Consider the following 121,896-nt stretch of genomic DNA (forward strand, 5'->3'; position numbering starts at 1 on the left):
TTAACATGTAAATGAAAAACTATAAGACCAATAGAAAAATAAACCTGATTTCCGTGATTTTCATTCAATTATGAATCTAAATCATGTTATTTTAAGCCAAATTTGAAATTTGGCCAAAAATGAAAAAGTGGGAAGGGTATAGCCTTTCCACTTTTGTCAAAATCGGCCAAAAATGACATCTCTTGAAATTCTCCAAAAATCAGACGGCATAATCGAAATTGAACGCTGATTTCGATTTAGTCATTGGTTTTCTCTTTAGACTAGCCGTTTAAAAAATTAACGAAAACAGTTCTGTTAGCGCACCAACTTCATTTATGGTTTTTAACATGTAAATGAAAAACTATAAGACCAATAGAAAAATAAACCTGATTTCCGTGATTTTCATTCAATTCTGAATCTAAATCATGTATTTTAAGCCAAATTTGAAATTTGGCCAAAAATGAAAAAGTGGGAAGGGTATAGCCTTTCCACTTTTGTCAAAATCGGCCAAAAATGACATCTCTTGAAATTCTCCAAAATCAGACGGCATAATCGAAATTGAACGCTGATTTCGATTTAGTCATTGGTTTTCTCTTTAGACTAGCCGTTAAAAAAATTAACGAAAACAGTTCTGTTAGCGCACCAACTTCATTTATGGTTTTTAACATGTAAATGAAAAACTATAAGACCAATAGAAAAATAAACCTGATTTCCGTGATTTTCATTCAATTCTGAATCTAAATCATGTATTTTAAGCCAAATTTGAAATTTGGCCAAAAATGAAAAAGTGGGAAGGGTATAGCCTTTCCACTTTTGTCAAAATCGGCCAAAAATGACATCTCTTGAAATTCTCCAAAATCAGACGGCATAATCGAAATTGAACGCTGATTTCGATTTAGTCATTGGTTTTCTCTTTAGACTAGCCGTTTAAAAAATTAACGAAAACAGTTCTGTTAGCGCACCAACTTCATTTATGGTTTTTAACATGTAAATGAAAAACTATAAGACCAATAGAAAAATAAACCTGATTTCCGTGATTTTCATTCAATTCTGAATCTAAATCATGTATTTTAAGCCAATTTATTTGAAAATTACCAAAAAAGTGGGAAGGGTATAGCCTTTCCACTTTGTCAAAACGCAAAATCGGACATAAATTTAAAAAGGGGATAATCGAAATTGAACGTGTTTGGTTTGGTTTTTAATTACGTTTTTGAACGCTGATCTTGCCGTTTAAAGTCATTTTTTCTTATAGACTGGTTAAATTAACGAAAACAGTTCTGTTAGGCACACTTCATTTATGGTTTTTAACATGTAAATGAAAACTTATAAGACCAATAGAAAAATAAACCTGATTTCCGTGATTTTCATTCAATTCTGAATCTAAATCATGTATTTTAAGCCAAATTTGAAATTTGGCCAAAAAGGAAAAGGGGGGGGGGAAAACCTTTCCACTTTTGTCAAAATCGGCCAAAAATGACATCTCTTGAAATTCTCCAAAAATCAGACGGCATAATCGAAATTGAACGCTGATTTCGATTTAGTCATTGGTTTTCTCTTTAGACTAGCCGTTTAAAAAATTAACGAAAACAGTTCTGTTAGCGCACCAACTTCATTTATGGTTTTTAACATGTAAATGAAAAACTATAAGACCAATAGAAAAATAAACCTGATTTCCGTGATTTTCTTAAAAAATAAATTAAAAAAATTAAAAAATTAAAAAAAAAAAAAGAGGAATTCAATTCTGAATCTAAATAATGAATTTTAAACAAAATTAAAAATTTGAAAAAAAAAAAAAAAGGGGGGGGGGTATAGCCTTTCCACTTTTTTCAAAATCGGCCAAAAATGACATCTCTTGAAATTCTCCAAAAATCAGACGGCATAATCGAAATTGAACGCTGATTTCGATTTAGTCATTGGTTTTCTTTTTAGACTAGCCGTTTAAAAAATAAACGAAAACAGTTCTGTTAGCGCACCAACTTCATTTATGGTTTTTAACATGTAAATGAAAAACTATAAGACCAATAGAAAAATAAACCTGATTTCCGTGATTTTCATTCAATTCTGAATCTAAATCATTTATTTTAAGCCAAATTTAAAATTTGGCCAAAAATGAAAAAGTGGGAAGGGTATAGCCTTTCCACTTTTGTCAAAATCGGCCAAAAATGACATCTCTTGAAATTCTCCAAAATCAGACGGCATAATCGAAATTGAACGCTGATTTCGATTTAGTCATTGGTTTTCTCTTTAGACTAGCCGTTTAAAAAATTAACGAAAACAGTTCTGTTAGCGCACCAACTTCATTTATGGTTTTTAACATGTAAATGAAAAACTATAAGACCAATAGAAAAATAAACCTGATTTCCGTGATTTTCATTCAATTCTGAATCTAAATCATGTATTTTAAGCCAATTTAAATGAAATTTGGCCAAAAATGAAAAAGTGGGAAGGGTATAGCCTTTCCACTTTTGTCAAAATCGGCCAAAAATGACATCTCTTGAAATTCTCCAAAAATCAGACGGCATAATCGAAATTGAACGCTGATTTCGATTTAGTCATTGGTTTTCTCTTTAGACTAGCCGTTAAAAAAATTAACGAAAACAGTTCTGTTAGCGCACCAACTTCATTTATGGTTTTTAACATGTAAATGAAAAACTATAAGACCAATAGAAAAATAAACCTGATTTCCGTGATTTTCATTCAATTCTGAATCTAAATCATGTATTTTAAGCCAAATTTGAAATTTGGCCAAAAATGAAAAAGTGGGAAGGGTATAGCCTTTCCACTTTTGTCAAAATCGGCCAAAAATGACATCTCTTGAAATTCTCCAAAAATCAGACGGCATAATCGAAATTGAACGCTGATTTCGATTTAGTCATTGGTTTTCTCTTTAGACTAGCCGTTTAAAAAATTAACGAAAACAGTTCTGTTAGCGCACCAACTTCATTTATGGTTTTTAACATGTAAATGAAAAACTATAAGACCAATAGAAAAATAAACCTGATTTCCGTGATTTTCATTCAATTCTGAATCTAAATCATGTATTTTAAGCCAAATTTGAAATTTGGCCAAAAATGAAAAAAGTGGGAAGGGTATAGCCTTTCCACTTTTGTCAAAATCGGCCAAAAATGACATCTCTTGAAATTCTCCAAAAATCAGACGGCATAATCGAAATTGAACGCTGATTTCGATTTAGTCATTGGTTTTCTCTTTAGACTAGCCGTTTAAAAAATTAACGAAAACAGTTCTGTTAGCGCACCAACTTCATTTATGGTTTTTAACATGTAAATGAAAAACTATAAGACCAATAGAAAAATAAACCTGATTTCCGTGATTTTCATTCAATTCTGAATCTAAATCATGTATTTTAAGCCAAATTTGAAATTTGGCCAAAAATGAAAAAGTGGGAAGGGTATAGCCTTTCCACTTTTGTCAAAATCGGCCAAAAATGACATCTCTTGAAATTCTCCAAAAATCAGACGGCATAATCGAAATTGAACGCTGATTTCGATTTAGTCATTGGTTTTCTCTTTAGACTAGCCGTTTAAAAAATTAACGAAAACAGTTCTGTTAGCGCACCAACTTCATTTATGGTTTTTAACATGTAAATGAAAAACTATAAGACCAATAGAAAAATAAACCTGATTTCCGTGATTTTCATTCAATTCTGAATCTAAATCATGTATTTTAAGCCAAATTTGAAATTTGGCCAAAAATGAAAAAGTGGGAAGGGTATAGCCTTTCCACTTTTGTCAAAATCGGCCAAAAATGACATCTCTTGAAATTCTCCAAAAATCAGACGGCATAATCGAAATTGAACGCTGATTTCGATTTAGTCATTGGTTTTCTCTTTAGACTAGCCGTTTAAAAAATTAACGAAAACAGTTCTGTTAGCGCACCAACTTCATTTATGGTTTTTAACATGTAAATGAAAAACTATAAGACCAATAGAAAAATAAACCTGATTTCCGTGATTTTCATTCAATTCTGAATCTAAATCATGTATTTTAAGCCAAATTTGAAATTTGGCCAAAAATGAAAAAGTGGGAAGGGTATAGCCTTTCCACTTTTGTCAAAATCGGCCAAAAATGACATCTCTTGAAATTCTCCAAAAATCAGACGGCATAATCGAAATTGAACGCTGATTTCGATTTAGTCATTGGTTTTCTCTTTAGACTAGCCGTTTAAAAAATTAACGAAAACAGTTCTGTTAGCGCACCAACTTCATTTATGGTTTTTAACATGTAAATGAAAAACTATAAGACCAATAGAAAAATAAACCTGATTTCCGTGATTTTCATTCAATTCTGAATCTAAATCATGTATTTTAAGCCAAATTTGAAATTTGGCCAAAAATGAAAAAGTGGGAAGGGTATAGCCTTTCCACTTTTGTCAAAATCGGCCAAAAATGACATCTCTTGAAATTCTCCAAAAATCAGACGGCATAATCGAAATTGAACGCTGATTTCGATTTAGTCATTGGTTTTCTCTTTAGACTAGCCGTTTAAAAAATTAACGAAAACAGTTCTGTTAGCGCACCAACTTCATTTATGGTTTTTAACATGTAAATGAAAAACTATAAGACCAATAGAAAAATAAACCTGATTTCCGTGATTTTCATTCAATTCTGAATCTAAATCATGTATTTTAAGCCAAATTTGAAATTTGGCCAAAAATGAAAAAGTGGGAAGGGTATAGCCTTTCCACTTTTGTCAAAATCGGCCAAAAATGACATCTCTTGAAATTCTCCAAAAATCAGACGGCATAATCGAAATTGAACGCTGATTTCGATTTAGTCATTGGTTTTCTCTTTAGACTAGCCGTTTAAAAAATTAACGAAAACAGTTCTGTTAGCGCACCAACTTCATTTATGGTTTTTAACATGTAAATGAAAAACTATAAGACCAATAGAAAAATAAACCTGATTTCCGTGATTTTCATTCAATTCTGAATCTAAATCATGTATTTTAAGCCAAATTTGAAATTTGGCCAAAAATGAAAAAGTGGGAAGGGTATAGCCTTTCCACTTTTGTCAAAATCGGCCAAAAATGACATCTCTTGAAATTCTCCAAAAATCAGACGGCATAATCGAAATTGAACGCTGATTTCGATTTAGTCATTGGTTTTCTCTTTAGACTAGCCGTTTAAAAAATTAACGAAAACAGTTCTGTTAGCGCACCAACTTCATTTATGGTTTTTAACATGTAAATGAAAAACTATAAGACCAATAGAAAAATAAACCTGATTTCCGTGATTTTCATTCAATTCTGAATCTAAATCATGTATTTTAAGCCAAATTTGAAATTTGGCCAAAAATGAAAAAGTGGGAAGGGTATAGCCTTTCCACTTTTGTCAAAATCGGCCAAAAATGACATCTCTTGAAATTCTCCAAAAATCAGACGGCATAATCGAAATTGAACGCTGATTTCGATTTAGTCATTGGTTTTCTCTTTAGACTAGCCGTTTAAAAAATTAACGAAAACAGTTCTGTTAGCGCACCAACTTCATTTATGGTTTTTAACATGTAAATGAAAAACTATAAGACCAATAGAAAAATAAACCTGATTTCCGTGATTTTCATTCAATTCTGAATCTAAATCATGTATTTTAAGCCAAATTTGAAATTTGGCCAAAAATGAAAAAGTGGGAAGGGTATAGCCTTTCCACTTTTGTCAAAATCGGCCAAAAATGACATCTCTTGAAATTCTCCAAAAATCAGACGGCATAATCGAAATTGAACGCTGATTTCGATTTAGTCATTGGTTTTCTCTTTAGACTAGCCGTTTAAAAAAATTAACGAAAACAGTTCTGTTAGCGCACCAACTTCATTTATGGTTTTTAACATGTAAATGAAAAACTATAAGACCAATAGAAAAATAAACCTGATTTCCGTGATTTTCATTCAATTCTGAATCTAAATCATGTATTTTAAGCCAAATTTGAAATTTGGCCAAAAATGAAAAAGTGGGAAGGGTATAGCCTTTCCACTTTTGTCAAAATCGGCCAAAAATGACATCTCTTGAAATTCTCCAAAAATCAGACGGCATAATCGAAATTGAACGCTGATTTCGATTTAGTCATTGGTTTTCTCTTTAGACTAGCCGTTTAAAAAATTAACGAAAACAGTTCTGTTAGCGCACCAACTTCATTTATGGTTTTTAACATGTAAATGAAAAACTATAAGACCAATAGAAAAATAAACCTGATTTCCGTGATTTTCATTCAATTCTGAATCTAAATCATGTATTTTAAGCCAAATTTGAAATTTGGCCAAAAATGAAAAAGTGGGAAGGGTATAGCCTTTCCACTTTTGTCAAAATCGGCCAAAAATGACATCTCTTGAAATTCTCCAAAATCAGACGGCATAATCGAAATTGAACGCTGATTTCGATTTAGTCATTGGTTTTCTCTTTAGACTAGCCGTTTAAAAAATTAACGAAAACAGTTCTGTTAGCGCACCAACTTCATTTATGGTTTTTAACATGTAAATGAAAAACTATAAGACCAATAGAAAAATAAACCTGATTTCCGTGATTTTCATTCAATTCTGAATCTAAATCATGTATTTTAAGCCAAATTTGAAATTTGGCCAAAAATGAAAAAAGTGGGAAGGGTATAGCCTTTCCACTTTTGTCAAAATCGGCCAAAAATGACATCTCTTGAAATTCTCCAAAAATCAGACGGCATAATCGAAATTGAACGCTGATTTCGATTTAGTCATTGGTTTTCTCTTTAGACTAGCCGTTTAAAAAATTAACGAAAACAGTTCTGTTAGCGCACCAACTTCATTTATGGTTTTTAACATGTAAATGAAAAACTATAAGACCAATAGAAAAATAAACCTGATTTCCGTGATTTTCATTCAATTCTGAATCTAAATCATGTATTTTAAGGCAAATTTGAAAATTTGGCCAAAAATGAAAAAGTGGGAAGGGTATAGCCTTTCCACTTTTGTCAAAATCGGCCAAAAATGACATCTCTTGAAATTCTCCAAAAATCAGACGGCATAATCGAAATTGAACGCTGATTTCGATTTAGTCATTGGTTTTCTCTTTAGACTAGCCGTTTAAAAAATTAACGAAAACAGTTCTGTTAGCGCACCAACTTCATTTATGGTTTTTAACATGTAAATGAAAAACTATAAGACCAATAGAAAAATAAACCTGATTTCCGTGATTTTCATTCAATTCTGAATCTAAATCATGTATTTTAAGCCAATTTGAAATTTGGCCAAAAATGAAAAAGTGGGAAGGGTATAGCCTTTCCACTTTTGTCAAAATCGGCCAAAAATGACATCTCTTGAAATTCTCCAAAAATCAGACGGCATAATCGAAATTGAACGCTGATTTCGATTTAGTCATTGGTTTTCTCTTTAGACTAGCCGTTTAAAAAATTAACGAAAACAGTTCTGTTAGCGCACCAACTTCATTTATGGTTTTTAACATGTAAATGAAAAACTATAAGACCAATAGAAAAATAAACCTGATTTCCGTGATTTTCATTCAATTCTGAATCTAAATCATGTATTTTAAGCAAATTTGAAATTTGGCCAAAAATGAAAAAGTGGGAAGGGTATAGCCTTTCCACTTTTGTCAAAATCGGCCAAAAATGACATCTCTTGAAATTCTCCAAAAATCAGACGGCATAATCGAAATTGAACGCTGATTTCGATTTAGTCATTGGTTTTCTCTTTAGACTAGCCGTTTAAAAAATTAACGAAAACAGTTCTGTTAGCGCACCAACTTCATTTATGGTTTTTAACATGTAAATGAAAAACTATAAGACCAATAGAAAAATAAACCTGATTTCCGTGATTTTCATTCAATTCTGAATCTAAATCATGTATTTTAAGCCAAATTTGAAATTTGGCCAAAAATGAAAAAGTGGGAAGGGTATAGCCTTTCCACTTTTGTCAAAATCGGCCAAAAATGACATCTCTTGAAATTCTCCAAAAATCAGACGGCATAATCGAAATTGAACGCTGATTTCGATTTAGTCATTGGTTTTCTCTTTAGACTAGCCGTTTAAAAAATTAACGAAAACAGTTCTGTTAGCGCACCAACTTCATTTATGGTTTTTAACATGTAAATGAAAAACTATAAGACCAATAGAAAAATAAACCTGATTTCCGTGATTTTCATTCAATTCTGAATCTAAATCATGTATTTTAAGCCAAATTTGAAATTTGGCCAAAAATGAAAAAGTGGGAAGGGTATAGCCTTTCCACTTTTGTCAAAATCGGCCAAAAATGACATCTCTTGAAATTCTCCAAAAATCAGACGGCATAATCGAAATTGAACGCTGATTTCGATTTAGTCATTGGTTTTCTCTTTAGACTAGCCGTTTAAAAAATTAACGAAAACAGTTCTGTTAGCGCACCAACTTCATTTATGGTTTTTAACATGTAAATGAAAAACTATAAGACCAATAGAAAAATAAACCTGATTTCCGTGATTTTCATTCAATTCTGAATCTAAATCATGTATTTTAAGCCAAATTTGAAATTTGGCCAAAAATGAAAAAGTGGGAAGGGTATAGCCTTTCCACTTTTGTCAAAATCGGCCAAAAATGACATCTCTTGAAATTCTCCAAAAATCAGACGGCATAATCGAAATTGAACGCTGATTTCGATTTAGTCATTGGTTTTCTCTTTAGACTAGCCGTTTAAAAAATTAACGAAAACAGTTCTGTTAGCGCACCAACTTCATTTATGGTTTTTAACATGTAAATGAAAAACTATAAGACCAATAGAAAAATAAACCTGATTTCCGTGATTTTCATTCAATTCTGAATCTAAATCATGTATTTTAAGCCAAATTTGAAATTTGGCCAAAAATGAAAAAGTGGGAAGGGTATAGCCTTTCCACTTTTGTCAAAATCGGCCAAAAATGACATCTCTTGAAATTCTCCAAAAATCAGACGGCATAATCGAAATTGAACGCTGATTTCGATTTAGTCATTGGTTTTCTCTTTAGACTAGCCGTTTAAAAAATTAACGAAAACAGTTCTGTTAGCGCACCAACTTCATTTATGGTTTTTAACATGTAAATGAAAAACTATAAGACCAATAGAAAAATAAACCTGATTTCCGTGATTTTCATTCAATTCTGAATCTAAATCATGTATTTTAAGCCAAATTTGAAATTTGGCCAAAAATGAAAAAGTGGGAAGGGTATAGCCTTTCCACTTTTGTCAAAATCGGCCAAAAATGACATCTCTTGAAATTCTCCAAAAATCAGACGGCATAATCGAAATTGAACGCTGATTTCGATTTAGTCATTGGTTTTCTCTTTAGACTAGCCGTTTAAAAAATTAACGAAAACAGTTCTGTTAGCGCACCAACTTCATTTATGGTTTTTAACATGTAAATGAAAAACTATAAGACCAATAGAAAAATAAACCTGATTTCCGTGATTTTCATTCAATTCTGAATCTAAATCATGTATTTTAAGCCAAATTTGAAATTTGGCCAAAAATGAAAAAGTGGGAAGGGTATAGCCTTTCCACTTTTGTCAAAATCGGCCAAAAATGACATCTCTTGAAATTCTCCAAAAATCAGACGGCATAATCGAAATTGAACGCTGATTTCGATTTAGTCATTGGTTTTCTCTTTAGACTAGCCGTTTAAAAAATTAACGAAAACAGTTCTGTTAGCGCACCAACTTCATTTATGGTTTTTAACATGTAAATGAAAAACTATAAGACCAATAGAAAAATAAACCTGATTTCCGTGATTTTCATTCAATTCTGAATCTAAATCATGTATTTTAAGCCAAATTTGAAATTTGGCCAAAAATGAAAAAGTGGGAAGGGTATAGCCTTTCCACTTTTGTCAAAATCGGCCAAAAATGACATCTCTTGAAATTCTCCAAAAATCAGACGGCATAATCGAAATTGAACGCTGATTTCGATTTAGTCATTGGTTTTTCTTTAGACTAGCCGTTTAAAAAATTAACGAAAACAGTTCTGTTAGCGCACCAACTTCATTTATGGTTTTTAACATGTAAATGAAAAACTATAAGACCAATAGAAAAATAAACCTGATTTCCGTGATTTTCATTCAATTCTGAATCTAAATCATGTATTTTAAGCCAAATTTGAAATTTGGCCAAAAATGAAAAAGTGGGAAGGGTATAGCCTTTCCACTTTTGTCAAAATCGGCCAAAAATGACATCTCTTGAAATTCTCCAAAAATCAGACGGCATAATCGAAATTGAACGCTGATTTCGATTTAGTCATTGGTTTTCTCTTTAGACTAGCCGTTTAAAAAATTAACGAAAACAGTTCTGTTAGCGCACCAACTTCATTTATGGTTTTTAACATGTAAATGAAAAACTATAAGACCAATAGAAAAATAAACCTGATTTCCGTGATTTTCATTCAATTCTGAATCTAAATCATGTATTTTAAGCCAAATTTGAAATTTGGCCAAAAATGAAAAAGTGGGAAGGGTATAGCCTTTCCACTTTTGTCAAAATCGGCCAAAAATGACATCTCTTGAAATTCTCCAAAAATCAGACGGCATAATCGAAATTGAACGCTGATTTCGATTTAGTCATTGGTTTTCTCTTTAGACTAGCCGTTTAAAAAATTAACGAAAACAGTTCTGTTAGCGCACCAACTTCATTTATGGTTTTTAACATGTAAATGAAAAACTATAAGACCAATAGAAAAATAAACCTGATTTCCGTGATTTTCATTCAATTCTGAATCTAAATCATGTATTTTAAGCCAATTTAAAAATTAAAAAAAAAAGAAAAGGGGGGGGAAAAGCCCCCCCCCTTTAAAAAAAAAAAAAGCCCAAAATGACATCTCTTGAAATTCTCCAAAAATCAGACGGCATAATCGAAATTGAACGCTGATTTCGATTTAGTCATTGGTTTTTCTTTAGACTAGCCGTTTAAAAAATTAACGAAAACAGTTCTGTTAGCGCACCAACTTCATTTATGGTTTTTAACATGTAAATGAAAACCTATAAGACCAATAGAAAAATAAACCTGATTTCCGTGATTTTCATTCAATTCTGAATCTAAATCATGTATTTTAAGCCAAATTTAAAATTTGGAAAAAAAAAAAAAAAGGGAAAGGAAAAACCCCCCCCTCTTAAAAAAAAACAAAAAACCAAAAATGACATCTCTTGAAATTCTCCAAAAATCAGACGGCATAATCGAAATTGAACGCTGATTTCGATTTAGTCATTGGTTTTCTCTTTAGACTAGCCGTTTAAAAAATTAACGAAAACAGTTCTGTTAGCGCACCAACTTCATTTATGGTTTTTAACATGTAAATGAAAAACTATAAGACCAATAGAAAAATAAACCTGATTTCCGTGATTTTCATTCAATTCTGAATCTAAATCATGTATTTTAAGCCAAATTTGAAATTTGGCCAAAAATGAAAAAAGTGGGAAGGGTATAGCCTTTCCACTTTTGTCAAAATCGGCCAAAAATGACATCTCTTGAAATTCTCCAAAAATCAGACGGCATAATCGAAATTGAACGCTGATTTCGATTTAGTCATTGGTTTTCTCTTTAGACTAGCCGTTTAAAAAATTAACGAAAACAGTTCTGTTAGCGCACCAACTTCATTTATGGTTTTTAACATGTAAATGAAAAACTATAAGACCAATAGAAAAATAAACCTGATTTCCGTGATTTTCATTCAATTCTGAATCTAAATCATGTATTTTAAGCCAAATTTGAAATTTGGCCAAAAATGAAAAAGTGGGAAGGGTATAGCCTTTCCACTTTTGTCAAAATCGGCCAAAAATGACATCTCTTGAAATTCTCCAAAAATCAGACGGCATAATCGAAATTGAACGCTGATTTCGATTTAGTCATTGGTTTTCTCTTTAGACTAGCCGTTTAAAAAATTAACGAAAACAGTTCTGTTAGCGCACCAACTTCATTTATGGTTTTTAACATGTAAATGAAAAACTATAAGACCAATAGAAAAATAAACCTGATTTCCGTGATTTTCATTCAATTCTGAATCTAAATCATGTATTTTAAGCCAAATTTGAAATTTGGCCAAAAATGAAAAAGGGGGAAGGGTATAGCCTTTCCACTTTTGTCAAAATCGGCCAAAAATGACATCTCTTGAAATTCTCCAAAAATCAGACGGCATAATCGAAATTGAACGCTGATTTCGATTTAGTCATTGGTTTTCTCTTTAGACTAGCCGTTTAAAAAATTAACGAAAACAGTTCTGTTAGCGCACCAACTTCATTTATGGTTTTTAACATGTAAATGAAAAACTATAAGACCAATAGAAAAATAAACCTGATTTCCGTGATTTTCATTCAATTCTGAATCTAAATCATGTATTTTAAGCCAAATTTGAAATTTGGCCAAAAATGAAAAAGTGGGAAGGGTATAGCCTTTCCACTTTTGTCAAAATCGGCCAAAAATGACATCTCTTGAAATTCTCCAAAAATCAGACGGCATAATCGAAATTGAACGCTGATTTCGATTTAGTCATTGGTTTTCTCTTTAGACTAGCCGTTATAAAAATTAACGAAAACAGTTCTGTTAGCGCACCAACTTCATTTATGGTTTTTAACATGTAAATGAAAAACTATAAGACCAATAGAAAAATAAACCTGATTTCCGTGATTTTCATTCAATTCTGAATCTAAATCATGTATTTTAAGCCAAATTTGAAATTTGGCCAAAAATGAAAAAGTGGGAAGGGTATAGCCTTTCCACTTTTGTCAAAATCGGCCAAAAATGACATCTCTTGAAATTCTCCAAAAATCAGACGGCATAATCGAAATTGAACGCTGATTTCGATTTAGTCATTGGTTTTCTCTTTAGACTAGCCGTTTAAAAAATTAACGAAAACAGTTCTGTTAGCGCACCAACTTCATTTATGGTTTTTAACATGTAAATGAAAAACTATAAGACCAATAGAAAAATAAACCTGATTTCCGTGATTTTCATTCAATTCTGAATCTAAATCATGTATTTTAAGCCAGCCAATTTGAAATTTGGCCAAAAATGAAAAAGTGGGAAGGGTATAGCCTTTCCACTTTTGTCAAAATCGGCCAAAAATGACATCTCTTGAAATTCTCCAAAAATCAGACGGCATAATCGAAATTGAACGCTGATTTCGATTTAGTCATTGGTTTTCTCTTTAGACTAGCCGTTTAAAAAATTAACGAAAACAGTTCTGTTAGCGCACCAACTTCATTTATGGTTTTTAACATGTAAATGAAAAACTATAAGACCAATAGAAAAATAAACCTGATTTCCGTGATTTTCATTCAATTCTGAATCTAAATCATGTATTTTAAGCAATTTGAGAAATTTCCAAAAATTAGGAAAAATGGGAAAGGAAGTTGGAACTTTGGTACACTTTGGTCAAAATCGGCCAAAGGCAAAATGACATCTCTTGAAATTCTCCAAAAATCAGACGGCATAATCGAAATTGAACGCTGATTTCGATTTAGTCATTGGTTTTCTCTTTAGACTAGCCGTTTAAAAAATTAACGAAAACAGTTCTGTTAGCGCACCAACTTCATTTATGGTTTTTAACATGTAAATGAAAAACTATAAGACCAATAGAAAAATAAACCTGATTTCCGTGATTTTCATTCAATTCTGAATCTAAATCATGTAATTGTTAATGACATCTTGAAATTTATTGAAGTGATTTTTGGCTAAAAAAATTAAGAAAAAAGTGGAATATAAGGAAAATAAGCCTGTTTCCTTTTTTCAATTCTGAATCTAAAGATTTTAAGTTTGCAAATTTGGAAAAAAAAAAAAAGGGGGGGGATCGGCTTTGCAAAAAAGGCCAAAAATGACATCTCTTGAAATTCTCCAAAAATCAGACGGCATAATCGAAATTGAACGCTGATTTCGATTTAGTCATTGGTTTTCTCTTTAGACTAGCCGTTTAAAAAATTAACGAAAACAGTTCTGTTAGCGCACCAACTTCATTTATGGTTTTTAACATGTAAATGAAAAACTATAAGACCAATAGAAAAATAAACCTGATTTCCGTGATTTTCATTCAATTCTGAATCTAAATCATGTATTTTAAGCCAAATTTGAAATTTGGCCAAAAATGAAAAAGTGGGAAGGGTATAGCCTTTCCACTTTTGTCAAAATCGGCCAAAAATGACATCTCTTGAAATTCTCCAAAAATCAGACGGCATAATCGAAATTGAACGCTGATTTCGATTTAGTCATTGGTTTTCTCTTTAGACTAGCCGTTTAAAAAATTAACGAAAACAGTTCTGTTAGCGCACCAACTTCATTTATGGTTTTTAACATGTAAATGAAAAACTATAAGACCAATAGAAAAATAAACCTGATTTCCGTGATTTTCATTCAATTCTGAATCTAAATCATGTATTTTAAGCCAAATTTGAAATTTGGCCAAAAATGAAAAAGTGGGAAGGGTATAGCCTTTCCACTTTTGTCAAAATCGGCCAAAAATGACATCTCTTGAAATTCTCCAAAAATCAGACGGCATAATCGAAATTGAACGCTGATTTCGATTTAGTCATTGGTTTTCTCTTTAGACTAGCCGTTTAAAAAATTAACGAAAACAGTTCTGTTAGCGCACCAACTTCATTTATGGTTTTTAACATGTAAATGAAAAACTATAAGACCAATAGAAAAATAAACCTGATTTCCGTGATTTTCATTCAATTCTGAATCTAAATCATGTATTTTAAGCCAAATTTGAAATTTGGCCAAAAATGAAAAAGTGGGAAGGGTATAGCCTTTCCACTTTTGTCAAAATCGGCCAAAAATGACATCTCTTGAAATTCTCCAAAAATCAGACGGCATAATCGAAATTGAACGCTGATTTCGATTTAGTCATTGGTTTTCTCTTTAGACTAGCCGTTTAAAAAATTAACGAAAACAGTTCTGTTAGCGCACCAACTTCATTTATGGTTTTTAACATGTAAATGAAAAACTATAAGACCAATAGAAAAATAAACCTGATTTCCGTGATTTTCATTCAATTCTGAATCTAAATCATGTATTTTAAGCCAAATTTGAAATTTGGCCAAAAATGAAAAAGTGGGAAGGGTATAGCCTTTCCACTTTTGTCAAAATCGGCCAAAAATGACATCTCTTGAAATTCTCCAAAAATCAGACGGCATAATCGAAATTGAACGCTGATTTCGATTTAGTCATTGGTTTTCTCTTTAGACTAGCCGTTTAAAAAATTAACGAAAACAGTTCTGTTAGCGCACCAACTTCATTTATGGTTTTTAACATGTAAATGAAAAACTATAAGACCAATAGAAAAATAAACCTGATTTCCGTGATTTTCATTCAATTCTGAATCTAAATCATGTATTTTAAGCCAAATTTGAAATTTGGCCAAAAATGAAAAAGTGGGAAGGGTATAGCCTTTCCACTTTTGTCAAAATCGGCCAAAAATGACATCTCTTGAAATTCTCCAAAAATCAGACGGCATAATCGAAATTGAACGCTGATTTCGATTTAGTCATTGGTTTTCTCTTTAGACTAGCCGTTTAAAAAATTAACGAAAACAGTTCTGTTAGCGCACCAACTTCATTTATGGTTTTTAACATGTAAATGAAAAACTATAAGACCAATAGAAAAATAAACCTGATTTCCGTGATTTTCATTCAATTCTGAATCTAAATCATGTATTTTAAGCCAAATTTGAAATTTGGCCAAAAATGAAAAAGTGGGAAGGGTATAGCCTTTCCACTTTTGTCAAAATCGGCCAAAAATGACATCTCTTGAAATTCTCCAAAAATCAGACGGCATAATCGAAATTGAACGCTGATTTCGATTTAGTCATTGGTTTTCTCTTTAGACTAGCCGTTTAAAAAATTAACGAAAACAGTTCTGTTAGCGCACCAACTTCATTTATGGTTTTTAACATGTAAATGAAAAACTATAAGACCAATAGAAAAATAAACCTGATTTCCGTGATTTTCATTCAATTCTGAATCTAAATCATGTATTTTAAGCCAAATTTGAAATTTGGCCAAAAATGAAAAAGTGGGAAGGGTATAGCCTTTCCACTTTTGTCAAAATCGGCCAAAAATGACATCTCTTGAAATTCTCCAAAAATCAGACGGCATAATCGAAATTGAACGCTGATTTCGATTTAGTCATTGGTTTTCTCTTTAGACTAGCCGTTTAAAAAATTAACGAAAACAGTTCTGTTAGCGCACCAACTTCATTTATGGTTTTTAACATGTAAATGAAAAACTATAAGACCAATAGAAAAATAAACCTGATTTCCGTGATTTTCATTCAATTCTGAATCTAAATCATGTATTTTAAGCCAAATTTGAAATTTGGCCAAAAATGAAAAAGTGGGAAGGGTATAGCCTTTCCACTTTTGTCAAAATCGGCCAAAAATGACATCTCTTGAAATTCTCCAAAAATCAGACGGCATAATCGAAATTGAACGCTGATTTCGATTTAGTCATTGGTTTTCTCTTTAGACTAGCCGTTTAAAAAATTAACGAAAACAGTTCTGTTAGCGCACCAACTTCATTTATGGTTTTTAACATGTAAATGAAAAACTATAAGACCAATAGAAAAATAAACCTGATTTCCGTGATTTTCATTCAATTCTGAATCTAAATCATGTATTTTAAGCCAAATTTGAAATTTGGCCAAAAATGAAAAAGTGGGAAGGGTATAGCCTTTCCACTTTTGTCAAAATCGGCCAAAAATGACATCTCTTGAAATTCTCCAAAAATCAGACGGCATAATCGAAATTGAACGCTGATTTCGATTTAGTCATTGGTTTTCTCTTTAGACTAGCCGTTTAAAAAATTAACGAAAACAGTTCTGTTAGCGCACCAACTTCATTTATGGTTTTTAACATGTAAATGAAAAACTATAAGACCAATAGAAAAATAAACCTGATTTCCGTGATTTTCATTCAATTCTGAATCTAAATCATGTATTTTAAGCCAAATTTGAAATTTGGCCAAAAATGAAAAAGTGGGAAGGGTATAGCCTTTCCACTTTTGTCAAAATCGGCCAAAAATGACATCTCTTGAAATTCTCCAAAAATCAGACGGCATAATCGAAATTGAACGCTGATTTCGATTTAGTCATTGGTTTTCTCTTTAGACTAGCCGTTTAAAAAATTAACGAAAACAGTTCTGTTAGCGCACCAACTTCATTTATGGTTTTTAACATGTAAATGAAAAACTATAAGACCAATAGAAAAATAAACCTGATTTCCGTGATTTTCATTCAATTCTGAATCTAAATCATGTATTTTAAGCCAAATTTGAAATTTGGCCAAAAATGAAAAAGTGGGAAGGGTATAGCCTTTCCACTTTTGTCAAAATCGGCCAAAAATGACATCTCTTGAAATTCTCCAAAAATCAGACGGCATAATCGAAATTGAACGCTGATTTCGATTTAGTCATTGGTTTTCTCTTTAGACTAGCCGTTTAAAAAATTAACGAAAACAGTTCTGTTAGCGCACCAACTTCATTTATGGTTTTTAACATGTAAATGAAAAACTATAAGACCAATAGAAAAATAAACCTGATTTCCGTGATTTTCATTCAATTCTGAATCTAAATCATGTATTTTAAGCCAAATTTGAAATTTGGCCAAAAATGAAAAAGTGGGAAGGGTATAGCCTTTCCACTTTTGTCAAAATCGGCCAAAAATGACATCTCTTGAAATTCTCCAAAAATCAGACGGCATAATCGAAATTGAACGCTGATTTCGATTTAGTCATTGGTTTTCTCTTTAGACTAGCCGTTAAAAAAATTAACGAAAACAGTTCTGTTAGCGCACCAACTTCATTTATGGTTTTTAACATGTAAATGAAAAACTATAAGACCAATAGAAAAATAAACCTGATTTCCGTGATTTTCATTCAATTCTGAATCTAAATCATGTATTTTAAGCCAAATTTGAAATTTGGCCAAAAATGAAAAAGTGGGAAGGGTATAGCCTTTCCACTTTTGTCAAAATCGGCCAAAAATGACATCTCTTGAAATTCTCCAAAAATCAGACGGCATAATCGAAATTGAACGCTGATTTCGATTTAGTCATTGGTTATCTCTTTAGACTAGCCGTTTAAAAAATTAACGAAAACAGTTCTGTTAGCGCACCAACTTCATTTATGGTTTTTAACATGTAAATGAAAAACTATAAGACCAATAGAAAAATAAACCTGATTTCCGTGATTTTCATTCAATTCTGAATCTAAATCATTTATTTTAAGCCAAATTTAAAATTTGGCCAAAAATGAAAAAGGGGGGGGGGAAAAGCCTTTCCACTTTTGTCAAAATCGGCCAAAAATGACATCTCTTGAAATTCTCCAAAAATCAGACGGCATAATCGAAATTGAACGCTGATTTCGATTTAGTCATTGGTTTTCTCTTTAGACTAGCCGTTTAAAAAATTAACGAAAACAGTTCTGTTAGCGCACCAACTTCATTTATGGTTTTTAACATGTAAATGAAAAACTATAAGACCAATAGAAAAATAAACCTGATTTCCGTGATTTTCATTCAATTCTGAATCTAAATCATGTATTTTTAAAACCAATTTGAAATTTGGCCAAAAATGAAAAGGGGAAGTGGGAAGGGGTATAGCCTTTCCACTTTTGTCAAAATCGGCCAAAAATGACATCTCTTGAAATTCTCCAAAAATCAGACGGCATAATCGAAATTGAACGCTGATTTCGATTTAGTCATTGGTTTTCTCTTTAGACTAGCCGTTTAAAAAATTAACGAAAACAGTTCTGTTAGCGCACCAACTTCATTTATGGTTTTTAACATGTAAATGAAAAACTATAAGACCAATAGAAAAATAAACCTGATTTCCGTGATTTTCATTCAATTCTGAATCTAAATCATGTATTTTAAGCCAAATTTGAAATTTGGCCAAAAATGAAAAAGTGGGAAGGGTATAGCCTTTCCACTTTTGTCAAAATCGGCCAAAAATGACATCTCTTGAAATTCTCCAAAAATCAGACGGCATAATCGAAATTGAACGCTGATTTCGATTTAGTCATTGGTTTTCTCTTTAGACTAGCCGTTTAAAAAATTAACGAAAACAGTTCTGTTAGCGCACCAACTTCATTTATGGTTTTTAACATGTAAATGAAAAACTATAAGACCAATAGAAAAATAAACCTGATTTCCGTGATTTTCATTCAATTCTGAATCTAAATCATGTATTTTAAGCCAAATTTGAAATTTGGCCAAAAATGAAAAAGTGGGAAGGGTATAGCCTTTCCACTTTTGTCAAAATCGGCCAAAAATGACATCTCTTGAAATTCTCCAAAAATCAGACGGCATAATCGAAATTGAACGCTGATTTCGATTTAGTCATTGGTTTTCTCTTTAGACTAGCCGTTTAAAAAATTAACGAAAACAGTTCTGTTAGCGCACCAACTTCATTTATGGTTTTTAACATGTAAATGAAAAACTATAAGACCAATAGAAAAATAAACCTGATTTCCGTGATTTTCATTCAATTCTGAATCTAAATCATGTATTTTAAGCCAAATTTGAAATTTGGCCAAAAATGAAAAAGTGGGAAGGGTATAGCCTTTCCACTTTTGTCAAAATCGGCCAAAAATGACATCTCTTGAAATTCTCCAAAAATCAGACGGCATAATCGAAATTGAACGCTGATTTCGATTTAGTCATTGGTTTTCTCTTTAGACTAGCCGTTTAAAAAATTAACGAAAACAGTTCTGTTAGCGCACCAACTTCATTTATGGTTTTTAACATGTAAATGAAAAACTATAAGACCAATAGAAAAATAAACCTGATTTCCGTGATTTTCATTCAATTCTGAATCTAAATCATGTATTTTAAGCCAATTTGAAATTTGGCCAAAAATGAAAAAGTGGGAAGGGTATAGCCTTTCCACTTTTGTCAAAATCGGCCAAAAATGACATCTCTTGAAATTCTCCAAAAATCAGACGGCATAATCGAAATTGAACGCTGATTTCGATTTAGTCATTGGTTATCTCTTTAGACTAGCCGTTTAAAAAATTAACGAAAACAGTTCTGTTAGCGCACCAACTTCATTTATGGATTATCTGATGTATCAATGTACCAATGTATCAATTGTACATTGGCATGAATGCACTTAGAAACCAATACAGCACTTTTTATTAGTTTCAACCTGTAAAGAAAATTCAAACTTATTTTAACTAAAAACGTCGATCAATTATGAACAATCAACTACTTTATCGCCAATTTCAACTTTTGGAAAGAGATTTACTGATGTTTTGATATCTTCATGGCTGTTAAGTTAGCAAAATGAATAAGTCTTAACAAACTTGAAGTGTATAAAAATTAAATAGAAATTGAGACGGAATGGCATTTTAACCTTATCTTTTTACTGTAATTTCCCTGTGGACAACAAATGCTCATGACATCAATTCAATACCCTTTCCAGTCTTGAGTCCAGATAACTTACTTTGTTTGATTCAACATTTTAAACACAGCAGTTACCTAATCCAGATTGAATTCCTGCTTTGTTTCAACCAGTATGGCATTTCAATTTCTTGAACAAACAGGCTTCACAATAAGTATCCCTGATTCTGGTTGTCTTAAGTCACCTGAAAAATTTTGGTTAATTTACAAGAAGTGCTCACGGAAGTTACCGTGCTGTTCAGAATGTCTGCATGTGCTACACAATGTTATTTAGCCGAATAAATTTTTAGTCTTACATCAGCAAACAATTTCCTGGATATCGGCAAACTGGATGATAGCTTTGTGTACTGGACATGTAAGTTGCTACCCAGAGCACAAGTCTAAACAAGATGGCCACTGAAAGATCTCTTTACCCAACCTCTTACCTCTCAAATTCTATTGGTTAATGCCATGGTATGAGTTCGGCCATCTTATTTTCAAAAAGGCGGGACAAGAAAATGGTTTCGGCAACTTTTCCTGCAAATGTTGCAAAACATGGGTGGCGGGTTCAACAGTTCTGTCAGAGTCATAGACCCCTGAAGCAGAGTAATAGAATACTAGTGTAGCCACGCTTATGGCGGGCCCTCCCATTGCCTTTTTGGCCTGAAAGTCTTTCTGGCCCATAACGAAAGCGCCACAGCGGCTGTGTTGTGAACTTGTGATGTATTACGTTTTCGCTATGTTTTCGCTCATTTTCGTCGTCTGTACTTCAGAAAGTAAACAAAAAGTGGCTTAATTAATTAGTGTGAAAAAAAGTATGTATAAACATATGGGTTGTTATAACAATAACAACCCTTAAAACTCAATTCATAGGTGGCGTCACGGTTATGGGACACTTAAATCGATATCTTGCCTCATTTTCTCACAATCGATACGCGAAATTGGCAACAACTTTCGGGGAAAAATCCGAGAGGGGGAGTTAACATCGCCGTGGCTACACCAGTATTCTATTACTCTGCCTGGAGCCTGGACCCTGGTTCCTCCACCGGTTTTGGGATAGGTAATACTGGCAATAGTGTACCTTACTATTATATCGTGGTTCCAGTTTGGTTTCAAAGTGAATGGTGACTTTATTTGCTGGAAGGTCGATTGTCACAAGATAGCAGCACAGGATTTCTATAAAATTTCCGAAATAAATGGAAAACCAAACAACATGGATTGCCAATACAAATATTCGATTTTTCTTGTGGGAGGCTATATTTCCATATCTATTTTTTGAAAATTAGTAGATTCTGATATTGTGGCATTGGTGATTTACTTTTTAAAATACTTAACATCAAAACGTTTTTCAAGCAGAAGTCTGCTGTCTGCCTGCTGTTAAACGGTATGTATCACACGTTCCATGCACTACTTAGTTTCTTTTCACAGCTTTAAGGATGGCGACATCTTCGTAACATCTTAACTTGAATTTTCGCCAGCCCACTGTGCACTGTCTGCAAATTCGTTATTGATCTTTTGTTTTCATTCGATTTTTTTTTTTATCAGCCACTAGTACAGATGAATATTTTAACGAAAATCTAGAGAAACAAAGCATCGAACACAAATTCCGGAAGGTGAGTTGCAACGAATATCTTGAAATATTCGTACGCTGCCATTGGTTGATAGCGACAGCGGGGATACACACGAATCACAGCGTCTGTCATGGCATCAACAACGGGCGAAACGTCAGATACCTAGTCACGTAATTAGAACATAATTAGAAATAAGTGCATTGGCGTATCAGTTTAACTTTTCTTACTCCCGCTGTGGTGTAGGATAGCATAACTTCTGTTTTCTTATCAAAGTATTCCTGGCCGTAAGCATTACGTATTTCGTCACTCTACAAAAATGATCATTTCAGTTATAAGAAATTCTGTTGAGTGACAATTATGATCTGTGAAGGATCCTTACCATACCGTCCCACATTTTTTTCGATTGGGCTTTGACAACATCAGCATTGTACAAAGAAGTGCCAGCGATAAAATTTCCTGGTTCAATGACTGCCACCTGAAATTAATCAAATTTAAATTCAGGAAGTGTGCCCTACAGTAGAACCAAAAAAGCTTTTCACTAACATCAACGTTAAATTTTTTCATTTCCATACGAAGACAATCAGAGATGGCTTCAACGCCAAATTTGGTTGCACAATAAGGAGAACGACCATAAGCTCCCATCCGTCCTATACGAAAGTTTGAATAAATTTCACGGATGAGGTTTGTTGCAATTTTTCGAAGCTATTTTCCTTACCAAGCATTGAAGCAACATTCACTACACGACCCTGAGCTTCACGGATCAATGGAAGAAATCCTTTTGTGACTCGGATTAAACCAAAGAGGTTAATGGAAGCAACCTAAAAGATATTCGACATTCAAATTGTTTTAGGATTCACATCTCGCGAAACTAGGAAGTAACTTACCGTTTCGTAAACTGAAAGCGGCACCCATTCCATTTCACCGAATGTGGAAAAACCAGCATTGTTAACAACAGCCCATAGACCCTGTATCCAAAAGAAACGTTCATTGACATCGCAAAGGCATAATTTAACAAACTTCGATCTTACTTTAATGGAAGACGGTAGCTTAGTCCTAACAGTTTCAACGGCAGCTGCAACTTGATCTTCAGAAGTAACGTTTAACTGTACGGTAATCAAGCGGCCAGTGCTCTTTCCTACTTCATCAAGCTGCTTCACACCGTCTCCAGCCTGATCTTTCATAAGGCAACCAGCGAATACAACGAAACCTGTCGGTTGACAGCTATCATACCATCACTCACTTACATATAAAACACGATTACCTAAATCATGAAGATGCAAAGCCAGGGCATTTCCGAATCCGGAATCACATCCTGTTACCAAAACAGCTTTGGTACTGGGATCAACCTAAATACACACAAAAATAACAATAATAATAACAATAATAATAAATAAATAAATAAAATTGCGATTTGATCTGACATTAAATTATGCATCTAATTGAGGTTGCCATTCTTACATTCATGAAAGAGTAGATACCAACTGCTGGGAAGGCGATAATGGCCAGGAAGGAAAATAACTGTAGAGAACAGCATCCCGAGATGAAACCAATAACTGCGCTAATTAACCAGCACACCACTGCAGCTTGAAGACCTCTTTGCGACAAACCGTAAGGAATAGTCATGATTTCTGTGTAATTAAATAGTAAAAATAAGAAAGCTCATGATTATTGATACCGTGATAAGATCTATGAATGAGATCAATTGATGAAAATGTATAGGGTAGAACTATATGGGCAATGATCAATGACTGTAACTGACCATAGGTGGCGTAAAAGCAAAAAAGCGAAAAGAAAACGACACGCCTTTCCTAGACCCTATTGAAGCATGCAGGAAAAGAAACGAGAAAGATGAGCTATAAATGGCTACGGAAATCTCACGGTTGTTCTAAAAAGCCTCGAGTGTTTTTACGTTTCAAACAGTTATGTGCTCTTGAATAGTAAAGGAACAACATTTAATTCGGTCGTTAATAGCTAAAAGCGTCTGCGATTAATTGTTTACAATCAAAACACAATGAGGTTGCAACTTGCTTTCTTGCCTCTGCCCAAAGCTTACGTCCTATGCAACAGAGAAACTTGAAATACTTCCGCAGATCGATATGAACTAGGACAAACACCAAGGCGCACAAAACCTTTCTAAGGCAAGATTTCAAATCAAGGATTCGCTCAATTTTGATTACAAAAGCCCCTCAAGACCTTTCACTCGCTATTCGAATGAAAGGCTTGCTAGGCACCGATAAATCAACAAAGGTAAATCAAACAGAAAAGAAAAGGCTTGCTCACGTATTTGGCAGGAACGAGACTGAGCGTCAGACTGCTTTGAACGCTGCCGTGGAAATCTGGCGAAGTTTAGGTGAACACACGGGGAGTTGTAGTGTGTGAGTGAAAGGCGTCAGCAGACCAGACTTTATTGTGTACACCGCAGATCTAAAAAGAAAAAGAAAATTTGACTGAGTTTGTGTTTACGGCGAGCAGACGGAGGCGTCATACCGTCGTCTTGCTCGGCAGCACTCCAGCCATTTGGCATCGGTCCAACCAATACGGACATGTGGCCACCGGTTAAATGGCAGCGCTGCTGACTTTATAAGGAATCGAACAAAATAGGGCGGGAAAGCTAAGGACAGAACGTCAGTAGTCGTGTGAGTCAAGTCCTTCAACCTTAACAGCTAGAGATTCTGCTCCACGCCTTAAATGGTTGCAAATTCTTTTTTTTTTCGTTCTTCTTTTGATCGAATTACTCGCGAAAAGCTCAAGAAAGAAAAGGAAGTGCTTTCCTGCTATCATTCATTGCACTTCATTGGTATACGTGCCGACTGGACACGACGACTTGCATAATCATTAAATTCTTTCCGAGATAACCTAATAACCTTGATTAGCTAAGCAGTTTGACAAGCAAGCCTTTTTGAATGGCCTTGCCGCCCATACCATGCCTTAGAACAGTAAGCAGAGTACAAACAACCTCATACATGAGCATGTGATTATCAAGCCAGCATTTCTGGCTTTCATAGATTATCGAGTCAGATTGGACTACAAAGGCGTACCTGTAATTGAAAAATGTACCGGCAGAAGTTGCCGTACACAGTGACTGGACTTGATCCACGTGGCGAAGAAGGAAAACGTTTTGCAAACAAACTTCGAACACGTAGGTCCCGTTCTTCTATTTTCGAACATGATGGAAATATGCCAAATATTCGCGCGATGAAGGTAAATACAAGCCAGGTTTGACGTCAAAGCTGGCAAGAAAAATGGCAAATGTTTCAATCATTGGAATAATTAGTAGTTTAAAAATAAGTCAAGAACAGTCTACCGTATTTTTTCCACCACTCGTTATCTGGTCCAATGAAGAACTTAAAATCCCCATAATTTTACACGGTAATAACTTTTCCGGTTTAGGAATTTTAAAATCTAGATTTAAAAAAAAAAGCATAGCCCTTGATGATATCATGCATCGTTATCAATGGGCGAGAGCATGAACGACTTGAAGTCTAGTCTTGTGCACAAAAAATATATACATCGACCAACATGGAAAACCTGACGTCAGAAGACACTGAAATACGTCCATAAATAAGGCATGTCCGGGTGGATACCAAGAAGGTTGAAAAAAAATATACATATATATATATAAATAATAATAAAGAAAAAAAAAAAAAAAAAAAAAAAGAAAAAAACATTTGCTTTAAGAACTTAAGATTCCTTATTCTAAAAATGGTGTGTCACGCATTAGCCAAAATTAAACAGCGTACGTGCCCTGGAAAACTTCCATGAAGGTGTATACTCACGATCTTTCTATGACGAAGTATTCCTTTTTGCGCGTTTTACTTTGTAGTCTTGCTCAGAAATGATCCACGTTATTCCTTTCATCACGAAAATAATTTCGGCTGGCACGTACGAGATAATGACCGGCAATAAGTTGTGGGTCGATTACGATGCTCGTGCTCCGTGAATATTAAAAACTGGTGCTAAGGGAAACTTCAAAGAGCAAATAAATTTACAAGTCAAGCCGCATCATTTTTTCGATAATTCCAACTCAAACAGTATAATCTGTGACGTGGATGGTTGTTGAGTTATGTAATGTAGGTCATCCTGTAACATAAAATGTATCAACTGACTTATCGATCGCATTCTGAATGGAATGCGAACCTCAAAAAACGACATGAAAATGAAGAAAATTCTATGCTTACCGAAATACGATGAAAGTCAGCCATGGCCACATTGACGTAATGCGTAAATTTGGAAAAAGAATAAAAAACCCGTGAGCCTGCACGGATGCTACATTATGTACCAAAAGTTGTTTGCCTTGTCGGTAACAGCTGCTTCGCAGACGACCGATCCCTTTCGACTGATTAAACAAATACACAGTGCTGGCGACAGAAGTGCGACGAGGAAAAAAAATAATTAACGACAGTTGTTGTATTCCAAGTTTGGAACAAAACAAACAGAAAAAAGAAAACAAACTTTGGAAATTAACATAGAACATACAAACAATCCATTGTCTTATAGGTTGGAGGAGGACGTGACCAACTCGAACCATTGGCGAAGGGCGTCGCTCAAGACGACTGGTAAAGTTTGAATATCGCGAAGAATAACATAAAAGGGAAAAGGAAAACTGTCCAGATATGGCTTAATACCCAGAAGTTTGCCATTGGATGAGTCAAAGATGGGCACGCGAATGTCGAGAATGGAATCCTTACCCTCCGGATTGTCGAGAATGACAAATACCATGAACAAACCGGCCTGTTTGGCGCGACGGATGGCTTGATGAACGCATTCGGATCCTTCACTAAACAAGCCGCGCCCGTCCGATACAATCAGCAAAAGCTGGGCGGTCGATGACAACTGCGCCGATGACGTTGAACGCGCATGGCTCATTAACGCGTTCACGAAGTCTACCAGCTCCGAGATTTTCGTCTTCTTTTGCTCAAAAGTGAACTGTTGCAATATCCTGTTAACAAAGGCAAACGGTCAATATATCCAACATGTTTTTCAGCGACTATTACAAAAAAAAATAAGGTTAATTACTTTGGTCCACTCGTGTCATTGAAAGTTTCATGAAGTGGGTGCAGCAGCTGAACGCTTTCACCAAAGGATACGACTCCAAGTTGGCCGGCCTCCAATAAAGAGAGCGCTTTGCTGATTAGCGCCACCGATTCAAACGCCAATTCTTTGGAACGATTATCAGCCATACTAATAAACGAAACATAATCGCAGTTAGGACATTTCCTGTTCAACAGTAACAAATAAGAAAAATAATTGAAAAAAAAAAAAAATGAAACCTCGAAGAATCGTCGACAGCCAAAACAATCTGATAATTCCTCTGAGCGGGTTTAGTGCGACGTAACCAGATACGATCTTTTCGAAACTGACTAGCAATATAGGGGATCACTTTTCGCATGTTCAGACGTTTTCCGGTTCGATAGTCACCCTACACCCACGATAGTCAAAACCATAAACACGGCGATAAATACATTTAGAACAGCTTTTTCATCAGACTTAAACGGTACCTTCAATCTGGAAGCCTGTGACGGTTCCAGAATCAGCCGAAGCTGTTCGCACAAATCTTGAGCCAGACCCGATGTAACCATTTCTAGTTTTCGCCATGTATCCTGGCCCTCTGAATCATCGATCTAATAAAAACAAATAAATTTATATAATAAAAGAAATCCAAGACGGTATATGCTTAAATAATGTATAGAAGGGCATTACGTGTGTTGTTGACCATGTAGCCAGCCGTTGTTCTAGATCACACCTGAGTTCTTCCACGGTTTCCATGGATACGACCGATTCGGGGAGTGCCATTAATTCCGGCTGAGTCATGAAACTGGACTCTGGCCCCCGCTGAGCAGTCAATGTCGGAACAATTTCACCTTCGACTTGCGATACGAAAGAATGAAAAACATACATAAATCACCACCGAAACAATGAAAATCAAAGAGTCGAGATGTGTCTTACTTTCTACGAGGTTTTCTTCCATATCTTCTTCCATGCCTTGCGCTTCGCCACGTCTTCGGCCTTTTTTCTTAGAATCGGATACTTTTTCTGCTTCCCGCTGGTCGACGGAACTTTGATCTTCATCGACATCTTCATCCTTCATGGCGATATCTTCTTCCGCTTCATCTTGCTTATCTTTCAAGTCTTCTTCTTCCTTTTGTTGCAAAACAGACAGCTGTTCTTTGGCTTGCTCCTCAGTTGCAGCGTCTTTGGCGAGAGCGTCATACAGTTGGTCGACTTTCTTGACATGTTCGAAGAGGTTGTCTTCGTTAACAGCGTCTTCATCTTGCTCGGGACCTTCGTCTTCGTCTTGTTGCGACTTTTTCTCGGTCGTGTGAACCTTTAAATTTCAAACGCGATAAAGATTAAATACCTCCTTCTTCTAATAGTGACATCAGCTAAATTACCTGAAGGACTCGCTCTTTGCGTTGATCTGCTAGAGCTCTGTTGGGATCCGACTGTCCAGGCTTCCTCGGTTTGCCTTTTCCCTTTTCCTCCTCTTTCTCATCCTTGGCCGTTTTTCGATTTACTTTCGACTGTTCCTGACCTTCGTGGCCTTTGTTTTGGCGCGACTCGGCCATTCCGATACCCTCAACATCTTCGTTGTCAGCCTCTTGATTCTGGCCGCCATCTTCTTCGGGCTTATTTTCGGCCGTGTCTTTGCGGGCCGTTTTGTCTTGAGACCCTTTGACGGACTCTTCAGTGGCAGGCTGCGCTTCAGTTTCGGACGGCTGATCCATGGAAGGAACAGCCTGATCGGGAGCATCTGCCTTTTGAGGATCATCCCCCTCCGCCGATTCTTCCATCTCTTTTTCTTTACTCTCTTCTCCACCGTCTTCCTCTTCATCACCATCCTTAGGTTTTTGGTCGTTCTCTTTGGATTCGGCAGTGTCTTCGCCTGCGTCTTCTTCAGCACCGTCAGGAATGGGTTGTTCCTCTTTCTTAGCATCTTCTTCTTCTTCTCCATCCTTTTCTTCCAATTCTGGCTCGTGTTTCATGGCGTCAATGTCGAATGGATTTTCTTCCGTATCTAGTTCTTCTTCATCCTTATCTTTAGGATTGCCTCCGTCAAGATTGAGATCATCGGGCACGTCGAGGGGTTCCGGTTCCGGCGGAGGTTCATGCGATGTGTGATACGGGTCGACCTGATCATCATTGACGTTTTCATCGTCTTCATCGTCCATATTTTTAGGTTTATCCTTTTTCTTCTCCGGTCCTTTGTCGTTCTCGCCATCTTCCTGCTCCTCGTCATCCCCCTGTTTGGCAGTCATTTCCGATTCCGTTTTTTGGCCGTCTCCCTCACCTTCCTCTTGATCCTGATCGGAATCGTCATCGTCTTCTTCGTCGCTACCCCACACTTTCTCTTCCAATTGATCAGCATCCTCACCCGTATCGCCCATTTCCTTATCCATTTTGTCTTCGTCCTCGTCATCCTCTTTGCCGCTATCCTCGTCGCCGTCGGCATCCTCCTTCTTCTCGCGATCCTGCAGCTCGGCGTCAAAGTCTTCGCTCATCTCGATACCGTTCTCTTCTTCTTTAGGTCCATTTTTATCGTCTTTCTCATCGCTCTCTTCTTCCTGGCCCTGCTGACGGGCAGTATCCAGCTGGTCTTCGTCTTGGATTTGATCCGAAACGTCTTTCGCTCCTTCGCCATCACCCAGGCCGCCAGACTCGTTGTCCTCGAATTTCGTTCCCGAACCGCCTTCTTTGGAATCGTCCAGCTCGGACGGCAAACAGAAACCTTTTTCCAGCAGTTGGTTGAACACGTTCAGGAGGACCGACAACAGTTTGGATGAAGCGCGCAGAGTCGCCAGCTGCGAGCTCAAGTAATATTCGACGACAAAGACGTACTGATCGAAAACGGGAGCGCATTGCGACAAGAGGCGGGCATGATAGCTATCGTCTTTGACCATTTCAACGAGCCGTGACATCTCGGCCATCGTTCCATCCAGCCTCAACATTTTGGACAAGTCTGTTTCCATTTCCGATACTAATTTGGATGTCAAATGATCTACTTCGAAATCGTCGTCTTCGGCTTCGTCTTCTTCAGCTTTGGGTTCGCCCGTCTCGTTGTATTTCTTGAAAATTTCTTGAATTCCATGAAGGACGGATTGGCAGAGTTTGTCGACATCCGCTGCTTCCACTCTGGATTCCATACTTTGTCTGGAGATTTTCTGCGATTGAAAGCCTTGAACGGCGGCGTTGAACCTGCGCCTGAGATGTTCCAGGGAAGATCCAAAATTCTGCGGACCTGCAACCGAAACCATCTGTTCCAGTAGGCTCTGCGATTCGTCGATCGTTTTGAAGCCACGGACAATGCAATGCCACTGATCGCTACTGAAAAGCCACGAAGAGGTGGATGCGATCCGGTAGAGATGAAAGTGTTTCTCCAGATCTTGGCGCACTTCCACCAACTTGCTGGCCAGTTGAGCCCGTAAAGATGATAGATATGTTGCGACCTCCTTCGTCACCGGTTTGGTGGTACCATCTTCGAGACGAAGCTGAACGACGTCGAAAACTCCAGACGGACAAGCTCTCATCAACGATTCAAATTCTTCCAGGACGGCTAGGGCATCCACTACGAGTTGCCACAGATGATCCAGGTCGTTCACGACCGCCAAACATTCCGGAACAGGCTCAGGGGAAGAACGGAAGCCGTTCAGTTGGGCCGTCAGCATCCGCAAGTGGACCAGTTTGTCCAACGTTTCGGAACATTTTGTCCATTGGTCTTGTACAACGCTCATAAATTGAGCGGCGAATCCTTTCAGGCGTTCCACCGTGGCCGGGCCAAGTTCAGAGGATGGCTTCTCCAGCAATTTGGCCGAAATGGCCAAACGCGCCAGACAACGGGTGTAGTAATGCGGTCCTTTATTCCAGGCGTTTCGAATGACGGAATGAGTTGCGCGTTCCGGCAAGTGTTCCAAGCTGGCCTCCACGTCGAGGATGGGTAAGACAATCTCGAGAGATGACAACGCCTTGTCTTGACTCCAGAGAAACGTTCCTTTGCGATAAGAAATGCCCATCTGCTGGAGACTGCGGAACAGTTGATACAACGATTTCCTCTTCCGCATGCTGATGGATTTAGCTTCGTTTTTCTGTCGCTCCTTGTCTGCTCCGCTGCTGATGACCTTCAATCGCTGCAACTGATTGACGGAGCTGATGACCGTTCCCACCAAATCGTCGACAGCCTGGATTCGTCGCTGGAAAGGCGATTTGCGTAGAGTCTTTCCACACAGATTCAGACTCTTGGCGTAAAGGCTGGGCAGCCGAGAAAGAACAGAATGTTCGGCCAGCGGAACAGCATCAAAAGCGGCCATAGACTGGGCGTTGCCAATAAAAGGCTCAACAGTGATGGGTACAAGCGATGAAACAGTTTCCGTTTCCAATTCAACGCCCGGCTCGCTCAACACGATCTTGGCCGGCTGTTCCAGTATGTCATGCCACTCTTTCATGTGCCTGTGCAACGTCGCGTGCGCTTTGTGGACGGCCTCTTTCAGCGCGTAGTAATTAATATCGTTCCAGCGCATAATTTTGATGAAATCTTTGACTTTTTTATCGATGGGCTGTCGTAGCGAAGTTTTCCGTTTGATTACCAGTGGCAGGAATTGGCCGTAAAAGAGGACGGCGTGCCACAACAGACGCAAAAGGGGTTCGTGCCGGCCGGATAGAGCGACGTGACAAGCAAACGCTCGAAGCATCCGCAACCGCATTTCATACTGACCCAGCGTTGCGCTTTCCATGAATTGACGCAACGTCGATTGGATGGGAGTCAATTCCGCCATGCCCGTCTCGTCATTCAGCAACGACGTGATGGTCGAATAGAGATGAAACCAATACTTTGAAGCCGTACCTGCTGCCCGCTTTTCAACGTTGTCGAGGCACAACTTCCAGCCGTCCAACTCGAGAGTCCGCCAGCGCAATATGAGACGTGACAGGGCGTGAATATCATCACTGATGGAGACGCCCCGATGGGCATTGGCTTCCCATTCATGACACTTGGTCAGCAGCATTTCCAGGCCCGTCACTAGTTTCATGATTGGACTGTCGACGGCGAACGAAAGGATTCTATCGATCAACTTGGCCACATCCATCAGGGTGGCGTGGCCGGGCCACTGACTCAGTAGGTCAACGATCCTCACTCGTAAATGTTCCAGCACAGGTCGACACTGGACGGCTTCATCGATGCGTGAATCGTAGTAAAAATCTAATTTGTCGCTAGAAAGACCTTCCGCCTGTCCGTTCCTCAGCACATGTTCCAAAAAGATCACATGGGCTCCTAAACGCAAGCGAAATAAGAAAATGTTTATCATCATTATGGACACTTGAAAGAATCCGGCTCACATTGGTGCACGTTCAAATGTTTAACAAGAACAACCCACGAACCCCAATGGCATCTTTTTGCCGGCTTTTAATCCCGATGCTTAAACAACTAAACTAGCCAAACTTTGGATGCCTAGCATCTCGCTGGGGAACGTACGTTCTATTTACACTTTAGTCTAAATGGTTAAGAGGAAGCTTGAAAGAGGGCACGGGGTGGCATCACACGTACTTGGACACATATAAAGCCTGAAAGTTTTACTCTTACCGATTAACCGACGATCGAATTGTGTACTCAAACAGGGCTCAAGAGTTGCGGTAATGCGACCGAGTAGCGGGTAACGCATCGAAAAGCCTCCGGCGGACGAAGGTAATGTGGCCGACTCATCCGACGCGCTGATGAAGACGGAACGTGCCCAGCGGAGTAACAAGGACACGTGTCGCTCACAGATGAATTGCTGGTCTTGCGGAGTGAGCTCGAAATCGCGCAAATCGTCCTGTTCCGATTCGTCTGTTTCCATGGCTACCGGCCCGCTTTCTTCCTTGAATTCGGAATCGTACGACGGGAAAAACTGTTCCAGCGCCCGTTTTTCTGCCTCCGCATCGCTTACTTCTCCCTCGTGATGTATCGTCCGGCTCTTGTAAAGGCTTTCTTTTTCCAATTCGCGTTGCTTCCGGCGATCTTCCGATGCAGACCACGACGACACCAACGCGTCCAGAATGGCAGTCTGTGTTTTCCACGCGTGCGGGTTGATCCGCTGGGCGTGGAACGTGTATCGTTCAATGTCCTTCAAGGCGGAGAAGAGAAGCGTCTTCTTGTTTCGATTTCGATCCGTTGGATACTCGAAGACGGCGTCAAAGAGCCGGCCTACTTCGGTCGAAGTGCAAAGCTGCGCCAGAGCCACGACACCAGCAGGTTGTTCGGCGGCAAGCCGAGACGGGCGATCAAACAGGTCGGCAATAGAATCGCTCCAATCTGGATTGTCGTCACCAAAGTCTGTTCTCCAGGCGACGGCCTTGACGTTTCGCACCAACAACTCGGCGCCATGGATCATTTGCGCGATGCCGGACAAGACGGGAACGATTATGTCCGGATACTCAACGTATTTGTTTTTGAGCGATTGGTAAAAGCTGCGCTGGGCAGCCAACCACAATTCCGCTTGAGAAACGATCATGCCGGACTGGTCGCGGCCGCTTTGAAATTCACGCAGTTTGTCGTGAAGGGCCATCACCGACTTGGGCGAGGCTACGGAGTTGACGTAGTGGCGAATGTCTTTGACAAGTTGCTGGAACAACGATAACTCGGGACGCCAAGTGGGTTTACGCGTCCGCTCTTGGTCCAGTTTTACGTCCAGCCGTTCTTTAAGACCGGCAAGGTGGCGGACGTGTGGGTGTTGAGTATCGATCATTAAATCACCGCCAACGACCAGTTGATGGTGCAATCTGTGAACTCGTAAAAATGCATGCACTTTGTCCGCTTCCCGGCGTCTGAGCTCGGCCTTGAGTTTGCGCTTTTCCACCGGATCCACTTCGTCGCCAGCGGACAAAAGCAGACAACGAGCCAGGCCTTGCAAGAGCCAAAGCGATCCCACGTCACACGGGTTTTCAACGTAATCCCTGGCCCGTTTGGTTGTTTCGATGACTTGCGAATGGACTCCCAGGCGATTCCAGGAATCCAGGCCGGTCGAGTCCGCCACGCGCAGAGCGTGACATACGCCTTGGATCAGGTGTTGAATGGATTGGACGGCCAAACGATGATCATTGAGCATCGGATCGAAATCGGGCCTTTGCAGCTTGTCCGCGTTGATCCACAGCACTTCCTTGAGCATCTTTAATCGCGCCCGTTTCTCTTCCGACTGGCCGAGAGGAACTTGGCCATCTCCTTCAATCACATTGGCGGCGATGGCAGAAAAAAGGGGCGAAACGGCCTGATATTGTTCGCGACGGCTCCACGACATTCTCGTCACAATTTCCCAATGAGCCAGATGCGACTCGATCCACGGAAGAGGGCCAGCCTGGAATAAAGCTGCGCTTCCGGTTCCTCCAGCTGACACCAATCCACAGAGGGTGTCGCTGGGCTGGCGATAATGTCCCAACATCGCGACGTGATCCACCAGTGACAGAACGTGCAATTGAGGAGCGTCATCTGCTTTCACCGCTTCCAACGAGGTGCGATTCAATTCACGTTCCAGTTGCGTCAACTTGTCAATATCGCCTTCGCAAATGACACGGCCAACGCTGCGCACTAACTGCGAACCTTGCGCGGACACGACGACGGCTGGCAGACAACAACTTGCCAGAATGGATGCAATTAGACGTGCTCTCTGTGAATGAGCTTCGTCCACAAACGGTTCGACGCGCTGTTCCAGCCAACGGCGCAACCGGCGCGACAATACAACAGCTTGACTGCGGTCCACTTCGATTGGCATGTCCAACGAAGCCACGGGGAAACGTTGAAGCAAAGCCGAAATGACCGGCACCGTCCGTTTCAACAGCCACGACCAGTACTGAGCTATTCGGGATAGAGTTGTTTCCAGCTCATCGCTATCCACGGAGAGTGCCTCAACATCCAGCATGTGTCGTCTCATTTCGAGGGCTTCCATTAAATCTGCCCAGTCTTTGTTGGTTAGTTGAACTTCTGCGGCAGAGAACAGTCGCTGAACGACTTCATCCAGTCGACTTAAGAACCGCGGAATGGACACTAAAAGTTTATCCGGCGCAGCTTCTTCGGCCAGCGTTCCAGCCTCGATGGCACGGCTGAGTGCGGCTAACGTACGTCCTGGCGGATGAGCAATCTCCGCCCTGGATGCGTTCCAGGCTGCCCAAAACAAAGCCAAAGAGACTCGATTGTTGAGAAGAGCCTGGCCGTCTTCTACATTCACGTCCGCGTTGAAATGATGCCGACAGATGTTGCCAAACCACCGAGGATCCCACGGAAGCTCGGAGGAGTTCGTTAGCTGTGTGCGGAGTATTTCTGCCAGGCGGATGCTGAGTGTTTCAGAAGACGTCGTTTTCCCGATACAATCTTTCCTCCAGTCGACGTCTTTTCCGCTGGCCGTCAAATATAGAAACAAGACGGCGTCTTGACGGGCATCCGTATCGGCAAGTTGCTGCACCAATAGGGAGGCTTGCCTAATACGAGCCAAAACGGAAGAAAGTTGAATTTGTCGTGTCGATAGGGCGCTAGGAGCCGGATGGCGGTCGGTTTGGGCTTCGCCCGTAAAAGCGCTCTGCAGGAGGGTGGCCAGCACGAGACGGCCGGCCTCCTTGTCTTGCGGCGATCGAATATTCCTGAGGTACACTTCGGCACACGAGTCATCGAGGCAGGAAAGCGGATTGGCTGTGGTGAACATTTGCAATCGCTGGGCAGTTAAAGTGGCCGCTTGAACCAATTCCGTCAGCGTAGGACGTTCTCCGATCGGAAGCAAATCCCGGCAGAGCCACTGGTGGAAGTGAAGGAGAATCTGTTGCAGCAAAGGATTCGTCAATCCGGCCGCGCAAAGGACCGAGGCCAGGTCATTTTCCGAAAATTCTTGCTCTTCCGAGCCGGGCAAGTAGAGTTCTATTCCGCGGTTTCGCATAGCACGGGATATTTCACCGTGTCGTGGATCCATGGCCAGGAAGAGGCGGAATTCTGGATGAGGTTTGACTATGGGAATGTTGCCATCAATGACACCTCTTTCGCTCAGGGCCAAATGTCCGCCAGGTTCCAGCAATCCATTGAGTCGATCCAGCACCGAAGAACTGCATAAATTGACGTTATCCACCAGGAGCCAATGTCCGTGACGTAGCGCTTTGACCAGCATGCTGTCTACCCATTCAAAACATCCTCCACTGCTGCTGACGCCGACACCTCGGACGGCTTGCTGGACAACCTTGTCCAGCTTTGTTTTTATCTGTGCCGCACTGGCGGAGAGTTCAGGGTTGTCATCCAAGAGTTGCAGTACTTTTTCCAGCAACTGTGCACGCCGTTCCACATGCTGGGCTTCATCCACGGTGGTGCGGACAACTTCTTGGCCAGCAATCGATAATTTGTTGTAAGACTCCCACGATTCGAGTAGTGAAACAACAGCCGGATTATTCACAGACTGTGCGAGGCGATGGCGGACAGCTTGACGGACGAGTCCATCCACTTGGGCAGCCAACTCTTCCAGAGTGCGATTGACATCTCCCTAGAAAATAGATGGGAAGAACAGAATTTCATTAGAAACGGCTGGCAAACATTCTCATCAAAACATTAAAATTTAAAATCCCGCACTTCTTAGTTACAACGACCGTTTCTCAATCAATAAAACAAGGTCAAAACTAAACAAAACAAAAAAATACCCAGCGCCAAAAATAAAAAGAAACGCGAGACCGTAGATGTCGAGAGGTGATATGCAATCAAGAATTGATGGACGAAAGGACATCGATTCTCGTCCAACACATCAGACAGAGGAAAAGTTTGGTCTCTCTTTCCCCCATAAAGCAAAAACCCATCGAAAGGAGAATCACTGGTGCGTACAATCGCAGATAACGACCTCTATCTCGACGAAAGAAACAACAACAACAACCAAAAGAGAAAAAAAAAGGCCAACGAAGGAGAAAGACAAACAAGCACACGGGCATCATCATCGTTTTAATACCCCGCCCCCCCCAAAAAAAATAGCCACAATGAATAACTAATAAAAGGAGAAAGGAAAAGGGCAGAGTAAAACAAAAACAAGAAGCAAGAAGCTTTCTGCAGGCGGATCAAGTAAGTTGGGATGGGTAACACAAGCTAATCTATATTAACGAGTGTGCACCAGCTGAAGAGATTCGGCCGGCTTCCTTTCAGTCTACTCTCGTCAACTGTACCACTACATACAAGGGGATTATCATTTGATTAGCACGCCCAACATCTCCAGCTAGATTAGACAGCGAAATAATATTGTTTAACAGCACGCAAAAAAAAAAGGGGGGAGCAAAGAGAAAACGCAAAATAATGGAAACAAGAAAGATAAAAAAAAGAATTCGGTAGTCTTTTTTTGCTCCAAAAACATATGGGATAAAGAGGATAGCCTTAAATCACGCAACAGGGGGAAGTGAAGGGTAAAGAAATCTGGCGCTCCGGATAGATCCAACCGCCATCCTTCAGAGAATCAGTCGAAAGATATTTTCCTCTTTTGTCTGCGCATAAGGCGAGTCTGGCGAAATAAGCTGGGTATTTGTCGCAACTCTTCAATCTGATGGCTGGACGTGGGCGGAGCCATGCCATCGCTGTGACGTTGGCCATGTCGGATAGTATGACTAGGATTGATCCAGCTACGAGCTGCCTACTTAAGAAGACACACAGACAAGAACTGCGACAAAAAAAAAAAAGAAGAACGTAGCACAACGTTGGATGATGGAAGGTAAGACTACTAACATAAAAAAAAATAAAAAATAAAATGATGTTCATCATCTTCGTTATCATCACCGTGGCAACGTAAAGGTTCTTTTGTAAGCTCCGCAGTAACCCCCGGGAGAAGGGGGATACGATAAAAAGCCAACCCCGGGTAACCGGAATCTAAAAGCTTTCAGTCTTTTTCTCTGCACGGCGACACAAGGCTATGGGATGAGACAACAATCCGCATCTTATCCGGCAGATGGGTGGAGAGTGAGTAGTGCGACAGTTCCCTAACAAAAACCTATAAAGTTATAACCCAATCCCATTATTTTGGGACCGGAAGGAAGGAAGAAAAAGAAGAATTTCAATGAAACACAAAAAAGTCTGTGGGTTGGGACGCGTTAAAAAAAAAAAAAGTTGAGGGGATCCTGAAACGTGTTTCGAATAGATTTGCATTTTACCGCCAACTTCGCAGTCCAACACAGGAGCGGGCCAATGCACTCAATAAAATACACTCTTTTTTATTTAATACATTTGGCAGTCGACGTGCGCGTGAAGGAGAACGAAAAGAAGGAGGCGAACATGTGAAATCGATTAGCTAACTTCCACCAAAAATAAAAAAATAAGCCATTGAAATGGATGAAATAGACCAATGGGGAAAATAAGAGCCCGCGGAGATGTGTAAGAAGAAAGTGGAGAGCAATAGCGGTAGACGAATGTATAGTACGTGAAGTGCAAAGAAGAACGGCTTCAACGAGCTCGAAAAATGGGCAACAATATCTCGGCAACGCGAAAAGATACAAAACGAACACACACACACACATAGAGAAAGAACGAGAAAGGGGAATAACAAAGAAAATGATCTACGATGGCAGACGAGACATCGCGATCCTTATAGCGCTGCCTAGTCGCAACTACTTTGAGCTACATCAACAACAAAAAAGGGAAAAAAAAATTTCCAAAAGAGTGCGCCCGTAACATTGTCAAATTGGAGAGCGATAAATAAAAATAAAGACAGACAGCCAGGGCGTAGTGCGAGAATGGCGAAAGCAATAGTTGCTAGAGACTAGAGCGAACAATCGCGAGAGTATTCAAAATTGCAAAGGAATACATCAACACTGCTTGGCTTCACATTTAAGATGGGCAGAAACCTCTCCACCCTTTTAAGGAGGAGACGCAAGCACAAATAAAGCGCACATAAATCCCTGTGCGGATCCTTCCGGCAGCGACGGCCGCTTTCTATTGTGTTCATGTCATTAACAGCCAAATGCGAATTTTTTATTTGATTTTTTTTTTTTTTCTTCAACATTTCATCGTAGAGGCTCTCAGTTTTCTCTCTTGCGCGTCGCAATGTGCCGCACATTGGACGGGTGAAAATAAAAGACGGAAAAGAGAGGCGAAGATCGGAGCGCGCGCGCCGAGATGCGATGGATGGATGAGTTTCGTCCATGAGGCACATGCGCCTGCAACTTCTACCAGATTCTTCTTTCTAAAACTCTGTGTGTGTATGTGTTGCGTGTACGTGTAATGTTTAGTATGTTGTGTGTTGTCGACAAACGACCCCCATCCACGATACGGCCCTCGATCCAGCCGCTCGACAAACTCCGCATCCACGCGCTTCACTGTTTGCTTAAACTTGTGTGTTTGTGCGTCTTTTTTTTTTAAATTCACAGTCGGATTGCCAGCACACCACCATCCGTGCATCAACTCTTGCATAATTAAAAGACGAATTGGATAAACGAGCAATGGGTGTAGACGACGAGCGGCATTCAATTTGTTGAGTCGGAAAGGTTTAAAAAAGAAAAAGAGGCCCACGCTGGATATAAATTTTATTGCGACGGAAAGTGTCAGTGGAGTATTCGAATAGTGAAGGCATGAAATATTACCCGCCGCTCAACCGCCGTTCGCACGCGACATTTTACGTGACTAATTCGACCCATCCATCACGGGATTCTTCTCTTTAATTACTCGTTCGTTTCTGATTTAGTGTTTTACATCTAATTTCCCCCCCCCTCTCCTTTGTCGTTCACATAAGCGTAAACAAAGCTCTTGGCACCTGATCCTCAAATTTCTCACACAAGAGATCCTGGGCCTTTTCCTCACGCGCCTGCTCATTAAAGCATAAAACACGGGGGTGGAAACGTTACAAGAAATTAAGGAGCGACGATAACGTAGATGGAAAAAAATCAAATCTAACGCAAAAGAGCGAACGATTGAATTAATTTAAAAACTCAAAAAGAAAAAAAAAACAAAATGATTATCGGGGCCAATTTGCGATTTGGTGGGAGTGGCGGAACAACCAACGGAACGAGAACTTTCAACTGTCCGGCAAGCAGTTCAACCGAAGCCAGCCTACTCTATCTCATTGCCGTTCTAGGCGTTGTGACCAACGTGGCCGTTATGTTGCTCATTCTTGGACGGGCGACGCTTAGAAGGTTATTGTTATTCAATTTGTTTTATTGAAAAATTTTGTTAACAAATGTTTAAGGATTGTTCAGCCATCCAGCCCCTCAATTAAATTAAAAGTAAAAAAACAAACAAGACGATGTATAAAAAGAACGGGGGAACACATGAAAAACGGCTGAAAGAAGAATGAAATTAGATTGGTCTGGAAAACCCGTTTTCTCAGTCGATGCTTTCTTCGAGAAATAAAGAAAAAAAACACCGAGATACTGGTTCTTTATTGACTTATTAATGAGGTTTTCCCAGTCTCGGTCACTGCAGAAGGACGAAATAAGTGGCTACCCTTTAGGACCCGAAATTCCAGCGATAGCGTCTAGCATTAAATTCTCGTTGGCGTGGCAACTAGCACCAGCGCGCATCCAAATGCTTCCGAACTGCCTTACACAACAATCGTCTTTGTTGGTATTCACGTATCGCTGCGGATAACGTCTAGCAAGAAACAGAACTGTGCCCCCACCAAGTTGGGACATTGTCATACAGTTCCTTTCAGTCTCTGTCCGTTTAGGCCACAAAAAGAAACCCTAAGGTTATAGAATGCATTCGATCGATAGATGCGAAAGAAGAACCTGTCTGTTAGTTGTAGAGACAAAACAATTGGAAAGATAACACGAAAAAAAAAAATAAAAATAAATGAAAGTGATCGATAGTGTCACTAGTAAACCCGGCAACAGCCGTCATCCACTATGACTGGTTGACCACTTATAACAGCGTGTCTCACCGCCCGATGACAAAATTGTGCTCCGGAAAATAAAATACTTGTCTAGCAATAAAACCTCGCGTTCCTTCGGAACTGTCGCAATTCCAACCGGAATACTTTGTTAGCTACACGTGCCCACCCCGAAAAAAACAAACAAAAATTGGGGAACATTCAATCAACGTAAAAAAGGAGCAATGCGGTAGAAGGACATACTTGAACAAAATAATTTGCACATGGTTATGAAAATCCAAAGGATCTTTCGCGTACCTACGACTCCCGTTTGTAACTCACGGGGATTACGCATGCCAAGACGCGAGACGGTCGCGACTTTAATAGGCCGTGTGCCCAAATAGCGCGCACTTTCCGAAAAGGCTCAATGTCAACGCGTTCTTTTCTGGTCGTATCATTTTTTATTCGCGACTTAACGTGTCTATTTCGCTCGTAAATCCACACAAAAGCCACAAGGCACACGCGGAGCTCCCACCGGAAAACCTCCAACATACAAGTTCCTCATTCCATATGCAGGGCCCCCCCCACAAGAAAAGTTGGGCAAATCCTTCTCTTTTTTTTGTAGCTACTTAAATACATTATAGGATAACAGTTGAATTAAGTATTAACTTCTTGAATAACGCAGACCGTTTCAGGATGGCGGAAGACGAAAAGAGGAAAAATGTGGGTGAATAAAGAATTAAAAAAAAAAAAAGAAAAATCAATCCAATCGCTAGACTACAATAGCGTGGGCAACACAATAGCAACAACACAAAGTGTAGCGGCGTATGGACGTCCAGGTTGTCAATAATCATCGTAAAAGAGGGTAGCAAAAAGTGCTGAAAAGAAACAGGCCGCGCACACTTCTATTGGAAACACGACCCGTAGTCTCTTGAAAAAAGTTACTTGTCGGCAGTAATCACGCGGGATTCCCTCACACCACCGGTGCGCAACAATACAAAACGACGCACAAAAAAGAAATGGCTGGTTAGCGAGCAAAATGCAATTCATCTTTGCGCCTGTCTGCCTATCCTTTTGTTCCCCATTCGCGACTTTTTTCAATCCAATCATCTACGCAAATCAAAGGAAAAAGGCTTAACTCAAATAGTGTGTACATAGCCTGAAAAGAAGTTGTGTGTAACGCAATATGTTTTCGTTTCTTGTCATGCGGGACAGATGGTCGCAGGGCTTGATCTTGCACCAAGCGGCAGTCGATTGTACGAGGGCGACAATGCTATTACCATTGGCTCTGAGCCACCATTTCTGCCGGCCGGTTGCACAGTGTTCCATCTTTGAAACCGTTTTTTTGTTGCTCGCCACCGTATCTGCCGTCAACCTCTTGACCACCGTTCTTAACGACACACCGCTCATGCCCGATGACGATGGTATCGACATCGACTGGCTCGTCAACTCGCCCGACACGTCCCACTGGCTCCAGGACGACGACGAAGACCAAGAAAACCCCACCAAGGTAAGACCTCTTAACATCTTCTGTACACACGTTTTCAGCCTCCCCTTTTCTTTTATTCTTTTAATCCGATTGGTTGGGTAGTATATAGTCGTAGCCTATAAATAACTTTTCTTCCGTCTCTGTTTCCTTGTAACTGCCGATTTCTTTCCCTTCTTCTTCTTCTATGAGAGTGGCTTGAAAGGCCTTCGCCATTCGGTCCATCAGAGTCGATCGCCCTTGATGGCTCCATAGGGTCGTTGATTACCCCCCTCCCACGTCCGACTGGAAAGCAGCAAATGCCTTGAGAAAACATTGGCCGTGTCAAAAAAAAGAAGAAGAAAGAACGCAGAGTCTTGTGTTCACAGCCGCCCGAATAACAACGGGATCGATAGACAATGGCAACTCCCAAACTCTTGCTAGAGCTATAGCAAAAAACCAATGCCAACGGCAAATAAATAAAAGGCTTCCATTTCTTCTTATCTCTACTCGCTTTTTCTATTTCTCGTTCGCTTCTGACTTTTGTTTCTCTTGTTTTTGCGCCTCTTTTGATTTCCTTTATCCGCGCCGTCGATAGATGAAGACACGACAACAACTGCGAATGTTTACGTTTCGAAAAAGCGTGGAACCGAAGGCGCCAGACTGGAACTTGTGCGCCCTCATTGATGGATCAATCTTTTTCTTTTCTTTCTCAAGTGCACAACATCGTCTCTTATGTTAAATGTCTCGAGGCAGGGGGCAATCAAAAAGATCTTAGGGCCATAATTACCGCCAGTGATAACCTTAACTGTTTCTTTTGGATTTGATTGACTCGATTGCACAGCATCCGGCGGCAGCGGCGGATGGAGGTTTCAGCGCCAACGTAGGCGCCCGCCTACTGGACGCTCCGCATTGCGTCCTTTTTGGCATCACCATGATCTGGTTCGCGGCCATTACCGTTAATCTAGGTCCGACCTTCATCACGGGCGCGCTGGCCAACCACGTCGAAACGACGCCCCTTCATCCGGCCTGTCCACTCATTCAGACGCCCTACAGGCACTACATCGTCAATTTGCTGTGGGTGATCGTCAACTCGCTCTGTCTCATCCTCACTGTCACGCATCTCTACCGACTCCATCGCGACCTCATCCGATCACGCAAACAGGCCGTCCGCGTCACCGGGTATCGTCCCAGCCTTACTTGCATTTTTTCCATTATTTCCACATTATTATTATTATTATGACAAGGGCGTAGCGTTTCTTTGACAACGGTCCAGAAAGAATTTTTTTTTTTTTTAAATGGGAAAAGGAAAAAAAAATGTAAATGACTTTCTGGGAAAGAGCGGATTTGATATCATTCAAATGAGTTGTCGCATCTCTAATAGTCTCCGCATGGTCAATCGATTTCTTTGACAGCACAAACTGCCATCTCTTGAACTACATTCTTAACTCTCTTTCGACGTAATCGTTGCGAATCGTCAACAACTTTTTTTCTTCGTGTTTTCCTACGTTTTTCGTGTTTTTCCAGCGAACTTGGCGCAATGTCAACTGCCCTTTTCGTGCTCTAACATTTTTCCATTTTTTTTTGTTTCTTTTACAATACGGCCCAAAAAAACAAAACGGGAAAAAAAAAAAATGTCTTGCTGGATACAATGGTGGCGATGAAACAACAACAATCGACAGAGTTGTGGCGACTATTGCCGGTCCAGCAGTGGCAGGAAATACGGACGACAACAGCAACTTTCACAAACTGCTGAGACGACTCGAGTGCGAGGGCTTACAACGCATCCGCATGTTCACAACCATCTGCATTGTTTACGCTCTCTTTTGGGGCCCGCTTTTTCTAGTGGTGGCCTTTGGGAGTCGGGCAAGTGAAGAGGGACGCGGACTCGCCTCGGTTGGCCCACCCAAAGACCCCGCATCTCACCAGGTCACGCTCTACATTTGTTTCGCTCACGCTTTCATCAATCCGACAGTCTTCCTACTCCTACACTCGGGCCTCAGAGAAGCTGCCTGCGCTGTTTTGTCCTGCTGCTTTGGACGCGATTGCCGAAGTGGCCACCATTCTCCCGACCCTTCATCAGGCCACTACGGCGATGGTAGGGCAGGATCGTTTGACCATCGGAGTCATCACCTGCAGCCGCAAAGACGACCTCCGGCGACGCTAACAGGGCTCGTTGATTACGATCGAATTATCAATTTCAACGGAGGGCCAAGTTTCCTATCACCGGTACACACATTCTCGCCCACGCTGGCCGCACCGTCTTCTTCAGCAGTGGCGGATTCTCGGCCAATGTGAGTCGTCGTGAGTGAACTTTACTTATTTACATACCCGACGATTTCGGTTAAAGAAATAAAAAGAAAATAAATAAGGAAAAGTTAAAAAAAAAAAAAAAGAGGAAAAAGGATTTAGAAATGCTGAGCGAGAGCAACGAACGATCGATACAGTCGAGACCACCACCAAAGCCGCCGCAGGACTCCGGGTTTTTTGCCGTCTTGAATTTATATGTATAAAAAATAATAATAATAAAAAATATTTTAAAAAATGCCTAAATAGAGGGGGGGAAGAGCGCTCGGGCTTCACCCCATTGCGGCAAAGACGAGAACCGTGTCGCCCGTCAAGACGTTTGACGTAAAAAAGCTATTCTATATACCAAAGTTTGAGTCATCGAACTTGAAAACGGGCAAATTCAATTCTTGAAAAATTGCTCAAACATATATTTACACACTCATGCATGCACGCACACAAGACGCTGACGTCTATATTGTTTGTATGCTTTGGCCATTTATCGTGCCCAACGGTGAAAGCGGGTGAAAGTCAATACTTGGAATGAGGCCTCTCCCAGCTGAGGTTTGTAACTCAACCGTAGAACCCGCCACAGAAAAGGGAAAACTCGACAACAAGTTTTGAACTTATTGCGGATGTAAATTTGATTTTTAAATAAGCGGAAAAAAGGTGGATGAACGCCTCGATTCTTGATCAATTCATGTTAGGTAGTCCAGAATATACAACAATGCGAATCCTTTCTCCTCTTTTTCTGCTTGTTTTCCTAATTTCTTGTGTTAAGAATAGCGAATTCTACCTGTATTTACGTATGTTGTGTGTAGGGAAACTGTCATTTGACAGTCAAGATGAGCGACCAAGAGCCGGATACAAAAAAAACGACCCAAACCATCTTCGTTTTACCGAACAAAGAACAACAACAACAACAAAAAAAGAAAAAGCGTGCTGCTGGAATTGCACTCATCTAGAGGCCGGCCCAAGTGTGTTCCTTTATACTTTCTTCTTTCGACATTTCTTTTCCTTCATCGTATTTCAAGATCTGTTTGCAATGTAAGCCAAACGGGGAGAAAACGGAGGGAAACTCGGTCTAAAAAAAGCGCAATGACGGCCTGGCGGACCATTTTTTTCCCCAAGGCGCGAGCAAAGATCATGGCATGTTTGTCTTTATTTAGTGATACATAGATATCGGTCGGAGCCAAGAGCAGTGCTAAGGGCCAAAAGCAAATCATCCAGAAAGCCTTTCCAATTTGTAAAAAAAAAAAAATGGGGGTACGAAGAAGATTCAATTCCTGCGCAACACAGTAGCTCTCTCTCTCTCTCTCTTTTTTGCTATCTCTATCTCTCTATGTAGCTGCCTTCTAGCCCTCACAATTTTGTATAACGGCTGCGCACTCATCCAACAGTAACCAACAAAGAAAGGAAAGGAACCATTTTGATTCAGAGAAAATGCAATCTTACTTGTTCAAAGCCTCCTAGAAGTTCAGTTGTATCCATCGCTGAGTTGGTATTCAGGACGTCGAGGGGATGGCCGGTCAGCTGGGCTACCAAACGCACCAGGCTCGTTTTCCCACTGGCCCTCGGGCCAACCTAGTTGAATATTTCATTGAAACTGTTACTTCAGCTGTCAAGATCAATATAATTTCAGTTTAACTTAAGCAAAATAAAAACAGAAAAAAAAAAATGTAGCGTAGGCCATGGCAGCAAATGAACCCTTCCATTTTGTCAATACATAAAGCATGATTAGAAATGTGCTTATTCTGGCTTCTTCTATGTAATTTGAACAGCCAAACCTGTTGAGAGCAATGTGTGGGGTATAACTTTTAATTACTTTCTCTGTTGATGATTCCCAAAACTTGTAAAACTCAAAACTAATACATTTAATGCTCCAACATATCGAGTTCTACTTCTCCCTTCTATTACTACATAGCAATAACGATTACATGTCTTGGCACTTACCATGATCGTCATCCAGTTGAGAGCGATGCAATGCATCAATGACTCGAGGGGTCTCAAGTTTCTTTGAAGAATCAACAGTTCTTGGCCACCGATTAAGTCACCGCTGTGGCCCCCTCGAGTTAAAACGGCGCTTCCAACTTGGATCCAACTTTCTGTGAGGTACACGTGAAGGTCATGACCGCGCGGGATTGGAAATTCATTTCCAAAAATGCGTTCGTATGTCTGCAGCATCGTTTCACGATCTTGAAGACTTCGCATCCGGTCGGCATAGATCAAACCAACAAATTGGCCTGGATTGGTCGATTGGCTTGCCTGAATCGCTTCGCACCAGCGGAAAACATCGCGCAAATTGAATTCCCACGGACCACCTCGTAAACCCCATTGGCCCGATTGAGTCACCTCTTTGACAAGTTGTTCGTTGAAATCGACCATTTTAACGATGACGGCCGGATCGATTTGCGGATAAACAGCGCGAGCAATAAATTGCAGATCTTCTTCCGATAGTGGATCGACGTAAACTTGGGTGAATCGATTGAGAAACGATCTGGGAAGGCCTTTACGAGCTCCCCCTTGTTTTAGCGGATTTTGGCAAGCAAACAATTTAGTCATCTGCGGTCGGACGTGAAAGCTACGACCCAACTCCGGAATGTAAAGTTCCCCACGATGATCAAGAACTGCATTCAAGCCTTCGAGTACGGATTGTGATGCCAAATTGAGTTCGTCTAGTACAATCCATTGACCTTCTTTAAGGGCGCGCAATAGCGGCCCGTCTCTCCATTCAAATCTGCCGCCCGTTTCAGACCCTTCAACCGGCAAGTCGGCTCCAAAGAGATCAGATACATCCGTTTGTTCAGACAAGTTGATACGAACAAGATCGTGTCCAGTGGCCTCAGCCAAGGCGGCCACCAAGCTGGTCTTTCCAACTCCAGGACTACCTTCAAGCAGGAGTGGTTTCTTTAATTGCAAAGCTCTTAGAAGACGGATTAGGTTTGCAGATGTGCTGGGCGCTTGAAATGTGAACGAGCTTTGGCTCGGTGATTTACATCCCATTTCGATGAAAAAAGGATCGATGCCAAACAGTCCTTGATGAAGTTTGACGATGGATCCCGAAACAGAACGACCCATCAAAGCTGCGATGTTCACTTGGCTGCTAAAAGGTGCTGCAAGACGTCGGATGGCTTCTTCCACGACGGCACGGTTGCCCAACGAGTCCAGGAACACCAGACAAGCTCCATGAACAAAAGCGGAGGCCGGATCAAGTTGCGTCACAGCGTTAATAAATTGGACCAAGGATAAAATGTCGCGAATGCTGACAGTGGACTTCCTTCCAGTCTCCGACTTGGAGAACCATTCAACAAAATCGACAATGCAAATGGCGATGCTTATTTTATTGCCGTCTGGTGTCGTAATCCATTTCCGCTTGAGATTGTGATCGGCAATGTCGATTATGTCTTGTCGGTCTCTTGACATTGGGCACCAAATTTCTGTCAAGCGATTGCGAAGAGCAGGGGACAGCTCCTTCTTGCCGTAGTCTCCACCGGGGTTCATTGTGGCCAAAAATCGGAATCGATCTGCAGCTTTGATCACTTCAGGCTCTCCAGATCCGGCCTTCTCCGATAATAAAAGGCTTCGCTCCGGTTCCAAAACCGAATTAAGTCGCTCCAACACGCTATCATCGGCCAACGATATTTCATCAGCAAGGAAGTAATGGCCTCCGAGCAGCGATAATACAAGCGGGCCATCTACCCACTCAAATAGGCGGTCAACGACTCCGCTTTCCGATTGTTGGTCTCGGAGGTTTCTCACAGGTCTCAAACCTCCGAGAAAATCGGATCCTTCGCTGTACTGATGGTAATTGATGGTCATTAGTTGACAGCTCTTTTGTGCAGCAAGGTATTGACACACGCTCGTTTTGCCGCATCCGGTGTCACCCACCAAAAGGACAGGTTCGACAAACCGGAGCGATTGCGCAACCAAGACAGCTAAGCGCCTTAACGCGTACGTCCAAACTAGGTGATCAAATCCTTCCAGGCACTGGAGCGATTCCAAGATGGGCCGAGTAACCGGTGAAGTTTTGTCTGACAACGTGAAGAGATGTTGTGGATCCACTGTCCTTTTAAAATGTTTTCCCAAGACTTCGCGGATGACGAGAGCTTCTTCTTCTTTGCGTACACGTCCGGCCAGCACCAAATAACCTTCGTCGGCTAAATGTTGATCCCAATCATAAAACGTTGCCGAACGGTCTGCGGTTGCCAAACGGTAGCGTTCTGCCCATCTGAAGAGGTCACGTAACGTCATGAAGCCTTGTTTTCCAGCAAAGGCTGCGCTACCTCTACGTCGGAGTTGCAACTCCACCATGACGGCTACGCAGCGCTTGCAATATGAAGGGGGCATGTCACATCTTCGGTGCAAAATGGTCTCCAATTCTTGCGAAGGGATATCGTTAAAATGTAGCTCGACGAAACGATTACGGAAAGCGCGGGAGAGAAGCTTGCGGCCACCATAATTCCCGCCGGGAGGATTCTGGGTCGCAAACAATAGGAAACGTGGATGGGCTTTAATTGTTTCCTGCGTTTCGGCAATAAACAGTTCACGATTGTCGTCGAGTAAACGGTTGAGGGCTTCGAGCACTTCGCTGGGGGCAAGGTTCAACTCATCCAGAATTAGCCAATAACCTTGACGCATGGCATCTACCAGAACGCCCTCGCGGAAAATCAATTTCCCCGTTGTGGGATCAGCCGTGTAGGATCCCACGTATTCTTGTAAGTCGGTGTGTTCGTGATTGTTGACGCGAACACATTTATTGCCAGTTAGTTGAGCCAAGTATCCAATTAAAGAGGTTTTGCCGACTGAGGTTTCGCCCTGCAAGAGCACCGGCAAACGGCCGAGCGAAACAACTCGTACCAAATCTTTAAGGTTGCATTTGACAGAATCCGTTATAATGTAGTTCTTGGGCTCATTGGGATCCAGGTCGCCTTTTGGTATCCAATAGCCTTCGACTTGGATTGATTCTGATTGGCCATTCCACAAAGCTTTGGGCTGAATAAGGGCCTGGCCCATAACCGATTTCAAGTTCTTATTGCCGACAACGTACCGGACAACTAGTTTTTCAACGATTGGATGAGACGATCGATCCAGCTGCGTCAGAAAGCTCAAACAAAAGGCTTCGTAAAGAGAACGGGCCACACTTCCGCAAGGATTAGAAGCGGCCACAACCAAAGCACGGCATAGCGTACGAAGGCTGAAATGCGGCTGGCGACCAGTTCCATCTGCAAGACTACGTAACGCCTCCCCACGGATTTCCGTATAAAAGCGCACGATCCCTTCGATCTGCCAAAACGACATTTAATTAAATTGTGGTAGAGTTATTACAATGAATTTAACCAGATGTTTACCTGAACGGCTGTCAGGTTCAATTCCCTTAAGTAGTCACCGATCAGTGTTGCCAGGTCATGTGGGCTAGTGATCTCATCAACGATGAACTCGGTAAAGCGAGAGCGGAGCCCAGTGGGCAATTGCTTTTTACCGACGTCCGTGGCCGGGTTCATGGCAGCAAATAAACGAAAGTCTGGATGGCGCTTGACAGGTTCGCGATCACCTCGTTCCAGCAAGAACAGTGACCCTTCATGGCTTTCTAGCAAGCCTGATAGGCACTCTAGTGTCTCAGCCGTAGCCAAATTGATTTCATCCAATAAAACCCAATCGCCTGTGGCGTTAATAAGTCATTAGCATACCATTACTTACGGTAATTTAATAATTGGGTTACCTTGTTTTAGTGCTTTCACCAAACTTCCCTCGACAAACGAGAAAGCCAGAGCGCTATCGGCATGTCGAATTTGTAATCGAAGCTGTTGCAACTGAAAACCGAGCTGTTCCCACGCAGGTAGTAATTCTGGAGTACAACGCTTAATCGCTGATTGCTGGCTGTGAGTCATTAATCGGAGCAAATCGCTCCATCGTCGATTGGCAAAACAGGTTGCAATGTGCGACAAGAATTTGGCATTCTGCTGTAAGTTAAACGTCTCTTGAAAAAGCCTTTCGAATTCATGGCGAATCGGCGAAATTTTCCATTTTAAATCGACTGGTTTGTAGCCTCCGAGAAGATCAGCACTATCGCTCTGTTGGTTCAAGTTAATGACCAGTAGCTTGTGGCCAAGCAGTTGGGCAAGATATTGCACGGAAGAAGTTTTGCCTGTACCCGTTTCTCCTACCAACAGGACCGACTCCAACTGGCGGACGCAGGCTGATAACCGCTCTAAAAGTACGGATGAATTTCTTGTCCACGAAAAAGTTGATTTGACAACTGTGTCATGTGTCTTGAAACGTTTAAGAGATACTCGCCCGATACCAACTGTATCGTCAGACATGTTGAAGACTGGCTTATATGAGTGGCAATAGAACTCTGCTTTAGCTTTAATCATATTTAGCTTGGCACCGATATCTTCTGCCAACTGGAGGCGTCGCTCTCCATTAGCAACACTCGCGACAAAGCAGTCAAGAGCATCTTGGAAGATTGACAGCTGTGAAGTGATTGAAGTTAGCGAAGTATTGTCCTGTTGGAATTCTGCCGCAATACGGTTGCACCATTTGAAGAAGTCACGCGGAGATAGAGAGCGGTCATTGACAGTTAGGCGCGTGTTAGCCTGATTTTCACTGAGCAAATAGTACGCGTCCAGCAGTTTTTCGGTGAGAGGGCTCAGCGATGGGAAACGCGAGTCTATGACAGTTTGGAGCTCACTGCGCGACAGCGGCTCAACGACAAGACGTCTCCACACCTTCTTGAGCATCGTGGCAGCGTTAACGGCATGCCCGTCAAACTGCCCGTGAGTCCGCTGAGTTGCAAATAGTTGAAAACCGGGAGCCGCTCGAATAACGTCGCCATGACCTGGAACGTTAAGTGTTGATGATTCCACGACAGGAAGCAGCATGGACACGACATCCATTGGCGCGTAGTCAATATCTTCCAAAAGTAGCCAGCGGCCCTCACGCACAGCCTAAAAAACATTGAAATTAGTTAACAGGTAACGAAATTAATTGGCATGAATATCTACCTGAGTGAGTACGCCAGCAGTCCAGACGAATTCGCCAGGTATGTCAGTTGAATGGTATGTACCTAGAAGTACTTTGGCATCTGTTTGATCACCTAGCTGAACTTTCAATAGCCCCTGATTATGGACAGTCCGACCAGTGAGAGCAGCCACGTGTTCAACTAATGTCGTTTTCCCTACATTAGGTTAAATGGAATCGGTAATTAAAGAATGAAATCGTTATCGACAATGTCCAAACTTACCACATCCAACCGGGCCAGTTATAAGGACTGGTAAATTGGAAGTGATTGCAAGGGCCAAGTTCTGTAGGTGGCTGCGTGTCGAAGTCACAGGGACGACCGTCTCCCCTTTACGTTGGTCCTATTTGTTGAACAAAATGTTAAGTTCCAGCATATACCAAGCAATAAAATGGAATTACCTGTGAAAAACAGGGTAGCAGAACACCTTCAACGTCAACGATCGTTTTTGACAGAATGCTTTTACTAATTTCACTCGTAATTCTCTGCAAATGATAATTTAAAATATAGCGTCAACTATAAATAATAGAAAACCTATATTATATTATACATCATCTTTCACAGAATGTCTTGAATCTTCTTGCAAATTTTTTTCTTTGATAAAATACTTCAAGCTGAATATTCTGTTTTGCTCTCCAGAGACACTTTGCATGACAAGCTTGAGCTTTTCCAATTCAGGTAAATTGTTCAATTTGGCCACCGTCTGACATACCAGCCACCTGATCTCAGGATCAGAACAATTTGCAAATTTCTTGATAAAACAAGACCAATCCCACATTTCTTTAAAATGCTCTGGAGCTGCTTGGAGTAGGTTAAAGCTGGCCAAACAAAGCTCTAGCTCTGACACTCCACATGTTTCTTCTTTTTTAGGTTTCTTCTGTGGTGGTTCTAACCCAGATTTATACTGGAATGGTGAAGGATTGTTACTGAAGTATTGCATAATGAATCTATTAAAAAAGAATGTTGAGATTAATTCGTTTCGAAAACAGATAAAAATAAATACTCACTGTAAAACCCCCTTATTTCTGATGATAAGTTTCCCAAATAAAGCACAAATCAGATCGTGCTTCAGTTCAGGTGATATCTGAATGCATGATGCTCGTTGTACTAGTTCAATAAGAATGGGGGAAAATATGCGAACAATGTCATAAAAAAACCCAGTCTTATCAAATAGAAGCAGATGAGCCACATCCTCCAAACATTTTTCTGCCACGAACGGGCTCCACTTTTTCATACCCAAATAACTGTTTAATTTAGCTATTTCAGAACTGGTTGATCCGAGATCGACCAATTGCCGCAACGCTACTGATACAGAAAATTTTGTTAGTTTTTCCATATCAGTGCAATTTGCGGACTCATCTGTAATAACCCCCATTTCAAAACGTCCCAAAAAAGACGGTAAAGAAAACTGTACAATTTGTGCAAAATATGGTAATTCTTTGGAAATAAGTAAGTGCGACTTTGACTTGCCAGATCAAAACTCAAGACTGAAATTTGCGGCAATTCTTTCGAGCACGTGCTTTTAAGATTTCGGCTGCTCGTCAATGCTAAATATTTCACTGCTGAAGGGAAGGCCCTACGTGTACTAATATACTAATCGTATTCATATTAAATAACTGTTTACCTTTTGTAAATGCTTAACATTTTAAGTTCTCACGATTTACTTAGTTTTTGAGAATTGAATTGATTTAATTTTTTTTACTGAGTAAAAATATGTTTGTTTTAAAGATAGGTGGTGCTGGGGTGGAGCTACATTAGAATGATGTGTTTCCCGAGGGGCCTCTTTAAGAAAGGTGCAACACATTACCTGTGTACGGTTATAGGGAATTGAAAGTAGAAAAACACTATTAAAAAATAAATGTGTGCGTGAAGTCCTTGAACCGTGTGTGTATGTGTCTGGCGACATATTGCCAGAAGTCCGGAACGATCGAACGCAGGCATTTGCCACGTTGCAGTCGAATTTGTCAGGTTGTTAAAAGAACGCCTCTCGTTCCTGATGTTTTCGAGGCAGTGGCTAAAACGTCAATCAAATTATTTTCGTGTTTTTCCTTTGAGTGTTGATTGCTGCCTAACGTAGCTACAGACGACGCTTTGCCTTTGCCACCTGTAAGACTGAAAACAAGTTCATAAACCATATCTTTTTTGGGGGCAACAGTTTGGCTTTTGTGGTATAAAAATCATGCTCAGAATGTTGAGAGCCAGAAGAAAGATTTGGAAATATCCTGTCTTCCTTGGTATATTTGGCTTAATAGTTTTTGGCATACGTCAAACACAGCATGATGGATCTAGCAGTACAGGAAGTCATCAAAAATTCCCTGCCGAACCAGCAATCAATGATGGTGGCTTAGAAAAATTCAATGAGATACAAAAACACATCATTCAAGGTTTGGAGGTAACACCTCCCAAAGTTGTTGTGGTGAAGCAGCCCAAAATTGAAAACAAACAAGAAAAAGAAGTGCCACCTAAACCAATAAAAGGACCTGCCAACAAATATGATTTAGAAATTGCTGCTGATATTCGGAAGATTGAAAGTGATCTTGGTGCTGATGGAAAAGCAGTAAAACTTTTTGGCTCTGAGCTTCAGGAGGCTGAGGAAATTATGAAAAAAGAAGCCTTCAATCTTTTTGTCAGTGACAGGATTTCGTACAATAGAACACTGCCTGACGTTCGCGATTCACTGTGCAAAGACCTTACCTATGACAGGATATTACCTAGCGCCAGCGTCATAATTATTTTCACTAATGAAGCCTGGTCTCCATTGATACGGACTATTTGGAGCGTCATCAACCGATCTCCAGCTCAACATCTAAAAGAAATTTTGTTAATCGACGATTTTAGCGACCGCATTGAACTCCAAGGTAAATTGGAGAGGTACATCGAAACACAACTCCCCTCCAAAGTCAGGCTAGTCAGACTGAAGGAGAGGCAAGGACTCATAAGGGCTCGTTTGGCTGGTGCAAAAGAAGCAACCGGTGAAGTCATCATATTCCTCGATTCTCACTGTGAAGTAATTAAATCTTTTTTTCCCATCGGAATTTCTTGATCAGTCAAGCATATGATTATAACTGTTATATTACTTTTTTCATTTTTCGTTTTCATTTTTTATTTTCATTTTTTATTTTATTTAGGCAACCTTAGGTTGGCTGGAACCCCTACTACAACGTATAAAAGATGACAAACGCGCGGTTCTGGTACCAATTATTGATGTTATCGACGACAAAACCTTAGAGTATTACCACGGCTCACCTGAAAGCTTCCAAATTGGAAGCTTTACATGGTCCGGTCATTTTACATGGATGGACATTCCCAAAAGAGAGATCAAACGCAGAGGCAGTCGTGTGGCACCCACTAATAGCCCAACGATGGTGCAATTTAAAATGCTATTTTTAAAACCAAACTCTCATTTTGAAACATGTTTTCTCTTTTCTAGGCAGGAGGTCTCTTTGCAATTGACCGGCAGTATTTCTGGGATTTAGGTAAATTCGGATGTTAATGTAATCCCGAAAAAATAACCCGTTTCCATTCAAAATTTATAATTTCAGGGTCGTACGACGAAGGAATGGACGTATGGGGAGGTGAAAACTTGGAAATGTCCTTTAGAATTTGGATGTGTGGAGGAAGCCTTGAGACTATTCCATGCAGTCGCGTGGGTCACATCTTTAGATCATTTCACCCCTATACATTTCCCGGTATGTGAAACGAGAAATCTCCCCCAACAACCAAAGTGACCAGCTTTGCCTTTTTTCTTTGTTTAGGAAACAAGGATACTCATGGAATAAACACCGCACGTGTAGTAGAAGTTTGGATGGACGAGTACAAAGAACTTTTCTATATGCATCGAGGAGATCTGAAAACGGTCGATATCGGCGACACCACATCGCGCAAGAAGTTGCGCAAACAGCTCAAATGTAAAAACTTCAAATGGTATCTCGATAATATTCTTCCAGACAAATTCATCATGACTGAACATTCCAACGGCTACGGCAGGGTATAAACAAATCTTAAGTTATAAAATGTCCAGTTAATTGTCAATTACATTCTCGCCAGGTAATTAATGAAGCTTTCGGGAAACAACTGTGTCTTGACAATTTGCAGCACAACGAAGATCAACCGTACAATTTGGGACAGTACCCTTGTCATGCGCAAATGGCTATGAGCCAAGTAAATGAGATTGTTAGAGAAAGCCAATCGGCGCACTTACCAAATTCTATCTTTCCTTTCTAAGGTTTTCGCTTTGAGCAAACGGGGCCAGTTACGCCGTGAGGAATCTTGCGCCGAGGTACAAGATAATATTTCTGCTGAGGGGCCAGTGAAGATGGTGGGTTGTCAGTTGGATCCGTCTGAAGACCAAAAGTGGACACTATCCGAGGTACTTCACTTTTGTTACTAGATCTAAGCCATTTAGTCTATTGAATTTTTGTTTTTCCTCTGGCTTTCCACTATTTGCAGAACGGTGAAATTATTCACCTGCAAACAGGCAAGTGCTTAGACCGAGGAAACAACATGGGACAGTCGGACGTGACAGTTCGCGAATGCAACAATGGTCCCTCGCAAATATGGAAATTTGATCATTTTTACAAACAATGAAAGCTCGCAAAATTTAGAAGAATTGACCATTCTTTACCTCTCGGGAACCGTGCTCGCATTTGAACAAGAAAAAAAAATCCATCTAAGTCATGCGACAGCTAAATTCCAACTGAATTCCAAATTTACATAATGTTACCATGTTGAACTTTCCCCCTTTATCAGACAGATTTTTTAAAATTTTATTCATTTAACAGGTAAATTGGTATTTTCGTAAACCAACTTATTTTTCGAAATTGGACTTGAAATAACTGCCGAATCTTTTTTTCGATGGTACATTTTCCATCACTCAAAGTGGCCTTCATACGTGTTAACAAAAATTTATTGTTTGATTTTCCATATTTAAATTGGTATATAATAAGCATATCACTAAACGTCCAATTGCGATTTTTCTTCACTTCCGTGTGATTCCATAACAATGAAATTTTTGTGTTGAACGTTTCCTTCGCTCGTTACGATAAGATTCAATCTCCCATAAATTTACAGTTAACTCGACACATTCCCATTGGTGTTAGCAGTTTGGAAAGTATAAAAATACGGTTGATCGTGAAAGTGATACTCACTCTTAATATGTCTTATGAGTCGGCCGTCAACCAAATGACGTCCATAGCGCAATGCCTCTAACCTGTCATGTGCAAGACCTACCAAAATTAACCAATTGACCAGCTCTGTTCCGAGGAAGACCCTTCGATATGTTTTGAGCCGTCTCCTGCAATTAATGAATGGACATGTTACGTGCATGTTTGCTAATAGCTATAGGGCCGAAAAATGTAGCTAAAATATTACCGTTTGTCTCTAACGAGATCTGCAATGCATTTGCTCATGTGATACGTGCGGAACTGCTCGCAAATCAATTTTGTTTCAAGGCTAAGGGTATCGGAATGAGGTAGTCCCAAAGATTTCGCTCCATCCCAGAATTGACGCCACCTGTTACCACGACAATTTGGAGTTATTGATTTAGCTCGAAACAATTACAATACTCCTCGTACTTCTTCATCAATGGTGAAACGATCAACTTATTGTCGAAACCAAAGATCATGCAGACCAAAAAGCCTTGTCCATAATTGAGAACTCCATCGAAGAAGAGCAACTCGAGATAAATTCCACTAACTCCCTCCACAATGATGGTCCACATGCAAAGCGCAATACCCTATTTACAAAAAAATTCATTAAAGAAATACCATGGATATCTTTGGAAACTGCTTGCGCTTACCACAAACATCGAGCAGGAAAGGATAAGCAAAAGTACAATATGCCGAAGTATTTGATATTCTTCATTTGGATCGTTAAGAATAAAAGCCTCCTCTGGCTCTGTGTGTGTTGAGTTGTATTGCTTTACTATTTGTACACACTGTTGTTGTTGCGTGACGTCACAGTTCGGTGAGGAACAGAACTCCGTCGCAGCCCTAAGTATAAAAGAATAATATTTCGGAAAACAAATTTGAAGCAATCTTCTAGGCTAACGAACCCATCCGTGTCATTGGCTGAATACAAATCAGTAGAAGACTCGTTGTTGGGTAAATCCTCTTCTGCGCTTGTTTCATCCAAGAGAGCCGCCGTCTCCTCTCGTTGTCTTGTACGGCCTACAGCGGATCAAATCATTGGATTTACTCAGATGTACGTCGCCTGGAATAGACGATGGAAAGTTTACCATTTCTCGTCAAAATATTTCCAAAATCCTCTATATCTAAGACGGAAGGGTTTGGTCGTGTTTGTCCTGGATCATTGGCGTGGTCTGATTCGTCGTCTCCACGCACTGATTGGTACTCGTTGTATTTCTTCCCGTATCGCTGCTGCATGATAAGGCAGGTCACAGTAACTGCAAAAACAATTGATCATAGAATAACAAGTATATTCGATAGTATCTAAAAGAAAAATACCTAGGAACGATGAAATAAGAACCACCACGGCTACAATGGCTTGTGTTTGACCATACTGGAAATTTGGATCGGATTTCTGTGCGTGATCAGTTTCCGAATCGACAGTTGAGAGTAGCACGGCAGCTATAACAGCGGGGATACCCCAGCCAATTACAACAAACCACGGCCTTAGTTTAAGGACAAAGCACAAGCTGCGAGTGCGGAGGAAATAGAGTGAAAGCGCCAAAAGAGCAGTCCACAAACGCGAACCGAAAACTCCCAAAGCGATAAAGACAAATTGTAGGTACAATTGCCATGTTTTGTCGCAACAACCGAGGGAAGACCATAAAATCACGCCAAAGCATCCCAGGAACTAAATAGATGGAAGAAAATATAAATCTTTTGATTGTCATAAATTTTTATATCATTACTTACTTGAGAAATAACTAAACAGAGGGTGAAGAAATGAGGAATCTTTTTCCATTTTCTGCCAACTGTGAAAATACCTATTACCCAAGCCTGTTGAAAAAGAATCTTATATAAAAAAATGAAAAAAAGAATACTTCTGAAATCAAAATGCATGTACCGTAGCGATGGCGCTGATGATACTGATATCGAAGAGGAAAGCATCTAATTCTTCGATGTAGTTGGATGGGTTTAAATTTGTTAGAGTCAACATCTTGGCAGAAATGAACATAAGGGGTGCGGACAGGAAAGTTCCGGCAGTTACTGCACTGGCAACTAGATCAACATTCACGCCAAAATGTGTTGCGTAGACAAATACTCCGGGAGCCGTGGGAAAAGTACCGTAGAGGAAGCCAAAATTAGAAAGGTCTACCGTTTCGTTTGCATCAGCTCCCGCGTTAAGGACGGTTACAAATTCTCTGGTGACTATCGGTAGAACCAAACTTTGAAACATAATAGAAAATTATTAATATTGATTTCTGCAAACTTCTACATTCCAATTTTCTTCTTACCATTTAACGCAAATTAAGATGCAAGGTATAACGAGATTGGCACCCTGCAACTGATGCATTTGGCCAACCATTCGTAATCCAAGAAGGAAGAGAGCCGCAGCAGAAAAAGCACTACCGAACACCTAGAAAAGCTAAATTGTAGTTTTATCAATTCTGATTGGCATGCAATTGCAGATTTTTCTTCAAACCTTCAAAATTCCTTCTAGAATTATTGGTAATTGCTGGTGGAAAACCAGGTTCCCAACCATGCCAAGAGTCGTCATGAAAACAACGGGATTGAAAAGGACTTTGACTAAAATGTTTAAAATTAAATAACTTGTCGACTCTGTTTTTGGAAGTTCGCTTCTATTGGGAATTAGGGGATTATCTATCGATGTTGATGCGTCAGTTCTGCGCTTCCCCAATTCCATGAAGAGGAATGCTATAGGGTTTAAGATGACCAATGATATTGGAGCCATGAGGTAAAGATAACTAGGGTATGCAGGGTGTGATTTGCTGTAAAGGGCTGCTACAATTGGGAATCCTAATGCAAAATCATTAGACTGGGTGCAGAAAATAGCAAACAGCCCAGATTTTGACATGTCAACAGGTCTTGTTACAAGTAACGTTATTACAAGGACTGTTATGAAAATTGAGGCTTTGGCTAACAAAACTGCAAGTAAGAACTGCCAGTTAACTGAACTCAGATTTAGTGTGGCCATCGACATGAAAATGAGTGATGGTAGAGCAAACGTGCCCACAAATGTGTTCAAGCCTTTGGCTTCTGTAGCTGAGATAATATTCAATCGACCAGCCACATACCTGACACAAAAAAGATATAATTAAGATAACTAAAATAATATTTATATATATATATCTACATATACATACCCGCAAAGAATAACAGCAAAACATTCTATCAGGGCGGGATACAAGTTATCAAATGAAACATCTTCTCCACCTGAAGGACTTTCAGTTGGTACTGTAGCAGTGGATAACATTTCAAAACGAAGCCACGCGTACCTGACAGGGGAAAAAACAAGACAGCTTTTAACTGTAACCAATATTTGTCTGGATAGGTATGCTTTCACGCCTCGCAAATCAGTCAAAAGTTCGTAATTCCTAGTCTCACCAACAGAAGACTTACTTTCCACGAAATTACAAGTACGCAATCAGGCTTTACTTTTCTACGTGACATAGGTTGCCATGATAACAGATCACCCTACTAATCTGATGACGCGCGAAAAAAGATACGGGCAAAACAGTTAAGATCACTAAAGCAGCCAAATGTAAACAAACTCTCTTCGGGAGTCGGGAACAAGTCATCTATCGGACGACCTTGGCGGTAACCTAATATCCCACACACGTTTTAACACTGTGTCTTTAAAGCTAGAGTTCTTGTATATTAACATTTTCTTTATCCAGGATAAAAACAGTTACAAGATCGGCTTAATCGGCCATGTCTTGATGGTTTTCGGTGTAAATAATTGTTAAAATTGTCGGTTAAATAACAGTTGCATAACACCAAAAATGAGGCGTACTTACTGGTTTCGCCGAAAGGGATGGCGGCTATTGACAAGAAATTCAACGAATTGAAGTTCCAAACGAGGAAATCTTATCACGCCTGGATAGAATCCAATGAAAGAGTTCTCAAAGCACGAGACGATCTTTCCAACTTCTCTTGGTCAGTCCAACATCTAGAATAGAAATTCTCCTCCCATCATTCCCAGATTTTGGATTTTACATAATTTATCGTGTTCAACCATCAAGGCACGTGACCCAAAAAGTGTTACGCCGTCACAGTTAGTCACTTTGTTGTTGTTCCATTCGTCAAGTGAACAATTATCGTGACGTAATATTTGTTAAACCCAAATAGCTGATGACGCATTCTTTACACATCACTAGCTCCTCGAGCGATGGGATAAATACGTGAAAACAGAAAAATACAAGTAAGCTCGATAAGCTGGTGAACATAGCAAAATTTTATGCCAACACAAATTAACGATAACGTGGACCGTCCTAGAAGGGTTTCACCTGGTTTTATCAGGTTATTAAACGAACAAAATGAAATGCGACCATGAGCAACTGCGTATATACATTTAATTTACGTACCTTGTCATAAAGATAACCTTGGTGGAACGAGTTGAAAGGCAGACTAGAAGAACGACGTAATTAGGAGGCAAAACCGGATGATATATCGCGCCATTCCAATACCTAAGTCGTTTGATTCTGGCACACCACTGGAAACAACACATTTGGGAAATAAACGGGAGTTCATCGAGTACCATCACGATGCAAACGGCTGCCTATATAGGCGTGACGGATATCGAAGTAGGTGGCCCATAAATCTTTCCACTAGTCATTCGACAGTGCAGTTTTCAAAGTCGATACTTTACGAAAGTCTAAGTGAACGCCATTTACAAGAGCCTCGATTGCTTTTAATGAGTGTAGTTTAAGTGATTTGGAACGCAAATAGATCGTCGATACGGTCAACTAGTAGCATCAGGCAACCAAATGAACCCATTTATTTCTTCCACCTATACTCGATAGTTGGCAATAAAGAGGTAATAAAATGAATTGCCCTCGACGACTCTCGAAAAGAGCACGTGAACTTCGTTGACAATAAAGTAGCAGACGAAAAGCCAAAATATCCTACCTACTTTTCGTCGGCTGCAAATAAAAAGTAGTGCTTTCGATACAATTTGTAGAGTCAAGACTGTAAATTACGACAACCTTGTAATGTCATGGTTCATTCGATCAAAAAGAACACCTTTATTAAGATAGTCTTGTCTCTGTGGATCACAGTAAAGGCAAACTATGACAAAATCAATCCACTCGATTGCAAAGGCAAAACGACAATTTTGACGTACTGTAGGCTCTTTTACCTGAGTAGAAAAAAAGAATATTTTCATCACTTTCCTTTCACTATAATAGTATGGACAGGCTAACGCCCCCTCTATACTTGTTACTTATTCTTAGAAACTCAAGATTCAACTTTTACCTGGCAACTCCGACAAATTACCTGACATCGAAACAGACACTAACCGACATGCATCGATGCTGTTGGCTCTTTTCCAAGCCAGTGGATCCCCCTCGTTCAGGTATCTAATCACGTGAGTGGATGAGACGACAGGACGAGACCTATCTTTGCCTTAAGGGAATCTAATTAAAATGCGGTATGGCTAAACCACGTACTTTCCCCAAAATCCTCGGCAAAATCGTACCTCATTACCTGGTTTGGGTACTCATTCACGGTGCAGGTGGATCTTGAATTCAATATGTTACACGAGACTACATTTTCAGTCTTGTGGTAAGCCAAAGTTATCGATCAGTCGCAGATGTCTCGAAACACATTTTCTTCATAATTTAGGGGGTAGTCTGCGGTTGGCATAGTAACCGTTCCTAATAAATGAGATCGACGAGGAACACTAAGATATGGCAAAGCAAAGGAAATGGGAGGGTCGTGATGGGCCCAGTAGAGTTCCGGCTGCAACTGCATTCGCAGTGTAAAATTCAATCAATAGCTTTTAAGTGAGACCAACCAAGCGACTACTTTCATCAACTCTATCTTTCTACTCAGTGACGCACACATAGGCATTCAATGGTAATCTTGAATTTTTCGCCCATGAATAGCAGAAGAAATGAAAAATAATATTTTTTGTTTTTTTTTTTGTTTTTGTTTTTTCATATAAAATCAAAAGGTTGAAAAAGAAATTTGTAATTAGACACACACAAAAAAAGTGGGAATTTCGAGTGTTTTCGTCTGATACTGATTAGCTGACCGTGGTCAATACTGGAAGCTTCGCTTCGTCTGTATGTCTTCCAATATCTGTCGAAGCTCTTCGTCTTCAAATCGGCCTTCAAGACTGCGGCAAAACCCCACCAAAAAAGGGCAGTTGTTTACAAAATTCGTTATCTAATCAACCGGTAAGGCTGAACTTTTACCTGGGAATGAGAGATTTGGCCTCTTCGGGACTTTCCGGGCATAGATTGGCAAGGGCCGCCAGTTCAAATTTATGTAACTTCTTCTGCATAAGCAAACTGCATCAAAATGAAAGAGGAATATTGTTGGATCATTCGTTTAACACTGAAAATACGCCCCCCTCCCCACCTAAAAAACAAAAGAGAAAAAAATAAAATAAACCTGCGGATGGCGGCTATAGTTTCGCGATTCTTGAACTTGCTAAAACGCTGCGTGTAATTCAACGTTTTCATAAAGACTTCCGACAATTCCTGTTCGTCCTCTGCGCTCTCATTCTGTAATTTACGATGATCCAGCAACATGTGGACTTCGGATATCAGCAACGTTTCCGCATTCTCGAACTCTAGAATAATGAGGAAGGAGACAGAAAGAAATGAAAACCGCATTAGGGGATTGTTTACTAACCAAAAACTAGCAACGGCACATATGTCGCCTTTTTAAAAATTGCCTTTCCCTCTTATCCGCAAGCCCTACATGAGCTGTCAGAATAAAACCAGGTAATGCTAGATGATTTCAACACGCTAACACGACATCGTGCTTGACTGTATAATGCAAGTTTATTGCTCATCTCCTTTTCCCCACTCTTCTCTGCCCTGTACAAAACAAATAATATTATAACAAGTGGTGCCATGAATCAAGCGGGCAAGTAGATTAGTTTCTCTTCTAAAAGGAAGTCAAAGATCTTGCGCGTCTTGTTCACATCAATCTTGATTAACGTCCTGGCTTGTGCCAATCGAATGCCTTTGCGGTTGCGGCACTCGGCAATCAGAATGTTACGGAATTCCAAATACGATTCGGGTACGAGGCGTGAAACGGAGCACAACTGTCGTTCGCCTTCGTTTAATTTGTCGTAACCGGGCAGTCCGACTATGTCCAACGGAGGTGCACTTCTTCGTTGTTGTGGGAAATGGCCAGTGGAGGCCAGCAAAGCGTTGCCATTGCTTCCTTGAAGCAGAGCCGATGCCACCAATTGTTGATGTTGATGTGGCACGGGAAAGGCGGCATGCAAATTGGCAGCAAATTGCTTCCATTGTTTCATCTGTTTCTCGCGACGGACCTGCAGCTGCTTGTAAATTTTGGCCGCAGCTAATGTCTTGATTCCCAAGTGTCGGTACCTTTGCAGTTGCTGAATTCGCTGTCGCAATTCGGCGTGACCGTGCAAACCTTCGAAAAGCCTGCAGTGGTCTTGGAATTTCAGCACTTGGGAAAACACAGAGAGACGCTCACACACGCGATGTGTTAGCGTAGAGTCGTAACGGTAACGAGCCGCTAAATGTCGATGAAAATTGATCAAACCATGCTCCTGGATGATGCGTTTTTTTCGAAATCGTTCACGCAATTTATCGTTATACACTTGTACGACAGCTATGGTCAATGCACGTTCTAGTTCTAAATCCTCTTCCTCAATCTCTTCATCCGCTTCCGGCTTAGTTTCATCCTGTAAGGATGCCACATCTAATTCTGCGCTCTGAAAAGGTTCCACTTGAAAATCGCCACGAGCAGCGCAGTAACCAGCCATGTCTCTGTGGTAAACACTTCCCGGCACAGGTCTCGGTGGGTCGTGTGTCCCCGTTCTGTAGACGATTGGAAGGGGCCGATACAGTCGATCTGGACTTTTTGGCCGAGGCAGGGCTTCCACCGGGTCTTCCAGATACCACTTGTTGTAATGGTGTGCACATTCTTCAGGTGTGGCTTTAAAACGTTTGGCCACTTCTATCCAATTTGATGGACCATGGGTAGATAACTGATCGAGCAGATTTAGCTCTTGACGTGCTGTCCAGCCATCAAAAAGAGGGAAGTCATCCCTGATGACCCTGTAGCCGTGATTGTTCAAATGCTGTTTGCTTTCTTTTCCTTTGGCAAAGCAAGCTGGACAGATATCGACCCTGACACACTCTTCGCACCTGATGAAAATCCCAGACAGGGGTTTCAAACAAATGAAACACACTTCAGAATTGGACTTCCTTGTTGGCCATAGAGAACTGCCACAGGACTCTGGCGACATTTCTGGAAATTCGTTGTAAATGAGTTAAACTTTCACGAGTCTTGTTCGTTGGTCAATATAGATGTAACAGCAGTAAACCGTAACAATGTAACTCCCCTTGACACAATATGTCCTCAAGCCAGGCACATCACGAAATTCAGACAAATGGGAAAAGAAGGAAAATAATGTGTTCTACCTTTGGGAAACTGCAGGACAGCGGCGTCTTCATCCGTAATTTCTTGAGCGGAGCTGTGAGCGGCCATTTTCCAAACAAGCCTTCGACGTTGCCAGACTTGTCATCAATTGGACTTGGCTAGCGCTCGGCCCCGCGCCAATCGGGGAGCTTTTTAGGTGCGCACCGGTTATCCCGGTGCGGGGATAATCTTAATCGGGGAAGTAATTTCAGTGGTCGGTGCGGTGATATCGGTGATTCCCCGATTATCAATGAATAGTGATCTAAATTGGCAGTTGCCCTGCGGCCAACAAGAACAAAATGTGACTCCTCCCTGTGTATCCTATACCTCCCTGACGCTGTGTATCCTATAACATGTTTCTCGAATTAATAAGTTAATATATGTATCTATGAATCATCCATGACGAAATAAAAAAAATGTATATATATATATAAAATGATAGACAGGATGTGCTTATCTTGACAGGTCAGTGGATTTAAACCAACAGTTAGGAAATACTCGTCCTGTTATTTCTCTCTAGGTGCTGCATCCTGCATGTACGCGTGATGAATACCGGAGATGGCTGCAACAATTTTCAAGTGAGCGCAGCAAATGCAAATATTAAATGTAAAGTCGTCATGTCAGCCTTGTATTCGGACTCGTATGCTTCAATTGTAATTCATCAATTATCCTGGATGACCTCTGATCCTGGATTACGTCATAAATAAGTGGGTTGACGTAATTCCCAGCCCATTGCAGATACAAGGAAAAAGAGAGAGGATCGCAGGGAATTATTTCCTCGTTTTATCTTATCGGTACCCATGCAACCAGCCCGGTAACTAGCTATAGATTATTTCGTGTGCTTCTTGATGTGACTAAATTTGTTTTGTATTGTATATAAATACGCAATACCAATAGCCTACCCTAAAATCGACATTAGTTCAGTGTAACAGACGGAGCTCCGAAGAGATTCTGAAGTCACGTTTTAATTGATAAATATTTAAAATGTGTTCAGCATGCTGTGCACTATGCAAGTGTTGTGGTAAGCATTTGTTCTCATTTGTAATCCATTTTTTATTACCTTTTCTTCGTATTTTAACAGGAAAGCTGACCAAGTGGATTATCACAGGTATCATCATATTCTTTGTCATCACAGCCATCGTAGTGCCATAGGTTCTTTTATTGGGTCCTGAAGAGCCGGAATTGACAACCCTTGAGCCATTGGTAACAACGGCCATCAATGAATTAGGTAGCTAATGTTATAAACATACAGTAGATTAATTCGAAATTGTTGCTCGTAAGTCGTAATCATCACAATAACTCGTTATCGCGCTGACTAATTGGTTTGTTTGGTTTATTGGTAACAGATTTAAATTTAAAAGATTCAATAATATTCAAAGCCATCGAAGACAACATCAAATCAACGTCGCTGTGAGCCAGTAAGACTACCAAAAACGATTTCCATACTTATTCAACCTATATAACTGACGGATGGCAGATGAACTAATATTTCCATTATCAAACTGTTGAAATGATTTCTTGTTCAAAACAAATAAAGTATTCGTAACAATAAAAAAGAAACTACTTCTATGTAGGCTACAAAGTGTTTCGTAATGGTCTCAGCGTTGTCCGGCGTTGTCTATCTTTAAAAGGCTTTCAAACTCAACCTAACATCTTCTTCCGACCCCAGTTCCGTGCAGGCTGCTAGAATTAATTAAAACTAGCGAGCAAATGGGATTACATAAAAATAGCTTAATTAGTTTCATGCGAATGCGGTAACTTAAACTTATAATCCTCAGTAAATAGACTTGGCAGAAATCAAATCAAAATCAATCAAAAACCCCAGTTTGTTTACCAGATTTCTCCAGTTTTAATTTGATTTGTTGCATAACACTAAAATAAAAAAAAATGCATTAATAAAATCTGTGGTGTCGGGTCCCGTGATTCGTCCTCCAACCAACTGAATTATTATTCCCATATATAACTCTACAACGGCTCTTACGTTTGTTGGTTTTTATTCCCAGTTCTTTGGATTTTCTTCATCCAGACTGAACACTGTTCAGCATGAACAATGCACGGATTACGCAATATCCAGGATCCGCTAGCACTGGGATCACTTCGAACTGAAAATGTACAAAGAGAGAACATGAATAAAACAGATGGCAGAGCGATACACCCGGATTTAGAAAAACATGCGAATGTCTACTCTCATATGTACGAAATGGGGTTTTTCCCTTAGATTTTCGTCAGTAGTTGCTGCTACTAACATGTGAGAAAATGATTCAGAAAAGGATTTACAAGAACAGCACAAAAATATGAGTTCTCCATTGGAGTAATAGGCAAAACAAAAAGAAAAACAATTCCGGGGAAGGCAATGATTAAATGCTGTTTACCCAAATTATTAACATGAAGCCATTTTCCGGAATAGATTTTTAGATGAAAGCAAAACGAGACAAAGGTCAAAATTTAAAAGCAAAATACAAAAAAAAAAACCCACTAAGTTACTCGCATGCCTCACACAACTTCATGTTAGATGAAAATGCATTTTTTTTTCCCCTTCTATTAACTAACTGTTTTGTGTTACGCAGGAACTTTAAACTAGGCGGAAGTTGCCAGCAAGTTTTTACCTTGACGCGCTTTCAACGTCAGCACGTTCAAACGAATTAAAGGAGAGGGCACCTGTTGGCCAGGCACGTTACGTATTTCAACGCCCACAATCCGTCTAGAGGTTGTGAATCATCGGACTTGATTTAATCCTCACGACGTCGTGTACTGCACGACGTAATCCCCATGTTATTAAAGGATGATTGTGAGTGTCTAGTAATCCGCGTTCCGAAAAATCCGCGTTCCGAAAATTCCGCAATCCAGTACACCGTGCATTACACGAATACATTTTTCTTTTTGCATTTTCAGCCATCAACATTTTTTTTCGATTCATTAGAAAAATACTTTGTTCCGTTCGATTATCCGATAGCAAAAGAAAAAAGCTAATGACTTGATCATCCATAGAACATTTCATTAGTTGATTATGCACGCCATGCTCGGAATGCGAAAATCAATTTGTTTCATCGATTCTTACAAACTCTTTTAAGCAATAGACACTCAATTAAGTGGAGCGTATAGCGCTATTTAAAACTCACACAAAAATCGACAACGATTTGAGGTAATAACAATCAAAGAATTCAGCTCGCTTCGGGACTTAATCTCTTCTTCTGCTTCGCTGACAGACTGTTCATCAATAATGGGAAATGTTCACAGGATTACGCCTTCCCTCCAACTATAAATAATATATTGGTTGAGCACGGTCTTCCAATGCCATCTACGGAATGGAAATTAAAAGAATCGTGCTTTATTAGCAGCAAGACTAAAAGAAAATGGGGGGGGGGGGAATGACAACGATGCAATTTTCCGCGCATTGTTTGCCCCAGAAAATGTTTGAAGTAGTTGTACTGCCGGGTACGGCCAGACTCATCACGATCAGAAACTTGATGACGGAAATATTTCTGAAACAAGTATAGTTGTAGCAAGTCCCTATCGGTACAAAAGTTAACTTGCAACTGCGACACCGACGGAAAAGGCAAAACTAAATGTAGAAAAAGGCAACCGACAAAGGAGGGTGTACAGATCGCTGACAGGTTCCATCATCCCACGTCCCGCTAAAAGTTTTCTTACCTTAAAAAAGAAAAAAAAATTAAATTGATTGACGTGTTATTTTTAAAAACAACAACAACAGATAAATCAGCACACCGTTTGGCTGACGTCAATACCTTTTCAATGTTTTCCCTTTCATTGCTTCATTTTCGAATTGATGTCGGACATGTTTTTCAATGATCGGGGTCAGGTATATAAATATAGACTAGCTCCCGTTCGCTCACGCTATTCGATAGAAACAAAAGCCTTGCTATTACATTTATCGTGTTACTCGTGTTGGCCAGTCGTCCTTTTTCCCACTGTTGCAAACCGAGTATAGTAGTATTGATTGGTCGGCAGCAGCTCCACACACACACACAGAGGGAGAAAGAGAGAGAGAGAGAGCAATAGGCTATGATGCTGGCCCCAATCTTCCGCCGGCGCACTAGTTGTTGTTTTTTTTTCAAAGAAAAGCAGAACGAAAATGAGATGGTGGAGAAAGGTTTGTTGCAAAATAAAAAGAAAAAAACGTCTCGTGTGTACACAAACACATAGACGATGGGTTCATAATACTAAAGCAAAAACGAAGCACCGGGTTTCAATCAGTTGAGAAAACACAGCTCAACAATGAGAGCGCCGAGGCCTTGTGTACATGAGCTCTGCATATATATATATATAGAGAGAGAGACTATATACCAATTGATGAGTATAGACTGTTGCTCCCTATTGCTTCCGCTTTGATCCAGGCCCCAATCAATTCTTTTGTACGGAGCAAAAATGTTAAATTTTTTCTTTTTTTCTTTTTCTTATATCGATCTTTTCCTGTTTCCGCGTTTTAGACTCAATCAAACAGTAAAAATTGAAACTCAATTTGAGTTTTCTTCGTAATGATCCCATCCATTTATTGACCACATATCGAACTGACCGCTACGATCGAAATGTCCGTAGAGCGAAGGTTTAATAAAAGTCACTTTAGAAATAGAAAAAAAAAAAAGAACTTTGCAAAATAAAACAAAAAAAAAATATCAAATGCTCTTTCAAAAACAAAAAAAACCAAAAAAAACATTCGACGTTCACGTTGTTATGGCCGTTTATCGTCGCTCGGCAGAGAAACCCCTTATTCACTTATTGATGCGACCCTATTTCCCCGGCTACCGCGACGTACATACACACGAGCCCTTTAATACAATATAAACGAATGTGGCAGAGGCGTGAGCGAGTGCCATATAAAAGACTGCAAAAGAGTCGTAAAGCGTCGCTAGGAAAATCGACGCCGATCCATCTTGGATCACTCCCACACACACGTACCCTTATATTTCCTCCCCATTTGATTTAAGGATATAGGGCCACACCCTTATGCCACTATGATGTCCGTATGGAAGAGAAAAGACTTTATCCCGCCAGTCGTTACGTAACACGCACTGTAAATGTATACTGAAGCCACCGGGAAAATGGATATAGAAGCCATCTGGTGCGATTGGTTCCGATACATATCAATAATGTAGCAACATTCAGCAACACATAGAAGATGGTGTTCGCGCGATGGTGATATAGCCCAATCTAACACGTAACAATTCATTGATTATGACGTAAGATTGTTTCGTTGCAGAAGAACGAAATGACATAAAGCGATCATTCCTGGGAAAAGAGTAAAATTCTTTGAATTCAGCCATCTTTCTGATTTGTTTGTACTAGACATTAGTCGTATTGATTTTTTGTGGGAGGTATTCTTCGGCAACTTCAATTTGTAATTCAACGAATTGGGTGGGGTTCGATTTAGTGGAATATTCAAACGTTGACATTTGCCAAGCCAATGCGTCCCAGCAAAAACTATGTATATAAAAAAATATATCCAGAACTTTGTAATTCACTAGAATTGTTTTGGTGAAAATATTATTGGCACATATCTGACGCCAGTTCAAAGAATGCAAATTATAGCTTTTTGTTATCACTTTGAAAACCAATACAAAAAAAAATCCCCTACTTTTTCTTAATCGCCTTTCTCGATTCTCATGTTTGTCTTTCTTTTCTTGCATCACATTGTTTTCTCGGAAATTTACATTAGAGGGACGGACAGCGATAAGACAACGACATTGCCGTCCTTGTCCCCGTGCGGCATTCGTCCACTTTTAACACACACACACACGTTCCCGATGACCGGAATTTATCCTAGCCACGTTTTACAACCACCTTCCATTTGATTTAATTATTCAATTACATAATAATTATTTTTTTTAAGGTAAGGGGGGAACTGGATGACGTCAAAGATCAGCAGCTGTCAAGATGGTGGTATAGGAAACTCTTTGAGGCAAGAGCCAATCACGGTATTTATTCACGAGATGATCTCCCCCCCCCCCAACCCCATCGAAACATCACGTGGCCCGTCTCAAGAGCCACAAAGAATTTCCATTCTTGCCTATATTCGTTTTTACGTTTAGCCACTTGTCTGCCGAAGCTTTAAGAAAAAACACTCAAGAGCTACACGAATAGTCTATATACAACAAGCTTCTGGGTTTGGCCATAAATTATCGGGCAGGCTTGTGACAATAAAAACAAAATTTAGACACACACACACACACACAAAAAAAAACATTTTAAAACTACTGTTGCTGTGGGATCTGCTCAGTCAGAAAATAAAGCAAAAAAAAAAAAATGCACAAGTCGTTTGAACTTTAAACCCCCATCAGTGTTTGTGTGTGTAAGATATGCGATACGTATCGTGAGCGTGACCCGGGTCATCTATACACACTATATGAGAGAGAAGGCGAAAATATAAAAGGAGGCGAAGGGCAACAAATAAAGACCTGGCCATTTAAGGGGGAAATGAACGGAGGGGATACGACATCTATGCAAATGATGCCACTTCTCTTGCTATAGTTGTGTGACTCTTGTGACACACGATCGTCCGCGTATAAAAACACGCGATTTTTATTCTTTCAATTCAATTAAATTTTTTTTTTCTTAAAGAGGGAATTTCTTCAAAATGAATGTCTTTATGTGGAGGAAGGTCAACATTTTGTTGTTGGGCGGAATGAAAAACGGGACTCTATTTTAATCGGCCATCTCCGTGTAGAGAGAGGGGGCGAGAGAGAGAGAGAGACAAGAGGAGAGTCAAGTGATGGAAAGGCGAGCAATCAAAACAAATTAAACCAAACAAGAACGGCTCGTATTCTAACGACGTGCTAACGATTCTATTTATAGATATTGGCGGTCATACATCTACTTGTAAGCTGTATGTATCTATAAAAATCACGAACGCGACCCCACACGGCTTTCGCAGGATACCCAAATAGAGCTGATTAAGTCCCTCCCAAAATTTCTCTTTTAAAATATTTGTCTATTCATTTTGGGTTTTTTTCTTCTTCTTTTTTAAAACTTGACTTTTTAAGGTCCGAACGGACGAATCAATTTTCAATCAACCGAATCCCATTTTGGATTTCGCACTAGTTCTTTTATGCTGACGCTGGATTTTATTTTCATTACTTTTAAAGTAAACATTTTAAAAAAAGAAAAGGGAATTTTCTTTAATTTTTTATTTTTTTTTTATTTTTTTTTTTGCAGTTTTGCTTTCCATCGCCATTTTGGTTGACATAAGGAAGAGCGTAACCAACCACACATATACGGCGGTCAATACCCTTCAATCAGGACGATCCGATATGCATATACCCCACTTCCATAAGAGAATCTACAGTTGCATGGGTTCAACTATTTCAAGGACACTAACCGAAGAAAACAAGCCAATAAAAAAACAAAATTTCGGAGAGAATCGCAACATCAAATTATCAGCCAAAATTAAAAGGAACAGGTGCGTGAGTCATTCAAAAAATAATAATCCGTATAAAACCAAATTTTTTAAATCAGAAATGCCATAATAATAATTGTGAAAAATTCCAACATAAATTGTATTCGACCTCCCCCCCACCCTTTTTTTTTTTATTATTTAAAAGAATTAAACCCCCATCAAATATATATGTAGGGATAACGAAACACGAATTTCGATATCGTCCCATTGGCATCGGTCCGATGACTGTTGCCTGCGTGCGGAATATTGATCTCTCCCAACAGGCCACACAGCCTCTCTACAGTTCCGTATGGATGTCATAGAGACCAACTCTACACGGCTGCCTCCAGTCTGCCATCTTTTTTCTTACTTTCCTTATTGCTCGTTGAGCACGTTTCCCCCCCTTTTTTTTGTCGAGTAAACAAAAAAACAAAATGTTCGTGAGATATCCGTGTCACGTTCGTTTCTTTCGAAAAAAAAAAAAAAAATTCAACAAAACAAACGGTAGATTTTTGTGGTGGAATGAAGACGAACGAAATTCGTCTTTTTTCTTTTCTTTCAGGCAACCAGTGACTGACGCACGTAAAAATGTTGAGACTTGATGATAGTTAACAATCAGTCGAATGTTGTTGTTTTTTTTTAAATAATAATAAATAATTTTTTGATTCTTTGATCCTTTTGTTTCTTTTTTCATCGTTTTTTTTCTTTCTTTCCATTCGTTTCGGGATGATCAAAAGACTGCGGATAACAAACTCGAGGTTTCTGCACACTCACCTGACCTTACTAATGCATTCTACACACGAAGTTAATGATCCCAAGAAAAAAAAAAATTAAAAAAACATAAAATAGCAAAAAAATAATAATAATAATTTCAAAAGCCAAAAATAATGCAAGTAAATTCGATTCACAATTCTCCCCCTCTTTTTTTTTTCATGACTACGGATCAAATGGCATTTCCTTGTTGGTGACGATGAATATTTAATAATATCCCATGAACTTGGAGAAAGAGATGAGAGGCGAGCTATAACTCAATTACCTTCGCTCGTATGGGGCAGCAGCTTCCCTATATACATTTTTGTTGTTGTTGTCCAATATCCCTCGAGCATAAAGTCTGCTCAAAATAAAATTGGAAGATAATAATAAAAAATTCTTGAGGAGGAGGTTTTCCCTTATGTCAATGCTGGAACAGCGATTTAAAATGATTATTATTATGATATAGAGGGAGCGAAAATAGAGAGGGAAAGCTAGCGATAGAGTTGTACACTGCGTTGTATGGTGTTGGGCAGAAAAGAAAGAAAGAGCCTCTGTTGGCTCAACGGGAGACTCAGTCGCGTCCCGACATTCGGACGGTGAACACCGCAGCCAACACGTAACATTCGCATGCCAAATCCTAACTAAACCTTAAAACATTATGTTACACTGTGCTCGTCAACATTTCGATTCAGTTACGTTATTTGAATTGCGGTGAAAAATAATAACATCTTGAAATGTAAAACAACAAACAAAAGGGAAATCAAGAAGTGAACATTCGTGAGTGCCAAGTGTAAAACGGCTCGTGATCAATTGCCATAAGAGCCACACACACACACATACACACAAAGCATTTTTTCCCGAAAATAAAAAACAATTAACTGTAGCGATTTGTCGTGCTTTTAACCTACGATGAATGATGTTGTGTAGCAACGACCTATTGTCTTGTCGTGACAGCAGTTGACCAAAGAGAGGCCGTGCCTGCGTTCAGCCGATATGGCGCATGCGGAACTTGATGCCACGACAATTAAGAGTAGCCATTCAACCAATTCATTGTCTTATTCACCAGCGATCCTCAAGGGTGGGCAACAGTTACAACAACAGCCGAGCCAAATATCGGCCGAATCCATCGGCAACTGCAGCGTTGCCAATGCACCGCCCAGCAATCAACAACAGCGAAGGAAAACCGTCTACTTCACTGTCGGCCAGCGACAAGAAGTGGCCATCTTCGAAGACTATACGCCTTCCGAAGACATCAAAAGTAAGTGGACAAACCAAACAAAATGTTTGCCATTGATTAGTGTTATAGCCGTCGTCAATGGTGACGTAATCGTCTTCAAACGCTCGTCACCTTGTCCATTGTCTTGTGAAAGGAAAATATGAAAATCCTGATGGGCAACGTCGTTAACACCCGGCCAAAGAATACAAACACGAAAGAAGAAAAATAAAAAAAACTGCGCAGTAAATAATATCCCGCCCACCCAGACACGTCTGTCTGTCTTTTTTTATATTTTTAAAGCCAAACAAAAAAAAAAAAAAAAGTTTTAAATCTTTTTACCGGACCTCATCACGTTGTTAGCTTTAAAAAAATCACCTTAGCTGCCTACTAATGTATACACAGAACCTATATAGCACCGGCGTATGGTATTTGTTCTTGATATAAATAAACTTGCACCGACCCTTCAATCGACTAGTAGTTTAAGGTTCCATGTAGTTGCTCAGCCTGTTGTTGGCAGGTTCTCTCCTCCCTCCCCCCACCTTTCCGTGGTATTGAATAGCGAAGGCAAAAAGAGAAGGAGTGACCACTCGAGAAGCTGCTCGAGAGCATCACACGCGTCTAAAGACAGACCATCATCGGTGTACTATATTTAATAACATAGCTCTTAAACGGAAATCATTTTTTTTTCTTTCTTTCGGTGTGTAATTAGAAGGTGGAGTTGATTAAAATGTATCAACCCAAAATGCATTTTTTTTTTCTAAATTTATCAAGAGAGAAATATCAATAACTATATCAATTTTTTTTTATTAAAAGGATATTGATCGATTTCGATCGACTTCCGATTTGATTTTTCGCTTCCAACCTTTACATCTTCTCCCTTCTGCCCGTTTCCCCTTAATGATTGGTACACGCAAGGCAACTCGTAGATGACGTCATCGTGTACACACTTAGTCAAAAATAAGAAAGGCAGATTTTTCCCTCTTTGTGTCTGGATGCGGGCCGAGTCATAATAAACGCTGTGCTTGTTAGCAACGCACCGAATACAATGGCCCACGATTGTCTGATGAAACAGACAGTGTTTTAAACACACACAAAAATTTCCCCCTGTCTTAATTTACGATGACATATTTCTTTATTGGCTACAAAAATAACGGACGTTAAAATAACTGTCTTTCAACCCCGCATGTAAAAATGGAGATTTTGTTCTTTTTTAATGGCAAATTTCTTCAAAGGGCGTGACTATGCAGCCAAAAAGCCAATCGGCCATTCTTGGGATTGCTGTATGTAACACGACCTTGCGTGTTGACTCGTAACGGCCTTCCATTTTTTAACGAACGTAATAACGAGGTCGATATCATTTGTTGAGAGCGCGTCATCCCACCAGACGGGCCAGACACGTCTGCAGTCTATGCACCGGGCCAGCCACGATGGTCTATAACAATGCTGGCGAACTCCGCAGGCTCAAACGGTTGCCCGCCAACCACATCCTTTTAACAATGTGTAACAAAAGGCGGAACCGCAATTTGTCTGCTAGCGGCTCCAAACCAGCCCCCCCACCCCCCCAAAAAAAAGAAAAAGATTAGAACTCAAGTGGAGGAACATATTTTGTGTTCTAAATTCAGTCTAAGATGATTTGCATATTATTAAAAAATAAAGCAAAAAAAAAAAAGAGTGGGGATTTTTCGCCGTCTGAGACGTTGAAAGTAGTTGGTCTTATCCGTTTCAATTACACGCTGTTTTATCCACTCTAGACAACTATGCGAAATAGAAGCGGGATGAGTTGCTTTTTAGAAAGGAAAAAAATAAAAAATAATAATTTATGCAGCTTTGATCCGACGACACTCACGAATCACCAAAGAGCTGTTACCATGGCAACGTGACAACAAAAAATAAAAATAAAAACCTTGTAAATATGATTTCTTTTTAGCCATTCCCTGCCCAACTTTCTGTCAGTCTCTCGCACCTTCCCCCTTACCCCACCAAAAAGGGAATCACAAGAAACGAGGAATGATGTCAATTCATGCAGAGAACAAGTAGTGGAATAACTCGATCGATTGATCTCCCTCCCTTTTCTTCTTTCATAAAAAAAAAATATAAATAAATATTTATTTATTTTTTTTTTTTTATCAATAACATTTGAAACAAGAGGCCTGTCGTATCAACTGGTTACTTGACCAAGGTGGTACTGGACAATGTCGTCCGCCAAATAAAATAGAAAAACAATACAACACGAAAACGCAATCAAATTGGGGGAAACAAAAACAAAACCAAAACAATTTCCCCCAAATTGTTGTCTGAGGTTGTTTATTGATTCGTGAGTCGTGACAAGAGGAATCAAGTTCAACCGTCTACATAACCGCACGACAATAAAAATAAAAAATAAATAAATACTATGTTGCTAGGCGAGAAGAATTCATTAATGACCTTCGCGTGCCAATCAGAAAACATCTACCGTCATTGTCTAACTCGTTTACTTTTCTCTCTTTCCACTGGTGTTATGCCCTTGGTTTTGCCTATACAAATCTCTTGACAACCCCCCGTTTCTGACAAGTGGAATTTAATAACTCGTTCTTTTTATGACAGCACCTTAAAAAAAAAAACAAGAATTCAAAACATTTTTCTGTGTGTGTGTGTGTGTGTCCACAGGTTTGTTTAGTAGCGCGGCAGAAGCGGGTCCGCACGACATTTTGAAGATGTACACACCAGAGGGATCATTGGTTAACATTTCCAACCGGCTAGAAAGTAACCGACCTGATACTCCATATCGACTTGAACTGGTCGCTGCCCATTTTAACAAAGGTTCTTCTTCTTCTTTTTTTGTAAAAAGACCTAACAAATTACCGTTCCAGATTTTTTTTTTTTTTTTACTATTTGAATTTTTTTTTAATGTATATCCATATATTTTCACATAGGATCGTTACCGGAACAGCTGAGAGCCGAACTGGCACTGCTGGATGAAAGGTATATATATATTTTTTAAAAAGGGATAAAAGAAAGTACAAAAAAAAGAAAAAGAAAAAAGAACAAGAGTAAAATGATTGCATTTTTGTTTCGGATGGCGCAAAATAAGGGTCTCGGATTTAGAGCGGCGTATGCACGACCTGGCCTCCCTCTACCCGCAGGATGTCCAAGCCATGCGGGACGAATTGGAACAGCACAAACAAATTCTCGGTAATGCACACGAGCGCGCGACGCCGCACAATTGCAAAGTACAACTCTCGCATGTACCTCACATTTTGTACACGCACTCGGCTTCTACATCGCCCTAGGTGTCCTTCATTATTATTTATTTTATTTTATTTTTTTATATCCTTTCCGTCTCCATGTTTTGCATTCGTCGGGTAAAAATTAGACAGGAGTGCGTGTGCATTAAAAAAAATAATAATAATAAGGGGGGAGGAGGAGAAGAAGAAGAAGAAGAAGACAAAAAATAATAATAAATTGAGGATAGTGTTCGCTTTGTTGACGAAGAGAAACCCAAACGTTGTGGTTGAATACGGCGATTTGTGGCAACGGGCTTCGTGAAATAATGAGATGCCATATGACAGAGGTTTCTTATTATTTCAGACGTCATTATTATAAAGAAAACGTGTGTGTGTGTGTGTGTGTGTGTGTGTGTGTGTGTGTGTGTGTGGCGCGCGCGGTGGTATATCTATTGTCTTTCCAGTCAGCAGCTGCTGGGCGACAAATGTAGTATTGCGGGTCGTTTGCTCATTGTTTTATTTTGATTTCCACATTTTTTGGGGGGAGGGATTTCCTTCTTCTCCCTAGCACCAGGATCTTTTTTTTTTTTTTATTGTATTTTTCCTCTTCGCTAAAGTGTACCCGCATCTGGTCGTAATTGCCGTATAGTCAATGGATGCAACCCGCTCCCGAAGGCCCCCTTTTTTTTTTCTTTCTCTCTCTACATGTTGAAATATAAAAAACCAGAGATACATGTCAGTTTTTTTCCCCCTTGACTTTAATTGAATTACAACGGCAAAAAGAAAAAAAAAGGGGGATACGAATAATCAACATTCGTGAATTATGCAACAGGTTTATGTCGAGCCGGAACGACTTTCCCCCATTCGGGAATGGGCCGTCCGTACTGGAACAGACACAAAGCGCGTCGGAAATCAGAATCGGAGAAACGACTCGTCTGCGAAAAATATCTTCACATCAGGTAAATTTTAAAAAGAATTCAAAGAAATGTAAAAAAAAAAAAACAATTCGGATTGGGGAAAAAAAAATGTTTCATTTGAAAAATCAAACAGTACGATGACGTTGACGGAAGAGATCCGTCGCTGTTTGCGGATGCCAACGTTCGACAATTGGCAATGGGAGGACGAAGAGATTCTGCTCCTTTTGCAGCAAATGTACGTCGACCTCGATCTGTTGAAAAAATTCGACATCGACCTCAACGTCCTGCGCAAGTTCCTCTGCCAGGTCTACATGAACTACAACGAGGTGCCCTTCCACAATTTCCAGCATTGTTTCACCGTTAGCCAAATGGTAAGCAAATCGACTGTCCTTGCCCTATCAAAAGAGAAGTCGTTCTCTTTTTCATCTATCGATCGAAAGAGAGAGAAAGAGAGAGAGAAATGATGCCAACTCGTGTCAACCGTACTAACAAAAAGCTGATGTTTCAGACAGATCGTATCGGTTAACCGAAACAGTGAAACTCAATAAGAGAGGAGTAAAGTTCAAATGTCTTTCAAGTCAAACAGCTGCGTGAAATGTCACTTTTTTTTTTGCGCACAGTTATGCAAGATAATGCAACAATGCAAGTTGACACACAGGGCCAACTTTGTTTGCTGTAAAGAAACAAAAAAAAATGCAATTTAACAGCCGTCAAGCAAAAACAATTTCGCGAAGAACGTGCAACTTGTAACTAAAATCCATCAAGCAAAACACCCCCCTAAATCTAACGATCGAAAGTGAGTCTGTGTAGAAAGTAGACCGTCTTGTAACAAAACAGAAGCAGGGGATGATGGATATGGCTGTCAAATTGCATAATGTATATAGTAGGGATAGATGGGAGACTAGTCGTGCGCTTTGCATTTCAAATAAGAATTTTAAGTTGGATCAATCACTTGATCAGCGTACGACGCAAAAGTTCAAAGACCGTAAATAGACACGAAGTAGAGAATCAAGTGAGAATTTAATGACGTCTTCTTTCTTTTCTTCGGCTAGATGTACGGCATTATTTGGTGTTTGAATCTGCCCGACAAAATCGGTGACCTGGAAACATTGATCCTACTCACTTCCTGCATTTGCCACGATCTCGATCACCCCGGATTCAACAACATTTACCAGGTCTGCCCTTTCAGCTTCTGAATATTTCACTTTGGCTCAGCTATTTAGTAGTAATGACATGTCAAATGCGAATTGCAGCTAAGGCAACATATTTATAGCCATTCGGGAGTAAGAGAGAGAGAGAAGCGTGCCCGAGTTTCCTAGAAACATTAGAGCGACACGCAGCCAAAGTCTGGGACGAGGGGGGGAGGGCTTCATTAATTAGTACGCAAGCTGCTTGGACGCTGTTTGTTTCGCTTTGATGCCAGTCTAATCGATTCTTTGGGTGTGGGCAAGAGAATCTATCGCCTACGGGTTTCTTTGCATAGACAAAAGAACAACTTTAATGTAGAAAACTTACTAAACGGTATCATAGAGTGTGAAGGAATAAGTTTATCCAATAATGTGATTAAACATCATTCCCACCCCTGTGTTACTAAACAGATTAACGCCAGGACGGAATTGGCTTTGCGATACAATGACATTTCGCCGCTAGAAAATCATCACTGCTCTGTGGCGTTCAACATTTTAGAAGATCCGACTGCTAACGTCTTCCGTTCGTTCCCGCCCGAAGTCTACAAGAGCGTTCGTGAAGGCATCATCCGCTGTATATTGGCCACTGACATGGCACGTCACAACGAGATCCTCAATCAATTCAATCAAATTGCACCAGAGTTTGACTACAACAATCGAGCACACATCAACCTGGTGAGTTTCTTTTCTTGGCATTTGTGGGAGGCACGAAGAAGAAAGAAAACAACAGAACTTGTCTTACCTGTTTTTGTTCCTGCAAGCTTCTGGGAAGTGGCGAGCAATTTGGAAGATGATTAGAGAGAACGTGACACTTGTAAAGAGGCCTTGAAATTGATGCCGATATTCTAGGATAGGGCAGCTCATGCAGTAAAAAGTTTAGCACTTGAGCAGTGAATGGAATCGTTTGGGCGTCATTGACTATGATGAACTCTGACGTCAAACCAACATGGCTTGATTAATGTACAATTCAGATGAGGAACTTCCGAAAGCTGACGCACTAGAACATATGGCACGTTAATAAAACGATGTAAAATGTGCTTCTGTACTACCTTCATGGCGCCATTCTCAATTTTCGTATCTCTTGCTGACTGAGAAGTCACATCCGACTTGATGAAATTTTCAAGGGGCAACTCGACGTTGCCGTTTGTGCAACAAAAACTACCTCGCAATTTTAGTAAACAAAATAAAATTCAATAAAATAACAAAAACAAATGGGAAACAAGGACACTGCTGTAATTTTGTTTCCAACGAATTTCAAATTCCATGCCAACAAAATTTGTTAGGATTCCAAGTATTATTTCGTTTGCAGAACAACAGACGACGTCCGTTTCACATGTTCAAGTGGCAAGTTGCTAGATCAATGGATGCAGTGCACATAATTTAGTGAAACTCCTTGTGACCATGAAAAAGAAGCTCCCTCAACTTCCTTTTCGTTCAACGTGCATATCTCGAGCTTGTAAACTTTTCTAAACAACAAGTACATTTGACACAAAGTGGAAAGAACTACGTAAATAATCATATTTCGAGTAGCACAGACCAAAGTTTTACGCGGCAAACAATGACAACGAATGGAAATGTAACTTTTCATTGAAAGTATTACAATATTAGTTGGGCATTGAATCGTTTTATAGCAGTGATGTCGTATGTACTCTATAATCACTTTTCATTTCCAACAGAATAAAAAGAAAGAGAAAAAAATTACTTCAACAATGGCGAGGGGTGGCCCTGATAAAGTTTGCCAGTAGACACTCGAGCGGAAATGGTTCCCCGCGACAAGTGGATGATGAAACGGCTTTGCTGATCGTATGAGACATCAAACGAACGAGACAAGCAAAGAAACAAGTTCGTTCTCATCCGTTCTGTTCCTCCGAACCAATATCGCACCATGCAGTCATTTTCTTATTTTAATGTTCTCCAACTCTTGGAAATTTCTTTCTGTGCATAGAAATGCATAATCACCCAAAAGCTTGATTGACAAAAACAGCTGTTGAGCTATTCACACATTTTTTAATCAGTTATTCCTGCTGTGCGTGACGTGATCGACTTTGAAATCAGACAGCCAGGAAATTCAGTTTGCGGAATCCTGTCAAAACGAAGTCGGGCACTTAAAAAAGAATCGTTCACTTTAAGGATTACATTTTTTATTTTACAGATAAAGCTCCCAGACTTTCTTCCCCCCCACACATACACACTGTCGTCTAATGCCTTTACGTTGTTGATTTTTTTTTTTCTATTCTAGATGACACGCATCTTCTTCTTTCTCAATTTCCACGAAACAATTTTGTGCACTATTGATTTTCTTTCCTTGTTCTTCTCTGTATTTTTTAAAAAAGGGACTATATTCAAATGCTACCTCCGTTTCGCTTTAGAGACGTCTCTATCCTTTTCCTCCAAATTATTCTGGAACGTAAACTTAACTCTTTTTTCTTTGATTTTTTGAAAAAAAAAACCCAGCTTTGTATGGTACTGATTAAAGTGTCGGACATATCGAACGAAGCGAGGCCAATGGATGTAGCCGAACCGTGGCTGGATTGCCTGCTGCAAGAATTCTTCGAGCAAAGTGATCGTGAGAAGATGGAAGGCTTGCCCGTCACGCCGTTCATGGACCGGGACAAGATCACCAAACCATCGTCGCAATGCTCGTTCATCGGCTTCGTTCTCCTACCCCTGTTCGAGGCTATTGGTCGTCTTTATCCGGAACTCGACGTAAATATCTTACTCTTTTTTTCTTTGATCCCATCAAATTAACTTAAAGACCAACATTTTGAATCGAAAAGACCTTAATAGTCAACCCGGTTAGAGAGGCCCTGGATTATTATCGCAAACTGAACGAAGCTTCTCGTCGCAATCTGGAACAGCCGGCCAGTCCGACGCCGGCAGTCAACGAACAAAAGGAAACCACTGCATCCATTGCGGATTCGAGTAGCATCAAGTCGTCGGAACAACAAGCTGGCCAGCACCTGTTCGATAATGAAGGCAAAACTATGGATCATCCAACTATCGTTGGAGCTACTCCAACTACCCCCATCAGCCGAGAAAGGTATCCCTTATTAATTGACCTGCATTATGCACCTGACGAATCTAATGCTCATGTTACCTGCATATTTTTTCGCCGGCTTTCAACCCCCTTTTTTTGTTTTTGGCGGAGACGGGAAAATTGAGAGCCTGGTGGTCAATTTTGTTTTTACCTGGCCACTGTTTTTTCTCTTTCATGATATTCTCTTTTTAGCCTTGGTGAAATGTAAACCTCATCAACGAAGCGGAGGGCGTACAGAGTTTCCAACAGGATATGAAGTCTAGTATCAGACATAGTCCCAATGCGCGATCGATAATGCTCTCCCGAACAAAGTTGCTCACAGCTTCCCTTATTTCCCAGGGTGTACACACCGTGCGCTGCGTAACGCAGAACAGGTTACCGAATATCGCGAGAGGATTTCGTTTTTAAAGAAGAATATTCCAAGTAAATTAGTACCTTTTGTTCAGCTCCGAAATGGAATGTTGCCTAAAAAGATGGATGCGTTGCACATTGAGATAAGACTCTGACGATTCCCCCCACCAAAAAAAAAACTAATTATCTCAAATTGGAAAGAAGCAACATAAAGAAAATTACGTATAGGTTTGGCTATAAATGGATAGCAATCATCAACAGTAGAGGCCCTCCCATTTTTTATTTTTTATAGCGGGACTATCAAACGGCCGGAATATCAAAAGCCATCAAAATTATTCCCCAATTGAAAACGAATGACTATAGACACGAATTGAAGGTATAACTCACCAACGCCACGAGATCCATCTTGAAAATGTAATTTTCATAGCCAAGTTCTTTGATGGCAATTCTTTTTTGAATCCCGCCTGCAATCGATTCATTGATTAATTGACCCGACACAGCAAACTTTGCGATCAGAAAGCGTAAAAGTTAAAAGCGATCACGAGTCTAAAGAAAAATGAAAATTGCGGCAAAAGGAAATCCTTGTAAGAAGCAGTTCCCTCGTGAGTGGCTCTCAGTGCCTTTGCAAGTCGCGTTAACTTTGTTGCAACGATGGCTACTGTATAAGACACGCTCTCTTATTTTTTTTATCTTCTTCATCCGATGCAATGACGTGAACAAAAAAAAATGTGTGTGATACATTTTTGTTTATCCTCCAAACATGGGAAGGGGCACATGAGCGGATTTGGATGTACTAGTCGCAACGGGATTTGTTTGTCGGCCCATACTCGCCGACGGCCAAGATGGTCTAAATAATACACTAGCTAGATAATACTATGTATAAATAGAGATTTAAAAAAATAAAATAAAACGGATTTTCGCCGTGTGTCTCGACATCGAACAGGATTTTCGAAATACAAACGACGGGCTGATTTAAGCCCGAATTTGAAACGATAGACAGTGCTGGCGCATTGACTTGTTTTCTTCTTAGTTTTAGCAGGATATTTATTCGTGTTACTCGTCTTTCGATGGCCGACAGGTCGTTTTCGCAGGAGGAAGAAATCCGACGGTTCTCGTTCGGTCTCGATGCCGACACGTTCACCGAAGTGGAAATTTGTGAGAAGACTTTTTCGTTCAAAATCAGTACAGACATTAGACCGTTGCCCGGCTGGAGCAATAACGGCGGAGGCAATGGTACTTGCAACGGAAGACAGCCATCATCAACCTTCCGGCGAGCTTCACTTGCTGTCATGTCAGCCTGTAAGTTTGTTTTTTGTTTGTTTTTTTCCTTTTTCGCCGTAGTCTATATCTGGCATCTGCAATCAAAACATGACGATCCCTATTTATTTTCGTCTGTTGCTGTGCGCCGTGTGTTTCAACACACAGCGCTTGCGGAATCGGCTCGCATTCTCGCCGGAGGGACAGCTCGTAGCGCCACAAGCAGCCCCACACAATCAGGCCCGTGTACCTATCGTGGCGCTGTCATCCAAGAAGAAGAGGACGAAATCACGTTGGACATCCCGACGGTGGCGACAGCATCGATTCACAATGGTGTCGTCCTCGACATGCACAAAGAGACGTTGGAATCGCTTGATTTACAACACAATGGCCAGCAAAAAGGTCGGGCTGAAATCACGGCGCCATTGGCATCGGTTGAAGACGTGACCGATTCGGTGGTGGCTGTCGCTCCCGTTGCGACCGCATCACGCCAGCCGAGTCGTGACAATCCGCTGCTAATTCGATTGCGTCAATGGACCGACCGATTTGGTTTGAATCCCGTGCGATCAGCGTCGGCAGAGCCGCCGGAAAACGGAGCGGCAGACGTGCCCAAATCGCCGAAATTGCTCGGCTCGCGCAAAATTGTATCCAACAGTTTATCACGTCTATTTAGTCGTTCGTCGTCTCATAAAGCCGCCCAGCAACAGCAATCAATGGCTAATTCGGTTGCTAGTCCAGAGTCGAATTATCTACCGATGCCGGCCTCGTCCGCTGGTAGCCGTCGACGTTCTAAGACAATCATCAATGCCACGGAAATGTCCCGCAGTTTAGACGACGTCCCTGCCGCCCACATGATTACCGATTCGACCAATCATCCATCCCAAAAACGCTTAGATTAATGTCAGACATCATTTACACGTGTGTGTCTGTGTGTGTATGTACGTATTCATTAATATTATTTATTATTACCTTTTCTTTTTCTTACCTCCCGTCTCGTTTTGTCAGCTTCTTCATTTTAGAAATAATTGTTCGCAAAACACAATTTCGTCTTTTTTGTCTCGTCTTTCATTTGAAATTGAGCTGTCAAGTTTAGTTTTTCATCACACAACATTTTTGTTCAAATTATTGCGCGCGCAAAAAGAAATGGAAAAAAAAAAAACCCATCGAACGATTTGCAAAAAAGATAAATGTCAATGTCGCCCCCCCCCGGCCAACATACAACCATATCCTTCCTCTTCCCTTCCGCTGTTGATTCCCATTGGATAATCATGATACATATTATATATATATATATATATATATAAATTTATATATATACCAATTATTAAAGAGGAGTGAAAGACAGAAAATAAAAATATATAAAAAACAAACGAATTCGCAGTCTCGTCAGTGTATGTATAGAATAACCATTCAAAGTGACAGAGGAGTCAATCGGGTTTCTCGTCAATGGTACAAATTGAACAAAAAAAAAAAAAAAAAAAATTGGGATGAATTTTTTTTTTTTTTAACTAAATATAGAACAGGGGGGAGGGGGAAATGATAATGGGATGAAAATAGAATTATTGGGAATTTAGGGACACACAAAAAGAACTTGTTTGGCCAATCAGTCGCAATGAATTTCAAACAAACCGAGACAAAAAGTTTCTAAATCCGCACACGAAAAATGGCGAGGACAAAGAGAGTTGAAAACAAAAAAACAAAACAGGGAAGATGATGGGCACAAACAGGTTATTTTAAGTTGTTCTAAAAAAAGATCTCGACGAGGGGCGGAGAGAGAGAAATTGCAATATATAGCGCAAATAAAGGATCAACAAACTTTACAGGATGTGTGTGGTTGCGTGTGCCCCACAAAATTGTTCAAAAAAAAAAAAAACGCACAAAAAATTTCCAAGTGGGGAAAAACTGAAATTGTTTCACAAAAACACACGCGGGGGCCCAGTAGAAACCTACACATAAATTCTGTACACGACGGTTGGTAGTGATAGAAATATAAAGACGAAAGGGGCTGAAGTAGAGGACACTATTTTTTCTTGTTAATTTTCCATTAGTTTTCTCAGTCGATTTAAACATGTCAAGCGGAGAAACGAAAAAGCAGACGAAAAAATTCATTGGAGTAATAGAAGAGCCAAAAGAAAAAAAAAAGAAAACACATTTTGGGGACATTCAAAATAGATTGTATGTTTATATATATATATAATATATACGATTTGCTAGAACAACGGGGACGAAAAAAATTATTATCAACATTTTTCTTGTTGTGTTTTGCGTCTCTTAATCAAAGTGATTGGTTGGTGAAATCTGGAAACGGGCCTGGGGAGGGGGTGGATGGATTATCACTACGTCGATAGAATACTATATGTCGTCTTTTCTTTATTTTGAATGCCCGCTGTTGCCCGTCTCGGGTTACGCGCCGTGCGAACTCTTGAGCAAAAATATGCGACCAATTTTTCTCTATTCGCGCGTCTAAAATAAAGAAAATGGCTACAACTTTCCTTAATCGACAACATTTTTTTTTTCGTCTGCTGGGGGGTGAGGGTGGGGTGGTGCTAAATGTCAATTATTCCGTCAAAAGTAAAGGCCATAAGATGAAAGAGAACAACAAAAAAAAAATCAATGTCCGAAAAATATGGGAGAAAATAAAAGATTTGATTAGCTCCTCCGACGTTCGACTCTCCCCCCATGTCGTCTAAGTTCATTAGCTGACGGGAGATTTAACGGGATATCGTTCACCGAAAAAAACAAAAACAAACAGGGTCTAATATATATTTACTGTATGTATAAATATATATATATGGGGTGACGCAAATGTTTCCCGTCCTCTATTTTAGGGGAGAGCGCAATGCAGGAAAAACAGCAACGGACGATTGTTTACGGTTAAAAGGAGGGATGGGTATCATTTTTAATTATTTCTTTTTTTTGTTTTTGTTTACCTTTCTCTCTCTCTCTCTCGTCTAATGGAATTCTTTTCAATCTTGTAGCGGGGGGAAGATAAAATATGGAAGAAGAGGAGCACTTTCGCCTCGAGATGTTGTCTGCTGGTGAATGGCTTTTTCACTTGTGATCGTTGCTGTTACGGTCGAGCCACACAACTGGCACCCATTGCGGTTCACGCTCCAATCGATTCACTTCGCTAACCAATTGGCTGTAGGTTCGCTCTTCCTCGCCGTTCACAATGACCATGTCGAAAAAGTGACCATAGACATCCTCCATTTCGCGAGCCTTTTCGATGATCTCTTTCAAATCCTCGTCCTGTTTAAATTGGAATGCCATTCAACAATCAAATTTCAAATGCACAAAAAACTCAATCAAAATAATAATAATAATAATAATAATTATGTACCTTGACAGTTTCCCCTTTGTCTCGTTTCTTGGCTCGCAATTTCTCGAGCGACGGTGGCGCCACAAAGACGACAAAAGGCATCAAATTGGATTCTTTGAGGATTTTCAGAGATTGAGGGTGTAGATTGAGGACGCAAAACTTGCCGGCCGAAACGACCGTTCGAATGGCGTCGAGCGTCGTGCCGTAGTACGATTTTTCGTACTCGCCGTGCTCGACAAACCTCCGGTTGATAATATCGGCCTCAAACTGACTGCGCGAAATAAAATGGTAATCTTGGCCATTGATCTCGGAATCTTTTTTCGTCCGGCTCGTGTCTGCATTTATCGATAAATAAACGATTTAAAAGACGTTCACATTTTTTTTTTTTTTTAAGGGACTACTTACGAGGAACGGCTGGAGCGAAACGTTCGGAATCCTGCATCAACATTTCGCGCAGTTCTTTGCGACCGATATTGGGCGGACCGATAAGAACAATTGGCCGTTTGTGATTGGCACGAGGGTAATACAGTCCTACTTCCTCATAAGTCAAGATTTCTTCGCTTTCTTCTATAAACCATAATAAACAAAAAATACATTTTTTAAAAAGATCTATGAATAAAATTGGAATGAATTAGTGTACCTTTGCCATAGTTGGACCGGAAACTAGTTCTCTTCTTTTTCTTGTGTTGCTTTTTGGCACAGAGCAACGTGCCGGCCTTGGAGCGCGACGTGATCTCATTTTCGGTCGTGTCAATGACCATGGCCTGTTTAACCGCCTCTCGCCTACTTTGATCAAAAACGATTAGTTCATCAATTTCTCAATTTAAAAAAAAAACAAAACAAAACAAAAAAAAGAATGAATTCAAAATGAATCTCACTGTTGCTGGAAGGATCGACTGGGAATGAGACCAGCCAATGTTTGATCCTCTTCACCTTCGCGGAATGCCTGCCACCAGTTGGCGTCCTCTTGCGAAATGACGTGAAGGATATCGCCCTTCATAAAACTAATGCCGAGTTCCTTGCAAGGGATGTAGAGGTCGTCCTCTGGATCGTAATCAAAATGAGCTTTGAGATGAACCACCGGATTAGGTGGAAGGACACCAGCAGGCGCTTTGGAGATGGATCCACTTCCGACTGGAACAATGAGGAAGGTGATGGTGCCCGTCATGGATGCCACAAGATCGCAGACGTCGTTGATTGATTTGCCACGCACTTCGACGCCGTTCACTTCCACTATTTCATCGCCTTCGTGCAGCAAACCAGAACGTTCGGCAACGCCGCCGCGAACAATCCGACCAACCACCACAGCTTCACCGTCATTCCTCACGGTGGCGCCCTATTCAAACACATTCTCACATTAAAAGAACCCTTTTCGTTTTTCAAAAGAAGAAAAAAAAAAATTTGCATATCATTTGCATACCAGAGGTTCGTTTGATTTTTCGAGGGAAATGACTTTAAAAGTCCTGTCTTGATGATGTTGCGAAGATCCGCTGGCCGAATGAGCGGGTGAATGACCCGACAGATGCGATGAGATGAAAGCCGATTCGGGCATCGCGTCCATATCGTCACCACTGAGGTTGGAGTCGTTCAACGGGGCGGTACTGATCGTGCTCACTTCTGCAATTCGATCGTGGGCGTAGAGGAGACCTTCCATTTCGTAACGACCGAGCAACGACACTAGCTCCACCGCCTCTGGCCGACCGCACTGCTGCAGTCCGTTCAGACACTGAACAGATGCGGACGATACAACAAAAATAAAGTGAACATTTGCATGCAACTTGCAAGGCGGAACTCTGACAAGGGGGGTAGGTTAATGCAAGCGGAAAAACTCTTAAAAAAAAAAAATCCAAAGAAATTCAGCTTTCACGCTACACAATATCAAGACCAATCACATTCAGATTAGGTTTGATTATGTGTTAAGTGCGTGCACACACATCGACCAATCACGACGACCGGTTGTCTCCGAATGAAAAACCCAGAGGAAAAAAATTCTTTGCCACGGGGTAAGAAGATTCCATTGACATCAACAAAAAGGGAATGGAAAGTTGGCCGTTTATCTCATTGGCTGCACGATTTTTTATTTTTTACCTCTTCTTTTAAATGGGGGAGTCGACTAGAAAAGCTACAGGGAAGAGGATGAGACTTTCACGGCGATTGCCACGTGACGGGGCGAGAGCCAACGTGCCATCCATTACCTCAGTGACAAGTTGCCGGACATTGTGATGAGACGACAAAGTAGGCTGGCCGCAGCACCAGACTTCCTGCACCTTCGAATGGATTGTCAGAGCCGACCGGAAGGCCGGCGACAGCAAGAGACTCTGCACAGCAGCCAAATCCGCTTCTACGCCCTGTCCGGCATGTCCATTCTTCTTCAATTGCTGCTGGACTCGCTGGAGCGCCGCAGTCACATCTTGCAACCCTGAAAAATGAAAATGTTTCATTCAAAATACGCACGCCCAACTTAAAAGAAAATATACAATAATGCGTGTATGCAAATTACCGACAATCTTCTGCATGCCGCTGTTGAGCAGGTAATTGTTTTGCGCCAGGGCAGCCCAAGCGAGGCCGGCGTTAGCGAAACCAGGATCGTTAGCAACGTCGTCGTCTTCGTCATGCCCGGTGTAGGCAATGTTGACCACTCCAGTAGCTGCAGCGGCAGCTGCTCCAGCCGGATGAGACTTGGTGCAACTCTCTTCGAGCGCTTGGAGCTTGCGCGATCCGCGCAACGACGAGCGCAGAAACTCCTCCTCGCGGGCAATGCGCTCCTCCTTCTCGCGTCGTTTTCTTTCATCCTCCTTTCAAAGTAAAAAAAAAAAAAAAGGAAATTGTAGAAGAAAAAGTTTGTGATGAAGAGCGGGACGTAGTAAAAACAGGCGGATGCACCCACACAATGGCGAATTTGCATGCCAAGTTGTTACATAAACGAATCATTGTCTCCAGAGTAACAACGGGCTCTGCAGAGCCAGACGGCCAACAAAATTCACAACGTTAAACTGGTACAGACCCAAAAAACTTAACGACTTTAAAAGTTACCCGAATCAACTCTTTTCAAAATGTTTTGTTTTATTTTTAAATTTTATTTACCTGATACTTTCGTATTCTTTCCTTTTGCTCGGCGCTCAGAACATCCACTTCAACGCCCACCGCTTTTGCCGGAACGGCTGCCTGTTGTTCCGATTGAGTTGCAGGTTGAAGTCGAGTCGAGTTCTAGCAGATCGTTTCAGCAACAAAAACAAAACAAAATGGAGGACTCGTTGACAAAGGACCCGTTATCAATTAGAGAAAGAAGAAACGAACCTGGGCAGTTGGAGGCGCGTGATTGACGACCAATGTTCGACCGTCGTCCTCCATGCGCAAATGATCTCGCGACGGAGGAGCCGGCTTCATGATGCCGCTCACCATGCCGTTGGAAGCCACCTGATTGGCCTGAGCCGTCACCACCTTCTTGCGCAATCCGGGCGAATTGTTATTGACGGCCACTGGAGCGTTGGCCACAACGGCCGACGCATTGGCCGGCTTGGGTGGTGGGTAACGAGGTGGTGTTTTGGTGCGGCCGACGAACGTGTCGGGTACATCGACAGCCATTTCCCTGTGCGGACCAGTGTCGTGAGTTGCCCAGTCACTACCTCCTTCGCTACTGTGACTAGTGCTGCCACCGCCCGCACTCCGGCCGCTTGTTCCTCGGCTACTCCCTGCACACACACACAAAATAAAGAGGTTAAACCAATTAGACAAAATCAACTTTGAAGGTACGAATTTTAAAATGATGGGATTTAAAAAAAAAGAAAAAAAGAAAAGAGGAAAATATAATTGAACTGTACCTGCGCCGGTGCTACTTCGCATGGATGGATTGCCATTCATAGCGCCCATGGCGGTTGACGATGTTGTTTGATCTAACGGATCACTGCTGCCCCATTGGCTGCCGCTTGGTTTGACGCTCTCCCGACTACCAAACGGCTTGCCCGATTTTAACCTGCGACAACATAACAAAACAAAAGAACACAATCGATTACAGCTATCGAACGTACCAAGTGAATATGACGAACCCCGCAGTTAGTCATTTTCAAAGAAAACTTTCAAAAGAGGAATTGAGTGCAAATCCCTACTGGCGTATTTTAGACTGAAGCTCGTTCCCCCTCCCCTCCCCTCCCCCAAAAAAGCAAGTCATTTGCTAAAAATACAAAAATACAAAAAAATGGCAAAAATGAGAAGAAGCCACGTAAAACAAGAGCATGACGTCATGTGTTTGCCTGACACGAGAGAAGCTCATATTCACACACACACACACACACGAATGTACATGAATCAATTCCCATCCGTTGGCCTTAATGGAGGCAGAGATAAGATTACCGACAAATATCCCTATGCTGTGGAATGTTTTTCGATTCAGCAAAAAAAAAAAAAAAAAAAAAAAGAACCACGAAAAAATCGTAATAATAAAACGTGAAAATTATAGGACAGTTGCTGTGAATCTATCGACTTTGATACGTTTGGCCAAAGCCGCAAGAATGCCTAGAATAAACAGTAAACTTTTAACGATATAAAGTTATGTGTGTGCTGTTTGGACAAGACACAGACACGATCACGTTCCAACAGACTGGTCACGTCCACAGGGGGAAACTTCACGGGGCCCTAAAATTACACAAAAGGGAGGGGGGGTTTGGAGATCCACAGTTCTCTTCATCTTGTTTTCCGGAACACGTACGTAATACAAAAAATAAACAAACGTACGGGAAAAGAATAAAGAAACGATATTCGATTTCGTTGATAATGCGGATCTACCCTCCTCCTCCTCCCGGAAGTAAAAAAAAAGGGAGAATCAACCAAGCGTATAGAGTCTGATCATAATAAAGTTAATATCCGCCCAGAGATTTTCTTTTTTTTTTTTTTTTCTCTCTTCAGTTGTTGGGTTCTCCCGCTAGAATTGGTTGTTCACAAATAAATAGCACAAATAAGGAAACAACACGTACAAAAACAAACCAATGAAGCCTCTCTCGTGTAACGACCATAGCGAAAAAGCGGGGCCCCGAAGTGTGTGCGCACAAACACCGAAGATTGATTGAGTGCACCCAACGTGAACAAACGAAACAAGCACAATTTTTTTTTTTTTTTACGGAATTCCAATGGATTTAGCTTTAATTTTAAAAAATATATATATACATGTTTTTCTTTTTCATCGTTATTGTTACCGTTGGGTTATTCGACGGGCAGCCGATTGCGCCATTTTCTCCTCTCTTTTCAAGAAACTTCCGCCATCGAATTTAGAATTTTTTTTCTTTCAAATGCAACAAATAAATTTTCTTTTTAAAGTTTGCGTCAATTCCTTTCGTCGCAAAGTAGACAGGAAAGATAAATTAACTAATAAACAAACAAACAAAAAAGTAGTAAGTTAAAAACAGAGAATCAGATTGAGATTCTTCTAGTCACGAGATAGAAACACGCGAAACAAATGAGAGAAAAAAAAGAGACAATAAATTCTGCAGCTGCGTGAGTTGTATACAAACTTCTATCGTGTCAAGGATTTCTGGTGTGAGGGGGGGGGAGATGACGGGAAGGCAACTTTATTTTATTTTTTTTTTTTTCAAGGACAAACTTTCCCTCCGCCGGTGCTGCCTCCTTTTCCCGGTAAACGTTCGTGCGGCTATCGAACCATCGGAACTCATGAAACCGTCAACAAGATGGAGGATTTAAACAAAAAAAAAAAACATTCATTTCTTTGAACGAACGAACCCAAAAAAATCATTTGGAGGCACCAGAAGAAGAAAGAAAAACGGCAGCAGCAGATGGAAATGTGGGATGTGTATGCTGATTGCCTCATAAAAACAAAATTCTTGTTTTTTGTTTACCGGTTAAACGAATCTCGATATTTTCTTCTTCTTATAATGTGCACTTAACATTCCAAGAGAAATTCGCTTTTTTTTTTGTTCCGGTTCAACCAGAATGTGAGCAAAAGAATTAAAAAAAAGGTTGGAACGATGCCGAACCGAACCAAACCCAAACCGGACATTTAATTGACGTTTCTTTTTTTTTCCCGACCGACATTCCTTCTTTTTTCTATCTCTTGGAAGTTGCCTCAAGAAAGTTGTTCTACAACTTAAAGAAAAAAGCAAATCAGCGAACAAGAACTTTTTATTTTTCAATTCATCTACCTGAAAACTTTGCAATCTAGTTCTTTCTCCTTTTACGTTACATACCTGTTGCAGATAAACAACACTACAAATACTGCCCAATGAGCCCCATCAACTTGTCACCGCCTGATTTAAATAATTCGGTGGGTGGCTCTAAAAAACAACGAACAAGGAAGACGTTCCTGATTACCGGTCAGAGTTGACATGGTTTTCTTTTTCATGGACCAGAAAAAAAGAAAAATCGAACACTAATCCCCCACGCATTCGACTAGTTTTCTTCTTCTTCTTCTCTAAAGTGAAATAATACACCTGAAATAAGACCACCAACCGCAGAGGAAGCCGAGAAAAAAAAAAAAGCTCTCAAGTCCGATGAGACCGCACCTGTTTTGGGTTGGCTAATCCACCACTAACAAACACACACTCGGCGTAAGAAGAGGGGGAGAGCTTTTTTTTTTTTTTTATCTTAGACACACACACACACACACAAAACCTTGAATGGACAATGAGATTTCATCGCCAAGAATACAACTTGAAAAATTGAGGAAAATCTTGCAGAGAAACAATTGACTCACTTTGAAAATATTTTGTAAGATGACGAAGTCACACGAGATATCGTGACACTGTCCCACACAACACTAACGCTGTTCTTTTTTTTTTTTTTCTTGACCAATTCAAATTAGCGTTTTTTTTCTTCTCTAAACTGTTTTGAAAGGGGTCATCAGACCACCCAAACTGGAAAAAGTAAGCCAAAAATATGCAAATGTGTTTTTAGTCTCTTTTTTTTTTTGTGAAAACTAAAAGGAAAAAAAAAAACTTTTGGAGCCCACCCCCTTTAAAAAAAAAAAATACACACACAACAATGGCCGCCAAGGCAAACTTAGAGTCGGTTTTCAGGGTTTTCCGTTTCACAAACTGAAATTTTCTTCTTCGTTTAAACAGCACCGTTTTTCTTTTTCTCTCTCTCTCTCTATTCTTTTCACTGCAAATGACAAGGACGAGAAAAATGTTGAGCTTGTTTCAACTTTCTCGATGTCGTCTGAAAACACCACACCTTTGCTACGGAATGAGAAGAGACACAAACACACGCACACGCACAAAGATCAGGTGGAGAGAACACACCTGGTGGTGGATGGAACGCTATTGCTGAGGGCCAGGAAGAAGAGAGACGCGAACACACGGCTTACAGTGAAGCTGCCAAATATTTCACTGGGTATTTCTCATTTGCTTTCGGTTGAAAATGGAGAAAGAACAAGAAAAAGAAAAAAAAAAAGAAAACCTCCCCTCCCAAGTCCAGACGTACACGAATGGAGGTGGAAAGCGGGCCAAAGCTGATAAACACCACGGCTAAAGAGGAGGGAAAAGAATGCCAACCGCACGGCTCGTCCACAAACACACAAGGTGATTTCCCTTCCTACGAAAAAAAAAAGTCTATACCTGCCGGGAGCAGGTAGGGGAGGGATTAAAATTATTCAATACACACAGAAAGAAAAAAAAAAGAGCAGGTAGATGTGATGGCAACACCATCTGGCGGTCAATTTAATAACCCATCATTACATGGCATTCCGCAAGTTTTTTTTTTTTATGTCATTAAACAAATGACGACTTGATAACAAACGTTAAGCCCCATTTAACTAACGGCCATGAGGGAAATGAGGGGAAAAGAAAAAAGAATAAACAAGTAATTTTTTCTGATGTCCCATGTGTCATGGCAGAAAGCAAAAATGAACCATTTTTCACTTAGGGAATAGCTATTGGAATGGGAATGCTCTGTTCGTCAGGAACTCGAAGAGTAACACGATTCCTCGACTGCTTCCCCCATTCTCTACATCTCCATTTACCAAAGTGCGCTCTGGTACACACACACACAAGATAGAGAGAGAGAGAGAGAGTGAGAGACAAGAAATGTATAACGGCGTGTTAAACGACAGGGAAACCCATTTCCACTCTTTTGTTTTGTTTTGCGTGTCTTCCTCTCACTGACAAGGAAGAAAAACAAAAGCAAGAAAATGCGTGTATAAAAACGTCTAGAAATGTTTTTCGAACCCCCCTGTGTCTTTCAACATGAAAAAGAAAAGATGGGCCCTCGTTCCGCTGGCTCCCTTCCTTTTGGAACATTGCAGGAGGGCAGCAAAAAACAAAACAAAAAGACGAACCGAGACCCAGCAGGCCAGACACACAAGACCTCTTATCCAATAATAACATACAAAAGAAAAACAGGCGAGACTAAAAAGCAACAACAACAACAAAAAATGGCGTCGAGGCTGGACCGAGGCCAACATTTCACAAAAGGCAAAAACCAAACTACGATAGTCAAGTGAGTCACGAACAGGTCACGACCGTCGTGAGATCGTGGGGAGCTTCTAATCTCATCATTTTTTTCGTGGCCTTGGGTTCTGAACAGCTCAAACCATCGCATTAAAATCCGTGACGACATTCATTATCACGCGTTCGCCATCGAGCAGAAACGACTCGAGTTCATCATCGTGTTATTTCCGGCCAAATAGGAAGAAGAAGAAGAATAATAAAAACCTACTTTCACGTATGAGCGATAGCTTTGAATAATGTTTTTAAAAAAAGCTGATTATACGACCCCCTTTCAATGTTAAATTCGTGTTTGGCTTTGTACTTTTGGTCGTAAAATTTCATTAGATTTATAACAGAGAGGTTTCACTCTTGTTTACGTTAACTTGATCAACTTTTTTTTCCTTGTTTCTTTGCTTTTCAAAGTTTGTTTGTTTTTTTCTCTCTCTCTCTCTCTCTCTCCTTATTTCCACTTTGTTGCGCGTCTCATACGAGAAAATGGATCAAAACAACAACAACAAAACATTCGAAAAATTTGTTTGGTTTGTTTTTTTTTTCTCCCAAAGAGGAAGAAAACAACATCTACGAAATAAAGAAACAACATCCCAACACACCACCCCATATCTTTTTGGGCTTCATCTTCTAGCCGAAAGCCAAACGAAAGCAAAAAAGAACCAATAAATTAATGAACTTACGCGGATTCGTCCTGGGTGACGGTGTGTTCCACTTGAACGGCAGTGACGTGCAAACGTTCACCCCCACCACCGGCGGCGGCGCATTTGTTAGCAGACGACGGTGTGGCATTGGATGACACGGGCAATCGGGTCGTCGTTACCAGCAATTCACTCTGGTCACGATCTCCCACCTCTTTATCGTCGCCATCATCTCCGTCATCGTCGGCAGAAACCGCTTCCGGTTGGTGGTGGTTCCTTCGCGAAACGCCCCCACTCGACGATTCCGGCGTCAAGACGATGGCGTCTACCCTGACTTGGGTCACGTGATCGCCGTTGATGTGAACATCTCCTGCTGCTCCTGCGGCACCATTCGCATCTCGGCCGGAACTCGCAGCGTCGATCCAACCGCTGGGCGAACCGAAAGGCGAAATGACCGACACAGAGGCCGGAGGCGATAGAGCGCCAGCAAAGGCCGGCGGTGGCGACGTCACCGACAGCCGGACACCGCCGTCCTTTTTCGGGACGGTGGGCGTCGATGGCGGTGGTGTCCTGCTCTTACTCCGATGTCCTTGGCTGATGACCTCGTCCTCATCATCGTCATCTTTATCGCCGTCATCCATCTTCGTCCCGGCTGCTACAACGGCGGCTCGGTTAGATGGCGTCGCTGATCCACCGTCGTGACTCAACTGTCAAACAAAATGGGGGAATAACAAGTGACACACACCAAACAGCCTCCATCATCCATCAAAACGAATGAAATAAATAAACAAACATTCTACTATTCAACGAAAACTCTTGAAATCTTTCAGAAATGATCGCAATGAATCAAAAGAAATCAACGAAAATGGCATCCAGCCGTAAATGAGTCTCCTCCCCCCCAGCGCAATAATTGACTAACATGCGGATGTATTTAAAAAATAAAATAAAATAAAAAAATAATATGCGTGTCGTCTAAAATTCCTTTAAAAAAGAAAAGAGAGACTTGGCACATGTGTGACTGGAACATATGGCATACAAGACACGCGGCATAAAACATAAAAAGACGACATTTTTAACTATTAAATATTACTATGGCTAAGATGAGCCCGTTACCCTACGAAGATACTGGGCCGAGTTCCAGATCACGTGATGTAGTTATAATAGAAGCGCGCGCTCCATACAACACGAACAGCGCGCACACAACAATAAATAAACTTCCTTTTTTTCTCTTCCTAAACAGACAAGCTAAGATGTACGAAAATGAGAAAGGTACGGCGAAGAATACGAGGATTACACGACCGTGAATCAACGTCTTATTCTAATAGAAAAAAAAACAAAAAAATCCCAAGTTTTTTTTTTTGTTTTCTTGTTCGAGGAGACAGCAAACAACAGAATCTGTGTGTGTGAATGTATTAAACAGGACACAAAAAAAAAGGGGGGGGGGGCAAGTCTGGAAATAACTCATGCCCATAGTTCTCTTTACCCATCAGCCAATGTCTATATTTTCCCAGCTCTCGACTTCTTTTCCCCTTTTTTGCTGGCCCAAAGAAGTTTGAAGATCGACAAGACGACTGGACAAGTAGTCGGTTCTTCTTTTTTCTTTCTATCTAGTCGAGACGAACTGTGTGCACGGTTACATGAATTATTGATTGGCAGACGAGAAAATTCGGCCTCTTTCTTCTTCGCTTCAAACAAGACGACGATCGATAACGCTCTCTCTCCTTCTCATTCGCCCTGGCTTCACTAGTCGTGGAGTGGACCAGAGGGGGATAAAAAAAAGAAAACCATTGGAGGCGCAGAAAATTGGGCAATGGGGGAATATGTTGATTACACGATCTCGGTGCGTTTCTCTGTCGCAACGCCAACGTACGAAACGTGGAGAATTATCGAAATCCAATTTCCTTTCTTTTCTTCATCGAATTCGCAAGAAAAATGTCCGTGCACCCCACACGCGCACTAAAGAGATTCGTGTTTCCGATCTTATTTGACATGGTTCGATTTTTTAAGGGTTACCCCAAATAATATTTTTTGGGGGCCAGATTAACAAGAATATCGTTAATACAAAATAAATAAATCCAATAAATAGGGTAGCCAAAACAAACGGTTAATACCTGTTGAGAGAGTTTGGTCATGTCGACCGGTTTTATCTTCTTCAACGCCGACAACCTTTCCAGCCGCTCACGGGCTTGTTTTTCCACAGCGATAACAAAGGCGTCTTGCACGTTACTATTGGCCGCCAAATCTTGGGCTGAAATTTTAAATTGAAAAAAAAATTAATTGTTAGAATTAAATAAGAAATCATTAAAACATAAAAACAAAAAAAACTCAAACAAACAAAATATCCAAGCGGATAGAAAGGGAAATAATCTACTGGAAGAATCCACAGAGGCCGATATGGAATTCGAAGACGATGAATAAGTTGACAAGGGCGGCGGAGGTAAAAGTAAACCCCGTCGTCTAATCGGCGGAGTGTCAACATCTCCGATGCCACGATTACGCCAATAGCCGGGCGTATCGGGCTGGTCGTCTTGAGCCGCATGTTCCAGAATCTTTTCTAAAGAATCGTCAGACACTGAAGATGCTGGTGCCTCTTCTTCGATCGACGACAGAGGGAAAACGGACGACGAACATGCGGCCACTTTGGGACACATTTGCGAGCCACTTCTAACACATCCACCATCTCGCCGACTACGTTTATTCCTCGATCCGAGAGGCTTCCGGCCAGCCCAGGACAAGCACAATCTGAGCGAATCCATGCCGAAGCACCGACTGAATTTCGTTTTTCTTTTTCTTTTTTTGTTTAAACTACCACGTCCACCTTTTTCTTCTTCTTTTACGGATCAGTGCGCGTTTCTAAATTAAGACGCCTGTACACACATTCGCCCTTTGCAAGCGCTCCCTCCCCCATCTCATCCGCACGCGTGTTCGACATTCAACGAAAATAGAAGTGGCTAGAAAAATTCCGGTGGCCAGATGGCGCTCAAACATTCCGCTCAGAAATGTCTCGGGAAAAAAAAAAAAAGTAAACCGAAAAATGTTGCGGAGAAATACAAGTTAAAAATGAAAATTAACTTCCGTTAAAAAGTTAAGGATCTACGTGTTTCAAATACCGTCCGTGTCACAATGAGGGAACTCACCCAATTTGTTGCCGCTCTTCCGCTTCACTCTCAGGCAGATCGTCCTCGAGCGGATGCACTAAATCATGGATGAACATTACAACATTTTCAAATTAAAAAATGGTTACAACATTTTTGTTTTTCTAATAGAAAATCAATAGCAATTCATTTCCCCCCCCCCAAACCAAAAAGAAATAAATGAATTTTTCTTAATAACTTCTGACCGTCTCGTAAATAGTTTGGCCAATTTCTAGAGAATAGGCCGCTCCCCTTTACAAACTTTGAACTTTCTCATCAACAAAAGAGTTTGGAAAAAAAAAATGTTATGAAAGACCTGGTGGATGTGAGAGATGACTTCAGTGTGAGTTGCACCATCCAACGACTTGCCATTGACCTCAAGGATCTCATCGCCAATCTCCAGATCCGCCTTGTCTGCGGGGGATCCTATACAAAAGAAAGCCAAAGTTAGAAATTGAACGCACATTAAAAAAAAAAAAAGAAGAAGAGAGACGCAAGATTTATTGGCAAGTTCACGAGCTTAGAGCGTTCCCTTTGACCCATTTTTTTTTCGTCTATCATTTCGAACAGCAGAAAAAGAACACGATTTTCGGTTCGTCCAGTAACACACACAATTCATTTCCCAATATTGGGGAAAAGTCACGTACTCGATGCGTCCCTACGAGAAAAAATCCTCCGTATAATTCATTCGCCCCCCCACTCTTATTCTCCCTCGTTCGTGCCTTGCAATCGAGCAAAAATATCATGTGCTACAAAACGTACACGGCCAATCGAATTCCCCAGTTTTTAGTCAGCAAACGCCGATCAATGTTTTTCCCCTCCCCATGATCTAATGATGCACCAAAGTTTTTCGTAGAGAAACAAACCACCACTTTTATAAGAAAGGGTAACCCTAGTTCAATCAAAAAAACTTCCCCCTTCTGTGTCATTTAGTGGTGTATCAAACGAAAAAATAATTAAATAAATAAAATAACCTTTTTTCTTTTAACGTTCAACTACGTAATCGTAAAGGTTCTACAAACGTCGTCGTTCGTCTTTAAGAGAGATGATGGCAAGATACGTTGACTTCCACCCGCCTTCTCACTTTCTCTCTTTCGCCATGTCTCCTTTTTCATCCGCCCCCTCGCCAAACCTTCTCTCTCTCTCTCTCTCCTCCACCCAAGCCTTTCGGGATCCCAATCAATACTTGGCCTCCCCGCGCCACGCAGCATCCTCGCTTCTCGGTGGCGCAGCTCCCACTCATAGCGTACCCAAAAGACAGTTATTCTCTACCAGAGTAACAAGGTCCAACGTCGAAAACAATTTTCTATTCGATCCTGATGGATTCGGTTTCTCTGAATGAAGCACATCGGCTGGATGTGCTTTTAGGAGAGTGGAATTAAAAATTAAATATTTAAAAAAAAAAAAAAAAAGAGGGGGGGAGAAAAATGGGGTCTGCACGAAATATCAGTGGCCAGCAAAGGTCACGTGATGGGTAACAAATGAAAATGGATTGCCCTCATGGAAGCCAACGGGGGTAGGGAAAAGAAAAAACCACTTGTCATGCGTGTAGGTCGACTGCGATTGTTTTTTTAAATGTTGTGTACTCCCTGTACTTATTTCATGTTGCCCTATAGCTGAAGACTATTAAATTTCAAGTCATATCACTGTCTCGAAAATAAAAGCCCTTGATGACTTAAAAAAAAAAATAGGAAAACAAAACTTTGCACTTGAATCTAAAATGAAACCCACATCAGCCAAGTTTGACGTTCCCCGTGACACACAAACCTTTTCCTCCTCCTTGGCCTGACCGAGCCCATATTCTTTTATGCAAGCGAACGACAACAAACAAGCGGGTCGAGATCGTACGTTTCACAAGATGAGGACAGAGAGAAAGAGAGAGAGAGAGAGAAAAAGGGAGGTGGGAGTAAATAGTGGGCGTCGGGAATATCCTTGATGTGTATACGTGGAAAATGGGGAGTCGGCGATAAACACAACCGGCACATCTAAGGCGCGCACACAAACACAGCAGAAAACGGATAAACCCAGGGAAAATGAAAGAAGAAATTAGGAAAAAAAGGAGGGTATAATAAACGAGTTGGAAATATGCGAACAGACTTTTTAAAAGAAACAAAAAAATTGGGTAGTTAGACCCAACACAACACACACACACACACACACACACACACACACACACACAAATGTGAACGTAACAAGTACGGACCGTAGAGTTTAATCTTTTGGTCTCTCGTCTCGACCAAGATGATGACGTAACCGCCTAGATCCACCATGTCGTCGACCGCTCAAGAAACAATAGATCGACGACTGATGATGGTCGTAATTGAAAAAAAAAAACACACTCGGTCCCACTAATTATCCGCCGGCCACAGCCGCAGATTGCGACGGATGGATGGATCGTTACAAAAATGCATTTTTGCGCTACGGGCAAAAACAAATGCAGCTAGTCGTTCTGCTTTCGCAACACACACATCACCGAGTAATAACACACACACACACAAAAAAAAAAAAAAAATCTGCAAACAAAAGTTCACAATTCCATCACTTATTATTCAAATGAAATCCATTTGTTGCGGATGCGCTCAAGTATATTCGAGCAATCTAGTTCCCTCCCCCCCTTCCACACTTGTAATAACTCACTTTCAAAAACAAAACAAAACAACAACAAAAAACTTGAAAACGTTTACGAAAAAGTTTGGAAAAAAAAAAAGCTTCTTGGTAGATCGTGATCGATATATAGGTAAATAAAAAAAAAAGGGGGGGGGGGGAGGAAGGACAGCGGCAGGAATTGGGTGGAAGAACGTCGTCGATCCACGTCCTGTTTTCCTGCGTACGCGCCTCACTGTGCGGCTGAACGGCAACGATCGTGCGGAATATAGGAGGGCAAAAGACACGGGATGGCAGGAAAGGTCTCCATGGCGACTCGCAGCATCTCGGGCGCTCTCTTCCGCGCAGAATCTTTTTTTTTTTTTTCCTTCCTTCCTCCTCCCCCCTTTTTTTATTTTATTTCACATATATGTCTTTTCCCTTCTCTACCGTGGGCTATGCTTATAGTCGTTTCTGATGTACTGGTACGACATCCATGAAAAGAGATAGAGCAGTAGCCGGGATCACCTAGTACACACACACATACAGAGATATCCGGCGTGAAATACCTACACCAAGTCTCTAGTGCGTCTCTTTTAACTACCCCAGACATCAATCGATCCACACGACTGCCAAAAAAAAAAAAAAAAGGGACGTTGCCGCACAGTTTGTCCTCCGACTTCGGTAGTGCCAATTATCCGGCCAAAAATTCGTACAAGAAAAAATTCGATTTTTTAATCCAAAATTATGATAATTTCACCGTGAAAGAAAGCGAGAAATTAGCACGAGGATGTAATTATGCAATTTGATTGCCCGCTAGAAAAAAATAAAATAAAATAAAAGCTAATTAGCTTCTTTATCCTGGATTCTATTAGAGGTCGTAAAAAAAGTGGGAACATTCTCAACCGCAAAAACCCCTTTTCTCCTCCCCCCCCCCACCCCCTCCTTCCGGCCATCCTAATTTCATTTTCCGGATGAATACCGGAACCGATCCGACCGTGTACAGTGTACAGCACTGGTCAATTAACAGGCCAGCAGAGCGACGTACGGAAAAAGGAAGATCGATTGCAATCGACCGACTGTTGGATAGAAACCGGAGCTGCTGCTGATACACACACACACACACACACTTCATTTCTTAGTATCCAACGCGACCAAAGTATAAAAGAAAAAAAAAATCTTAACACTCCTCAGAGGCTGCATATGTGGTAAAGAAGAAGAAGAAGAAAGAAAAAAAAATAAAATCAATAGACATGACGGACGGGAATAAATAAAGGTGGGGCTGTATGAAGATCCAGACCCCCCCCCCCCCACGCCTTAAGAGCCTACTCTTCTTTCTTCCCTTCTTTATTTTTCTCTCATATCTTTTTCTCTCTCTAACGTTGAGCAAACACTCACGATGTAGAACCATATCCAATGTGCTTTATCTTTTTCTACCATGGCAACCCAACCGGGGCGACATCCTTTTCCACCTGCGAAATCATTTACGCTTGGGGGAAAAAAAAATTAAATGAAAAGAAAACTTTCGGTACAACGAACAGATAATCAGCTGACATTTGAACGATGTCACACAAAAAAAATGGCGGAAATCCTTAAGGGAGGGGAGAGACGATGAATAGCATTGATACTAATCCACTTAGTCGAAAAGGTAGACGGAATCCCATGAAGGCGGTAAGGAAGGATAGATGGGTATAATAATAAAAATAAAAACAAAAAAAACATCGTCTGAAATCCAATTAAAAAGAGAAGAAACAGAATTAGAATTTGTACCTGGTGCGATTTCATCGATACGAGGCGGGAAACCTTCCTCTAACCCGCCCACGACGGAGAAGCCGAAACGACGGTCGTTATGACCCAACGTCACTTGAACGATATCGGGATCTTCAGTGTCGGTGTCATGTCCGTTCTAAGTTTTATTTTTTTTATGAATTAAAAAAAAAATTGTCTTTAAATGTAAAAAATAAAAAAAAATTATAAAAATAAAAATACCAAAGACGATTGACGTCGTGTTTGAAGTGGATGAAGAACGAAATCGGTGGATTGGCCCAACGAGCGTGAATGGCCGTGAGTGGGGGTCACGCCGGGTAGGAGCGCTAGTTTGGCGCCGCTTTTCACATTATTAGTTTGACTTCTGTATTTGGAGTCGTCTTCAATCAACGACTTTGAATGGGCGTGGTGGTGCGAAGCGCCACCGCCGGAAGACGAAGGCGAAGAAGAAGAAGATGATGATGATGATGACGAAGAAGAAGAGGAGCTACTAGACGAAGATCCGGGTAGCGACGGGTGCCGTGGAAATGTTTGGAAACTCGACAAACTCCTCGGATTCCAGCCGTCGTCGCTCTTTTTTTTATTATTATTTATTTATTTATTTCCGTTTGTTATTGTGAAGTGAAAACACACGAGACAAGAAAGTGCGTGAGTAAGAATATTAAAAAAAAAGACACATACACATTGTAACAAACCATGGCGTTCCAGGCGAGTGGCTGCTGTTGTTGCTGATGAAGCATCATCGTACAAGCAAAAACACTGGCTCACCAAAGACACCAGCAATCTGCTGAACATTTCAAAAAGAAATTCACGATCAATAAAAATAAAAAAACAATTTAATAAAAGCAACACAAAATCTGATAAACGACAATGTGATACACAGCCAAGCCATCAAGGTTCTTCTTTGCCTTTGATATTTAAACGTGGATGCCCTCCCCACCAAAAAAAATCACGCAGATTTTTAAACGTTCGTCTTTTTATGGAAAAAAAAAAAGGCAAAAGACACACTTGTATTATTGCCATGATGTTACAACCACCCCTATCGTCTTCTTCCTGTTCTCACGACGCCGATCCGTCCTCACTCTGTGTGTTTGCGCTCCCCGGGGCATTTTCGATTGGATCCCGCGTGACGATGTGCGTGTTTCAGGGGGCCAATAATAAGATCAGTCGACGAAGAGACCTCTGGTGGCACCACACCCCATCCCTATCTCAAAACGATTATAAATCGAACTATTTTTCTCGCTATTTCTTTGTAGCCGAACGGGCATCATAAACGAAAAGAAAAACACGCACACGCAATAACCAGCTGTGAGGATGTGGGAACCAAAAAAAATTCAAAGTCAATGTCCTTGGGTGTACAACAATCGGAACAAATTGAAAACGAAAGAAGAAAAAAATAAATTTGCGCAGCACCAAAAGAAGAAATTGCTGATCTTTTTTTCCTTTCTCATTCAACGTCGGTCATTCACGTCAAAAAATGTTAATCCAATTTGATTTAAATGGATAGTTCTCGTGTGCGTATGTTTGCAGCACAGAATAAATTCGCAATAATATTAAAAAAAAAAAAAAGAAGCTGAAAAAGCTAGAGGGCAAATGAACCGATTACCAGGTTAAAAACGTCCATCACACTAACAAAAAGAGTGAATGCCCTCTCTAGTGGATAATTTAAAAAAATATATAGTTTTTTTTCTTCTTCTTTCATTTTAGTTTTCACGATTTAAAAAAGAAAAAAAAAAACGTCCGGCGGCGGCTTCCGCTACTCATGGCTTTGCATATGCATAACGGTAAAATTACTGGCTGCTGCTGCTCTTTTTTATATATATTTAAGAAAACAAGATTGGAATGTGACTACCATCAAAAGAATGATATCGTCCTTGTAACACGGGACCACCGTGTTTCTCTGTTTTGAGTCAATGTTTCGTCGTTTCCGACATCCGACCTCTTGTCCCTCCACCCACTACCCCCTGCTGTGAATAATGCCTTTCAACGAGAGAACAACATTAGATAACAATAAAATAATGCATTTATTCTACCCCTTCCCACTTTTTGTTCGCTCAGACATAAAAGCTCATAAAATGTACGAAATGTGTTTAACTCTAAACATTCTTGACTTAACCAATTTCCATTTGTTTTTTGTCTCTTTAATTTCGCTGAGGTACGCGCGATGGAATGTGTTTCTTCGTTTGTTTGGCCGGCTCGGGAAATATCTACACGCACAACCCACACAAAATGAAGCAACAACGCTGCCGACAACAATAAATCTAAAACCAATAGCTAACGGGACATTTTGTTTGTTTTTTTTGCACAAAAACCTCATCTCATTTGAATATTCGGCGACATCTTTGATTTTGTTGTTAAATAACGACGACATTCTTCGTTCTTTTTAAAAAGGAGTCTGCGGAATGTTTAGCTTTGTTTGCTCAGGACGAACGCGTGTAGACACACCTTCATTCTTTCGTATTCAATTTTCACGGCCTGTTTACGTGATCGTTTGGCATTTCCGAAATTTTGGGGTTAAAACAAAAAAACAACGAAAAAGAGAAACTGGAAAAATCTTTGACGCGCGACTTTTCTGCGTGTTGTTCCGATAGAGAAGTAAAAATAATAGAAATGATGATTACGACGTCGTCACGCCCGACACACGAAGGGAAACGCCGCGTTTGGCTTCAGCAAGACATTGGCTGAATTCAAATGTCGAAAATTGCTAAAATTGTTTGTCATTGACACACATTTTCTACCGAGTGGCTCGAAAAAACGCAAATAAATTTGCACATCAATAACTGCATTCAATTGAGCCGAATCAAACACGAAAATGGGACAACAAGAAAAATGCAAGAAAGCAAACCATTTGAATAATAATTTAATTACCGCGGGTCGAGCATCCATCATGCGTCAGAGCACTATATCGAAACAAACCGTAAAACAAAAATTGCACAACAACAGCAATCATAAAAGACAAAGAAAGCTCGAAGGCCGACAATCAAATTGAATGTCGCCAAAACAAAAACAAAAGAATTGGGCGGCGGAAAGGGAACGACCGACTCGGAAAATGACAACTTCCCTACTATTTTCACGCATCGACTCTCGTAGACGACATCGTCTTTCATATTTGATTTGTAATTCTCCACCGAAATGGCTTCCCCTTCCATTTTTCTTAATACCATCAAATAAAATAGGAAAAAAGGGACAGCGCCAGCGCGCGGGTTCTTTCCACATTACAGGGCGGCAGGGGGTCCTGTATACGTCGTCGTCGTTTATTCGGGATTGGACTAGACAGTAGAGACACATGAACGTCATGCATACATAACTAAGAGAGGGGTTTTTTTTTTTTTTTTTTTAATATATATTATACAAGAAAGAAAAGAAGAAAAAGACCGTATTATATAGCCACTCCAAAAATCGAAGACAAACTAAACATTTTCAAACCTGTCCTTTTTCTCACAACATCACGTCACATTTTTCTTGAAACGGTAGCCGGTAACCCGTGACCGACATACCAAAAAAACAAAAAAAAAACAACACGTGATCAAAAAGAATGCAGCCGAACTAATTCAGGAATTTTGAATTTTTTTTATTCCTATCGGGGTAAAAAAAAAATTAGAATAAAAGAATCGCTCAAAGACCCACGAGTGTCACGAAACAGGTGACGGACACGCCGTGTCACTCGCAGCGGTTGATCATCTCGCAATCGAATCACGACAATTAGGTTGTTGTGGTGCGCGTCTCTCCCCGACACGAGAAAGGGAAAAAAAACCAGTCACGCTCGAATAGGAAAATGAACGAAAGCTCGGCAGGATATAGGGAAGCCCCATCGATTCTAAGTTGACTCCGTTTTTTTATTTTTCGTTTGTTACGAGACCGCAAAAATCATTACAACATTGACCGTATTGAGACAGCTAATAAGACTCACTCTACGTGAGCTATTGTTATTTGTTATTACTGCCCTAGTTTTTCTCTCTTTTTTGTTTTTTCAGCTACTGAAAAAAAAAAGAAAACAGTTGCTCAATCCTTTTAACAAACATGCCACTCCCGAACATTTTTTTGTTTTGTTCCACGTGCTCCCGAAAGGAGGAAAGGGTCGCAGACGTGCCTCTTCAAAGACATTAGCATATACGGTGAATGCGTGCCACTACCCCAGCTTGGCGCTAAAGCTAAAAACAACAAGAGAATCTTCCCCGCCGACTAGAATAAGAATTCATTTTTTGAAAACTATTTCGTGCTCTACTTTTCTTTTTTTTTTTTTCGCTAGGCATTTCAATTCTTGTCGTACGAGAAAGTTTGTTTTTTTTTTTTTTTTTTTCAATTTCTACACAGTTGGAGTGAAAAATGAAATTTTCGTGAGTTCCCTTTTGATGTTGAGAGGCGGGTCGTCCAACGATCAAAAAATCTACTACAAGATTCACAAAAGTCACGCTCTTTCTAATTTCGCCAGGATAATCTTCACAATCTCTGTCAGCAGCAGAGAGCAACAAAAAAAAGCGGGACAGGTGGTTGATTGCGAACTCACATCTAGGCCGGGCCATTGTTATCCTAGAAGTGTGTGCCACATCTTCGTTCGTTGTTTGAGGCTTCATCATCTTTAATAATTCATACCATTTCGTTTAACATTTCCGGGGGAGGGGATTTAAAAAAAAAAAGATGTTGGCCAATCGACACTAGAACTATTGCACAAGATAAATCGCCCAAAGCAAAACAACAAGAAAAAAAAAATGTCGGCATATGTTGTCGCATCGATATGAACGAGGAGAAAAGATTTTTTTCGAAAAGAAAAGAAAAGAAAAACCGCCATCGTTTAATTTTTACGACTGCCGATATTCCCACCCTACTGGTTTACATGTGTGTGTCTATTTGGATGATAACGACGAGCCTCAAGCGATTGAATACATGAGAAGACCATGGAATTGTTGCTCGATTCAATTTCCTTTCACGACTAAAAGGAAAAACATTTTTTCTCACACAATTAACATAGGAAGAAGAAAAAAATAATCATTTTTTTTCTTCTTTCTTGTTTTCTATCCGCGTGTAATAACACACTCGGGCCGTCCGTGTGAGCATTTGCGTCATAAAGACGAAGGACGATGAGCATTTGTCTGCGATAGCTGCTGCATTTTCCTTTTGTTTTCACCTTAAAAAGACAAAAACTAACCACCCACCTTTCTGATTCGTCATAAAAATGTACAGCCCGTTCTTCCCTTTTACCAAATTGAATCTTTTTAACAACAACACACATTTAATCAAGGATGGATGAATGCCATTATGAACACACAAGAAGCATCCATCAACACAACACACAAAAAGTGAATCTGTCGAGTTGTTGTTGTTGCTTTTTTTTTATAATGTCGGAATGACGTCATCTGGCGCACGTTTTGAACCCAACAACAATTGGCTTATCCAGTTCACAACTCGTGTTTTTCATGTGTTGCATGACTCGAGCCTTATTTTCAATACATTTTCTATGTCGTCTTTTCAATAATACAATCGTCTATAAACCCCCCCCCCCCCAAAGTAACTTTTCAAAACCATTCCCTTTTTTGGGTGGCTCTTTATCTGTGAGAGACAGAAAATAGTGATGGGCATAGAGAAGTGGGGGTATGTATTATGTATATAATAATACCAGAATATTTAAACAATTCCAATGAGATGGTAGAGGGGAGAATACAAGAGACAAAAAAACAAATGATTTTTCTTTTCTCTCTTGTTGTTCTTCCCATGAAAGAATAAATGGGTGTTTTTTTTTTTCTCAAGACTTTCGGGGGGCGTCGGAGGTCATCACACATTCCTTAAAGAAATAACCGCGAAACGGAAGGAAAAAAAAGATCTACGCTACTCTCAAGAAAGAAAGAAAAATGGAGGGGGTCGTATCTATTAAAACTATTCGAAGCCCCCCACTCCCTTTCTTCTGAAAAGAGAAATCGAACACCGTACTATTTTCTTGTTTCCCCAATATTCAATTCCAATTTTAAAAAGACCTCGGAAAACAGGCTATTTGTTTTTCAATCGAAAACTATTTTTAAAAAAAAAAGTCACTTGCCTTGGTAAAAGGTAAAAATGTCCAAAAAATCCAGGTGAGAGTGAAAGGTGTTTGATATGAGACTTCACTTTCGAGTTGCAATTAAATCCTACATCCAGTTCGATTGGATAGTTTGATATTTCAACAAGCAAATGATCGTCTTTGACACAGACTACATTGATGGCAAATCAAGTTTCAGAGAACACACACAAAAAAAACGCCCCCCAAAAAAGATATGGGTTACCGTGAAAACGTGTCACTGACGGCCACACGCACACACACACCGATTAAAAGATCACCAACTGCTGGACTGTCGCACTGCAAAGCCAAGATCACACTGAAGACTTTAAGACTTGGAGTTGCATACAAGAAGGATAAAGAAGAATAAAAAAAAAAAAGAAAAAGAAAAAGAAAGAGAGAAGAAAAACCGCCGGCAGTTTCTCGTGCCTTTGTGCGTGCGTTGTTATTTTTCTCTCTTTCTCTCACCTTTCCATTCTTAAATTTTTTTTTTTTTTTCATTCTTTTTCCTTCGCAAGGAACAGGTAAGAAAAAAATAAAGGATAAGAGATGGAATGGAAGAACTTTTTTTTTTTCAGAAGGTGGTAGGTAAGTATACAAGGTGTTCTACGCCCTGAGGCAGCACACGGGGCACGCCAAAAAAATGGGGGGAGAGAACCAACAAGTTGAACCTCTCAACAAAATGACGAACACTATACGCGCGCACATTCCATCAAGTCAGGCCCCCTCATCCCCCCTTCCTCGATCCTAAAAGTCTAGTGGCAGCTACGTAAACAACGGAATGACAAGAAACTCAAAGGAAGAGCACACGGTTAAATAATAGATACGGTACTCGTTCAACAAACGGCGGGAAATGTTTTTGTGATGACTCCACTAACAAAACAACAATACAAAAAAAGAAAAAAAAAAAACGGGTAAATTTTTTTGTTTTTCGGTGACGAGTTTTTCCGGTTGTTCGGGCAAACGAAACAAAGGTGATGCGTCATAATCGTGACTTTTATCGTCTGCTTTTTGTTCAATCGAAAGACTATCTCGTGGCAACACCCCAAAGTTTTTAGTTAATCAAATCAAGTAAGGATATTTTTAAAAAACGCTTTGGAAAGACTGGAATTTTTTGGCGGGGGGGAGACAAATAAGTTTTAAACAATGTAGCGCTTGATTAATTATTGAAAAAAAAAAAGAGAAAAGAAAACGTTTCGCTTGGGATCTTTTTTCGACATTGGTTACCATCCCATTTCGTTTTGTGTTCAATGACCCCTTAGGTAAAGATGAGGAAGCCACGGGTATATAGCCGGGTGTAGTTTTCTTTTTTTTTTTTTTTTTTTACGTTTGTACCGTAAAGGAAAAATAAATAAAGATTTCACAAGAGTAAATACCGTGGACCCCGAACGCCAAAATGCTGGAGGAGACCCCGTGCCTAGAGATTTTACATTTGCTAAGAGCAAAATAGAAGAAAAAAAGGGATGATGATCTCGATGCCATCATCTCATTTTTCAGGTAACCCAACCGTCCGTAATGAGGTTTGAAAACAGTCAGAGAAAACACACGGTTCAATGATGACGATAAGAGGCCTGCTGCTGTGCTAAAGAAATAGGCACTCTTTTCTTCTAATGTTTAAACTATAGCAGATGAACGCTAATGAAGGTGACTGGCTCGTTTTTTTTCTCTTGGTTTTTAACGACTGCTTGGAAAAGAAAAAAATGTAGAATATCCGTTTTTTCTCACACATACACCGTGTCCAACCTTGGAATAGGCCGCAAACCTGACGCCGCAACTGGCCCATCCCGACGATTTTTCACGCGCCCCTTATTTCCGATAAGGAAATTGGTCGGATTCTTTCTTTTATTCTTTTCCTTTTGCTTCTTTCCGTTTCGTCTCCGATGAAAGAATCTCAATTGCCAACGGCCAATGTCCCCGTGTGATTGATGGCTATTAATCCGTTCCTTCCATCCAGAAAAAGAAATAAAATTCTCTTTGAATATTCACGGTCGGAAAAATACCGTGTCTCAACATCCTATAGGAGTCGCTTTGCGTGACCGCTACGCTTCTTTAAAGATCATCTCTTAAATGCCTCGCGGCATTAGACGGTGCCTCGTCAGAGCCATCTATCGACGCCCATATTTACAGACATTCCGAGCCGCCCGTTTTGAATCGGCACATTCATCAGTCAAAAGTGATTCCAAAAATACCGACGGCAACAAAAGGGAGGAAAACAGCTAATCAGGACAGATATGAAATTCATCCTCATCTATAGCATGAGCTTTGGTCATCAAATCAAAGATTAGATAATTCTTCGGACGTACCTGTATTTATGGGACAATGATTGCGAGTCGTTCACGATCTCCTCGTTCAGAAATGCCCGCCTCCATCGAGAACATCAGGCAAAACGTGGATGCCCATTATATTCCATATTTTTCCTCCTTTTACCTGTAAACATATTCAATGAAAAATGTTAAACTTGTAGGAAAGGAAACCAATTTGGGTACGTTCATCAAAGCCAGACACAATAGATTTGAAAATGATGAAGAACTGCAGATCATTATGTTGCATATTGATTGCATTTTTAATTAGATGTCTATAACTAGCTAAGGCCTGCTTGCTGTTGAGGAAACACAAAAGTACATGAAAATGTGAAACAGAAATGTTGATCCTACGGGGTCAAAGGCTGAGCAACCCAAGTGCTGAAAATTTCACACACATTGTCAAGAGATGAAGAATAAAATCCATCATGAAGATGAAAGGATGTACAATTGCAGCCAAGTTCACAACAACATTTTCAAGTACGATTATGTCTTTTTGCTAGGAACACTACTACAGTTATGAGCAAAATTGTAGGAGAGGATACAGTCAGTGAATATGAAGAATGATGTAGAAAACCACAGCATGCTAAAGTAAATAATCCCCTTTGAGCCAGTTTCAATACTAAATCATGTTCGTTCCACGTGGTCGAACATGCTGAAAAAGGATCGTATCTATCTTTGGCCTTAGCGGATTCTTGTTACGACAACATACGACTTACAACCGCCTATAATATCATTAAACGCGGTTTTCCACGTGTAACTGCTTACAATCAAGGTAATTCACATGCAAACACGTGAATATATATATTTACCTCCTTACGCAGATGACTTTCCAACGTGTCTTCGTAACAGCAACCTCAACGTCGAGTGTCGCAAGACTCGCCGCCAAAACTACTCAAAGGCAGCAATGCCAATTTTCCTTATTGGATTTTCAACCTCTATAAATTTACGTAACTGTTTATACTTGGTTCGCTTTTATTCAAAAGAATCGTATAACGGTAGAACACAATTTACTCGTTTTTTTTTTCATTTTGTAGTATCAACGATTTATGCAAAGTAAATTTCGTTGTGTATGTGTGTATGCCACATATTTCATCGGACATCGCAGCATCCGTGGGCATGCGCCATTGAAATGCAACATTTTCTCTCCCCTCCTCCTCCTTTTCTTTTCCTCCTGAGTTGTTGAACTGCTTCGTATTATTGATCTGCCTGGTCCATCCAAAAACAGCAGATGGCTCCAACGGCTGAATGATCTGTGTAACGCCCAGTGGGGTTTGCTGTGTGTCTCTCTGTCTCGAACTATTTCGAAAATACGACTTTCATCATGGATAGCCAACACATTATTTACATCTTTGGTCAATGTCTTATTGTGCTTCAAGGTAAGTTCACATCGAGTATTCTTCTAGTACCGTACACTTATTTATGTGTAAACCTGACGTCTCCTGCTATTTGCAGCCATTTTTTTCCTGAGCATGGTCGACGCAGCAGCTGACATTTCGACAACCCTTCCACCAAATTTTGTCCCCGTGATCGGTAAATATGTCGACGTCTTCGTCATAACTGTACAAACTCCTTCTTTTTAAATTTTGTTGGGTGGGATATAATTTTGTTTTCTAAATTAGATGGTGCAGTAACAGTGAGGCCAGCTGACCTTCCCGAAATTCTGTCTGTTCCCGACGCCAAAGGGGAAATTTGCACGTTAGCAAGCTTAGAAGCGACGATCGTGATCTGGCCAGAAGGCGATGAATCACGCAATGTGCAAATCAAAATGCCCGATCGCGACGTGAACGTCTCGACCGTTCAAAATTGCTTCAACAATCCATCGTCATCGGTCAAACCACTTTTGGTAGTCACGTGGTCGTCGTCCTTTCAACTGTGCTTCTACATCTCCAAAGTAAGTACCAATACAAACATAACCCAATTCAGCCACGTAATCCCGTCATCAGTTTGTGTTATTCAAGATTTTCAAAATTGAATTTTGATTAAATCTATTTGTTTCCATTTAAGGACGAAAACCAGTGGAGTCTGGATCAAATCGTCTTCGCCTTCAACACTTCAGAAGTTCCGCTCGGTATCGTCAAAAGTACGCAGAATAAGTATAACTACACAAAGTCTTGTTAGAGACTTCTGTTATTTGTTCTTTTATTGCCCCTCCGCCCTTTGCTTGTTTCTTTTATTTTTCTTTGAACCTCCCTTAATGTCCTTTTTTTGTTTCACGCTCGAGGAGTATGTTGACCAGACGATTAGCGGCCGCAGCACGCCACTGTCTAGTCTGGTCGAGATAGTTTGTCACGCCGTCCGGGCGTAACTTACTGAGTAGCCTCGGCGTGCTGTAGTTCTCTAGTTAGAACAGGTTGACTTTGACGGATGATGTGAGTTTTCAAATAAATTTGTTTGTCTCATCACGCGTGGACAGGTGAATTGAGGACGTTTAGGAGCGAGGCGAATGCTCTGTCAGACCTGAAAGCTCCGCTTGGATCCTTCTATCGTTGCTTTTCTCCCAAGCCGTTGTCCTTATTACCGTTAGATGGCGACAGTGTTGTTTTGGGCCAAAATAAGAGTCAAAATATCCAAGATAAAGCTTTTCTTCGTCTCAGCAATTTCGAATTGCAGCCATTTCTCGGTGATCTGAAAGAGTTTGGAGAAGGTCAGTAACAGTATATTTCATACCAATTTTATCATTTCTGTCATCTTTAACTTTTTTTTTTTACTTTCTCAGAGGTTGTTTGCCGTGAAGATGTGATAACGAAACGTCATCGACGTCGTCGAGATTCTAGCGTGACGATTGCGGTTGGCAGTTCCCTAGGTACGTTTTGTTGACAAACAAGCAAACCAACATCGAAACTAATGTATCCTTTGCATTGTTTGGTTGATGGATCCCATCCTGGACATTCTGCACGCAAAATTAGCTGTCATTTCCGTCGTGACCGTGATGGGCTACGCCATTTTCCGTTACGTCAAGGTCAAGGCTGTCGGTTATGATACCATGAAATAATCGATTTAGTTTACAGAAAATAGTCAACAGCATCAGACCGCACTAGGGCTTCAGAGAAAGAGGCAGATCAATAAAAACAGGTTTGATCAGCAGATCCTTTAATTTGAATAATTTTTCAAGTATTCAAAAGTTAATAAAAGAAGTATTACATATCATTTGTAATAATCAGATGTGCCACTCAGCAGTTAACCCAAGTCTTCCATGATCCGTATTATTTTTTACGTAAATTAATGTACTGTCCTGATGTATTTACGCCTGGCCCGCCCTCTTTTTGAATAGTTTTTCATAGGCTTTCCTCGTATACGTTGCAGTGTGTATTGTTACGTCTAGTAGACTGAATTCATACAAATGTTTCATTACATGTATCACATGATCGACTTATTAATCGTATATTGTTTAAGTGGATATAGTATACTCTATAGAAATTACAAAGTATTATTATTTTTTTTTTTTTTTATGATTTTGTTTGGGAACAGTGCACATAGTCTCTTCATGTCTGAGGCTACAAATAATTTGATTTTCCAACCTCTTTTTCCCTTTCCTTGTCTATGTTTTACTTAATTTCTTGTTTTGTTTTTTTCAATTTAATGGGATTCTTTTTTATCACATTGAGATCGTCGCGCCAATGAGTGGACGAACGGAATATCCAGGAAAAAATGAGTATGACACCAAGAAGAGTTATATAGTGAAAAGAGAGACAGTTACAACGTATTTTTAAAAAAGAAGAACACCTCAGGCACTGATGGAATACATCAGCAACAATAGAAGACAACTATTGCCGGGGTAACTAGTGCAAACAAAATTCTGTAAATCGAGAATGAACAACACACACAATGATCCTGATATACAACCCCCCCAATCAAGTTCACAAACAATTACACACATATAAAACGAAAACAGGTGAATTTAGGCGAGGAGAAAAAAAAAAAATGCAAAACCCATTTGACTGCACAAAGGACAAAAAAATAAGAAACATTATAATATTTGACTGGGATTTGTTTGTTCTTTTGAAGAAAAAAAAAATATTTTTGCCAGTTTTTTGTTGTGTTAAATTTTCCCATATCGTTTTGGGATATTTAAAAATGCGTTATAATCAAGCGTGAGAGAACGCCTGATCCCTGTGGCCATGGTAGAGCGAAGACGGTTGTACTACGTGTTGGTGGGCAACGTGGAGGTTAGCCAACGTAGCTACCGATCCGGAATCGTAGCCGTGGCCTCCGGATGGATGGTAACTGGCAAAAGCTGTCGATGGAAGGTGTAGGAGGCTGCTGGTAGCGACGTGAGAATCTTTGCCTCCACCGACGAATTGCGATGCCATCAGCGAACTCATGCTCCTCGAGGCAGCCATTAATCCGCTGCTTCCGGATGGATTGTGAACAACATCGTCAAACAGCATTTTGTTGCCGCTCATGGCGAAATTGCTGGGTTTCAATTCGCCCAGCAAGTCATTGCCGCCGTGGTGGTGGTGTAGGCCGATTCCGGATGAAGACGACGATCCGTTAACCGGAGTCGTAGGTAATCCGTTATCACTACCCATGCAATCATCACTGTCAATTCAATTAAAAGAAAAAAAAAACATTTTTTGTTTTAGATTTAACTGGAAAATCACGCGGGATAAGTCAATGCCGACGATAGATGGCGGGTCCTGAATCACCGCTCCCCCAAAATCTTATCCAATATCTACATGACGTTACAACGACACGAGTAAAGCACATTTTCAAGAATTATACCATCTACTCCACCCTCGGAATTTTTCTTCAACTGGTGGGGGTAGGCAGGGAGGGGGAGAGAAAACTACCCCGGAACCATTTGGTTGGTAGAGGCGACATGAAAAAAAAAAAAAAAAACGAATCGTGGGAACACACATGTTTTATGCTTATCCTTGGAAGGTTGTTACGGTTGCCTTCACTTTGCTTCTTTCTTGCGACCAAATAAAAAAACACGAGAAACGGTTCACTTTTTGTTGCTTATCCATTAAGCGCGGCCAGTTACACAACTCCTTTCGGAGAGAGGCTGTCATCGATAAATCCGTCTGTGCCGTTGCACAAGTTCATGATCGTCAAAGGTCAGCCTTCATAAACTTGCCTCCCAAAACCCAATCATTTTTTTTCAAAAATCCCCCCAAAAAATTAAAGAAATCTGTTTCTCTTTTTCCCATGCCCTATATGTGAACTGGCGTGACCTTTTGCTGTATACCCCCCTCGGACCGACGTTTGTCATCATCCATCATCAAAGATCACACAAAAGTTAGAATCGCACATACCTTCTCTGTTGTTGGGGTGGGGTCCGGTCTCGTTGGCGTCGGTTCTTGAACCAATTGGAAACCTGGGTCAATGTGAGGCCGGTCTTTTTGGCCAGGGTTCGTTTCTCGTCGGGAGTCGGGTAGCGATTTTGCCTGTAGCAATCTTTCAAAGCGGCGCGTGATTTCTCCTTGAAGCAGTAGATGGTCTCTTCGCCATCCCAGATCGTCTTCGGGAGCGGATACTTGCGTCGTAGACGATACTTGTCCACAGCTCCTAACGCCCTGTTTCTCACTTTTTCCGCTTCCTATTTTTGGAAAAATGTAATTTTATTTATTTTATTTTTTTCTCAAAACAGATTTTTTTTTTTTTAAAGGGAGAATCGAGAAAAACAAAAGGACTGCGACATTTACGCGACATCTGTTTCAAAATAAACCAGAACGATTGTGTGAAGGAGGGGGGGCTTTTGTGTGTGGAGGGGGGGGGGGTCGTTTTCGAGTGATGCTTTTTTTTTTTTACTTGAAGTGCCATTAAGAAAATGAGGGCGGCCACCATTTCCAGCACCCAAAAGAAATAGAAAAAAAACCACTGGATACAAGAAAGAAGAAAGAAAGCCAAAAAAAAAACAAAAGCTATATAACTGAGGCACCCATTTCCGAAACAGCTTGAAAACATCTAACTTTGTTCCTTTCTTCCTTTTTATTGTAAGGGGTTAACACAAGAGTTTCGCCTCGAAAAACTGTTCCAGTTTATCTTTTATTGCCTCCCATAATTCGGCGCACATGTGCGCGTACGAAAAACAATGGGCCCGAACACAGAAATATGAAATAAATCTCGGGGAAAAGGAAAGAAACAAAACACAAACGCATACCTTATAGTGAGCGCCGTACCAAATGTTTTGCAATTCTTGGTGGTACTGCGAACTGAAACTGTGCGACTCGAGCAGGTTGTAGAGTTCACGGTAATTACCGCGATGGAAAGCGACGGCCACCCGGGCTCGGAGGACCGACTCGCTACTGGCGCTTCCGCTCAATTCGGACGCCGGAAGCGACCAGAGGAATCGCGATAGACGCTAAATTTGAATTTTTTTTATCTTCAATCAATGTGTTGTTGAAGCGAAGAAATAGTATGTACCTCCATATCGCCGGCCTGTTGAAGAGCTTCGCAAACGCAAGCGACTTGGTCCTTGCTGAAAGCCATGGCCATCGAAGACGATCCAGACGGACCAGTCATCGGTTTGTTGTTATTGTTGTTGTTGTTGTTGTTGTTGTTGTGTCCTAAAGATGAAGAAGATGTCGAAGAGGCGGACGATGGGCCGTTATGATGTAAATCGAGACGATCGCCACCGGAGGACGAATGGCGCTGTTGCGGATCTTCGCCATAAGACAACTGCGACGGAATGGCCGACGTTAATTTGAGGTAGAATTAAATAATTTCACGAGGAGACTTACATTGGCGCTGTCGAGAAGTTCCAAGCTGCTCGTTTGATCCAAACTGTTGTGTTGAGGTTGTTCGCTTTTCAGCGCCAACGCGACGTGATGGTGTTGATCCGCACCGCCTGAAGACGACACGGAGCTGCACCGGGAATCAGTTCCGCCTACAGCACTGGTCGATGCCACGGGATAATGTTGATTCAAATCGTACTGATTCTCCATATGCTGTGGCTGCTGTTGGAGATGATGATGATGCTGGATATGATGGTGCGGATGAAGCGGAAGGTGATACGGCTGGTACAACCGATGCTGTTGATGATGTCGTTCGCTCTTCGTCACCAACCGATGACTCAACAACGGATGATTTCCAGTGGCCGGTTCTAAGGTGTGGTGACCCGACGGCGGAGGACTCACGCTGCCCGTCGACGTCGTTTCATTAACCGACGATCCAGCACCAAACGGATGAAGCAAAGACGCACCACTACTAAGACTACCACTTGCCATATTTCTCTTTCTTTCGATCAAAACAGGTCAGCAGCACTTCACTTGATTTTATCAGAGGCTCCTTGATCTTTGGCTGGAAGGGTCAAAAGCAGTTATGAAAACAGCATCCGAATGCGAACACTTGTTGGAGGTGAATAATCGAAAATTGTGTTCTTTGGTCGCCTTTGGGATTCGAGTTTGTCGGCTCACGAGTTTTCCTTTAACTGAACTCGGGTGAATAAGCTCCTCCTTCTCGAATACCCACCAGCCATTGGTTCCGTCCGTCCGCGTTCCCGACCAATGACGATTTTTCTAGTCGCTAGTTTTCTCTCCTCCCCTCTGTCAGGTTGTTTCACACACACACGACCGGCTGCTCCGCCGATCCGGCCATCACAAACCGAAGGGGGGACGGACCTGTTGCTGTGTGTAAAAAATAAGTTTAATGTGTGCTCAAGTCCGTCGTCGACTTGTTAATGACTCATGAGCCGCTAATGAAATCCGAATGTCCAAGAAAAAACAGCTCTATACAGAGACTGCCGATCCATCCCGTTTGAAATAGTTATATCCGTCACGTGCGACAACAAGACGACGAGAGTGTTCGTTATTCTGATATCTTTTTTTCCCCATTCGAAAAATGATTTGCATTTTTATGCGCTTTCTATTGAATTTCGAGTTGGGCACACACATCGGTCATAGAATCTTATCTGTCACACTCTCATCTGTAACGATGAACTTGATTATACATATACATTATTATACAAGGACTATTATAAGCTACTCCAATCTCGAGCTATATCATCTGACATATATTTCATGTTGACCCTGGATTGCATTTCAGATCGGCTAAGTAGATGAAAAGATGCCAAGATATCGATGGCATGCTTCTGTTCATTGTCAAAGGAATATGTTTATCGTGTACATAGGCGCGCATAATCTTCCACAACTATGCGCTTTATTCTGCGGATGTAAATCAGATGAGCATTCTTCCTCGCGCGCGAGCTCTTTTAATCTTCTCCATTAAGATACCTGCCAACTTAACATACCACCTGTACACACACACACACACACCTATCACCCTTAGGAAAAATCTAAACAATGAACATCAGCTATTTAGACATTCTTTAGCGAAAACATTCTTCTGGTAAAAGTGGACGTTTGAAAATTTGGCAGTGCCATTTTAATTGCTGTTGTTTGTCATCCTGTTTTAATCAATTAAGAGTCTTGGAATTCCCAGAAAATGTGATTGCGTCATGGAAAGACGATGGCGACGTTATACTAGACGCTTTCGTGTGAAGTGCGCGGATTCCTAGTATATTCGAAGCCAATAAGACATTTCAAATGGATCAATGGGTCAAAATGCCTAGACACGTGGCGGATGTGTCTGGAAATGACGTGCTAATTTTCTTGCGCAACTCTATTCTCTCTCTCTGATGTACAACGGGAAATGGCGACGGATAGGTACTAAATCTGTCTAAATGTGCATGTATAGTGTCATAAAGAATAATAGTGTGTCAACTTCTTTTAAGCTATACGATTAGAACTTATCAAAAAGCCTGAAGCTCTGCTGGATTGAAATCCGAGCTCCAATTGCAGCATGTATAGAGTCTCATCGACCGAATAAAAATCCAACACGGAGAGAGTTCTATACTGCAGCTGGTTCTATTCGTTCTCTTTTGGCTCTTTGAACCTCTGTTCAGCAGAAAGAAAAAGAAAAAATGAAAAGTTCTTGAAACCAGCAGCGGCCATCTTCGCCATCCTCCTCCATCCATGAAACTCTGGTGATGTGTAACCCGAATCATCGCCCCAAAGTTCTAACGGTCTATTGTTTCAAAGAGGATGGCAAGAAAGCAAATAAAGCTAAAAATGAAAAAGAAAAGGGGATCCGGAGAAAACAATTGGGCGGAGTTTTCACGATCCTCTCTCTCTTTAAAAAAATGTGCTGAGACGATACTCTTATCGCGCAGCATGCGTGAAAACGATAGAACATTATAGCTATAACTGAACCCCTCCCCCCTTAAAAAGAATTGCAATATATACTAATGGTATAAATGCTACAATTCCACACAGTAGATGTTATCCTACAAGTGGGTAAAAGGACTGTATATAATGGAATAAGAAAAGAAAAAAAAAGGCAGTCGGATAGAGCAATCCGATCCGGTGCTGGGCTATATAGCTCAGAGTCAATTAAACCGGATCGAATGGCCTCCCCCCCAACGCATTTCACATCAACTT

The 121,896-nt window shown here is 40.6% G+C and overlaps 10 protein-coding genes and 3 long non-coding RNA genes across 28 annotated transcripts; 6 read left to right on the forward strand and 7 right to left on the reverse strand.

Annotated features, from left to right (window-relative positions):
* Window positions 1-19,990: 19,990 nt before the first annotated feature.
* On the reverse strand, window positions 19,991-20,929 carry LOC116930245. Its single transcript, XR_004398313.2, has 3 exons — window positions 20,650-20,929; window positions 20,432-20,538; window positions 19,991-20,099 (listed from the first exon to the last, which is right to left on the reverse strand). It is a non-coding gene; the product is annotated as an uncharacterized LOC116930245 (long non-coding RNA).
* Window positions 20,930-21,442: 513 nt separating this feature from the next.
* LOC116930244 (D-beta-hydroxybutyrate dehydrogenase, mitochondrial) lies at window positions 21,443-23,526 on the reverse strand. Its single transcript, XM_032937645.2, has 9 exons — window positions 23,362-23,526; window positions 23,165-23,249; window positions 22,932-23,110; window positions 22,788-22,868; window positions 22,619-22,721; window positions 22,447-22,550; window positions 22,283-22,378; window positions 22,131-22,211; window positions 21,443-22,065 (listed from the first exon to the last, which is right to left on the reverse strand). Exons 1-9 carry the CDS (start codon window positions 23,524-23,526, stop codon window positions 21,910-21,912), a joined length of 1,050 nt encoding a protein of 349 aa, XP_032793536.2. The 3' UTR covers window positions 21,443-21,909.
* Window positions 23,527-24,697: 1,171 nt separating this feature from the next.
* LOC116930247 lies at window positions 24,698-25,536 on the forward strand. The gene is made up of 2 exons (XR_004398318.2): window positions 24,698-24,839; window positions 24,909-25,536. It is a non-coding gene; the product is annotated as an uncharacterized LOC116930247 (long non-coding RNA).
* Window positions 25,537-26,292: 756 nt separating this feature from the next.
* LOC116930235 (midasin) lies at window positions 26,293-52,977 on the reverse strand. Its single transcript, XM_032937627.2, has 17 exons — window positions 52,438-52,977; window positions 51,981-52,377; window positions 51,832-51,915; window positions 51,656-51,773; window positions 51,417-51,589; window positions 50,132-51,359; window positions 49,761-50,071; window positions 46,366-49,695; window positions 45,868-45,996; window positions 32,474-36,377; window positions 28,296-32,164; window positions 27,850-28,228; window positions 27,604-27,770; window positions 27,402-27,524; window positions 27,174-27,322; window positions 26,920-27,084; window positions 26,293-26,842 (listed from the first exon to the last, which is right to left on the reverse strand). Exons 1-17 carry the CDS (start codon window positions 52,803-52,805, stop codon window positions 26,395-26,397), a joined length of 15,342 nt encoding a protein of 5,113 aa, XP_032793518.2. The 5' UTR covers window positions 52,806-52,977; the 3' UTR covers window positions 26,293-26,394.
* On the forward strand, window positions 38,895-46,302 carry LOC116930242. 2 transcript variants are annotated; one of them, XM_032937644.2, is made up of 5 exons: window positions 38,895-39,987; window positions 41,877-42,171; window positions 42,971-43,308; window positions 43,809-44,430; window positions 45,234-46,302. In XM_032937644.2, exons 1-4 carry the CDS (start codon window positions 39,806-39,808, stop codon window positions 44,422-44,424), a joined length of 1,431 nt encoding a protein of 476 aa, XP_032793535.2. In that variant the 5' UTR covers window positions 38,895-39,805; the 3' UTR covers window positions 44,425-44,430; window positions 45,234-46,302. The 2 variants fall into 2 exon arrangements, with proteins under 2 accessions (XP_032793535.2, XP_032793534.2); XM_032937643.2 differs by having other exon boundaries at window positions 43,809-44,420.
* Window positions 52,978-53,192: 215 nt separating the features above from the next.
* LOC116930240 (polypeptide N-acetylgalactosaminyltransferase 1) lies at window positions 53,193-56,084 on the forward strand. The gene is made up of 8 exons (XM_032937640.2): window positions 53,193-54,437; window positions 54,559-54,795; window positions 54,861-54,906; window positions 54,973-55,119; window positions 55,186-55,418; window positions 55,478-55,591; window positions 55,656-55,799; window positions 55,880-56,084. Exons 1-8 carry the CDS (start codon window positions 53,610-53,612, stop codon window positions 56,015-56,017), a joined length of 1,887 nt encoding a protein of 628 aa, XP_032793531.2. The 5' UTR covers window positions 53,193-53,609; the 3' UTR covers window positions 56,018-56,084.
* Window positions 56,085-56,318: 234 nt separating this feature from the next.
* Window positions 56,319-61,117, reverse strand: LOC116930239 (integral membrane protein GPR155). 3 transcript variants are annotated; one of them, XM_032937637.2, is made up of 13 exons: window positions 60,942-61,117; window positions 59,721-59,852; window positions 59,039-59,651; window positions 58,851-58,972; window positions 58,460-58,781; window positions 58,309-58,392; window positions 57,895-58,246; window positions 57,666-57,833; window positions 57,483-57,597; window positions 57,228-57,420; window positions 57,004-57,164; window positions 56,801-56,941; window positions 56,319-56,723 (listed from the first exon to the last, which is right to left on the reverse strand). In XM_032937637.2, the coding sequence occupies exons 1-13, from the start codon at window positions 61,115-61,117 to the stop codon at window positions 56,501-56,503; spliced, it is 2,802 nt and encodes a 933-aa protein (XP_032793528.2). In that variant the 3' UTR covers window positions 56,319-56,500. The 3 variants fall into 3 exon arrangements, with proteins under 3 accessions (XP_032793528.2, XP_032793530.2, XP_032793529.2); XM_032937639.2 differs by lacking the exon at window positions 60,942-61,117 and adding an exon at window positions 60,375-60,505; XM_032937638.2 differs by lacking the exon at window positions 60,942-61,117 and adding an exon at window positions 59,977-60,151.
* LOC116930248 lies at window positions 60,160-66,545 on the forward strand. 3 transcript variants are annotated; one of them, XR_006651160.1, is made up of 8 exons: window positions 60,160-60,174; window positions 60,255-60,876; window positions 60,954-61,393; window positions 61,809-61,930; window positions 65,510-65,803; window positions 65,887-66,010; window positions 66,071-66,217; window positions 66,336-66,545. It is a non-coding gene; the product is annotated as an uncharacterized LOC116930248 (long non-coding RNA). The 3 variants fall into 3 exon arrangements; XR_006651161.1 differs by having other exon boundaries at window positions 60,954-61,160; XR_006651162.1 differs by lacking the exon at window positions 61,809-61,930 and having other exon boundaries at window positions 60,954-61,160.
* LOC116933597 (DNA-directed RNA polymerase II subunit RPB4) lies at window positions 62,532-80,813 on the reverse strand. 2 transcript variants are annotated; one of them, XM_045178830.1, is made up of 4 exons: window positions 64,992-65,149; window positions 62,974-63,154; window positions 62,775-62,870; window positions 62,532-62,695 (listed from the first exon to the last, which is right to left on the reverse strand). In XM_045178830.1, the coding sequence occupies exons 1-4, from the start codon at window positions 65,056-65,058 to the stop codon at window positions 62,617-62,619; spliced, it is 423 nt and encodes a 140-aa protein (XP_045034765.1). In that variant the 5' UTR covers window positions 65,059-65,149; the 3' UTR covers window positions 62,532-62,616. The 2 variants fall into 2 exon arrangements, with proteins under 2 accessions (XP_045034765.1, XP_032793532.2); XM_032937641.2 differs by lacking the exons at window positions 62,532-62,695; window positions 62,775-62,870; window positions 62,974-63,154 and adding exons at window positions 63,350-64,818; window positions 80,398-80,652; window positions 80,705-80,813 and having other exon boundaries at window positions 64,992-65,335.
* On the forward strand, window positions 73,714-85,670 carry LOC116930238 (high affinity cGMP-specific 3',5'-cyclic phosphodiesterase 9A). 2 transcript variants are annotated; one of them, XM_032937635.2, is made up of 12 exons: window positions 73,714-74,390; window positions 76,995-77,147; window positions 77,261-77,309; window positions 77,419-77,519; window positions 78,384-78,510; window positions 78,602-78,839; window positions 79,521-79,643; window positions 80,067-80,330; window positions 82,110-82,361; window positions 82,433-82,695; window positions 84,074-84,342; window positions 84,469-85,670. In XM_032937635.2, the coding sequence occupies exons 1-12, from the start codon at window positions 74,126-74,128 to the stop codon at window positions 85,197-85,199; spliced, it is 2,835 nt and encodes a 944-aa protein (XP_032793526.2). In that variant the 5' UTR covers window positions 73,714-74,125; the 3' UTR covers window positions 85,200-85,670. The 2 variants fall into 2 exon arrangements, with proteins under 2 accessions (XP_032793526.2, XP_032793527.2); XM_032937636.2 differs by having other exon boundaries at window positions 84,122-84,342.
* Window positions 85,671-85,674: 4 nt separating this feature from the next.
* On the reverse strand, window positions 85,675-113,381 carry LOC116930236 (protein PALS1). Of its 7 annotated transcripts, XM_032937630.2 has the most exons (20): window positions 113,326-113,381; window positions 112,517-112,640; window positions 104,881-104,972; window positions 104,408-104,758; window positions 104,189-104,324; window positions 100,152-100,261; window positions 99,839-99,896; window positions 98,813-98,949; window positions 96,744-97,408; window positions 91,441-91,592; window positions 90,917-91,311; window positions 90,704-90,826; window positions 90,120-90,414; window positions 89,815-90,038; window positions 89,040-89,345; window positions 88,498-88,955; window positions 88,260-88,405; window positions 88,025-88,186; window positions 87,641-87,954; window positions 85,675-87,549 (listed from the first exon to the last, which is right to left on the reverse strand). In XM_032937630.2, the coding sequence occupies exons 3-20, from the start codon at window positions 104,926-104,928 to the stop codon at window positions 87,352-87,354; spliced, it is 4,278 nt and encodes a 1,425-aa protein (XP_032793521.2). In that variant the 5' UTR covers window positions 104,929-104,972; window positions 112,517-112,640; window positions 113,326-113,381; the 3' UTR covers window positions 85,675-87,351. The 7 variants fall into 7 exon arrangements, with proteins under 7 accessions (XP_032793521.2, XP_032793520.2, XP_032793523.2 ...); XM_032937629.2 differs by lacking the exons at window positions 112,517-112,640; window positions 113,326-113,381 and adding an exon at window positions 110,217-110,529 and having other exon boundaries at window positions 104,881-104,969; XM_032937632.2 differs by lacking the exons at window positions 112,517-112,640; window positions 113,326-113,381 and adding an exon at window positions 110,217-110,529 and having other exon boundaries at window positions 88,260-88,402.
* Window positions 113,382-113,682: 301 nt separating this feature from the next.
* On the forward strand, window positions 113,683-115,873 carry LOC116931243. 3 transcript variants are annotated; one of them, XR_006651159.1, is made up of 8 exons: window positions 113,683-113,892; window positions 113,966-114,046; window positions 114,136-114,407; window positions 114,521-114,596; window positions 114,930-115,160; window positions 115,233-115,319; window positions 115,423-115,588; window positions 115,678-115,873. XR_006651159.1 is itself a non-coding variant. In XM_045178831.1 (7 exons), the coding sequence occupies exons 1-7, from the start codon at window positions 113,838-113,840 to the stop codon at window positions 115,506-115,508; spliced, it is 888 nt and encodes a 295-aa protein (XP_045034766.1). In that variant the 5' UTR covers window positions 113,683-113,837; the 3' UTR covers window positions 115,509-115,873. The 3 variants fall into 3 exon arrangements, 2 of the variants coding, with proteins under 2 accessions (XP_045034766.1, XP_045034767.1); XM_045178831.1 differs by having other exon boundaries at window positions 115,423-115,873; XM_045178832.1 differs by having other exon boundaries at window positions 113,686-113,892; window positions 113,969-114,046; window positions 115,423-115,873.
* LOC116930432 (protein sine oculis) lies at window positions 115,800-119,972 on the reverse strand. Its single transcript, XM_032937844.2, has 5 exons — window positions 119,200-119,972; window positions 118,883-119,137; window positions 118,620-118,820; window positions 117,772-118,055; window positions 115,800-117,055 (listed from the first exon to the last, which is right to left on the reverse strand). The coding sequence occupies exons 1-5, from the start codon at window positions 119,683-119,685 to the stop codon at window positions 116,602-116,604; spliced, it is 1,680 nt and encodes a 559-aa protein (XP_032793735.2). The 5' UTR covers window positions 119,686-119,972; the 3' UTR covers window positions 115,800-116,601.
* Window positions 119,973-121,896: the final 1,924 nt, after the last annotated feature.

Source organism: Daphnia magna, linkage group LG9 (assembly GCF_020631705.1).
Source record: "Daphnia magna isolate NIES linkage group LG9, ASM2063170v1.1, whole genome shotgun sequence".
Classification (NCBI taxonomy): Eukaryota; Metazoa; Arthropoda; class Branchiopoda; order Diplostraca; family Daphniidae; genus Daphnia; species Daphnia magna.

Bases quoted from the DNA above. Each gene is read 5' to 3' on its own strand.
- LOC116930239 (XM_032937637.2), bottom strand. From the start codon at position 61,117: ATGGTACTCGATGAACTCCCGTTTATTTCCCAAATGTGTTGTTTCCAG. The intron at 59,652-59,720 runs GTATGTATATGT...TTTTTGTGTCAG, and splicing joins TTTGCTGTTATTCTTTGCGG to GTATGTGGCTGGTCGATTGA. The intron at 58,247-58,308 runs GTAAGTAATGAT...CCATCTATTTAG, and splicing joins TCTGTTTAGTTATTTCTCAA to TTCCTGGGATGCTTTGGCGT.
- LOC116930242 (XM_032937643.2), top strand. From the start codon at position 39,806: ATGATTATCGGGGCCAATTTGCGATTTGGTGGGAGTGGCGGAACAACC. The intron at 39,988-41,876 runs GTTATTGTTATT...CATGCGGGACAG, and splicing joins GGACGGGCGACGCTTAGAAG to ATGGTCGCAGGGCTTGATCT. The intron at 43,309-43,808 runs GTATCGTCCCAG...AACAATCGACAG, and splicing joins CAGGCCGTCCGCGTCACCGG to AGTTGTGGCGACTATTGCCG.
- LOC116930244 (XM_032937645.2), bottom strand. From the start codon at position 23,526: ATGACTATTCCTTACGGTTTGTCGCAAAGAGGTCTTCAAGCTGCAGTG. The intron at 22,722-22,787 runs GTAAGTTACTTC...AATATCTTTTAG, and splicing joins CGCTTTCAGTTTACGAAACG to GTTGCTTCCATTAACCTCTT. The intron at 22,551-22,618 runs GTAAGGAAAATA...ACTTTCGTATAG, and splicing joins GAATGTTGCTTCAATGCTTG to GACGGATGGGAGCTTATGGT.
- LOC116930240 (XM_032937640.2), top strand. From the start codon at position 53,610: ATGCTCAGAATGTTGAGAGCCAGAAGAAAGATTTGGAAATATCCTGTC. The intron at 54,796-54,860 runs GTGCAATTTAAA...TCTCTTTTCTAG, and splicing joins CCACTAATAGCCCAACGATG to GCAGGAGGTCTCTTTGCAAT. The intron at 55,800-55,879 runs GTACTTCACTTT...CACTATTTGCAG, and splicing joins AAAAGTGGACACTATCCGAG to AACGGTGAAATTATTCACCT.
- LOC116930236 (XM_032937630.2), bottom strand. From the start codon at position 104,928: ATGATGCTTCATCAGCAACAACAGCAGCCACTCGCCTGGAACGCCATG. The intron at 104,759-104,880 runs GTTTGTTACAAT...AATAAAAAAAAG, and splicing joins CACTCGCCTGGAACGCCATG to AGCGACGACGGCTGGAATCC. The intron at 100,262-104,188 runs GTACAAATTCTA...TCTTTTGTATAG, and splicing joins TATCGATGAAATCGCACCAG to GATCCCCCGCAGACAAGGCG.
- LOC116933597 (XM_032937641.2), bottom strand. From the start codon at position 65,058: ATGGCCGCTCACAGCTCCGCTCAAGAAATTACGGATGAAGACGCCGCT. The intron at 64,819-64,991 runs GTAGAACACATT...ACGAATTTCCAG, and splicing joins TGTCCTGCAGTTTCCCAAAG to AAATGTCGCCAGAGTCCTGT.
- LOC116931243 (XM_045178831.1), top strand. From the start codon at position 113,838: ATGGATAGCCAACACATTATTTACATCTTTGGTCAATGTCTTATTGTG. The intron at 114,047-114,135 runs GTAAATATGTCG...TTTCTAAATTAG, and splicing joins AAATTTTGTCCCCGTGATCG to ATGGTGCAGTAACAGTGAGG. The intron at 114,408-114,520 runs GTAAGTACCAAT...TTTCCATTTAAG, and splicing joins TGTGCTTCTACATCTCCAAA to GACGAAAACCAGTGGAGTCT.
- LOC116930432 (XM_032937844.2), bottom strand. From the start codon at position 119,685: ATGGCAAGTGGTAGTCTTAGTAGTGGTGCGTCTTTGCTTCATCCGTTT. The intron at 119,138-119,199 runs GTAAGTCTCCTC...ATTCCGTCGCAG, and splicing joins AACTTCTCGACAGCGCCAAT to TTGTCTTATGGCGAAGATCC. The intron at 118,056-118,619 runs GTATGCGTTTGT...TTCCAAAAATAG, and splicing joins GGTACGGCGCTCACTATAAG to GAAGCGGAAAAAGTGAGAAA.
- LOC116930235 (XM_032937627.2), bottom strand. From the start codon at position 52,805: ATGGGGGTTATTACAGATGAGTCCGCAAATTGCACTGATATGGAAAAA. The intron at 45,997-46,365 runs GTAAGTGCCAAG...ATATTCAACTAG, and splicing joins TCAACTGGATGACGATCATG to GTTGGCCCGAGGGCCAGTGG. The intron at 27,525-27,603 runs GTAATGCCCTTC...TGTTTTTATTAG, and splicing joins CTACATGGTCAACAACACAC to ATCGATGATTCAGAGGGCCA.
- LOC116930238 (XM_032937635.2), top strand. From the start codon at position 74,126: ATGGCGCATGCGGAACTTGATGCCACGACAATTAAGAGTAGCCATTCA. The intron at 77,148-77,260 runs GTTCTTCTTCTT...ATTTTCACATAG, and splicing joins CGCTGCCCATTTTAACAAAG to GATCGTTACCGGAACAGCTG. The intron at 77,520-78,383 runs GTAATGCACACG...ATTATGCAACAG, and splicing joins ACAGCACAAACAAATTCTCG to GTTTATGTCGAGCCGGAACG.